This window comes from Clavelina lepadiformis, chromosome 4 (genome assembly GCF_947623445.1).
Source record: "Clavelina lepadiformis chromosome 4, kaClaLepa1.1, whole genome shotgun sequence".
Classification (NCBI taxonomy): domain Eukaryota; kingdom Metazoa; phylum Chordata; class Ascidiacea; order Aplousobranchia; family Clavelinidae; genus Clavelina; species Clavelina lepadiformis.
In genome coordinates, this window is record NC_135243.1 from 17529672 (window position 1) to 17631667 (window position 101996).

At 35.2% G+C, this 101996-nt stretch overlaps 8 protein-coding genes and 1 long non-coding RNA gene across 16 annotated transcripts; 5 read left to right on the top strand and 4 right to left on the bottom strand.

Moving 5' to 3' along the window:
- The first annotated feature begins 6870 nt into the window (after nt 1–6870).
- Nucleotides 6871–17131, top strand: LOC143452277 (large ribosomal subunit protein bL27m-like). Its single transcript, XM_076953179.1, has 4 exons — nt 6871–7026; nt 11385–11504; nt 13039–13109; nt 16891–17131. Exons 1-4 carry the CDS (start codon nt 6936–6938, stop codon nt 17092–17094), a joined length of 486 nt encoding a protein of 161 aa, XP_076809294.1. The 5' UTR covers nt 6871–6935; the 3' UTR covers nt 17095–17131.
- A 6273-nt stretch (nt 17132–23404) lies between these two features.
- LOC143451873 (CXXC motif containing zinc binding protein-like) lies at nt 23405–24934 on the top strand. Its single transcript, XM_076952632.1, has one exon. It carries the CDS (start codon nt 23479–23481, stop codon nt 23962–23964), a length of 486 nt encoding a protein of 161 aa, XP_076808747.1. The 5' UTR covers nt 23405–23478; the 3' UTR covers nt 23965–24934.
- A 5-nt stretch (nt 24935–24939) lies between these two features.
- LOC143451874 (putative nuclear transport factor 2) lies at nt 24940–32003 on the top strand. Its single transcript, XM_076952633.1, has 4 exons — nt 24940–25077; nt 25151–25222; nt 27955–28053; nt 31400–32003. Exons 1-4 carry the CDS (start codon nt 24991–24993, stop codon nt 31508–31510), a joined length of 369 nt encoding a protein of 122 aa, XP_076808748.1. The 5' UTR covers nt 24940–24990; the 3' UTR covers nt 31511–32003.
- Nucleotides 32004–32157: 154 nt separating this feature from the next.
- On the bottom strand, nt 32158–37376 carry LOC143451875 (uncharacterized). The gene is made up of 4 exons (XM_076952634.1): nt 37215–37376; nt 36126–36197; nt 35874–35972; nt 32158–32835 (listed from the first exon to the last, which is right to left on the bottom strand). The coding sequence occupies exons 1-4, from the start codon at nt 37302–37304 to the stop codon at nt 32728–32730; spliced, it is 369 nt and encodes a 122-aa protein (XP_076808749.1). The 5' UTR covers nt 37305–37376; the 3' UTR covers nt 32158–32727.
- A 6037-nt stretch (nt 37377–43413) lies between these two features.
- LOC143452201 (putative flavin-containing monoamine oxidase A) lies at nt 43414–69450 on the bottom strand. 6 transcript variants are annotated; one of them, XM_076953070.1, is made up of 10 exons: nt 68108–69436; nt 55609–55688; nt 55287–55464; nt 52674–52788; nt 51135–51292; nt 50801–50890; nt 47459–47662; nt 47196–47348; nt 45138–45328; nt 43414–44065 (listed from the first exon to the last, which is right to left on the bottom strand). In XM_076953070.1, the coding sequence occupies exons 1-10, from the start codon at nt 68534–68536 to the stop codon at nt 43792–43794; spliced, it is 1872 nt and encodes a 623-aa protein (XP_076809185.1). In that variant the 5' UTR covers nt 68537–69436; the 3' UTR covers nt 43414–43791. The 6 variants fall into 6 exon arrangements, 4 of the variants coding, with proteins under 4 accessions (XP_076809185.1, XP_076809186.1, XP_076809187.1 ...); XM_076953071.1 differs by lacking the exon at nt 68108–69436 and adding an exon at nt 58430–61167 and having other exon boundaries at nt 55601–55688; XM_076953072.1 differs by lacking the exon at nt 68108–69436 and adding an exon at nt 58430–58587.
- Nucleotides 62326–63027, top strand: LOC143452202 (uncharacterized). The gene is made up of 2 exons (XR_013114961.1): nt 62326–62463; nt 62582–63027. It is a non-coding gene; the product is annotated as an uncharacterized LOC143452202 (long non-coding RNA).
- Nucleotides 69451–70059: 609 nt separating the features above from the next.
- On the bottom strand, nt 70060–77405 carry LOC143452856 (uncharacterized). The gene is made up of 7 exons (XM_076953991.1): nt 77163–77405; nt 75499–75694; nt 75256–75357; nt 74786–74871; nt 72535–72901; nt 72276–72392; nt 70060–72186 (listed from the first exon to the last, which is right to left on the bottom strand). The coding sequence occupies exons 1-7, from the start codon at nt 77367–77369 to the stop codon at nt 71522–71524; spliced, it is 1740 nt and encodes a 579-aa protein (XP_076810106.1). The 5' UTR covers nt 77370–77405; the 3' UTR covers nt 70060–71521.
- A 4677-nt stretch (nt 77406–82082) lies between these two features.
- Nucleotides 82083–89756, top strand: LOC143451569 (uncharacterized). 3 transcript variants are annotated; one of them, XM_076952228.1, is made up of 7 exons: nt 82083–86043; nt 86329–86458; nt 86907–87912; nt 87988–88138; nt 88383–88454; nt 88647–88815; nt 88913–89756. In XM_076952228.1, the coding sequence occupies exons 3-7, from the start codon at nt 87853–87855 to the stop codon at nt 89022–89024; spliced, it is 564 nt and encodes a 187-aa protein (XP_076808343.1). In that variant the 5' UTR covers nt 82083–86043; nt 86329–86458; nt 86907–87852; the 3' UTR covers nt 89025–89756. The 3 variants fall into 3 exon arrangements, with proteins under 3 accessions (XP_076808343.1, XP_076808341.1, XP_076808342.1); XM_076952227.1 differs by having other exon boundaries at nt 82084–86043; nt 87743–87912; XM_076952226.1 differs by having other exon boundaries at nt 86329–87912.
- Nucleotides 89757–92866: 3110 nt separating this feature from the next.
- Nucleotides 92867–101298, bottom strand: LOC143451926 (uncharacterized). The gene is made up of 16 exons (XM_076952713.1): nt 99227–101298; nt 98792–98996; nt 98416–98666; nt 97015–97123; nt 96692–96918; nt 96475–96612; nt 96220–96390; nt 95895–96037; nt 95678–95780; nt 95300–95383; nt 94910–95090; nt 94664–94756; nt 94420–94546; nt 94143–94214; nt 93653–93840; nt 92867–93563 (listed from the first exon to the last, which is right to left on the bottom strand). Exons 1-16 carry the CDS (start codon nt 99242–99244, stop codon nt 92980–92982), a joined length of 2694 nt encoding a protein of 897 aa, XP_076808828.1. The 5' UTR covers nt 99245–101298; the 3' UTR covers nt 92867–92979.
- Between the last annotated feature and the right edge of the window lie 698 nt (nt 101299–101996).

The window sequence follows — 101996 nt, forward strand, 5'->3', positions numbered from 1 at the left end:
ATGTTAAAATCAGCACTGATGGTGCCATTACACGGTTCGACCGGATATCGAATGTGGTGGTTGGTCAACTCAACCCTGGTCAACTTAACCTCGATCAGTTCAACCATAAAAGATTAATTATTAATAAAACTTAGCAATTATGATTTGACAGAAGGAAATTTTAAGCTTTTTTTCTTGGTCCATTTCACCGTAACAGGTCCCTCAGCTTGTTGAGAATAGGCGGTTAAGCTAGGATCGTCGATCGTCTATCGTGCTAGCTACGGGCATGCAGAAAACTAGATTCAGCTACTTTGCCAAGGGGGGCTGGTTTATGTAAAGTTACAGTAAGATTGAAATGCAGATTTTGGTTTGGTTTTGGTTGGTATGTTATAAAATTCAAGTAAGATTATCAAAAAACCGTCCAAAATAGCTTCAAACGTATGCCCTTTTTTCGTTGAAATAAAGTAGCCTTTTTTCATTGCGTGATACCAAAAAGAAACGAATCGTACACCATAGTACAGTACCTGTAGAGTCTAAAGTTTAGACAATCACTGTCGCTTGCTGAGTTTATTAACTGCTTTTTCAAAACAAACCAATTTGCTAGTTCATAAACAAATGGAGAAATGTTTGCAAACTTTGACAAACATTTATTTTTTTACGTGTTGTTACAAGAGTAATCACTGATCATCATGATTTTCTAAATTTAGTACACGAATGTCTTCTTTTTTTTTTTGTACCCTACGGTACATGGTTAACAAACATCACTTAGTTGAAAATAAAGGTAGTTATAGTAATGGTCTATTTGACATCTGCTTAACTAAGATGGCACGTGACAATGAATAGGTATATACATATGAATATTTTTTAACGCGTTATTTCGTCCCCTTTGTTATGTATTTATGTTGGTCATGCGCTTGGGTGGCGTCCAAATTGTGATTTGTTTGCAATGTTAAGCTACACAATTTTATGAATTCATACTAATGCAACCAAGCAAATTTACGAGAAGCTCTGTTCACATAACTCTGTTTTTAAGTTAGCTCTAACTTAGGATAAAAGTTGGCTTTTGGTCAATTTCCCAATCAGTCAGAAGTTACTCGACAACTGTTTTTAACTTGTTAACGACAGCGCTTCTAAAAGCTTCACAAAACTTGAGTGGTCCGAATTATATACATGGCTGGAGGAGCACAAAGAATGTGTGAATTTTCTAGAAAGATATAGGCCTATGTCCAGTTTATGCTCAAACCGGGCCAAATTATCACCAGTACTTCTGGTGTGAAGTTATCGATTTCGTATATTTTGTACTCTGTACACTCTAAAAAAGAATTAGCAAACCCACTGGCCATTACCAATTGCGATTGGTAACAGCAAACTGTTTAAACATAACAATTAATTTGGTACGTATTACATTGGTTGCTTGGTAATATTTACCATGTGTATTTCTGATTTCATGTGTGATTTCTCAGTAAAATGTACAGAATATTAATTAGGCTACTTAAACAAATAAATCAATAGTAAACTGTGAAAGAGTAAACAACAGATTAGTTACGGGTTCAGTCTGTTAGTCGATACCTCAAAGAAGCTGGCTTGCAACTTTTTCAACATGAACGCTAAACTTTTTGAGACAAATCTATGAACTTAAACTTTTAAGTGATAACTTTAAACTCTCTGAGAAATATGCTGTCACTACTTCACCAGAAAAGATCGTACATTCAAAGGTACTTTTATGGTCTTTTTTTGCGAAGTGACTATTTCACAGACAATCGGGAACGGACAATTAAGCATGGAATCAAAGATGGCAGAAGAATATTTAAAGTAAACAACTAAACGATGAAACAACTTCAACTCCCCTCATATTTGTACTTAGGAAAGATTCGATGTGCGGTGAGTTACGATGGTCAGGTTCAAACATGTTACTGCACCGAACAGGGCCACAAATTCAAAGAATGCCCAAAGAGAATACAAATAAGCAACAACAGTACGGATGAACGAGATATCCCGATGACAGCTGCTCGAAATGTGGAATTGGACGAGGAGGGATCGGCAACATCCCCCAACGAAAATCATAAAGAGGTTACTGCTCTTGCAGAAACAGCTGAGATTCAACGCGGAGCAAAGGCAAGGAGCTCCTGGGGAGCGAGGAGCCGAGCAAGAACGGGCCTCCCATTGGAGGAGAGTCCGGAGCCCGACTCTGGTGGACGACCCTCGGAACGGGAGGAGAGTGAGAGCCGAGGAAACAAGCGAAAGAATATAAGCGGAGACTCAAACGAAGACAAAGAAAAAACTGAAGTACCACGACATAGGAACGGAAACCGCAAATACGACTTTTCCAGTTGGGCACTCGAGACATCGGGCGACCTCTCGTGCCCCTGCGGAAACTTCCTCCGAATCAAAAGAAGCAAGGACTCCCGAAATTCACTCCCAGACTTTAAACATCCGATTTACTGTGCAGGTTGTACAGCAGTTATTTTACGATGTAATTGTACCAAATTTTCGGTCCTACATATTAAAGACAGACTTAAGCCGTTCCAGTGTGGAGCATGCGAATATACATACGAACCAAATCCCGACGATCTTAATTCCACTGTAAATTAAGATTGTAACCTTTATGTTCCTTCCTGGTTTGTAACGTATCCCAGGCCAAAATTACGAAACGCATTACGTCGTTATACTTTGTGTCTATTCCGAACTTTGAAGTACTCTGTATTCTTCCCGAAACTTATACGATCATTTTTTTATTTATTCCTTATTAAGCGTGCCTTAACACTGTTTGAGAACGTTTAATAAACAAACGAAAAGAAAGTTAAACTAGGTATAATAATGTATGATAGTTATAACAATATCAGGCAGCTTCTTCAGAGTTTTGTTTGGTCGGAGCAAAATAAGTCTGTAATTAAATTCCCCAAGTTGCCGGCTGTTCTCATCACGATAGTAAAGAAAAACGTTTTGTTGTGAAAGGTTTCCAATGCTGACCAATAGTGACGAAGAACTGCAGTTAACTTGATGGGCTGGAACTAGGGTATGACTCCTTTTTGTAGCCATTGAAAGAGGTGTGAGATGTATTCAACCGCCTACTGATCGGCTTTGATCTCTTCCACGGAACAGTCTAATACTTCGCCCAAGTCGATGGTGTTGAGGACGTTGTTAACAGTTGTAATATCTTTACCTGGATCTTGAACAACGTAAGGAAAGTCAGCTGGTGTTTCTTCAAGTTCGGCACAGCTTAACGCATTGGCATTTTGATGTTTGTTGTCAACTCTATGTACCAGCTCGAATACGTAGGCTGAAAGCTGCTCGACACACCTTAGGCATTGACCATACATCTTTTTCCATCGCCAAAGCCAACAGATGGAAGCATGATCTGTACATAAAAGAAATTTGTCACCAATTAAATAGCACCTGAAGAACTTGGACACGTAAACGATCGCCAACAACTCTTTTCTTATCGTAGAATAGTTCCGCTTACTTTTGGATAAAGATCGGCTGCCAAAGGCAACCACGTGTTCACCGTCACCAACATTCTGCGATAATGCACACCCTATGGAGATATCGGAGGCATCGTTGTCCAGTATAAAATGTTTAGTGAAATCGGGATACCGCAAAACAGGTGAGCTCATTATAGCGCTCTACAAATTTTCAAAAGTTGTTTGGCATTCTTTGGTCCAAGAAAACTTTTTTCGTTTCTCAGTAGGTTTATCCAGGGAAGCTGCAATATTCGCGTAATTTTTAATAAATTTTCTGTAGCATGAAGTCAGACCAACAGACAGTCTGACGTGTTTAACGGAACGCGGAACCCGTCACCCTACCACTACGCGAGTCGTATTTGAATTACAATTTACACCTTGTCGAGAGACTATGTGACCAAGCAATTTTGTCTCAGTATTGAACAAAGTAGCCTACTCTTGGCAATGGTGCAATGATAATTGATGAGGACGTGAGCAGAAAGATAGAGGGAGTTAACTGAGTGAATCATCGAAATCAACAAATGAGTTGTCTAAGCTAATCTTCACGATTGCAACTCAACAGACATCTTATAAGCAGTAGTATTACTTATGTTCTTGGTTATTCATAATATTGAGAAAGTGTGGATCACCTATTATAAAACCTTTTCTTGTAAACTATTTTTGTTGTAATATTAAAACTTTTCCGCCGACAAAAGGTTAGAGCAGAGATGTCAAACTCAATCGCACCAGGGGCCAAAACTCAAAACTTATTTAAAACCGCGGGCCGTAAGGATAAAACTTGACTGAACGTTTTGTGACACGAAACAGGAGTTGGAACAGGCAGCGAAACAACACCAAATTTTTGATGTTTTTGACAATTTTTGACTGGGCTATTTTTGATTATTCTTCTCTTACATCATTATGTTTGTTTTATCTCCTTGCAAAAGCATTAGGCTAAAGAATTAACAAACAATAAAGAAAAAAGCAGCCCAGATTACAAGCGTTAGAATAAATCTATTTATTCTATCGTATGGTGGGGCAACTGCTGTGCTGCTGTATTGTGCGATTTGTTATAATCTTGTTTCTTGCTTGAAAAAAGTAAGTTATACTATTACTATACAATGATCTCGCGGGCCGGAAATAGTTCAATGTATAAAATAGCATTGCTGGCCAAGTATTATTGTAAAGCGAGCCGGATGTGCTCCGCGGGCCGGTAGTTTGACACGTATGGGTTAGACTAGAGTATTTTAACCGTACGTAGCAATAGAGTCAGAGCTCTGCTTCCGTGACGTTGACGTAAGATCTCTAGATCATTAAGATGAAATTAAAATGAATACAAAACATTGATAAAACTGAGGCGTGTTAAAACATAACTGCACTAAACAATGGAACATGAACCACATAAACTAAGGAAAATACTGAAAATTACCGGTAATCCACATAATTGTTTATTAAATCGGTTGTCTATGAGGCGAGGTCCATTGATTACTATCAGTCATTCGATAAGAAATTGTTATTAACTCAGATTTTGGCCCTGTAAAAGATGCGCCTCATTCGCGGCTTTTATGCGTCAAATACGCGAACGCAACTCAGATGCGCCACAAAGTTTGCTCAAAAGTTTTTCGCGCTACTGGCGCAAAATTGAGGCTCCAAAGCTATAATCCTGTCTCCAAATTGGCCTACTCTGCACAGAAAGCTGATAAATAAGACAATTTCGTTAGTTTAAATGAGTGCTGTGATATTACGGGTTCGTCAAATCGTCCGATCAAAAGTAGGCATATTTTGCAACAGCAAGTAGTTTTGATAATGAACATAGCCTACTGTAAAAACATATTACGGACGTGTTAAGTTATCGCAACAAAACGTTGGGCACCTCGACTGTATAGCTATTCTTTATTTATTTTGCTTTATTTACCTAGGCCTACAGTGTTTCTAAAATTTATATGGTTAACACCATAAGTTTGGTGCGTACAAATACAATTGCGGTAACATCCTATAGAGCTTGGGCAAGAGTGTTTATGACTTAAACTCTGCAGAAACTTTGCCATAGGAAAATACAATTACGGTAAACTGTAATTAGGCTTGTCTGTGAATTGAAATGTATGCTAATTTTTAACGTAAAACGACGCACTAATTTTCCAAAGTGTAAATTAACCTAATGCTATAATCCCCTCTGATCCAAACTCTCACAGTTTCATAATTAAATTACTAGACTAGGCTGTGAATTGAACTAAACGCTATTTTTTAACTTAAATGATATTTTTTTCAAAGTCTAAATTAACTTAAAACTAATCCCCTTCGACCAAAACTATCACCTCTCATGACTAAATTGATCAAAAATAAATTTGGATAAAAAGAAAAAGTCAATAAGTATAAACAGATACAGGTGAAATTATGACTTCAAAATCTTATTGTATGTAAATTGTTAAGTCTCTCAAATTATTTCAAATTGAATAGCTAGCCTACATAAAATTTCACTCCATGAAGTATATGTACTGTATGTTAAAACAGTTGTGACTGATATGCCCCATTCAGGTCCATATGCGAAAATTTAATCACGTCTGCCTATAACACGTTTTGCCCCTCAAATATTTTTCTTCGTATGTTCTTTTGTTTGGAGCAATGTGACCCGACACGGAGAAGTGTACCATGAGATACTGGCTTTCTCTAGAAAATACAATTTGCTGACCTAAAAGTAACACATTCAGACCTTTTCTTGTAATGACATAAATCGCAAATTACTTTTTGTTTCCACTCCCAACTTTTATCCAATGTGACAAATAATTGAATGGAAAATTACATTACATCCTTCCAACAAGGGAGAAATGTCTCCTCTGTAACCCTACCCCACGACTTCTACCCATGATGCTGGGCCAATTTTATTGCTCTTAGACTGTGGTAGGGAAACTACAACTCGCCCTACAATTGCGTTGGTTCTCCCTCAACTTTAATGCAGACTTTTTAAACTCGAGACAAAAGGAGTGGAAGAGTTTTAATTAATGGCTGTTCCAGCTGGTAATGCAAGAAATGAACCCAGATCAGCTACAGCCCAACAATTATACTAACCATTTACGATATATTATAGTTACATTGAAACTAAATATGGTATAGGTATATAGAAAGCACTGAACACGCGGCACACTTAAAGTGGTGTAAGGCCACAATTGCGGCTACAATTTTACATATACCATTGCAAATATTCTGATCAAATTAAGAAAGCAATATGTAAATTGTGACACAATGAATTACTTTGACACTACATAACTTAAGCTTAGCAATGATTCCTCAATGCTCGAGCCCCGTTTGCGGTGCTATCTTTTTGCGCAAGTTCTGATTGTCACATATTTTTTTCTTTTTTACTATTTTTGAATTGTGTTGCACGGATTTGTGTTACACGAATTGTACAGGGTCAAGTATAGTCTAGCAATGCTTTGACAACTAATTTATGTAACTTTGTTTATTTGCGTACTAGTTTATAAGTTCAGTTTGTTTGAATGATATAATGCTGTGAGTTTGATGCCTGTATCTCGCATTATGTCAGCATATTGTTGTACAAGATATGGTTTCGTTAAATACAACTCGGCATCTTCCATCAAAAAGTGTTTAGGTATAGTATTGCATTATATTATATTGCGTAATTTTTGGATGTGTTTACATCATGTGACCGTTGAATTAACTGATAAATCAGCATTTATATATTTTGGTTGATGTTTATTATGTGTTTGCTTGTCATTTTTTATTGGAGAAAATATTAGCGCATTATGGATATTCATCATTGGTAGATTTTAGGGTTTTGGAAAAGAAAAACCTTTGAATGACTAAATGAAATGTTGCTGGTTGGGGCCACATTAATACACTGTTATTGTATAGAACACTTATTGAATAGAACAGCTTTAGTCACCTTTTTTATTCAAACTTGAAATCTAAGACGTATCAAAACTACATAAAATAATAACTTTTTATGTGCATGGGAATTATATATACATATGTCTTATATCCATAGGTGCTGACTTTTATTTTTTGAAGGGGTGATGGGGCTATGGCAAGCTACTGTTGTCAACGCAAAAAAAATTGTTTATTTAAGTTCAAATGTTCACCTGTTTTCTGCTATCCTCTTTATTTTTCAAAATACATTATTCATGTATTAGATATTAAGTTATAACTAGTCCATTAATTTTGTAAAGAAATTGGTTGTTGACACTAGACATTATGTACGGTTGCTATTTAAGATAGGCTTACCATATTTTTCCATTCTTCAATCTGGACAATGTAGCCTAGCAGCAATGCACATTGCAATGATATCAGAGTTGTTCATTGTGGCGAGCATACAATGATATTTGAAATTTTTCTCATGCGTCGCACAAATACTATTGTATAAATTACACTGGCCTGCATTTTTCAACTTCAAAATTTTTTCTTCACTAAAAACATGCAAATATAGCTAATTTTGGGGCGCTGATTCCAAATCTGTGGTCCGTTTTATTCTAGCACATCAGGTTTTTGAGATAACTGTTACACGTCATATAGCGTTTTTGATGAATAATCGCAAATAATGTACAAGCTTGACTCGAAAAAATTCACAGTTTGCACACAATTTTTACACATCTTTGTCTTCTTATGATAATTAACAATAAAGATTTTTGAAATATGACAGCAATAACGATATAATCCGGTAAAATGATTATTATTGAAAGCACAGCGGTTCACTACCTCGGTATCTATTTTATTGAAAATGCGCGTCTACCTGATTTTCTCTCATATTTAGTAGAGTCTTCACTTTTAAGACACCAGCAGTAGTCAGCAATCATGCTGACATTCCACTTACCCTGATAGCGTTCATCCATCACCATTATCTCCCGGTGAAAACGTTCACCTTGTTCCTCACTAAACGTCCCACAGTTATCTGGAAAGTAGTCTAGGTGGGAGGGTAAAAAGTGCATTTTGACGCTCATCCTACCCCAAGTTTTTGTAAGACATCGAGCATATCTGTAATAAGCTGTTTGTAATTGGAGGCTCCGTTATTTCCATGGAACTGCTGAATAACAGCTTTTAACCCCTTCCAGGCTTGCAATTCCGTTACAGACTTTTTTTCGAAATCTTCATCCTTCAACAGTTCTCTGATTTGAGGTCCAGTGAAAATACCTGCTTGCAGCTTAGCTTCGGATAAAGACGAAAACTTTTCTTGCAAGTACCTAAATCCTTCTCCGTATTTGTCCATACCTTTCACAAAGTTTTTCATGCACTCAAACTTGATGTGCAAGGGCGGTAAAAAAAACTTTTGCTGGAGCAACAAGAGGATGTGCCTTCACATTCTTAGATCTAGACAGAAACTCATCTCTTACTGGCCACAATTTCCGAGTAAAGTGGGAAGTATCCGCCCTACTGTCCCAGAGATAAAGAAAACAGGGAAATTTAGTGTAGTATAGTATGAGAGCTACGACTTTTAAATCAGTTATGCTCTTGGTACTTTATCATTTGCAACAGAATTTCTATGTCTTCATACGTTTCTGACATCACAGTAAAACGTGCAACAGGTACTGATGGCACAGTTTGCCCATTGTACCACAACACAGCTTTCATGCTCGTCTTTCAAGAATCTATGAACAGTCTCCAATGTTCTGCTGAATATGATATCCTAAATGTTTCAACTAAACCCTGAACATTCTTCCAAAAACCAGAGTATTTTCTTTACTAAAAAATTCTGTAAATTTTTTCTTTCTGTGGCGGAACCACGCAAAACTTGTTCCCTTTTCTAGAAGATTCTTTTCCTTTAATCTTGATGCTAGAAGTTGTTTTGAAAGATATAACTCTCTTGTGAGATCATTCAGCTGAGTTTGTGAAAACAGCTTTGGAGAGTCATCGTTTATTCCTTCCTGATAGTGCTCTCCATCACCTGCACTTCTTTCAGATTCTGAGGAGCTTTGCATCTCTGTTAGAGGATTCGGTACAGGAATTTCATCACAATGTGGTACAGGCCTCAATGCTGACTTTAAATTAGGGTACTTGATATTGGATTTGTTTCTTCTGTTAAACCCCTTAATACACCATACAAAAATAACAGTCATTGCGATGTTTTTTTTGCTCCCTACATACCGTAGGGACGCCAAAGGGAAGGCTCTTGAGTTTTTTATGGTACCACATACGTAGCTTTGACGCACATACGTAGCTCGTTGTGATAACAAAATTTATCTTGATAAATTATATCCTTTTGACAAAAAAGTGGGTAGTTAAACGTAAAAGCGAAAAATTATGCGGTTTTTTGACCGTAACTTTAAAACCTGATGTGACAGCCAAAAAAGGATGGCATTTTTGAAATCAGCGCACCAAAATTAGCTAGAAAACGTTGGCATCATACAAAATAAAATTTTCATGCAGACCAGTGTTATTTAATATAAAAGAATATTATCAACAGAATAAGAATATTGTTATACTAAAAAAATTGTGGGGGTCAAAACAACACAAAGTTGCCAATCTCAAATGTATGAAAAATAATTTTATACATTTTTTGGAACATTTTACTTCATTTACGTTTGCGTTTATTCTCGCAACCTTGTCAAGTACACTTCGATTAGCACATGCTGAAGTGAAGATGCTCTTCATATTTATATTTCTTTAATTAAAAACAAACGTTTAAAATACAAGTTTTTCATTTTGAGTGCTTACAGGGAAGAGCAGTCAGCCTTGAGGAGTCATGGACAGTTAGAACTTCAGCTGATAAATGTTCGGTTTATGTCATGAACCTCGAAATAAACTGGTCATAAAAACCTGTAATTATCTCCAAAAACATGTTACACATTTTACATTGATTTTGTCGTGTTTGGCAGCAAATGTAACAAAACAATGTTTTTTACATACCATGAATTAGTTTGACCATATAGTCTGTAATCAATTTAAACCAGCTTCTTTTATAAAGTACTTTTATTCCCATTGTGATGTTTAAAGTATGGTATTTGCTTGTTCAGTATAAGACAGGGGTCGGCAACCTCTTGCTAGTCGTGGGCCAAATGTCGAGTGTACAACTCTTTGGCGGGCCGGAATTTTCATTAATACTATAATTCACACTCACTTCAGTATATTACGCTACATTTCTGCAATCTCAATCATACCAATCACAAAAAGAACAAAATATATGTATTCACACTTCAACAACACAGCATTAATGTGACACTTGATGCTGCTTGCTTTGTGAAAATTTTTCAACATCTGGTGACAAGTCAGATGAAGCAAGAACCAGAACATTTTCTAAATGGGCGTCGGAAATGCGTGATCTTAGCTTAGTCTTCGTGAATTTCATTGTTGAAAATATTTGTTCACATATGTACGTGCTACCAAACATCGATGCCATTTCTTTTGCATTGTTGGTCAAGCTGGGATAAAGACCACTTTCAAGAAGGTACTTTTTGTAAAAGTCAAGCAGCGATATGCCCTTTGTATGAAATTTTGCCTTCAATTCGTCACTGCATTGCATTTCAATGAGGTCCATTTGAAATTTTTCGGGAATGGTATTGGCGTCCATATCAAACGGAGTACTGAATAGCCTGAATTTATTTTGTAGAGAACGAATGTCGCATCTGTCTTTGTATCTATAACCACTAGTCTAGTCTACTCTTCAAACAATCTCGTACTTAGTACGAGATACTAGTCTACCGCTTTTGCACGGTTTTATGGCATAACAATAGACTAGTACCACGTACTTATGGCGTAACAATACCACAATTCTTTCAAACAGTGCTAACACTGCAGTTTGGAACTCAATAAGAAACGGCGGGCCGTATTCTTGTGATAACTAATTAATATGTCTCGGGCCGGACGATTTCGCATGGCGGGCCGTAGGTTGCCGACCCTTGGTATAAGACTATAGGTCTAAAAAATCTATGTGTGCAAGGTTGTGATGTTGTATACAAATAATGTAGTAAACTATGCAGAGCCAACTTGATGCATGATGCTATTTATTTGTTGAATCAGTTCCAAAAGATTCCCCAGCAGTGATTCAAACTTGTTATGCATCTACTGGGCAGAAGGGATACACACGCAACAAAAATATCACTGGGCATCCTAAGCACAGGGGATGGAAAGTACAAGAAGGTTAGTGTTTTGTGCTGCTTCCAAATTTTCCATTCCTGAAAAGTGTTAACTTAATTTAGATACTAGATTATAAGAGCATTCAAAATCTGTCCAATCTTTAGGAATAAAAACACTATTTATTGTATGTCAACTACAATATTTGGTATGGATGGTCTGATAATTATCTTTGGACTGAGGAAGATTTTTGCCTGACTTAATCTTCGTGATGATTCTTCATCGCTTGAGCCTCGGTTACTTAGCTACCCTTTCTGTAGGTTCTGAATGTCACACATATTTTATTTTGGCTTTTTTGTATTCCCCGAATTTAAAATTGTCCAACAGGTGTAATGAATGGGAGCAAGTGTCATTAATGCCTTGTCCAAGTACATTACAATGGTATGAGACCAGCCTGAGCTGCTACGAGCTGAGCCTTAGCTGATACGAGGCCAGCTAAGGTTTGAAAACCAGGATCCCAGTTTCAGGCATTCCCCGGATTTTGTGACTTTTCAACTTCTTGTTTCCTGGTTTTACTTCCGAAAATTCCTGTGGTACCACAATGTCAAAAGTATGAACATATATTGCAAATTGACGTAGATTTTAATCTTCGCAATCAACAAAATGCGCAATTTCATTCGTGAATGTTATGACAACACAATGTATTAAACTAGTCTGATAAAGTTTGCTTTACTGCACATGCTTAATCAAGTTTCAAAAGCAGTGGTCTAACGTTCATACAATCATACTGTATATAGACGCAAAATGGCAAATAGTAATCTAAAGTTTGGGAATATTTTTCCCAAGTTGATGATCAAGCCACATGTCATAGCTGTTCAAAAAAGTTTTCTTGTAAAGATGAATCAACTAGTCTCTCATGTCATTTGAAGACCAAGCACAGCTTTAAGCTAGATAGTGAAGAACAGTCTTGTTCTAAAAAGACAGCGAAATACAACAGGAATCTGTCAAACGCTCAATTATTGGCATTTTTTGTTACTCTCATGAATCTTGCAGACAGGCTTGGGTCAAATCCTATATTTTTACATAGTAACGAAACATTGGAATTTAACCTTGTTTGTTTGTTTGAGATTAATTGTGAAATGTTTGTGAATGTTTTTGTTGTTTCAAATATGAATAAACAGGTCGATTGCAGTTTTCTATCAATGAAGGAACAACTTCAAGAATTATTTTCCTTTGCCGTTAAGAATTTTGAACACGTGCAATAAGCAAAATTGGAGGGTTCAAAATTCGCACAAACTCAAAATTTATAATATGTTTTCCCAAATCCTTATCTATTTTGATAATAAAATTTTGATAATATGATAATTTGATAATCCTTATTACTGTATTCTCTGACATAATCTTTTGCCCAAGAACTTCATTCATTTTAAAAGTAGATCATGCAATCTGTTTTCGTTGGTTTTTATGGCGAAAAATACAACATAACAAAGTGAAATTGCCAAGTAGAGAGTATGTGTCATTTACAGTTACGGTTTTGACGTTCCATATACTAAGTACTGAAGACATGTGTTAATTATGGGAATTGTTTATATTTGAACAGCGGATACTGTCCATCAAGGATACATTCTTGCAACACAAATTCACAAGTTTCGTTGGCATCCAGGAGCCAATGTAAGTTTCGCTTAATTATTGCTTGCTTTAGAGCAATGTTTCTACGTATTTGTTTTGCCATACAAAGGATTCTATGTAGGCCAAAAATGTTTCAAAATTGATATAACAAAAGCAAAAAGGAAAATTTGTAAATTTTGCTTGCTTGGAGAGCTCAATAAATGACAACAGATCACTAATCTGATAACAATGACAAGTACCGTAAACTGGGGTTACTTTGCATTTTGTCAAAATCTTTTTCATTATTTTTTATACATACAACTAAGTCTTATAATTTTTGCAAATTTACGATGTTATTATATATACCATCTTTTCATATTAAAAATTTCTGATATGCCATGTAAATCCTTTACGGCTCACTCTGCAATGTTATCCGGAGAAGGGAATAACTTTGCACCCTCAATGAAACTTTTGTTAATTTAAATTAGATTTGATGGTTGTTTTGAGTAAAGTTAGCTACTTTAGGTTCTATTTAAAACAGTTCTTTTGACATTATATTAATTATTATGTATAATGAACAAAACATTCAATACAACAAAAAAATCAAGAAGCCTGCAAAGTTACCCCTTCTGTGCAAAGTAACGCCAGTTTACGGTATTCTCTTTACCCACTGTTGAATTAGCTGTTGAAAACTTGTTATTACCAGTCCAACATAGCACTGATTTTTACTTATTGAAAGTATTTTTGAACTAATTGCAGTTTAGGCCAAGGGTATAAAAGTTTTGGGAAATGCTGCTTTAGAGTAATGTGAAATGTAAAATGATAAGTTGTTATTTTAAGTCAAAAATATATTTTAAGCATATTTTTTTAAATGTGAATCACATTGTTGGCGATTTGCTTTGACTTGCAATGTATGAGAGTACCCTTTTTACTAAAGTTACCAACATTTTTTTGCACATACATAACATATGCTTTCCATACCTGTGGTATGTAAAAGCTATTATACGATATATACATACATATTGAATCAAAGATTGATACTCCCGTCATTAACGGTACCAGTTCTTGGCAAACAGCATTTGGTAATGTTTCAAAAACGTACAACTACAGGTTACTCTTGGTCAGAACATATGTGACCTCACTCATTGCTACTACACTAGACATTTTATAGATTAAAAAAGATTACACTGGTCAACACGATTTTTTAATGCCAAAGATTTGACAACGATTTTAGGCTAATTTGGGGTCGCTGATTTCAAAAATGGCAATCATTTTTCTCAATTGGCTCTAGTTTTTGAGATATTTAGATTTTTCACTTTCGGAATATCCACTCATATCACACATAACGCAATACCAGTTTCAGGTCTCAGCCAACTCTAATACACTTGGACAATAGCCAGTAATATATTCAAATGCATAAATATCACAATACTAAATCAATCAGTGCATAATAAGTCTATTTTTATATATAGTTGCTGGTGAATCGCTTTTTGTATGACTTTCTTTTATGGCGGACGTCAGTACAATAATGCTGAAAACACCAACAATAGTCTGTCATCATGTTTTTCTCCCATCTGCCCTGGTATCTTTCTTCCATCACCTGTATGTCCTGATGAAATCTCTCCCCTTGTTCTTCAGAAAAATCTCCCAAATTGTCAGGAGATTTATCCAAATGGCTGTGGAGATTGTGCACTTAAATGTTCATATTTGCCCCTACCTGTTGGTAGGCCTCGAGCATATTTTCCACCAGCTCTGGATAGTTTTCTGCCTTGTGGTTTCCAAAAAGTTCTTCGCCACAGACATAAAACAAGACCAAGCTTTGAATTCCACATTGTTCATGCTTGTTCCAAATTTGAATGATTGATTAATTTTCGAATTTGAGGCCCATCAAAAATGCCTGCTTTCAATTTTTCGATTGTCAGTTTTGGAAAACGTCTACAAAAACTTTTACAACAATCACATTTGCCTGACATGGAGAGGTGGTAAAATGATCATATTTCTTTGAAACAAAGGTTCTTTAATCACATTTGCTTTACCTACTTTCAGGTCTTCACTTGTGAACCATGCCTTTTTTACCCAGTGCTGGATTTTTGCCCTGCTGTCCCACAAGCACATAAAGCAGGGATACTTAGTTTATACAATTTGCTGCCCAAGCAAAAAATTTCACCATCTTTAAGTCAACACAAATCGACCACTGGTGCTTAGCATAGCAGATCTTCCGTACAACTAATTTGACGTTTTCATACTCTTCTTTCAGTTTTGTAGAGATGCATAGCAGTTGACATTATGCAACAGAATGCATTTTAAACTTTTGGTAGAGCTGTCTATAAACAATCGCCAGTCTTCTTGTTTGTAGTCTAGGAATTTTCATTTTGAGGAGAAGTCCAGTTATATCATTTCAATATACAAGGTCTGCATCTTGACTGAAGAAGGAAGGAGTTCCTCTTCTCTAGTCCGGTAAGCTGTTATCTTTGCATCCGCCTTTAGACAGTTCTTTTCCTTCAGTCTGGAAGCTGAAACCTCAGATGCTTCTTTTGCTATGGTCTCTGATAAATTCCTTTTGTGTGAACTGTTCGGGAGTGGAAGAGCTTTCTTCGTAATCAATAAAACTGTCACCATTTGCTTCACTACGTTTCCTTTCATGCTTTTCCTCAATATCTGTTTCTTGAAAATCTGGTACTGATGTAAATGCAGGTACGGGAATGCTTTTGCAGTGCTCAACCGGTCGCCTTACTAACTGGTTTTAAGAGTAACGCTTTATACACCTGCAACTCGAAAGAAGCAAACTTGTTCAAGGCAGGTTTATTTAATAAGAATCACAATTGAGTCTATTATGAGGTTTCAACCCAAACGCAAACAATGACGTGATAGCTAAAACACTGTCACTAATGCCAGAAATAGTGAAAAATGCTGAAATAAAGAAAATAACTATATCTCGAAAACTAGAACCAATTCAGCAAAACCAATGCCAAATTCGGAATCAGCGACCTAAAATTACCCAAAATCCGTTGAAAAATTGCTGGCACCTCAAAAAAAAAATTTTTTTGTTGGGCAGTGTTATCAATAGCTAAAGCAGCGTGGTCCAACTACAGGCAAGCGCGTAAAATTTTTGCGGCCCGCGAGCTTTCACGGTATTGATTTAATTTATTTCAATTAGAACAAGTATAGCATTTGGATAATAAGTGTCAAAAATTTAATTCAAAGTTGTAGACAGCAGGGCCTATACTGTTTCAACCTATCAGGTCTCGTCAGTACAACTGGGTTTCTTAAAGGCTGATATGTACCTAATGTTCCGGACGTTTTTGTTTCCTTTAAATATTCCACATTTTTCATGTTATGTATCTTTTAAATTGGAACCCTAATACTGGCTATTGCGCAACACTCAGAAATTTGGCATAATCCAATACTGTACTGTAATTGCGACAGCATCATTGCATCGCATCATCTATTTGTGTGTTACGTCATAATAGTGGGCATTACAGATGTGAATGAAAGTAAAGTAAAGTGGCCCGTAAAGTGTAAAGTAACTTGTAAAGTGGCCCGTAAGTCAAAAGTAGTTGGACCACGCTGAGCTAAAGAGTTGACAGTAAGGTTTTATTAAAATAAACTTTTAAGAAACATATTTTTGAAAACCTGATAAGAACCGATTAATTTTTTTTAAAGTAATTCGGTACGGGGATTTGTAATTATTTTAAAAGTACCGATGGTTCCAGTTTCGATGCTGAACAAGTATCAATTTACAGTAATTCGGTACTATAGTACTGTATGACGGTGATGCCCATCTTTGCATATATTTGTATATAGGCTATATTCGATATTGCTTTTGAATAGAGTTTTCTTTCAGGTTGCTGTCGGCAGAAATAAAACATTGAACGCGACCTGTTCTGGAACTGTCCGTTTCACAAAAGAAATATTTATACCAAATCCGAGCTCGGCGTTGGCTGAAGCGGTGGCAACATTTCCACGTGGCGCTTTTCTTTATAAAACCACTATAAATATTGTTCCTCGCCCAGATATTGGACGTTTCAAGCTTGTGGAAACTGTTTAAATGTTTTGCTGGTTTAATACATTTGCATAAAATGAGATCATCTGTTGCTTCAATCTTTAAGTAACGTTTGTTAGTACTTCGACAACTTTGGCCATAGCAGTTTGCCAACAGTCAGTAGAATTTGTTACAAATGCTCGATGTACATTGAGCACCAGACTTGGTTTCTGACTAAACCATTTACGGTTTTATGCGGTTGAAGCCTCCTGCCTCTCCATCAACCCAGATCCACTCATTTTCCAGTAACTTGTCGCTCATTACAATCCAGACACGTAGGACAGTGGAAAGCAAGGCGCTTGCAATTTTCGTATTCATTTAGAAAATGGAAAGGATTTATATATAGCTTACAGTACAGAAAACAACAAGAAAATTTTGGATTTAGATACAACTACACAATATGTATAAGTAGGCTATAGCCGATGTGATTACTCTCTGATTCATAAATTTCCATTTAAATTTTGGCATGTTCTGCTTTCTTTCCAACTATGAGTTGGTGTTGGTACTTTGTATTGATAGCCGTTAAATGGCGCTTACCATCCAACTTCCGGTTGACGTTTTTTTTACAAGCATTGCACAATAAGCTACTTCATTAGGCTAATCGCCAACACAACATACATACAATTTTTTAACTTAACCTGGAATTTTGAAATCATAAAGCGTATTCTACTCCAACTCACCTTCACATAAAGCTTCTATACTACGCAATGCTTTATGGAGTTTTCTTGTGACGTGTTTTACCTCGTGGGCTAAGTATAAAAATTAAATAAAATAAATTGTGACGCATTCTCATACAAAAAAAAAACAAACTAAACGTACATTAGCCTACTGTATAAAGTAACCCAAAAGCTAGAGATTTAATTAAATATTTAAAGCATAAAAATTATCGCCACATCCGCTATCTTCAAAAACATAAGATTCCCCTTTGGACCCTTTTTCGCCGACCGCACCTTTTTGTCCTGTGTCATTTTTTACCAGGATATCCCACGGGCCCTCGAACATTAGGTTGAGCATTCTGGTTCGTAAAACCAACAAATACGCCGTTGTTTCTCAATCAAGTGAGGTGGTGTTGGCCTCAAACGAGATAAATAACAGAGGCAGTCAATATCAGACCGATCATTTTCTTTCTGTTGTGTAAAATCTTTGCGTTTTCTGTGCTGTAAAATGAAGACTTGTGCCATACAGGATAATTTATAGGGAGCTTTCTTTTCTAACATAGCCGTTCGTTATTCCAGATTATACATGCAATTCCATTCGACTTTACCACAACCATTTACGGGAACATGTTCGAGAGTCGAGACTCTAGTTTTCGTTACGCTTGTGAATTTGAAAGTTGCGGGAAGAGTTACCAGTATTATTCAAGCCTGAAAAGACACTGCACAAAAATGCATTCTAACAGGATGCAGAGCAATAGTTCAAACAACGATGAGCAAATTTCAGAAGTGGGGGAGCAAAGAGCGAACGTTTCCGCAAAAGAAGATCAATACAGTGGATCAGAAAGTTGTGATAAAAATTTTATTCGACAAACGTGGTTGGGATTTGGGAAAAAAGTGAGACGAGTTTTCTTTTGAGCATGAAAGAAAAACACCATCTCCCACAGGAAAGAAATACTTGGTTATTGAAACAGTATGAAAGTGTAAATCGCTGCGTTTAGAAATAAATTATGCATTTTGTAAAATGTAAATGAACAAAATTACATCACAGATTAAAACTGTAGGCCTATAATAGGGTTGCCATACGTCCGGATTTCCCCGGACATGTCCGGAATTTTAGTGTTCAACCTGCGTCCGGGGGGGGAATGCTAAAATATGCTTAAATGTCCGGAAATTTTAAAATTGTTTGTTGCGTTACAGGTAATAATTTCATTGTTACGTCATAAGCGACAATAGAGCGCTCTATTTGGGATACAATGATACGTGGATGAGTGGAGCTAGGCTAGTAGCTGAAGGCCTTATATCTTGGTCGATATTGCAAAATTTAGAACATGTCTGAAACGATAAGAGCGTATATTCGCTGAAGAAAATTATAAAGCAGTAGAAAAATAGCGCAACAAGAAGTCTGTTGCAGACCAAATTAGAATACCAAGGAAATTGTCGTTTGTTTAATGCTTAATGATTTCGAAGTGGGCCGCGGGTTTTGTTCGCACCGTCAAGGTGGGACATTGCTAGTGTGATGTCATATTGACAGACATTGTGTTCATACCTCATTCTAAAAACCGCTAGTGGGCACTACAGAGTGTCCAGATTTTAGGCCACGAAAATATGGTAACCCTAGGCCGCCCTATAATCACCTGAAATGAAACTACATTCACGTGATGGTTGAATGTAGAATTAAGCATGGAAGGAAGCGAAAAAAGTGCGCGTTTGACATTGAGAAATTATAACTTAATACGAGATGATATAAATAGGCTATAACCTACACTTAATAGAAAACTTAACAAGTAAAACCTTGGACAAAAATTTTTTGTTCTTGTTCTTGTTGTCGTTTCAATACCACAAACTTTATTTTATTTGCATCCAAGTATACACTGGTACCACAAGTTCATCTTTTTACCAACTTTTCTGCTGATGAGCGTCAGTGTCATGTCACACAATCGTTCGTATTTTCGATGGATAAAAATTGATTGTATAAAACATAACATTGGTTGTTTTGTTGCGACATATGTTCAAGATGGTCTACCTGATTTTGGGAGACTAGAATTGGTAATGTTGTGTGAAACTATGTACGTATTTCTTGTTAGAAAATGTGTAGTGATTGCAATAGACGAAGACTTAAATGCTTACAAATTACTAAAAATGATCTGTTTGAAATTAAATATTCAAGTATTGTAAGTCCACAGGTTTCTCCATGTTACAAGTTGAACAGTAAACTTTTAATTCCTCAAATAATCGTTTTTAGAGGGTTTAATTCATTTTATTTCTGTTTGAATTTGTTCTAACAAAGTGCATAACATTTGTTGTTATAAAGTTAGGAACCACCTATTCTAGCTTAAATTTAGGTTATTTTGAACATATTTGTTGTGATTGTTAGCATAAATGTCGTATTTTTGTGAAAAGTGAATAAAGTATTCGTAACACTTGTGTGCGTTGAAATTTCCGGATTTTTTAAAAAACGCCTTTACCTTTAGGGGAAAATAACTTGGATAATGAAATTTGTAAAAAACCTTGGCCTACTGTACTTACGTGGGAAAACTTTTAAGTTCCTTCGTCCTTTTGCAACCTTGCATTTAGTAAAAAAACTCCTAAAATTATGGCATTGCAGGGAAAAGGAAGGTTTTAAACAGTGACGAAATGTTACCATCTCAATATTCATGTGATATTTATGGCGGTAACAGTAACCATTAAGCCAGTAACTCTGACTGTGTCAAGTGGCTTAGTATATTACGTGACGCGAATGAGATTAAGCCGCTATATTTTCACTTGTTACGAAGTAAACGCTAATCACATCGTACACTGGGTTTTAGTTAGCCATCATTGTTTCCAATGCGTCGGTGGGGCGTAATTAACCATAAAAAGGCGTTGCGAACTGTATGTAGGCCGGTTTATGGTGCTTGGACCAAAATAAGGCACGGGCAATGATTTTTTGGACGAAAGGGGCATTTTATTTGTCAATGATGAAAATTGTGGACTACACTGTAAAAAATCTTTTCTAATTATAAGTCAGTGAGACAATTGAGACTAATAGTTAGTCTTCCATCGAAAAGTATGGCTTATAGTTAGTCTCAATTGTCTCACTGACTTATAATTAGAAAAGATTTTTTACAGTGTAATAACAGTCACTATTTTTTTCTGTGATTGGAAAAGATTTAGTCATTTCAGACTACCATTTAGCCGCAAGAAGGACTGTATTTATCCAGCTGGTATAGTGGCTAAATACCGGGATATTCATAACCAAGTTTTTGGTAACACATTCAGTCACTTTTTTTCCCGTATAAATGGCTTGAATGGAACAAGTTACAAACCTCATTATCAGTCATCACACATAATTTAGCTTAAGGCCCTCAAAAGAAACCTTTCAAACTTCATTTTGATGTTTACTTTGTTACATAGAGAAGTTATTGATATTGCAATTTACAGAATTAGTCAAAAAATCCTGCATGGGGCCAAGGGCTCAACTGCATGGAAAGTACAGTAGTTTTCACGGTGATTGCAAATATGCAAATTTTGCGAGGCAGCGTGCAACGAAGCTTTAATTCTTTATTTAATATAAAATGGCTGTGAAGATAAATAAGTTTGGCGTTAAAGTTAATAAACCTTGTGTGTGTATGTGTCACACTTTCCATTATGGTGTAAGAAGTTAACTAAAATTTTCCTTCTGAATTAGCCTAGTTAAATTTTATGTTCCCACATTTTTTTTCAAGTAAACATTTTTTTTTCAAAAAATACATTTTCACAGGTTCACAATGGCCCCACTTCATGGTGTTTTCTGTTTGTTCCTTAACATTTTGGCATACTGTAGTTGAGGATGTGCATTTTAGAATATTAAATCCTCTAGAACCAAATCCAAAACTATTCGGTAGGGTTCTTCATATTTAGGCCATGTTTAAAAAGTTCAAGTTAAATAGACTAATCTGTATCAACCAAAACTAAGTTTGAGAAAATTTTTTTAAATTTTTGACCCAGCTCATGAGCCCAATGTTTTCAAAATCGGTATAAATTCAGGAAATCTCTAATTCCCCAAACCGAAAATGTCGAAAAATTTAGATTTATCACACTGCGAGAAATTTAAAACATTTTTTGTTTATTATTCTCATTAATATAACATCAGTAAATATCTATAAAAGCATTTTTCTGTCGTATTTGTTTAAATTATAAAAGCAGGATTGTACATCAAAAAGAATTGCACAATTTATAAGCAGTATACTAGATTTTGGATTTTGTTCATCCTAAATGTACGTTTCTGAAGCTCAATTTTCTGCTTTCATAATACTGAAAAATTGTATATACAACACACGATGGATGCAAGAACACAGGGTGATAAGAAAATGGTTACCAAACTTTTGCCACAAACTCATCCCGACAATACAATATAGTGTATTTTATAAGAATGTTCTGCGTGGACAAATATTTGAGCTTGTGCGATCGCAATATCATAAAGCTTGACACTAGTGAATTTGAATATGTTTAAACCAGCACCAAATGATAAAATTTCATCAGAAAGTCGAGAACTTTGTGTGTTGTTGTTCAAGTTTGCAATCTTTAGTATTTGAATTCGCCCGTATTTTCCAGAAACGCGATATTTGGTAAATCTATTAAGGTTTGGGTTCGTATTGGCCCTTTACTATAGTATTTTAGACTGAGAATGGTGACCTCAATTCTGTTTTCAAAAACTTTGCAATTTTTTTTGTCAATCTATAGCCTATAAACGACGGTACCCAATATCAACACACCACAAGCAAGTTTGTTGTCACATACAACAACTTTATTAACAATTTAACTTTTGGCTGCACACTTCGATACATTTTGGCGTTACTATAGTTCTTATAATTCTGAATCTTTCACATAATGCAACAGTTAAAGTACATCACTGTATGGTTATAGACGAATAACGACCAACAATCAAGTTTGTGGTGCAACAGTTGCATGGGATAATGCAGTTAGTTTCCCACCAAGATTGAAGGTGTGCAGAAACAGTACGATACTTGGTTGCATTTAATGTATAGCCTTCCATAATACACTACCGACAAACCATTATCACCCATGTACTCACGCTCCAATTATGCAAAATCTCTCCGAAAATGGTCTTATGAAACAGAGTTTTAGGCTTTGAAGCGGAGCATTTTACTTCAGGAACAAATGAAGTAAATCGGGATAAAAGTAAGCTTATAATGTCTATAAATATATTTCAATAAATTTTTAAAAGACATTCCATTTAATTTCCTCCCCAATTCCTCTTTAGTGGGCCAAGTGGCCCACTTTGAGAAACACTGATCTGGACTGATGTGAAAAACATCATTCTTCCACTCGTTTGCCCAGCCATTCATGCAATAAAAAGTAAGCCATAAATCTGGTCCAACAAATCCTGCACATGTTCTGGTATCCCTTATTCTTTGTGTTGTGACAGGTATGTTCCGATGAGCATTAGCAATCAACACATTTCAATACTTTCCAACTTGTGATATTGTCACTTGCAATATCGCTATTGGAACATTTCTTGGGCACAATTTTTCAACCTCGCAAGCTTGTTATCAGCGACCACACTGGTCACTGGATAATTTGCGGGTACCAAAAATATATGTTGTTAATGTGTACATACAAGTGGAAGTTGAAGTTATTAAACCTAATTATGCACCAAGGTATATTATATATTATACTTACACAGATACATTTCAAGGCCAGTCCTTATACTACTTGACATATTGTTTCAGAAATGCTGATTTGGTAATTAACAATGGTGAAGATAGCATTGGAAATAAATGCATTTCTAGAAAATGTGTCATCGTTGCAGGCTGTTGGCGAGGAATTTCGTTGGTATTTGAAGTTAAAATGTTCTAGCTGTGGTGAAGTATCTTCGTCTTGGCAATATGTTTCACTTTCTGAAAGCACGGAAACGAAAGGAGGTCGTGGTTCAGCAAGTATGGTGCAGAAGTGTAAAATGTGTGGGCGAGAGAACCACCTTGATATTTTAAATGAACATGTGAAATCGTACACTGTGGATACTAGTGGTCAATATGCACCGGTGGTGGCTTTTGAATGTCGTGGACTAGAGCCTAAAGAGTTTGATATACGTAGTGGCTGGGTTGTGACATCTTGTTTTAACACTTTGTTTGAAGATGTTGATTTATCTGAGAAAGAATGGTATGACTATGATGAAAAAGGAAATCAGTCAGTCAGCATTACTGAATTAACTTATAAATTTGTAAAATTAAAGAAGTAAATGTGCCATTTGCAACTTTACATACGTGCAATCAATCTCAAAGAATGTTCGTGTCATTTCATCATCATACATGCTAGTACCATATGCTACTATATATAATAATTTCGGCCCTTACCATCCGCCAATGGTATATATCTTGGCAATGCAATACTTGCAAAAATGTATATTGATTGTGTTATTTCTTAAGTTAACTGTGGCAAAATCAGGGTTACTTTTCATAATCTGCTAATTTCTATTATATAACGTCATTCAAATGGTGCCATGCTGAATATTTGTCTAAACTAGGGCTGCACAAAAAGTTTTTTCACCCTGAACCAGTCTTGCAATCAGGGTTGATGACTTAATGTAATTAAATCTAATTGTGTGAAACGATTGGTGGTTATTTCAATCAGGTTTCTAAGTTTGAATTGCCAAAAAGCAAGAAAACAAATAGTATATATAGCCAATTTGACAAATCAAGGGTTTCAATGAGAAACTTTAGGATAAACAATTTGAACGTAACTGTTTGTGGCCCACAAAGGCAGTTACCATGATAAGTTTTAAGCCCAAGGTTTTCAGTGTAGTCCAAACACTGAAAACCTTGGGCAACCCTAATCTAAACTGTTAATCTGGTAGCTTGCTTTTCAGCAAATGTAGTTTTAATTACTATAACACCTTTGTCGTTTAAAAACATATTGTATCCTTTGTTTGTTAAAAATGTTGTGTTGTTCACTTTATACGCTCTGCTACCCACTTTGGCATTGCTATAAGTTGTTGTGAAAATTCTAAGCCGTTAGTTGGTCTTTGATTAAATTTTATTTGTTCAGTGCGACTTCATAAAATTTAACCTAAATGTTAAGATATTAAAAACGTTAACAAAAGTTGTGAATTTTGTTGTAATTTTATTCATTATCAATTGCTGATCAAAGACTCGATTCTCAGTTTTTTATGCATTAACTATTTTTCTTACTGACAAGTGCATTATACATAGTTTACGTAGTTTATCAAAGAAGTTTTTTTTTAATTTTCGCTTTGGCCACTGCCAGCATGACTGCCGAGGAGATAAGCAAAGCTTTTGTGCAGCATTATTACACAACAATGGCATCAAACAGAGAAGGTCTAATGGGCCTCTATGTAAGTTTTTACTGTGACACACAAAGCTTTACTATGGTATAATTGTAGTCTATAATACTTAGTCATATTTTAGGGAGATGAATCTGTACTTACACTGGAAACTTCAGAATGTCGAGGAAGAAACCAAATAATGGAAAAAATTTTAGTGAGTCAAGAACCTGCTTTTTAGTTTTAAGATGTATATGTTACATATATATATATATATTAATATATACATATACATACTATAGCATGTGCATGATGATCCCTGTTTAAAAGTGAGCTTTGGTTGCTTTCCGTATACTTATAGACATTTGAAACAAAGTCTGTGTGTATTTTTTGTGTAAAGCGGTGGTTGTAGTTTGTTAACCTTGCATTCATTTGTTTGTGCCATAAACCAGCGGTTATCGATTGGGTGTATTGTACGTGCAAGAGTGTACACTATACAGTACCAGATTTTTGTTGGTAGATATTTGTTTGTTCGTAGATGCACCATACTTAAGCCCGTTTTTTTGTGTTTTTTATATTAACTTTGTACAGGTTTCGATGCAGATTGTTTTATTTACTGTATTACGGGATTAAGTAGGTTATAATGTTCAAGCAGAACCAAGGTCATGACCTTGGTTTGTTTATTGACAAAAAGTGGTCAAGATCCTAACTTTGACCCAATGTATAAAAGCCTTGTGTTTCGTTTATATTTTGAAGGGATGGCTAAATTTATGATTCTTTTATTCTTACATAAACCCTTTAACCATGCTTATACATGAACTACTAAATACAGCAGGTAGGAGACCATAAAGAGTCAAACACCAAACAACAGTTTTACATAAACCAACACACAACTGGTCAAAAAGAAATGGTGAGCTGCAAACACTTTAGCAAATAATGTACAGAATATATTAAGCAAGCTGGTTACCAATTACACATTCGAATGAAGTTAAAAAAAATATGCCTTTTTCATCTTTTTGTGCTCCCAGAAACCTTGAAGAAACAGGTTTGGGTGGTTTTATTTTACAAAAGATATTCGTGCGTGGTTCTAATAATTGTGCTGCACTGTGTGCATTAATAAATCGTGCTTGTTTGGCGAAATGAATTTATTTTCTCCTTTTGATTCCATATGATTTAAGTTAACTACTGCTACACTTTGATTTCTTTCACTTTGGTTTACCTTTGCTACTAGCCATTGCTGCTCATTCACAGCTGCTACTTAGTCATCATGCTGAACATCAGTCATCATGAGCTTAAAATCTTTGCTCCACAACTTCACTCAACGCTGGCGGTCTTCCAACCTTCTTTGTGTGCTTGTATTTCTGAACACTCCTTCGAATGCTACAATGTTTAGCTGCTGTTCTTTGAGACAATTTCTTATTCATAATTTTATGCAAGGGAGTCCTCAGTAAAAATTTTATATGTTCTTATTGGCCCGCCCACGATAACTTTCTATTTGAGATCCAAATTTCTCACTTCTACTCTACCAGTGTATGATACTACTTACCATGGTAACAAAATCTGAAATAGCTAGCCTCTAATTAGTATAAGATACACAGTGCACTTCACAAAAAGCAGGTGTAATGTGTAATTTGGAGCCTTAATCAAATAAAATTGGGCTTATGAGCGTTCACATCACAGGATAGAAAACAGCTAATTTTGTCACAGATTTATATGGATGAAAGGGTGAAACTTATCGTCGCAGTCCATAACTGGAAAAAAATTATGGGTTAAAAAGAAAATGCATAATCTAAGAGAGAATCTTTTATAGCAACGTTTGGAATCATCCTGAAATGATCATAAAACGCAACTGGTCATACTCATATTATTATTCACGATTGTGTTAAGTAGACTCTACTGTAGTTCTGTTGTGGTCAGTGGTAGCCTAAGGGATAGTTAATGCCTAGTCAACTCATTCAGTCTTTTAGAGATTTTTCCATACTTTTCGTATAAATGTTTTGTGATGGTACAAGCATGAAATCATGTGACGTGTAGTCAATTGGCCATTTTCTGATGCCAGAAAAAATCATCATACCTATCGTCGCATTGAAGCTAAACTATTATCTGAAACATTGAAACTTTATATCCATCTTTTTCGTAAATGTTTATTACTAAACAACCTTAAGTCCTGGACATAACACTCAGCAGATTTTTATTATTTCTTGAAGTCAAACAACCTTATGTCCATAACTAATTGCAGGCTTTAAGCAAAATTTTTTTATAAATACCTGAGTTTTCAGGCAAAGAAGGAATTGTTAAAGCTTTCTGACTCTTAATAAGTTATGTAAACGTTATATGGAAATGATTACAAATTAAAAATTAGCCTACCATCTGTAATTGTTTTGTATTCATAAAAACAATTAGCCGATCATCACAAGACACTTTAAAACTTCAGCTAAAGTTCAATAAAAATTTGACATTGCTTTTTTAAGTAAAAAAAGAACAAAGAATGTACTTAAAACTAAACACCCCTATGTTCAAAACATGGGTGAAAAAAGATATATTCACTCCTATAACAGGGTTAAACTCATGCATGCGCTAAAACTGTTTAGCTACATGTGTCTGAAAGATCTTTCAGGAAAGATTAAAAGTTTTGGAAACTCAACGTTTTGCAGATATCTTCATTGAAAAACTTTTAAAGCTGTTATTCTCGAAACTTTTTTTTTGGACTTAGGGCACTTTGATATCAATGAGATATATAAAAAGGACAAAAAAAGTTGCTTTAGATGTAGACCATCACACAAGAATGTGTATATACCAAAACATCATTAGGTTTCAAGGCTCCATAATATCTTTAACTTGGAAAACTTTGGGATATAGGACAATCTTGTTGTTTAAAGACCACCATAGTCTGAGAAATATGGATTGATTTCTAGCTTCCTTATGTTCAACGTAAATATATGGTTTTAGGCTCTTACATATCAGAAAATTCAACATGACATCACCTCTGTAGATCATCAGATGATATCGTCTGATAGTGTTCTAGTAGTTGTCACTGGTCGGTTGAAGGTATGTGTAAAAGTCTTGTTTCTATTTTTGATTATATCTACTGTATATTATTACAAATAAAACCTCATTTTAACGACATAAATTACCAAAGTGTTGGTTACAAAGGTACATCTCATTGTCAAATATTGATTGTTACATGGCTTTGGTGACTCGCTTCCGCACATAGGCGCTGACGTATGGGGTGGCCACCGCAAGACCGTTGCTACAAGATCGCTGCAACAGGGTGGCGGCCACCCCGTTGCTCACATGAGTAAAATATTTCGTTGATACATCTGAACTCTGAAGAAATACAATTTTAACCTACGGCGTAAGTCTTGTTGATACAGTGGTTTTTGCCACAAGGCAACGTAAACTGTAGGCTAGAGCGTCGGCCAAGGCGTTGCACCAATTCAGGCAAGATACGATTGTTTTGTCACAAACACGAATTTGGGTAGAATCGGGGAAAACTGCTTTCACTAGGAGATTACACAGCAGCTAACGATACAAGCAGGTTATTTTATTTAGGCCTGGTCATGTGATTTTTGGCAGGCGAGTAGTGAATCGCGCTTCCCGTTGGTGTCAGACAGGAGATATTGAAAGTTTATACTGTTACAGTACTTGTAACCACTTCGCACCTTATACTATTGTGTTTTGCTACTGGTTTTTCTATTCACGCCAAGCATCCCATTTAGAAATTCGATTGAGATACAATCTTATTCTTCACACTACGAAGTAAATAACATCAGTGACTCTGTGACTGTCACATACAAAAAAGAAAACCAAAGCGATTTACAATTGTTTTTTAAAGAAAAAGTTTTTAAAAACTTCTGCTATGTTTCAAGCCGCAATACACGCGAAACCGGGTATGACGTCACATGCGAGCTTGACCTTGAGTAACCCAAATCCTACTCGTACGGTAACAAAATTAGAGATGCACCGAAATTTCGGAAGACCGAATCCGGGTAAAAGTATCCAAATTCGATTTTCAGTTCGGTTCGAAATCTGAATAGTTAAGATACGTATCAAAACCTGCTGGAAAATTCTTTAATTGACGTAAAACTGTAAAACAGCGGATATGACTGTTTTTGCACGTTACAGGAAATCTAAATATGTCATGTACCTTTTTGTTGCAAGGTAAAACTAAGTAGTCTATTCGTTAGTTCAACTTTCGTATTTCCTTAATTATATAAGCCGCCATTTATAGGCACTGTTTTGTTTACGATACCTATACCTGCATTACTAGATTGCATGATTCGGCCGAAATCATTCTGTTTCTGACCGAATCTTTTACAATCTGCCATACACTGTCGCATAATTTCTTTTTAAGGTATACTTACATTTTTAGGTTTGGCACCGTTGTGAATACCGATGAAAGTCATTGTGACCACATTGTTTAAGTAATGTCTTTTAGGAAAAGATTAAGATACCATATGATGGTTTACTTAATGCGACTTTAAAGTGTCTTGCTCGGTTAAGTTTTCGACCTCGTATAAAACGATTGTTTTAAATTTAACAATGCCACGGCGAGAATACGGTTAAATATTTCAGTTGAACGTTTCAATTGCTCATATCGTTGAGAATTCAAAAAAAAGACAGACACAACGCAATGCATAAAGGTAATGAAAAGGCGAACACGCTTGAGAATAAAACGTGTTGTTTCTTATGGCACTCAGACGTTATGTTCGATTGTTTACAACCGTTATAGAAATTATAAGGCGACAACACTGCGCAGCATAAGAAATTGCCACGTCACTAAAAGCGAAGTAAGTATATGCGCTGCTAAAAAGTCGCATTTTACCTCATGTTTATCTGGTTCAGAAATGTAAGTGGGACCGGGGTTTTCGGGTCCGGTTCGGGCATGAATTAGAAAAAAATTCGTGCCCGAATTTATACTCACTCTGCCAAGTTTGCATCGTAATTTCACTTTCTTTACAAGAATGTAGTGCTAAAAATCTCCTGCAAAAAGCAAACTGCTACTTAGTGGCTGCCAGTCTAAGAATAACATCAAAAGTTGATTTTGATTCATTCAGTGAATTTAACTTTCAGGTCTTATACGGCCTTCAAATAAAATTTTCGGTTAAACAATATAAGGTCCGTTGACAACTCTGATCTGGTGATTTATCGTACTGTACTACCTGTGCTTACGCAATTTACTTGACCTGCAATTTTGGCACACTGTCCACAACTGATTTACAGGTGGGTGGATACAGTGCAAAGTTCAATTCTTTCTCAGGTCTACAACGCTTTCCCGTATAACACTTTTCATAATGGACACTTCCGCGCTTGACACTATCTCAAAATTGTAATAACCAACCAAAAACATAATGCTACCGCCGAATGTATACAATACATTTGAAATAAAATGAAAGACAAGAAAATCCCTGATAACAAAATTCCTTTTTGATTGTAACCTCCCCCTCCTAATACTTCGCTTTTTAGTTGCTGGGTAGCTTGCAGATTTGTTTCAAGTCGTTACGGTATTTTAAAGTTTCATAATTTAATATAGTCGGATTAGAACTCTGTTTAAACGAGATTGAAGTTGGCCACGCTAATGTTTTTCGGGATTGTGTAACCCGGGAAAGTGGCTGGTCCCTTATTTTCCGACCGCAGCTTTGCCCAACGTTGTCAGCCCTAATGCCAAACACCTGCCATTTAAAACTGTCGTCTAGGTAATGCCGAAGAAAAATTTGTAAAATTAGACACCTCTTAAGCGTTTTGTTTTGCAATTTGCATGCATTTACTAACATACAGGAAACTTTTTAGCAGCGCAAACAAACTTCAACGCGCAAAAGTTAGATGACGTTTAAGTACCTGAAAACGTGGTCTGTGAAAAACGTTGAAGTGGTTAATACGCCAGGTATACCTAAAAATACTTAACCACAAAGACCTTCGAAAGATCTCATAATCGACAAAATAAGCTACAAATTGAAAACTAAATAAAGATGTGCTCATTGATCATAAAGTTTTTTTAATTTTCGCCTATCAACATTTGCAAGGTGTAGAAAAATGCACGCCTCATGTGGCCATGTGTGAAAAAAGGGGCAATTACATGTATAACTTTGTGAAACACATTTAACAGAAAGCAAGCGTAAAATCACGCGTTAACTCGGCTCGATTGTTATTTGTGTTAATGGCATGTACTCACATAGCTAGATAGGTTGCCATGCCATCGCCGCCCTATACAGCAATATAAGCCAGTGGTTATGTTCCCGCGTATTGGAAGCCTTCACAGTAGTCAATATTAGTTCATATTGTAGTGATAAACGTTTTCTGTGTAGTCAAAATACAGTTTTTTACTGTAAAGATTGAAACAGCTTCCTACAAAAAGTATTTCCGGTTGCTAAGAGTAACCTTGCTTTTTTTACAGACAGATGATGACCCTCCAAACAGCTTTACCCAAACTTTTGTCTTACGCCAAGGTTCAGGAAGCATATTTATTGCAAACGAGGTTTTCAGGGTTATTTTGCACAACAACTAACAAATTCTTTATGGAGAAATCATCTTCTGCCAGCAGTCGTGAAATATTTGACTATAAGCATGAGCTTTGGCATATTTCCTATCCTAATCCATTTATGTGCACATCACTTTAACGCCTGCCAGAACTACTTGAGCAAAACAATTGAGCAGGTGAAAACGTGGTGGATGTGCTTCAATTGAAGTTTTTCCAATATCCTTGGCTGCTGATACTGTAATTTTAAAATGGTACAAACGTGCGAACTAAGTGTCGTCACGTTTATGTACTTTCTAAACATTGGTATACTAAATTTACATATGTAATGAAGAACGTTGTTTTTACAAGGTTGTATTCAATTTTTTGCTTATGTTATGTAACAGCAAAGCTCACCGTGTTATCATGTGCATCATATGATTTGCAATCGATATTTCAACAAGACCAACGTTATCTGTGAAAGCTTTATAAACTCGAGCGTAGCTTCCAGAAGCAAAACAAATATTTATTACCCTTGTGATTATTGCAATGTGTAGTTGATCACCCAACATCAGTTGATAGTGAGGTTGGCTGTAGGATGACCAGGTTCTGAAAAGGCAAGCTTGTACATATGCGCATATTACCTTGCACTTGTATTTAGGACTTGAATATTTTGTATTTGTTAGTTCTTGGTCGAAACTTAGAAATAGTCATAAAAAATCTTAATAATGTACCAGAATTTCTAAACATACTTATATCAACAGCATAACAGACATTTGTTCAAACCACGTTTGGCGGAAGTACAAGTGATAACTTGGTATTTAATTGACCGCTTTTTATCCATCTAATAACAAACGATGTATATTTTATGTAACTGACGTTTATTGTCCCTGAAAACGTGCAATTAGGCTACAGTAATTCTACAAAAACAAAACAGCCAAGTGACCAAAATATAACGAAATTGAATTTCGCGCGGGGCTAATGTCTTTGAGTAAGACTATCAGTGTATACTTTCTATAGCTTTTTTTCGACAACATTTCAAATATCTTAGCCTTGACATAATATTTCCACATTCATTGTTTTCCACTGATTCATTACGTTGCAAGCAATGCACACGTCTGTTTAATTAGCATAAATTGACTGAAATACTTAATACAGGTGATACGAATATACACGGGCTTTAAGTATATAGAGAGTGAAGTAAACAAACTAAACATACAGAAGAAATAAACGGCATGCTGCTGGTATGTTAGCTTAACTTGTACATTTTAACGCTGTTGTAAGATAACTGTGAAAATTTCGTTGGTTACAAACAGTGAATTACCCCTCTGGCATAACACGAAGGTTTGTGAATACCTGTTTGAATCTTCATTCACCTGTAAATAAGTTCCAGATAAGATTTCTAGTTCTAGAAAAATATCGGTGGCTTATAAGGCCGGTGGAAGCGATTATAAAAGTAAAATATTACACAAAACTACTAAAAATGCCTTCAACGAAGGACCGGGTGACGACCTCTATTTGGTTGAGAATTGATTATAACCTGATACTGTTTGCTGTACGTATAGTTAAGATACAAACTGTCATTTGCAAACAAAAATAATGAGTTTAAAGAATCTAGACAAGCCACACAAGCTTGGATTAATTTAAAATACAATTCCCAGTCTAGAGAAATGCAGGTTTACTTTTTTAGACGGATTGAAAAGTAATTTAAAACAAATATTCAAAAAGATTTAAAGAACATGAAAATACAATAATTATAAGTTGAACAATAACGTATAGTTCACCAAACTCTTTTGGGAAATGTCACTCATGATGGGATACTTTTAGGAAAAACTGCTCTCACTCAAAATGATATGCTTTGCCGTATTTTTAATCGGATGATATTAGGTATGACATTGCTTGAAATTGAACAGATGAGTTTCAAAGACGTTTCTTGTTATTTTTTGAGCGATTATCAAATGAAAATAACTATTTTTTCTATCTTGGATAACCAAGATGGGACAATACATATATGTCTTTAACAGTAAAAACTTATTTAAGCCATAGCCTAATCTTAGAAAGCTTGCCGTTGAAATAAAATTGTTTTACTTTAAAACAAAATTTGAATTGATTTTTGCAACGCTTAAAAAGTGAGGGGAAAATCCAAAAACAACTTGATCATATATGAAAGAACACTATTCACTGAATATTCTGGAAAAATAATTTCGAAAAATAATTTTTGGTTAGGTAATTATAAGCAAAATTTACGTTAATTGTGACGTAGATGGAGGCTCTTGTGATGTCATACGTGATAACCGACAACATTAATCAATTTAGCAGTACTAACTGAATATCACGTATGTAGGCTATCAGTTACAGCTGTATAGATTGTTCTAATTGCAAATAGTTTGATAGGTGACAGCATATAGCCCAACTACGGCAACCAGTACGATAGCGGTTTGATGGATATAGTCTATGACATAGACTCTTATGTGGTCCAAAGGAAACTGTAACTTCACCGACATAAATGATTGGGTTACCTGATTCTTTATGTTAAAAACAATCCTAATTTATTCAATTACGATGCTTCACGTTGCTAATTTCTTCACATGATGGCTAATTGGACATAGGCTAAACTCTTATGACTAACACTTCTGACTTCAGTTGACTATCGCGCAAGAAAAGCAGCATCATGTTGTCAAGTAACTTATGATAAGCCGTATGTGTTAGAATTCGCTTCTTTCAACGCCTTCCTAAATATTTTGCTTGGCCGAAAGGGTGATAATAACGTGTTGGTAAATTACATACGCGTTCACAAATTGCTTTCACGCTGAATTATCGTGTAAAAATAGCTCTGTTGGCCAAACAGGTCACTATTGGCTCACCTATACAAGCTTGTAAATTGCTATCGTATTGACAATTTGGAAACGTGTGCTTTTGTCAACGTGTACACGAATTACGAAGTCATCACAATTACGCGTTCACAATTTTGCTATAATAATGACCCGTTCGGCCAACAGAGCTATGTTTTTTTACACGATAGTTTAGCGTGCATGGAACTTATGAACACGTGGTTATGAACCTTTCGGCCAGGCAAAATATGATACTTACGCGTTCATAAACTGTGATCGCGTTCGCAATTTACGAACGCGTTCAAAGAAGCGAAATCTGACACAGACGGCTGACCATAGCAACTTGACTAATCTGTTGCAGGTAACTACCTAACCACGAATCATTATTGAAAAATATCTTACCAAAATATTCCATTAACAATGTTGTTTCGTATAATATCAACTTGTTTCTAGACTTGCCCCTCGCTTTAACTGTCAAACGAACAAATTGAATGATTGATTGATTGATTGACCAAACAAACAACAAAAGACGATTTTGTAAAAATCTGAGCGGCCATTTCTTTCCAGCGTTTATGGTTGTTAAGCACAAAAAGAAATTTTTTTCCTCGGCAAATTATGGCGGGCAAGCTTTTTTAAATTTTACGGGGAGTATAAGCCACAACGTCATAGTGTCTTGTTTCCATTTCAGGTGTAGAACGCCTTCGAACTAATTTTGAGTATGTTTTTATTTGATAATACTTCCAAAGCGTTGCGTTGTCCTACTGTCCTTTTCAAATTGACTTTTAAATTTTGATAATCGCGTCATACTTTGTGGATAAACAAATTTTCCATGCAATATTTTCCTGAATAGAAGGAACGTCGTGTTTGTTTTACGTAAACCTACGTGTTTTGTATTTTTTTCGTTCGTATCATATTAGACTTTGATAAATTTGTATCACCTGGTACAAATGCATACAAACGTTTTGAACCAAACCAAACGTCACAAGAACATAGAAATCAGTCTCAACACCATGGAGGTTTAAATACACCACTAGTAGGCCTGTACCCCAAGTCGGGACAATGTGACCCATCTTAGAAAGCCATTACACTGTCAATCAACCGTTTTTGAATGACAAACAGCTAAGTCTGTCAAGTTTTAAGATATCACGTATTAACTAATTTCTTTGACTGTTAGCACCGGAAAGTCAATTGCAATGTCGAACTAAAACCTAGTTATGGAGCAGCAAAACCCTGGCAGAATTTAAAATTTTGGTTCTTTTTTCTTTCGCTTAGAATAGCTCAAAACTCAGATTAAGCTAGTTTTTTGTTCGTATGTCAAACGGAAGGTGGCAATTTAATGGACTTAAAACAAACAACAATTTTATGCCACCTTGTGATTAAAAGAAATTATCGAATTGTCCCTTCATGGGCAACTTTCAATTTTTCCCTATACCCATTCATTCATACCTAGACTTATAAATTTTATACACTCCTTCTTGGGATAGCTTTGGGATTAATAGCTAACAGCCATTTGCCCGCGAAGCATGAGCAAAACAATATTTTTCCAGTGCTAACTGGTAGAAACAAAAACTTTACTTACAAACCTTCATAGCCCCAAATACGTTCACAAGAAAACCAGCTCCGGGTATGTAATGGCAAACCACTTTATTCCTAACAAATCTGATGTTCATAGAAATAAATTTCTGGGAAAATAAAATATTAGAGTTACGAGAACAAATCAGAATTCATTGGGCTCTAAGGCATTAATTTCAGTAAATGCGAATCACAAGTAAGCGGCTAGGGTTATTGTAAATAAGATTACGTTTTACAAAAATTATAATAACTCAGATTAATACTTGAATATTTTTCCAAATTTGTGCCTTTCCTTGACATTCGTCGTCTTCCCATGTTAATCTTGAATCCTCAAGCTAAAATGAACATACAGTGCATTAAATGGCCGTTCAATAAAAGATTACAAAATTCTTTTTGTTTTGCAGCAGCTAGGATTCGAGTATGCATGAAACTTGCGCGTTCAACGCATTCTTTTTACTTTAAAGAAATTAAAATTTACAATATATTCTTATGCTGAACTGTTCTATATGTGTCTAAGAGTGGTTAGTTTCCGAAACATTTTAGCCAATGTCGTAATTATAGTTTTCGATGGACGCGAGACAAGCCGTAATCTATTTTTGTGCATATAAGGTGATTGTGATGTGATCTACCTTATACTGTACCTTTAGTGGTCAAAGTAGTCTAGTGATCTTTATGTAATGAATGTAGTGAATTTTAACGTAATTGTATTTGTGTAAAATATGTAGTGTCTTGGTGGTGGGCTTCGGGCACACTGATTGCACGTAGAGCGTGGAGCGCACCTTATTACTTTTGTGGTTTTGTGCGTTATTTCAATCTTAAATTGGTAGGTCTGTCTGGCTGCAGTAGACCCAACTTTTTTCTTTTGAAGTTAGAAATATTTTATTATATGTTTATTATTTAATCTTTTATTATAGGTTATCTCCGTTATAAGTTTGTTTAAGCTTGATTAGCATTGATTAACATTGTAGAGTATTGTGTTATGATACACTTCACATAACTTAAGCTACTATAACTTCACCTTGGGTCTAGTCTATCGTAGCTTATAATTCAACTAGGCCTAACACTAAATCTAACTCTTTGCGTATCTTTTTTAAATCTACAGTTAACCTTCTTTTCCCTCAAACATTTCGAAGGGTTGATAACTTGATATAAGCTACTACATATGTATGTCTAATATAAGTACAGTATAGGTCCTACACTATATTTATATAATATATAGGCCTACATTGGTCCAAAAAATGGTTAGTCGAAGTTGTGTGAACATAAAAATAAAGTATTTAACAAGAATGTTTACACAATAAAGTGAGTAGACAGAACGTTTTCTTTGAACGCGTTGAGAAGCAACAACTTACGTAAAAACTGAGCAGCTGTTGTGCATTCTTTGCTTCCATTGCGGTGTAATATTGATTCACAAACTCTAGTCCTACGGTATTTGGATCCATGATAGACAAAATTAAAGTTTTTCAATTATTCTATCCAATAAAATGGAAATGTAAATCGCATGATAGCCTATATGCTTGAAAATATGTTTCATAAAATCAATAATTAATTTGTTATCATAGCAAGACTATTAGGCTAGAATTAATAATTTAAGCTCATTCGTAATTGCCTATTTTCATTCAATTTATACAAAAGTTGCTTCAAAATCATGCCCAATATTATTAAAAGGTAGACATGGCAAAATGTTGTACGTTATATTTCACTTTACAATTTTGAAATCATTTGGATTTTGGAAGATTAGTGGCCTATTAGGTTATTTACAAAAAGTCTTCGAAGTCAGCTAACTTGTTTACTTATTGCTGTTATTGCATAAAAATAACATTACATAGCGTACTGTAGTGCTAAAACAATTGTTACAGTAGTAAAAAAGTATGGTTATAATTGCCTAGACTAGAACAAGAATCGGGGAATAGTGGAGTTGAGCAACTATTTTGGATGGGCTGATTTTCAACTTCGGGTAGCGAGAAACGTTTTGAACTTATACAGCAGGATTACTGACGAACTCGAATACTACATTTCCCACAAATTTTTCGTCATTTTGTGATAATTGAGGGGTACCATTTATATGGGACCAAAAATTAGGTTGTTTGGAACCAAACTAAGATTTTCCTACGAAAAAGAAACAACATGGTGGAGCAATGTTCTGATCGATGTCAAATTGACTTGAGCCATAGCAAGTAGCTAGCTGTAAAAATATTTTTCATGCTAACACATCAACCACTTTAGCACAGCATGCCTATTCACGTGCTACAGTTACTTACACTGAACCCGACTGACTACGGTTACCTTTTCATTTCGTCAGAAAAGTTAGTTTTGAATCCTATGACCTGTAAGTTAAACCTATGCTGAATTTCATTGTCCAATTTTGATGGCTATTTTAAATGTTGCCGAATAAGTTGCAGGGGTTACATCTGCTGCCACGTCGTTACTTGCTGGCCGGAGCTCATGATCTTGACCAATTCTTGAATTATGCTATACTAAAGTCAAGCTGTACGTATAGGTTATATTAACCGTTATGTTTTATTTACTGTAAAACTAAATCCAGGAAAACGGAATTAAAAACGATAACTGATGCGTAATGCGTATACTTATAACTTCCGTTTTTGTCTCATGCAGCATTTACACCCTTTCTTTGTATGCTCGCAGCAGATATGTCATATTTCAAAATAATTCTCGATATCATATTGGATTGGCGTGTAAGCTTTTTCGCCTTTTCTATTTTTCGTGTTGAATACGCTTGCTTTCATAAGCTTATTTTACCTCCGTAAGCTTATTCAAGGGGCGCTTTACCGAAAAAAGACTCGAAACAGACAACATTAGATATGAAGCAAAAATCCATAGCGGGAATAAGTTATTTTGCTGTTACTGGTAGTAAATATGTTCGTGACATTCTACAGAATAAAAAAAAATCCAACGGCATTTTGTTGTGGTGGGGGTGCGCGGTAGCCTATCTTGGCTATCGAACTAAGGCTCCTTCTCTTTCGAGGTAAATTTTTGGTTAAACTCAATAGTAATACTGTATGATGCTTTGTCAGCAGGTTTTAAAAAATGACTTTTCGAATATACCTTCAATGGTAAATTGTAATAAATTATACTCCGGACTTTAATTCATTTATTTCTAAAGACTTGTCCCAACACACGACCAGTCAGTAGTATAGATTAAAATGCCTAACTGGTTTTTAAAAAGTTGGATATAGTGGTCAAATTGCGTAACCGACAAAGTAGACTGTCTAAAAATCTGTTTGGAATAGTTTCGTATTAACATTTTTTATCAACATTCTATAACACCAGCTACACATACCTCCAAATTTTGGTAATCTTCCAACCTCTTTTACCACACCTGCAAATGTTGGCCCAATGCCATTGCAAACATGCGGTCACAAACAGAGTGAGCAATGGCTTGAATAGTGGTCAGTACAGTTGAACAGTGCAGCTGTGTTCGATATAGGGCTGGGAATTTAGTTGATTTTCGTTAGCAGGATGACATTAGCCGTTAGCTGCCACAGTCGCTAAATGGAAATTAAACATTGTTAATTGCAGGTACTGTAAAACTATACTGTTTATTCTCAAGAAGCCTGATGAAATTGTTGTATTGGCAATGTATGTCATGCTAGACTACCAATTTTATTGGGGAAACAAATTATTCAAGCGTTAAAATGATTAATAGAGCAGCACATTTCCACGAGTCTATGGATTGCTAAAACTATTACTTCTAATTTTCTCCTACATGTACATTTTAGGATAATGACTTACCAAATGTTTAGTGTCTAAGAGCTTTTAGCTGCCATTGCGGCTAATAATTGAATAAATTTTTCAGCCCTATTTCAAAAGCGAATGCAGAATTTCATGATACAAAAGTGGTACTGGTTTTGCATGCTCTTAATTGGATCGATGTTGCGGGAGATAAAAAATGGATTAACTGGCGTCAGGATTTGGTGTTATTAATTTATTAACTTTCCAACAAAGCGTCACTGAAACTGAAAATTATAATTATGACAATAACGGTAAGGGATAATGACGGTAATACGTAATAGTGACGCAGTGACGGTAATGGACAATGGTGTTACTGCATCCTGGATAATAATGTTTAACGTTTTCATTACAAAAACATGGGTTACACTTTGTCGTTTGGCTATAACATAGCAGGCGTAATGTTTAATTTGGATACACAAGAGTTGGTGAAAAATGTGCACTGCAATCAATACGATAACAAAAGATATATCGTAACTTTAATACATTAAAAAGGTGTGCAATGAAAATGATTTTGTTGTTCCTAATTAACATTTCATAATGTCGACGACGTGCTGGTATTAAGAGAACCCAGCAAAATACTTCACCTTAACGAAATGATGCCAAAACACAAGAGATGTTACGTTAAAAATAGATAATTGTCGTCAAAAGCGCGTTGGTTACGAAAAATCGAGACAGTTGCTACCAGCACGCGCCAATCAACAGGAAAAGGGACAAAATCGAAAAGGCTTAAAATGTGCTCAAAAATAATTAAGGTAATAATTGCTGGTAGCAACTAGCGCAGCCACTAAACACATAATAGGTATAGCTTATTCGTGAAATCTAACGCACATAGGCCAACATTTATTAGTAGCCTATTACCATACTGAAGGTGCTAACCATGACTCGGATTAAAATTCATTTAATGCATCTGATTCAAATCGATCAAAAATAGTGTTATTGTTGGTAGGGATATCGGCGATATTTAAGTCTTTGATTATGCAGTAGTGTAAAATAGGCGTCACCAAAGTTTTTTCACAAAGGGCCAGATAAGTATGAAAACTGACTATCTCGAGCCGAATTCCTGCTTTGTTCAATAGGCTACCCTACAATTAACTAATTTCTGGCACAGTCATTATACAAAAACCAACTAAAGTTGGAAGTTCTTATGCGAACGATATCGTTTCCTAATATTCCTCAAGTACATTTGCTTGAATTTGCTTAGTAGCTGAATTATTATCTCATTTCAATACTGTACAGCAAAGCGCCATGTGTGCAAGTAAAGATGACTTCACCTAACTAGCTGTTTGACACCAGTCCAGTTCAGTGTGAACATAATTTTTATAAAATCTATTTTTTTGAATTTAAGTTGTTCTTTTTTATCAACAAGTAATACAGCTTTGACCGTCAGACGTTCATGAACAAACGTTGTAATTGATGTTTCTATGGCGAGTGGCTACCATACCGACCACAAGTTTGATTAACCAAATGTGTATATCTATCATTGAAGGATAAAAACAGTTGCCAGAAATTCTTTAAAACGAGTGTTAATTTTTTTGCCATAAGTACCGGTTAAGGTGAACCATATTTGAGAAAGGATTTTTAGAAAAATAAATTAACTGTCCAAACGTATAGCGGAAAATATTACAATACCGCGGTTTTAAACCTAAGCATTGTGTTTCATGAATTTCTTCATTATTATCATTATCGTTGCATCTAACAGTAACATATTGTTTATGGGGTATGATAATAATTAATACCAGAACATATCGATAAATAACTTATATGAAGTTAAGTTTGCGGTGTTTCATTGCATACATGGCCGTAATTCAGTTACGCTACGACAGTAGCGTCTATGAAACTATGCGTCTATGTACTAGTCTATGAAACATTACACCAGTAGAAAGTATCATTTACAGTATGTTCGCAGGTTGCACTTGTAGCGTAGATGGAGTTATACGTAGTGGAAAATCAAGAAAGATTGAAATTAAAACTTAGGAAGAGGTCTAAAAGGGAGGGCGAATGTTTGCTATGGCAGGGTGCTAAATCGGGAAGAGGTTATGGAGCGATCCGTATCGGATGGCGGATATTAGGTGTGCATACAGTGGCGTACAAATTGTTTGTTGTTGGAAACCTCTACTTGGAAGAAAACCAACTTATGGACATAAGCCACATATGCCATAACAAGCTTTGTATATATCCACAGCATTTAAGTTACGAGCCCAGAAGAGTTAATATGGAGCGAGTATGTTGCAAAGAGGCTGGAATTTGCTTTGGTCACGGAGCGTATGAAGCCTGTGTAAGTGAATAAGTTATAAAAGTATATTCATGCATTTGTATAATGATGTGCATTCCAGTGTGTATTAATATACAGTCAGGCTTTATTAATTTTGGATTATGTTGTAGGCCTATTTTGCACGTTTTAGAAAACGGAATATCATATACTTCACATTTCGGAATATCGATAGCTACAGCAAATATTTCAGTTTGAGGATGAAATTTCTTATGTAGGTAGAGAAGATTTTTAAAATCTTTGCTTTCATTTTAGTTGCTATAATGTGGAAATGGAATATGTCCTGCAATGTGAGAGGAAAGTGAAGCAAGCAGGAAACGAACAAAGAACCAAAGCTGAATTAAAGAATTTAAGATCACTATAAAATTGATCAATTAAATTATTTATCAGTTATCAATACTTATCATAATCAATTACCAGTCATTCCAATTATCAATATCAGTTAAGCCATACAGCACATAACGGAAGATTGAGCATACAGTGAAGAAACACAAAAATATTCATTTAAGCCATCAATCCACCAATTTACGATGAAGTTACCAGATTGTAAAAAACGCATTTCACATTAGACCTGATGAAAAGCAAAAACAGGTAAGAAAGAGACAGTATTGAAAATAAATAGAGTCTATGCCAGGGATACCATGCAGCCCCACTCAAGTCATCAGCTTTGGATCAAGGGGGGTTTCCTTTCAGCACTACCATCTATTGGAAAGCATTGACATCTTTTTTCCGTACATCATTGTCCACGTACCAGAGAAGATTCCATCTTGCAACAAGCAGTATTGTTATCACATCTTCCAAAGATTATTATTGGTGTGCATTCTTGCTGTACAAACTCGGATTAATCAACAGCGCCCTTCCTTAGCGCTACGGCAACCAGAAACCGGGCTCCTGCTCTTTTCCCATCCACTGACGTATAGCATTGAAGCAATTTTCATTCATCAGTTGCTTGAACATGCTACCTGCTCGTCTGCCTAATTTTCGCTTTTTCCACTTATGTTTTGTGGATTTAGCTAATTGTACGTTTAGTGGCCGCGTTAGTCGTTACCAGCAATAATTATAATCTTATTAACGCTATTTTTCTTGAGAAAGTTTTAAACCTTTGCCATTTTTCCTGTTCATTGACGCGTGTTAATAACAGCTGGCTTGATTTTTCGTCTCCATCGCGCTTTTGGCGAAAAATAAAATGATTGATTGACTCTTTTTTAAGTAGCACGTTGTACTGTAATTAGCAAAATTTTCCGTCTTCCAAATTTTGGGCGGAATTACATTACATGCCCTCGTATGAAAGTATTGGTGAGTACACATTCCACCGTAAACCTAGGATTTCCGCCTATGTAACTTACTGAATTAATATTGCGAAACAAGTGTTTCGGCCCAATTAGTAGGCCTATTGTGCTGTGTCCTCACCTTCTATGCAAATCTACAGTCAAGTGATTGATTTAGTCTAGTAGGCTATGTAGTTTTGCAACAACTCAAAAGTAAGATTACAGCAGTAGTAACGTTTTAAATAACTGTGGCAATCAATAATCAGTTTAGTACATTTGTTAACTTGTGTTGGTAACTTATTTGGAAAATATTTGCTTGCATAATAACAGTAAGGTCGATCCATAACAGTACTTAAATATTGCATAACACAGTGATTAGTGCGAAACATGTACAAGGAATAAAAAGGTACAGTCTAGATTGATGGTGCAGAAACAGAATAATCATAAAATCTTGATAGAACATATGCATAGATAAAATTAGAAGTAATTGTTTGTAAAACAGTGGCAAAATTCGACTTTATCACAATAAAGCGGCGTTTATAATCATTTGTTAGCATAAAAAAACATTTTGTTTAAAAGTTCCGGCCTAATCGACTTTCAAATAACTGAAATGCTGGCTTTGACTAAAAAAAAGTTTCCCTACCCCTGCTCTACTCGTTGGTTTTTATACACAAAATATGCACCCAAAACTAGCAAAGCAGGCAACCAAATAACACCAAACAATCCGCGGTTACTTTTTTTCCATGGTAGGCCTTTGTCATCGAAAATTTTGGAAACTGATTCATCTGCAGAAACGTTCTGGGGTAACTGCAAACGATTGGCAACTTCTGAAGCCGCTCTTATTCCAGATTCCACAGCGCCATCCATAAAACCGGTCCATTTCTGAGCAGTTTCAGTTCCAGCCCAATGTACACTAAAGTTAAATAAGATTTACATTTAAAAATGAAAATAATAGCAAAAGCTATTAAAACACGCCACTGTTTTCAATGGCAGTACCCAATAAAACTACTTGTTTCACAATTCGGCTTTCAAACAGGTGGCGGGGTCGAGCCATTTTATGCAATTTTTAAGCAGCAAAAACAACTACAAGAAATTGATTATGCGCATGGCCACAAACTCAGGGTGACAAATAACAATCGAGGAAACAGCCCCCATACGTAAAAGATGCATTTTTTTGAATAAATTTATCTATTACTATATCACATGTTGCTATCGTCCGATGTACAACATATTTTACTGTATCAGTTGCATCACGAAAGATATGTTTTCTAGGTAAAAGTTTATTAGCTTTTATATTTGCTTGTAAACAGTTGAACTTAAGAATGTATTATCATCAGATATTGTGATCAAGTTTTCACAACACATTAAAAACTTATTTGTGATCGCGTCACCGTGTGTTTCCAAGAATTTTTTAAAGTAAAGGGCAAGTTGGCCATAAATCAGAAAAGAGTTGTCAGTGAGTATGCAGGAGAATAAAATTTTTAGTAGTACTTGGTGGTTAAGCAGTTATTATCAAAATTGTGTTGTAAAAACGCAATTTCGGCACTAATTAAGATATGGGTGGTGAATATTATGACGTCACAAAGTGAAAACAATGTACATGACACTCTTTTTTGCATTAAGAACTGTACCGTATTTCTATATCATCAGAAGGTTTTCAGTGGGCAAGCTACACTACAGCTTAACGAGCTTAGTCTTGACTGCTGGAGCTAACCTCGTCAGTTCGAACTTAAATGCACTACGAAGGTGAGATTGGACAGCAACATTTGAAATAGTGCAAGTAAGTTTCCGCAAAAATAACAACAAAGAAACAAACAAGTTGCGGGTCATGTATACGCAAGCTTGACATACCCGCTTTAAAACACAATTTACCACTGCAAGCGTTTTTAACATTTTCCTGTAGACGAAAACAACCTGCAATTTTGACTCATGCCTGTACATCAATATTAATTTTAAACTCTTCAGTACAGTATACGGAATTTTACCTATAAAACGGTCTTCTCAAGGCCTGGTGAAAATATTTCAAGCATCCTGGCTGCATCATACATACTGGGCCTCCCGACTGGTAAGGTTCTTTGCACCAGTCTTTATCAGCATATTGTAAGAGAAGACTTTCTGCCTCTTTTCCCAAGATTGCAACCAATGACTGGATTACAATTGATTCCCTTTCTAATTTCTGCAAAACAAGGAAAGGTATGGTCAAACTTTGTCCTTAATTCATAACGAAATGTTAGCAAAAATTCACAGAGAATCGGAGTAAAATGGTTTGAAGTTTCCCTAGGCCATAATTTGGTTACAATACAAAAATCTGAATTTTTAAAATTATCACGTCATTTTGAGTCTCACTGCATATCAAGCCCATTCATTGAGGCAGTTCTCATTAAAATTCTACGAATCTAGGTAATCTACAGATATAAAAAAAATACGGCGATGTTCATAACACAAAAATTGTACTTTTGTAACAGATTGTGCACTCACAGCATAGATTCTTCGATTTGAGAAATCGTATCGCCCAGGGAAACCCCAAGCTTTTTTAAATTCCAGATTGGTGAAAAAATGAAACATCTTAGTATGTATGTATCAATAGTTATCACTTTCGTATCAATAAATCAATCAGAATTCTCCTGCCTATGGCATGTAGATACACTGGGCGTACAGCTTACTTGAGGAATCAGGTTTACAGGTACTTGCAATGTCTATGATTTGGAGCGTCAAGCACTTGCCATTCTGCAACTCAACCCAAGAAAGGCAAGATGGATATATCCAAATCGTGCTCAGCGTATACGCTGGCTTGACCCATGTCAATACAGGAATCAAATCTCCTTGCTCTAGATCATGGACATTGGAAATACCTGTAAGCCCGATACTTCTGATTTAGTGTACACCCAGTGTATCTCCACGCACTAGGCAAGAGAATTCTGATTGATTCATTGATACGAAATTGATAACTCCTGATATGTACACACACACATAAATAAACCCTCTCTATTAACACTAGGGAGAGTTTCTTAAGTTTAAGTTGGCTCAATACAAGAGCTTCTTTGCATTCCGGAATGGGCTGCTATGCTCAGTTAGTAATATCTAATAAAAAAAATCGTACAATATATTGTCTTAATCGATACACAAGAAGACTGAAGCACGTAAGATCTGTGTTACGCCATGCATAGTTTTGTGCAAATGTTAATGTTAGTCTTTCTAATCAGAATATCTCTACGAGAATGCAAGGTCGTAAATGTACCCCTCAGACATCAGGAGACTTCAAATTCAAAGGTGATATTCTAGGATGGACACATACTATAAAAAGCTAGCCCACAGGATGTTAAATGAAATTGCAACCTTTTTGAGTTATACTACACCGTAAGATGCAATTCTTGGGACCACTGACCAGCTATGCAAACGTTTGGTTGCTATTGCCTTTGTGTCGAATATGACCAAATTGATAAGAAAGTTGATTAAAAATCGGTAGTGTACGAAAATTTACAGCGTGGCCCCAAAATTGTTCTCGCACATCACAAGACCCAGAGTCATTAATATAATATGACTCAGAGTGCCTGAGCTTGATCATAATAATTAATTATTGTCAAAAATTTGTAGCAAACTTGACAGTCATTGTGAGACGTTTAAAGGATAATGTGACATTAGCAACCTTGATTGTAAGATTGTAAAAAATGATGATGCGTGACTGATGGGAGTTTTACATAAATGAAAAATGATGCATATTGTTGTGAATTATAATAACCAAAAGTTAATGTCAGCTTTATTAGACTAAAAATTGAGTGAATGTTGTAGCTGTGACTTTTCAATCCAAACATTTGTCAGGATTTTTGAGAAAATAAATTGCCCATCCCTGATATGTCTCCATTGCAATTGGCATAAAACTGTATTAATTGAAATAAAGGAAATATGCAAGAATCAAGTTACCCCATTTTATGTTAAGTCTTGTTTACCATAATGCAAATTTCATATTTCAAACCCTACAATGAATGGTGAAAAATAAATGATATGTTATAAACTTATATTACTTAGTTTTAAACGTAACGTACCGACTTGGTCGTCCAGTACACAGCGTGTTCTCCACCTATAAAGCCAACAATTGCAGGATCTCCGTTGAATGTTGTAGCATCGAATGTAACGGATAATGGGCCAGTGGTGGACTTTTTGACGAGCATAACACTTTCGCCAGAATCACCATGTGCCTTTGACAAAGGTCGCAATATCATACCATACCAATTATGCCCACAATTTAGCTAATAAAGCTAAATAAGCCAACAATTTTGGAACATGTAAAGAAAGTAAATCAACTTACTCTCCAGAAAGCATGTTCATAAGTAGCCACAAACTTTATTATATTTCCCATTGGTGCTCGTGAGCTAAGCTCCAATCTGTCATGAGGCAAAGGTGGCACGAAATCAATATGGTTAACCAAATTTAATGGTATGGCACAAATGACGTGTCGAGCATGATAGATTTTCCCTTTTTTCGTTTTCACAAGAACAAACTCATTTTCTTTCTTCAACAGAAAGAAATAAAAAAGTTTATTCAAATATTTATTGCAATCAATATTAAATTATCAGACTAACAGCATTTAACACAATTTTTTTACAATAAATGGCTGAGAATCACGCAACAACTTTAGTTGTTCAAAATCTCAGTAAACTAATGTAATGTTTTCTTACACCTGGGATAGGAACCAAGAATTTTTCACCATTATAATTTTTACGTTTATAGGCGTGTAGTGGCTTGGGAGCCACATCCAATACCATTACGTATATCAATTGTGGAAACGTATGCGCCATTTAATTATTGAAACATTGTTCATTGATAAAACTGCAGCTAGCATTTAATATTTGGCTGCAGATGCAATTTGGCTGCAGCTGCAACTAGATAAAACCGCAATTATTGTCGTTTAATATTTGGAAACTTGCCCTAAATAACTTTATGTGAAAACGCCGTTTAGTGCGTTACCAGGTGATTTCATAACTTCCTAGTTTTAACTGAATGTAATTCCCATTGCCAACGCTTTGCTTTTATCGTTCACACATTCTGAAATGTTCGTGTATATTGTGTTGAATATTTCCGTTCACATCGCTCCGCTTTATAAACTCGAACTGATACGCGAGTAGCGCCAGAGACATAGATACCGAATCGTACGTACGTATTACGTTAGTCGTGTAAAATGTAATTCGTCAGTCTTGTTTAATTGGTGAATGCTAAGTTTGTGATTGTATCATATTCGGAACCTGTACAGTTCCTACAATAAAGGATTGTTTCTGATAAACTGTATCTGTTAATCGTAAGAGCTTTCGGCTAGTAACAGTAGTAACACGTTAAGGTTAGAGAATTCTAACCGCACACAACCACGGAGTCAGATCATTAATTCGGCAGGTAAATTAAGTCCGAATAACATAAGTTAAGACTGACAAGCAGTAACCTCTGCAGGCGTATGTATATCAGAAGTAAAAGTTATGGCAAATGTTTCACTTGAAACTATGTAAGAAAAATGAATTAAACTATATTCTTTATTTAACACATAACGTAAGGGGATGGGAAAATATATCTGGCTAATAGTTACTTTGTGGACAGAGCTCTTAGCGAGTAGCGGCTAAAAACATGTTAGCCTGAAAAAGTATAAGTAAAAAAGAACATTTTTGCAATCTATTGACCATAGGAGATGCACTTTTCTACTTGCGCAGCAACACTGCAAACATCAAATTGGACATCATGGAAAACAACTTATAGTAACATAATGGAGACATATGTTGGCGCTCGAATAATGAGATGATAGAAAATGACGGTAAACGGTGATTCCTTCCAAAAATTAAAATCAAATGTGCTTTGCGATTCAAAAATCTAGTTAGCTTATCCTTTGAAAATTTTAATATGAAATGGAAAACTGAATCAATAAAAAAGTATATCACAATAATTGAATTTACGTATAAACTTGCTTTCAAAGGACCTACTATTTCAGGAGTTCTTAACTTGGAGTCCAGGAAAACCTGAGGGGTCCGAGAAAGATGCTTTAAGGCAGGGGTGTCCGACCCGTGGCCCGCGGGTCACATTTGGCCCGCCGGAAAGTTCTGAGTGGCCCGCGCGGTATTTGTCGAAACGACTTATATTTTCAACTGAATCGCCTACCTAATTTATGGCGAACTTACATTCCGAGAAATTGGCATTTATTGTTTTTTACTAATTTCTGACAGCCATATGGAAAACTCGCTTCGCATTGCTACATCGTCCATCTCACCGAATATTGCCAAACTTGTTAGAGAAAAACAGTGTCAAACTTCACATTGAAATGTCGACGTGTAGTAGAAACCTTGTTGACTTTACTATATCTTGGTATGTTTATTGTTCTTATAATTGTAAAAGAGGATAATACGTATTTCTAAGATTAGAATTTTGATGTGAGGGTTTTAATTAGAAATTAACAATAAACACTTAAGTGGCCCGCGCAATCATTCGTAAATCGCATGTGGCCCTTTGGCCAAAAAGGTTGGACACCCCTGCTTTAAGGGGTCCATGAAAAGAAATTCTATTATATGGAAGATCCATTTATTTTTATCTGTGCATAAGGTCATTATTCCACTTGATCCGACCACAGCTGTACTCAGACATGCGCTTCGACTAATTTGGACAATTGCAAAACCTCCTTTGTGATGTAATAATACACAATAGCTACACCACTAGTACAAGTCTGGTCTTAGAGTACATGGTTGTGTTTTTTTGCTGTGAAAGGTTATTAATACAATGTGTTTCTTGCAGTGGTCCATAGATTTTAAAGAATTTTATAGGGGTTTGTGCTCAAAAAAGGGTAAGCAACACTGCCCTAAAGCATCACTTCTCAGACCACTTTAGGTACACCAGGTTAAGAATCCTTGAACTAAATGATAGCTTATGCTTTTATTTTTTACCTTTAAATTTCAGTTATTCCTAAAAAGATTGAGAAACACTGTATTTTAGTGACAGTTGGAAACATAGTTGAAATCATTTTTGCAACCTCGTAAGCCAGTGTTTCCCAAACTTTTTCCGATCGCACACCACTTATTCGTTTTTTTTTTTACTACACTGCGTACCACCTGGCTCCTGAATGACTTATTTTACTCAAATGTACCGGTATTTATTACCGTTATTACTACTGTATACCATAACACCAAAGAAAAGCAAGAGAACACAATTTAATTTGATAGATGCAACTGTTTCTTCTGCACAAGCTTGTCTATCCGGGGTAACACATTACTCACAGCACATAGAAAATCATGTTCAGCGGTACGCGGTACCACTTAAAAAGTTCTCTCATACCGCTAGTGGTACGCGTACCATAGTTTGAGAACCACTGTCGTAAGCGTTACATGCTTAAATAAATGAATGAACTTAACAGATTGTTTCCAGTAAATATTTCCAGATGAAACGGACACCGTGCATCTTAAATGGTGATGAATGTGGTTATCAATATTGATCAATATAATGAGGTAATTAATCAATATACAAACGTTTTCAACTTTCTGTAGTATTAGACTTCATTAACATTGAAACATTTCACATCACTGTACGAATCAAAAATAGGCCAAACATTGGTGATAATAACTATTTCTGCATTACTGACTATGCACGAATGCCTTGTTAGTTTTATATCAGTGACAACTACTACCTGGCAGATGCTGACAACGGGGTCATCACAGCTAACATTATCAGATCCAATTTTTTCTTGCAAGACATCCACAATGTTAGATGCTGTGTCCTAAAAAAGGGCATACTATTACTAAAAATATGTCTACAAGTACCTATTAACATGTATTAACACAGATATTGTAAGTTAAACATATTTAAATATCTAAATCTATATCGTGAACTGTCGGTAAACATTTGTTTTAACAATAGTTTCAGTGCAAAAAATAATAATCACATGGCCACAAGAACGCACATAATACACAATTATATATAATGTTTGTATTTATAAAAATTCTTCAAACGGTCATTCTTACCTTTAGGCGATATTCCTGAGCAGAATCTTTACCATTTTTAGTTAAGATTTCAAATCCTCCACCAAGAGAGCAATAATACAAGAAATAAAACAGAGAAATCTGTGAAGGTTCAGCCCCAAACATGACCCTTGTTACTGCTGCCATCATTTCTACATTACCTGCAGTTAACAAATTAAAAAGGTTGAAATATGATGGTCCGATGCGTAAATAACTTTGTACATTACGGGCTTAAGGGGATAGCTTGTGCCAAGGAATAGAGACGTATTTGCATAATAATGTGAACAATACAGTTTTGAAATTTGAAATGTCGTGAAAAAAGCCAATCTGTCAAAATCTGTCAAGGCAAAACAGTCTCGCTTTTGTCGTATTGACGACACATGACATTTCTGTTCAGTGGTCCGTGGTGAGCAGTTTAAAACTTGAGCACTAATATAAAAAAAATAAAAAATGTGTGTCAATCAGAACATGTACAAAAACAAGCTTGGTACCACCAGTAACCGGGACTCAAAATTAAGTCATTCATAGACTTTCTTCAGTTAAAATGTCACCATTGCTTTATTGGACACATAGAATTTACTCTCCACATAGCACATGGCATTTAGCATTTACTAATTATTTGAATAATTGGAATATTTAGTTTAACTTCATTGCTTTGAAATATAAATTTCCTGCTAAAATAAATGTTCTAAGGAAGCAAGTCATATTTGATATTTTGCACCCAACAACTGAAACATTGCACTTGTCAATGAGTACCAAGAAAAGGAAAAATGAGGCATAGAAGAAAAACACGTAACAAAGCATATAGCTGCATTGCTAAGTTCAAAATTAGTGCATTCTTCTAAGCAAGCTTATTGGCAGTTACAATTTATATGTGGAACAGACTTTAGTGCAAAAACAACAGCAAATACATATATTTATTATTAAGATGCTGCAGACAATGTTGAAACAATTTTATCAATGTATATGAGACTAACCATGGTTAGAGTTATACATGATGAGAAAAATCTCTATATATATATATATGTACAATAAATATGTACCGTATAACAATATTCCTACATATAAGTATAGTATGGTCAAGCCCCAATTTCTAATATTTTTAATTTTGTTAGTTTAACCTAAATTTAAAACTGTTTACCAGAATCACTCAACTACATTGTTAATGTCTTACCCCGGAATATTACTATAAAAGCTTTAATATAGTAACGAAACCATTGAAACCTATCTCCATAATTGAAGCCAGGCGCTACAGCCAGCACACTACTGAGTGGACATGTTTAAGCCACTGCTGGTTGCTATTGATTACTGAACTGGTGTTATACATGTTTATAAAAATGCAGCTGTGTGTTTCTGGGTAAATCACTGTACTTTCATGCAAATTTACAACTTCTTGGTAAGTTTATATCGTAACTATTGTCTGATTTTATTCAAGAAGCTTGACATAATGCCAGGTATCACCTACCTATCAATGTGCAAGTATTGTACAACCAATTGCTATACATAAAAGATTACATAGAAAAAAAAAAACGAAAATCTTACTTGAAAACCAGCAAGTTTTTTCAACAAAAGTTTGCAGAGTTTGCTCATCCCATTCTCCAGCAAAACGGCAGGCCAAAGGATTTTCTGCTGAAACCATTGCAACCATCTTTTCGATCTAACGGGAATAACGTATACATGAATACATGTACAGTCTACACGCACTTTTTTAACATTTATTTCATTATTTTCTATACACACAACTAGGTCATTTAATTTTTACATATATAATAGGTTATTATATTGGTATCTTTTTTTAATATGGAAGTATTTTTGATACACCTTTAAGAAGATGATCTTCAGCATGGTGCAGGAACAAATATCGCTACTGGCAGATACTATCAGCTTTATTTATTATAATTGGAATTAGCTGCGACGGAAAATGAATTTTTAATACTGGCGTGGCATAAAACATAAACTCAAATTTTTCAGCATAAATCTCCTTGTGCTAAAATGCAAGCTTTCCATACAGGTTCACTGCGCAATGTTACCCAGACAAGGGGTAACTTTTCACCCTCAACAAAATTCAATGAAAAAACATGTTTTGAGTAAAGCTAGCTATCTTAAGGGTTACTAATCCAAACACGGCAAATGAAATAAATGAACTGTATAAAATTACAAAATTGTTGCATACAAAGTTTCAAAACACTAAAATTTCCCAACTACCATGTGTATGTAACCAAACTTTTTCTCAGCCAGGAACTTCCCGCTCGACAGCTAGTCAATTAGCTCTGTTTGCTTTAATAACTTTTAATAGCATTTTCTTAGCTAAAAACAATCATCTTCTTGCTATAAAACCCAAACGTAACTAAACCACCACTCTATACCCGAGCGCAACACCACACCAAAACAAATTCCACGCAATCATAGAATCAACGTGGGCCGCTATACACCAATTAGGCCCTAGGGGTCACGATGCGAGACGTCACAAAAGATCGACTAAAAACACGTGTACAAATAAATAAGTAAAATACAGCATCACGTGAGCAAACCTAAAACCTGACAAGCATGCATACAAAAGACACAACGCGAATAAAAATAAGAGCTGACTCACACATTTAACTAGATTAAAATATAAGAGTGGTGCGAACAAACGATACGGTGGCTATAAAACGGGTGCATAAAATAATCCCGTGACATGTATACATATGAAAATACATTTCATTTCAAGAAGTTTTGAGCGATTTGTAAGACAAAAACAGCAAAATCGTTTCGCTCTACCATTTTGGTAGAGATGGGCAAACACAGGAACTTTAGAGTTAGCTTTCCAAAAAATTTTGCCTCACTCAACACAATCCCAAATAACCAACTGTACCAAGTCACAAACAATATCATCAGCAAAGACACACCGTGATTACGGCTGAAGTGACAAAATTAAGTATTTGAATTAAAACAAATCAGTAGACAACATCAAACCAAGTGCAGTCATTTAACTTCGAGTAACAAAACAAGTGTCATACGAAGTTGAAATAAAACAAGAACTGAATGGAGTTTTAATGCGAATAAAATATCTATGATGTAATATGCACATCAAACACAGTTAGTAAGTGAAACAATGCACTTCTTTTCATGAGGCATATGACAGATGCCCAGTGAAATGTCATGACACTGTATTGTCTGAGACGATAAAAACCAAAAAAATATTTCATGTTTGTTACGCATGCTAACACTCCCTTTTCTTAAAAGGATGTTCTTTCTATTAAGTTATTCAAAGCTACTTTACCTCTACGATTCGTCTGTTTCATATAATTGAAAAACTATACCTACTCGGTATTATTTTATGTGTTGACTTTTTCATCTGCAAGGTTACACACCATAAAAAGTAACCTTCAGAACCTTATACCTTCAAACATTAGCTTGTTTGTTTATCTGTTTATTTTCAAAACTTATCCTTATTTTTATGCTCTTTCCTAAGCTAGGCTATGCGGCCATCTTACGTTGGCTATGTGCAGGTGGAATTTTTCGGTACCTAACCATATCGAAAAGGAAGCAGTAATTGGCCAGGGTTTTTACAATGCATCATATAACTGCAATTGTAGAGAATCATCCAAGATCATTTGGCAATTAAAAACACGATTGCACTATAACCTTCCAGCACTGGTAACCCAGTGTATCACTCACACACACAATTCAGACGTCACGATTGAGTTATTTCATTCAAATGTTGAAATGGAACAACAATGCTTGCTAGCTAGTTTTGTTTTGGCAGCAGCAGTTAGATTTGTAAATGTTTAATTTGTTCTAATATTATAATACTGCAAATTGGCTACTTGGATTAAAATTGGAGTGTATAATTGCTAAAAGTTAACAAATTTCTGGCTAGTGTTGTTGGTGTCACAGCAAAATTTTTTTCCCGCTTTCCATCAAAATACTGGCTGATAAAAAGCTAGAGTCAATTTTTGAAGTGGTATAATTTATAAAGTAGTTAAAAGTTATTTTAATAACAAAACGTTTGACGATGATATTTTGATAAGAATATTCCCAATTATATATATATGCTAAATAATATTATCAAAACACTTTCTTTCCCAGAATACAATTTAAGTCTAGCAGCATGGGAAAAATAATAACTAAACAATATCTAAGAAACTACAGCCAGTTATACACCTCACTAACCGTTCTAATCATCAGGTGCAAATCAATTAAATGCAATAAATTCAATGGGGGAAGATGACCACAAAAACGTCTAACATCAGTCAAGCTGTGAACTACAATTCTGTTATAACCCGATTGATATTGCGGAAAAACATCAAGGTTTAACTCTTTGAGCAGTTTCATTATGGAGAACTGCGAGCTGGAAATTGAAAGTTACATGAATGTTAAAAATATAGCAAAAAAATACTGAAGCGCTGCATTAACTTTATGCATACTATCACATACATCATAACAAAAATCTTAAACAAAATTATGCTAAAAACTTGACAACACACTTAGACACCCATTGTCCTCCCATGTCCCAATTAGCAGTTCCATTTTTTGTGCACAAGGTGGAGCGACATGTCCGACCACCAATTCTGTCTGGAATAGATAAATAGTGAACAATGCATCAATCACAGTAGACTCTATTGCTAAATTCAGTTCTTCCTGGTAGTTCATAGACGTACATATATTTACAGCAGTGATGGCCAACCATGAGCCAAACAGGGCTCATGGTTGGCCATTTAAATTGGCAAAAAGCACCACAAACATGCATAGTATTTCAATATTTGTGACCAACTTTTTCGCAAATATAGGGTCAGTTGTAGAACAGCATGTAGAATGGCAATAAAGTAAATAACATTGATGCTACAGTGTAGTTTCTGGGGTCGTATTATGTGCTCATCGTTATTCGAAATTGTGAAGCTTCGAATCATTAAGTTGCCATTCTCTCTTCTACGTTATAGCAGAGTCACTACAAATTTTGGTAAGAGATAACAAATGTTTGATATGCTATTGCGATTTTTCATTATTGCTATTCACAATCGTAAAGTGTAGCGCTAAAGCAAAGTCGTCAATGTGGCAATCTTTCCTCATCGTTATTGCGGAGTTATAATCAATTTTCAATAAAAGATAATAACTTTCCAAAAAACATTTTCATATTAAACCGGGGGCGGGCAACTTCTTCGTTCAGCGGGCCTAATATGAGAAAATGAAGTACTTGGCGGGCCGGATTCCTGAATCGATACATTAATCGTGTATTTATCCACCTATGCAAGGAATAAATCGTATTTAATGTAAACTTTAAGTTTTAAGCATTCTTCTTCTTTAAGCAACACTTCTTCTTAAAGAATAATTAACAATCACTATATTTGACGTAGTAAGCAAGTAGTGAGGGATTGCGGCAGACTGTGGCCGCAGGCCACATTATCATGTATCATTATCATTATCATGTACCGGAAACTGTCTGCGGGCCGCTCAAAATCCCGTCGCGGGTCCGGCCCGCGGGCCGTATGTTGCCCACCCCTGTATTAAACGACTGTTTTAGAGTAGTCGCTAAATCAATCTTATTCTCAAGTTTGCAAGCATGGTGGCTTGCTTTTTTCCTTTGAGCTCAACTTCAAGTAACAGAGAGAAAGTTTACAAAAAGAAATACCGAATCCTACAGTAGATTATAACAATGAACACTTTCTAAAAGAGTTTTGTATGACAAAAATGTAGTATGTTGGTGTGACCTCATCAAAGATCAGCTCATTATGATATGCTGTATAATATTTGTTGTCGTAATGGCACTCCTTTACTTAATTCTACCGTGGAACCCATCAAAGATAAAAATCAAAAGTCTAGTGTTGGAGGTCAACAACAACGACAAAGTCTTATTGCATCTTATCTACTCCATCATGAATAAACTTTATGTGTGTATTATACCCCTCGTTAAAACTCTTTTCATTAATACAAAACATGTTATTCGTTTTTGCATTTGGAGAAAGTGGCGGTTGCAATCAATTGGGAAAAGGCGTTGATACAGAGTCAAAAAAATACAAAACAAAACACGCCTTGTAAAATTTTTCATTTATTTTTGATAAATTACTGAAAAAGCCGACCGTTTCAAGTAAATAGTGAATATCAGTATAAGCTCATCCTACAATTAAAGAAACAAAAAAAAACAAATCACACCGAAGTGAAAACACTAAAAATAAAACAAAATAGACAAAAAACATAAGCATTAAATGTGACATTCTGGGATAAAAAGCTAAAGAAAACTTCATCACCACGTGCTAAGGGTCCTACGAAGCCATTAACAAGACGCTAGAAACCTTGCTGTCTATTAGGGATGGGCCAAAAATGTAATTACACGTGCTCGCCGAGCAAAATCAATTACATATTTATACCCACATATTAATTCACACATTTACACAACCACAAAAGTACTCAGTATCTTGGAATATGCTTTTGGGTAAAATCCCTACTCCAACCACCAGCTACATAAGCCTTAGTGTTCCATGGTTAAAAAAGTTTGAGAAACGCTGATATAAAACATTAAAACCTAAATGCCTGTTTTAGGCTGCGTTCACACATGGGAATGACAACCAGGTTCTGTTCCTGGTGGTCACTCTGAGCGTTTCAGTATAGAACTCGAATTAGAATTAAACATAAAATGCAAATAAATTAGTCATCAGGTAATTTGTTTGTAGGTCTAGATAAGCCAGACCGCAATAATAATAATAATAGGCCAACTGCACACCCAGCATGCCAGCAGGTACACTAGCCTATAGTGCATCCTACTGATAGACCTATATAGTACAAAGCATCTTTATAGGTACCAATAGTATAGGTACCATACCAATATTATTATCAAAGAAAGTGATACCTCAACTATTCGTCAATCTAACCTAGCCTGTACCATGGTTCTCATTTTTAGTTACCGCACCCGTTCACACACGGACCTTCGTAGGTTTCATGATGCGGAGTGTTTACACATGAGAATTAGGTGTAAAACCTGGAACAAATCCTGTTCAATTTCACACATCGTTAAACTGTGACCTGATATAACATTCACACTGGGGAAAAGAACAGTTCCTGGTTTGTAAACCTGCCCTGTGTGAAACAGCCTTACAGTGGCAAAAGTATATGCTATAAAGTAAATATATGTAATTGTAGAAAGGATTCTAACAACTAACTTTTTCAAATTTTGCAATAATAGATGGCAACTAACTACACAACTACACTTTAGAGGCAATCAATCAGTGCTAACCAAACATAACTTATTACAATTATGCCGTGTGCAATGTGCATTAAAATATAAATCAAGTCTACTATGATACATTAGCTTCATATTTAACCTTTTGCTTCTAAAACCATGAAACTTTTTGCATCATTGGTTAGTTTTTTTAAGTGATATGCCGCTGTAAATCCAGATATTCCTCCTCCAATAACAATCACATCCACTTGCTTTGGTGATTCCATATTTAAACTGATATCCTAAGAAATCATACAAGTCTTGTTGAAAGATTTTGTGCTATCTGCATTAAGTAGCCTGTTATAAAGTTGTAGTTATTAATGGATGGAAGCGCAGTAGTGCATAAGATAAGCACATCGACAAGCATAAGCACCTAAGTTTTAAAAATCAAGAGCATGCTGAAACATTTATGACGTTATGATATGTGACATTACAATCTAGTAAAACGTAGAAGATCCACAATGCAAAACTTCATAAAAATTAACCATGTGCTAAGTCCATGGTAGTTTTTCAAAATCGAATATGACAGCCCAGTCGAACCAAAGTAAGCTATTCACGGATTAATGCTCACTAGATTGTCTATCGTTGACCATGCTCAACATAATTGAAACATTTCAATGTGGACATCCAATGTAATAATCATACATGAGCCTATCCACAAAAATAGATAGAGCAAGAAAACTCCACTCAAAATAGGTTTAACTAATTATCGCTTCCACAGAACGAAATCATTTCTATGTTAATCCCCATAGATTCAACTTAAAAAAAAAACAATATACTCTATTGGTTCGACACACAAAAATACTTTGCTAAATAGGGAAAATGATATTATAATTTATTAAAACGAATTATAATTTCCTTGCTTTTAAAAAACCATAGAAAACTGTTATTTTCTTTTCATTGCACGCTTTTATTGTTACAGTCACATACACTTGCAGTAAAGCAAAAACAGGTCATAAGTTTCTAGTTTTTTCCGTTGCATGATCGCTAATTTAATTGCGTTTGGTTGAGTCACAATAGGCCTACTGTAAATGTCAAAGATTTTATTCAGGTGAAACATAAAGATTTATAAGCGAGGTGGTAAAGTTGCAGTAAAAGTTATATTATTGCAACAGAGCGTATAAGTTACTTCCTGTCGAAACGGTCACAAATGAAACATCGGTCATCAAACTTCATTATCGACTTGCATTTTCCAGTGTAAATATAAGATAAAAAATTACGTTAACTTTTGTTTAAAATGATACCAAGTAGTGTTTGGTCGTACCCTGTTTTAAATTCAACCATTTTTATATATATAATTGAATAAACCCAATTCCATTCGCTCTACACTGATACCAGAAAAGCGCTTGGCCCTGTGCCTAGCGAATAGGCAAGGCACATGACTATTTTTAACTGAATAAAATGAGATAAAGCTGCCGTATTATTATGATGTGATATCAATAAGATGCCTTGCTTTTCATTTCGGCAGTTTAACAATCTTGCCATGTGTTTTTATGAACATTCATTTATTTTTCATTAAAAGCGCGGTGGGGACGAAAAATCAAGCCAGTTGTTACTAACACGTGCCAGTGAACAGGAAAAAGTGACAAAGCCGAGAAGGCTTAAAACGTGGTCAAGAAAAATAATGTTAATAATTGCTGGTAACAACTAGCACAGCAGTTAAACTTGTACTTAGTTAAATTCATAAAACATAAGTTAAAAAAGCGAAAAATTAAGCAGACAAGGAGGTGGTGTGTTCAAGCAATTGATGATGGAAAATTGCTTCAATGCTGTACAACAGTGGATGGTAAAAGAAACCCACCGTAAAAGAAACCCTATCCTGAGCAAGAACTCGGTTTCTGGTGGCTATAGCACTGAAGAAGGGTGTTGTTGGTTAGCCCGAGTTTGTATAGCAAGAATGCACACCAGTGATAAATAATCTTTGGAAGATGTGATGATAATACTGCTCGTTGCACGATGGAACTTTCTCTGGTACATCGATAGTGATGAACAAACTTTTACAAAAACAATAGGAGCAACATTAAACGAGTTTATTGCTTTACTTGTGACCATGTGGTGTGCCAGACGTAATTAAGTCGTAACTTTGCGTCGTGTCTGATGCAATACTTGCAATTATTCTTAAATTATTATTTGACCAGGTATGTAGATTGTAGAGGTACCTTACTTCAGATCCTGAGTACCAGATACTTATTCAATCTTTAAATCAATTGAAAATTAAGCGCAAAGAAATTCTGTCGAAGTCATCAAGTGAAAAATAACGCACCTTAAGTGCGGCACTGACGCTCACGAAAAACAGTATTGAGTGAGCTTATGCCAAACTGGGGACCGGGTAAAACCTGGACACGACGCAATCCGCGGATCGTCCATGGATGGTTGAAAATGGACGATTTTTGCGTAAGCGTCCATGGACGCTTTCACGCAAAACCCACGTTTTCCCTTAGTCGTCCATGATCGCTTGTTGAAATAGGCTTAAATAAGTTCTTTTGCAACAAAGCGTCCATGGGTGGTTTTTAGGATAAGTTTAAAGCAGTGTTTTCGAGATCGTCCATGGACGGTTGAAAATGGACGATTTTTGCGTAAGCGTCCATGGACGCTTTTAGGATAAGCTGAAATAGCGGATATGAGGAAAGTGTCCATGGACAGTTATGGGTTTCGAGATCGTGCATGGACACTTGAGAATGGACGATTTTTGCGTAAGCGTCCATGCTGTGGCCATTATTTTGCGTTTATTTTATTTTCAATTCAGGTTGGATTTTTTTCTTGTGCGCAGGCGCAGCACAGATTTTCTGTGCGTGAAGACCGTGTCAGTAGTGCGCATTTGCGCATGCGCGCAGCTTAGAGGGAAAATTGCTCTACACTCTAATCGCAATGCAGAATGCACACCAAAGATTCCTTGGCAAGGAAGCACATGTCGGAAGCATGACTAACATTGAAGTCTTAATAAGTACTTTATACGTATCAACAATTTCAAAAATCCCCAAAAAATCCCTAAATCATCAAAATCCCTAAACTTGTCCCTAAAAGGGGCAAAAAGTTCCAATTTGGAACTAAATCCCTAAAAGTGAGAGCGCTGGTCCATGGACGATTTTAGGATAAGTTTAAATAGCGGATATGAGGAGAAAAACGTCCATGGACGATTTTAGGATAAGCTTAAATAGTGCATATGATGGAAATGTCCATGGACGGTTTTGGGATCGGCTGAAATAGTGGATTTGATGAAGTGTCCATGGAGTATGGACTGTTTTAGGATAAGCTTAAATAGTGCATATGATGAAAGTGTCCATGGACGATTTTAGGATAAGCTTAAATAGCGAATATGATGAAAGTGTCCATGGACAGTTATGGGATAGGCTTAAATAGTGGTTATGATGTCAGCGTTTAAGCATGGACAGTTTTGGGGTCATATGCAGAAATGATGAGACATGCAAAGACATCCATGGGTTTTGGGATAGACTTAAATGATGTATTTTGGATAAACGTCCATTTAAGGGTTTTGGGATCTAGGTATAAAATTAAATGATGGACATTGGAAAAACGTCCATGGACGGTTTTGGGATAGGCTGAAATAGTGGATTTGATGAAGTGTCCATGGACTGTTTTGAGATGGGCTTAAAAAGCATCCATGGACGATTAGTGGTCCATGGGTGGTTTTTAAGTTTAAAGCAGTGGTTTCGAGATCGTCCATGGACACTTGAGAATGGACGATTTCAGGATAAGCTTAAATAGTGCATATGATGAAAGTATCCATGGAAAGTTATGGCATAGGCTGAAATAGTGGATTTGATGAAGTGTCCATGGACTGTTTTGGGAGGGGCTTAAAAAGCATCCATGGACGATTTTTGTTATAAGATGAGTTGACAGGAGAGAAATGACCATCATCGTCCATCCAGTAAAAACTCACTCAGTATTTGAATGTGAACGCGGGGGAGGAATAAAATTAATTGGGCATATAATGGCTATTCTTTCATAATGTTGCAGAGGGGATTTCTCACCCAAGAACATCAAACTTTCCAATCTGGGTCTGAATTAAGTCCAATTCCAAAAACTTTTTAAATTATGTGATTGAAGACTTTAACCAAGTTGTTTTCATCATCACTCAAGCTTAATGTGTTAAATTGTACATATTTTACTATAACTGTGAGCAGCGTAACACTTAATCTCGATTTCATTTCTTCATATTTTGCTTAAAATTGATTATATTCACTTTCGCGTCAAACACAAAAATTTGTATTAATCCTTTTATTCTTTTTTGCAGGTGCTGCAAAAATATTCCTGCGACAAATGCTCTATCAATGGTACACAATCCTGATGAACCCATCGACAACAAAGACTGCATTCAATCTGAAAAAACAATATACACAATTAAATCTTGTAAAGTGATCTCTTAAGCAAAGAGGTGGACAGACAGCACTTTTGAGACAGAAAAAAGTAATTCGGTACTATAGTACCGCAGTACTGCCCACATATGCTTGAGCATGGTATAGGTGTTCTATGAAGTTAAAACGACCTATCAAAGAAAACAGAAGTCATTAACTTAGTTTTTTTATAGGTGTTTTGGAACCACGAGTGCAAAATTAAAACACCTAGAATTTTAAAAGTGATTTTAAATTTTCTAGTTGTGTTTGAGTTAAGTAATTTTTATGTATGGTTTTTTGGTTGTAGAATAGGAATTATACAAAAATAAAACTATGCACTGCTGGACCTGTGTGCTCGTAGACATTTATCTGAATGTAGAAACATAGAGTAACATCTGATACAAATGAGCAAACTTTGTGCATGGCTTGTGTTCGATACTCAGTTGCAATGCATTAACGACGCTAGGTTTGTTTACTTCAACTGGCAAAAGGTTTGAAATTTGGGCAATATGATGTAAAAACCAATAAAAAATATGTCACAAAAAAAATTGCACAAAGGCTAGCTTTGTAAACAGGGGATTGAATGATTTGGAATCAGAGCCAGGTTTAAGGCATGCGAAGAACCGACGATAGAGATCATCATGGTCGTGTTGAAGTATCAAGCTAAAAGTAAATAGTTCAAAATTTGGCCTAGACCACAGTAAAACTGAAAACAAACTTTCCCAAAATCTGATATCTGCCGCTGCCCAGTTCAAAATAGTTTAACTACACTGGTAAAATAGTTGCAACTTATAATACCAACTGAACTGTATGCAATGATGGTTAAATCTGCCACGTTAATGTATTATATGATGAGCAAGGTTTACCCATTCTGTCTTTTGCTGGTCAATTTCAGATGGGTCTTGATTGTGACATATATTGCAAAAACTCAGCAATACATCACAGTCTGTAAAATGAAATAAATCTATCTGCATTTTTACATTAAAATCATTTGTTGTGAAAACAGAAACAAAATAACAGAAGTATACGGTTTTTAAAAATATTTAGTTAACAAATTCAAGACCAACAATGTGCCAGTTACAAATACAACAATGAACAAAATAGTTAATGTGTTTAAATTCAGGTTAAAAATGTTGGTCGTTTTCCTATAAATCTCTTTTACATTAACTTTGTACATAAGTATGGTTTAGTGTTCTCCTGGAAAATTATGTGGTATACTTCAACGACCTTAAACAACAAGGTCATAACATACTACAAATACTGCAGGTCTAATTAAAACCCCAACGGCCTCTCACCGGTGGAATCAAGCAGTAAATTGCCAAACTCCATGCGATACTTCTTGCAGGACTCGCTGTCCGTATTGAAATTGATCTGTTCCTCACCAGAACTTTCATGAAGGATTCTTTGAGCTTCCTACAATATGCCACTTATTGATAGAAAAGATATTTTTCTACAATTCATTAAAATCAACTTTGATTTTAGGAATATATACAATTACACATTGTGATGCCAAATAATTTGAATTAGTGATAATATATACCAATGATAATAGTGATTATATACTTAATCATCACAAATTTAAATTCATCCTTTCTAAAAATACCTTTAAAGCAAGAGGGCCACAATTCAAACCGTCTAGTTGCCTGTCATGTTTCCTATGCTGAAAAATCCATCTATCCCATGTGCCACGAAAAAACTTTCCATTAGCACGTAAAAATGATCTAAAATACACTTACAATATCAGAACCATAAAATGTTTTCACTGACACTGTAACATTGCTGTTGCCCTTTTCAATCAGATTTTTCTTAATTGTTTTCGGTTGCCAGATAAACATTTATGACATAAAAATTAGTAATGCACGTGGCTGTGCCTTATTCCACTCACTTCCAGTTTCTTTTTATTTGTTCCATATACATTAATTCTTTGCCCATTGGGTCATAAAGAAAGCTGCAATATTCTTTAACATTTGCCTGTAAATAAGTAATTAAAAAAAGGTAAACTTTTTCGCTGATTGTATTCAAACAGATAAATAACGTAATTAATTCATAATTGTGTTTGGATAATTGTGTTTGGATAATTTGTTTCATCCCATATAAATTTCTCTAGGTGCATATACTAATATACAGTATAGTACAGTGATACAGTACAGTGCTTGTTAATAAACACACAAAATAGAACATAAATAAGATTATAATATCATCAGATCTGCATGGGAATTCCAGAGGAGTAAGTGTTAATTATGACAATTAGCAAAATATAACCATTGTGTAAATATGCACACCTGAAAACTTCACAGGAACTGGAGCATTCGCTTTGCTATCATTTGATTTAAATTCATTTGCTTCTTCAAAACATGTCGAAGTAACATCGTCTTGCATGTCAGTAAGTTTGGATGAAGGTTTCCCAACATCAGAATAATCTGTAATGGTTGTACTACTGCAAGGTTTTGTTAGATTTGCATACCTTGGATGCTTTCGGCCACTTCCTCTACCACGACGTTTACTTCTAAGGGAGCTGATAGAAGGGCTATTGGTTGAAACAGGCTTGTTTCCAACAATCATTGTGCAAGCCATAATGTGAGCACATGTTCTTGAAGACAAGCAGGTGCAATGAGTTTTTGGAAAGAGTGTGACAGTATAGCTGCAATTTTTTAAGGCACGTACTATAAACCTTCCTTTGAAAACTTTGATTCTGTCTTCAGCAATTAGAAAGTTAGCCACACCCAAGATAGAATCATTTGCTTGGTTAGATGATGAAGATGGACTTTTCAACATGGTATTTCTTATAATGTGAATGATCTGGTCCGGTTCAACACAATCAGATGGAAATTCAACATCTTCTACAGATAAGGTATTATTTTCGTTGACAAGATGCCAGTCTCCAAGACCGCATTTTCCTCGCAACAGCTCCTTGTAAGTATAATTTTGCAGAAAGTACACAGACAAAATAAATTCATCTACACGAACTTCTTTATGCTGCAGAACTCTTTCAAGCTGGGCATTGAAACTTTCTGCTGGATTAGTTGTAATGCCATCATTATATATGTGACTAGCAACTAGCAACCACCGTCCAGCTTTGGAAATGATGTCATCGTGAATGTGATTTTTGAAATAAGTGGCAAATGACGGTTCCCAGTTTTCGCTGAGCATGTACAAATCATTTTCAAAATCTACAGCTGATTTACTTCGAAGAAGACTATGCACATCATTCTGATACATGAGCTTGTCATGAGGACCAGACATATTCCGTTGCAGCCAAAACTTGGTGTCACGGATTAAATGATTCCAGCAAATAAACTGGCTCCAACTTGGAAACACATTTTTAATTGCAGCTACGATGGATTTTTCTCTATCAGTCACGATTTTAAGTGGATGCTGACTTAAAAATGGGAATTTTCTTTTCAATATGAGGAAAAAATACTCATGTGCCAATTTTTCCTTGGATTCATGCATATAAAATGCCACAGAGACAATTGGTCTTTCCTTAAACAACTGGTGCTGAAATAAGAGTGTACTAATATAGAAATCACCACAATTAAATGTGGTGTCATAATAGAGAAAAAGATTTGAGTTGCCAGTTAGAGTAACTTCCCGTAATTCTCGGAAAAGCTCAGCTATTCCAAAAGTAATCTGTAATTGCGGATATAAATGAATATCCAAAACAAAGCCTTCAAGTGATAGTGCCAATTCATATGCAGCGTATACATCATCATGGCATATTCTTGATGATTTTTTTTGTAATTTTACCCTGTTTCGTACCTGTTCATAAGATCTGGGACACTTTCTGCTCATGACTTGAGCTGGGCAGTTTGCCGAAACCATTTTTCTATAGATATTTTTCGGAGGTTGTTCACTTTCTCCAATTTCTTTTAAGGTTGAAGGAAATGTTCTCGTAAAGACACGAGACAAATTGTATTTTGAATTTCCATGAGGTTTTAGTTTCACTGAAGCATGACATCCAGTGTAGTGTACTAATGTAGTTTCTTGCTTTTTTGCTTTTACATATGTATAAGCTCTTCTATAAAAGTTTGCACTATGACGAGCATGGTAGAACCTTTTCTTAATATTTAAAGTACGATGTGACAGGCTTCTCACACCATCACAGACCCAACCCACATTGTCACATTTCCAATCTTCCTTTTTGTCTGCTGAATCAGAATTATACTGATACACATAAACCTCATCTTCCTTTGGAAAACTAGGAGGCAGGGTAGAGAGTAAGTTTGCATCAGGATTGGTGATGATGTCACCAACTTCTGTTTGATTCAAGTTAGATTTTCGGCAGTAAACCACTGCCCTGCTAGTCTCTTTATTATGCTGCTCCTTAAGACTTGCCTCTACATCTTTAAATGGATCTTCCAGATTTCCTCCTACATCTTTCAACTGCCGACTTTCTTCTTCACCTTTAAATGGACCTTCAAAATTCATATCATCAATTTCAAACTGCCTGTCCCAATTCATTTTCCCATCTTCAAACTGCCTTTCCAGATTCGCTTCATCAACTTTTAATGGATCTTCCAGATCTCCTCCTACATCTTTCAACTGCCGACTTTCTTCTTCACCTTTAAATGGACCTTCAAAATTCATATCATCAATTTCAAACTGCCTGTCCCAATTCATTTTCCCATCTTCAAACTGCCTTTCCAGATTCGCTTCATCAACTTTTAATGGATCTTCCAGATCTCCTCCTACATCTTTCAACTGCCGACTTTCTTCTTCACCTTTAAATGGACCTTCAAAATTCATATCAACAATTTCAAACTGCCTGTCCCAATTCATTTTCTCATCTTTAAACTGCTTTCTTAAATATACTTGCTCACCTTCAAATTGCTTGTTCTTTACTTTCACCTTCACCTTCAGCTTCAGCTTCTTGGAACCAGAAGGCTTAAATTTGAAAAGGATATGTTAAAAAAATATAAACTATGCAAATACAAAATAAGCAGTGTAGTATATATGCATTCTTCCATGACGCAATTATGCGACCATGCAAAACATTTTACCATGATTCATTACATTTGCATTAGGCAAGTGATGCTGTTTAGTCTAAAACTTATTCAAGTTCAACTGAACCCTATTTGTATTTGTTGGCAAGGTGTTAAATAATCCTTTTGTTTGTTCCTTTTTTGTTAACCGCTTGGCTTTGGTTACAAGTATTATTCAAAAAGATCACAAAATTTTAGTATTAATGGGCAACTAATGAGCAAAACCTGGGAATTTTTGTAGCAAGCAAGGTTCATAACACAGCCCAAGGACAAATCTATTCCACAATAAAGACAAAATTGTTTGGATTCATTTTTTAAATATGTGATATTTGAAATAGTACATCCTTAGTAGCTATGTTTTATATACATATATTGTACACAAATGTCTGTTTTCAATAGATTAGATTCGGGACAAACTCATTTAATCCTTGCGCAATAACTTACCATAAAATCATCAGCACTGTCTGAACTGTAAAGATCCAGTTTCGGTTTTGAATTTTCCTTCTTGTCTTCTTTTTGCTTCAATTGGATTTTAGTAGCATTTCCAGTCACATAATACGCTAAAGTAATATTACCTTGATCTTTTATTAGTTCATATGTTTGCTTTTTTAAATAATTATTCTTTTCATCGACATGATAAAAGAAACGTTTTTTGACAACCGGTGACGACTTTGGTAAGCACTTTACACCATTGGCTTTCCAGAACTTTCTTGCTGACATCCATTCTTCATTTTTATTCTCAAATAAGTAAATCTGACCTAACTCAGGATTGGCTGGTGGTTTACTTGACAAACGTCTTTTGTCAGGATTAAGGAGAATGTTTGTTGCTTTTCCAACAGTAAGCTGGTTAGCCGTTTCATAAATTACTGACATTTTTATGTAGGCTAATATATATTCCGATCAGTAATGTTATATATAAATCAGAATAATAACAACAATTTACGTTAAAGACACATAAATAAAAAAGTTGGTCATGCCACGAAATGATTAGGCCTACTGAAAATTTTCAACCGTCCATGGACGATCCATGGATTGTGTCGTGTCCAGCTTTTACCCGGTGCTGTCCGAAATTTACGCCTATCAAGCCTATACTACTGTACCACTCAAGCTTCCAAAATATATCTTTTAAGTCTATCCCAAACCCACCGAGGTATTTGCATGTCCCATCATTTCAGCATATGACCCCAAAACTGTTCATGCTTGGACGATTACATCATATCCACTATTTAGCCTATCCCATAACTGTCCATGGACACTTTCATCATATCCGCTATTTCAGCTTATCCTAAAATCGTCCATGGACGCTTACGCAAAAATCGTCCATTCTCAAGTGTCCATGCCCAAAACTGTTCATGCTTGGACGATTACATCATATCCACTATTTAGCCTATCCCATAACTGTCCATGGACACTTTCATCATATCCGCTATTTCAGCTTATCCTAAAATCGTCTATGGACGCTTACACAAAAATCGTCCATTCTCAAGTGTCCATGGACGATCTCGAAACCCATAACTGTCCATGGACACTTTCATCATATCCGCTATTTCAGCTTATCCTAAAAGCGTCCATGGACGCTTACGCAAAAATCGTCCATTTTCAACCGTCCATGGACGATCTCGAAAACACTGCTTTAAACTTATCCTAAAAACCACCCATGGACGCTTTGTTGCAAAATAACTCATTTAAGCCTATTTCAACAACCGTCCATGGACGATTACGGGAAAACGTCGGATTTGCGTAAAAGCGTTTTGTTTTGTGACGTTTTGTTCACGCAGCCTAGCCCACTGTTGAACAAATTAATCTAATTATTTTAAGCTGTAATATAAAAAGGTGCGCTAGGATCAAACAGTTCAACTTGGTGACGACAAATCAAAGTATATTTTTTAATTCTCACAGAGGTCATAGAGATTTTTATAATCTTTCGACCAATCTCATATCTCGAAAGAAAAGATAAGCCACTCCTCAGACGCGAAAAACAACACTTCTCGAGTTATTATATTTGGTCCTTCTCATGTTATTTTTCTGAAATATATCATGTAGATAATTATGATAGGTATTTGTGTTTGATAATTGTTATGATGAAATTAATATAACGCTTTGTAACTTATTTGAATATTAATAATGTGCTGCTTACAAAATCACAATCTCCAACGGCCAGTATACCATATTATTATGACTATGATTGCATTAGAAATACCTTGTTAAATTTTTTAAGTAATTTCATTCATTTGTTTGCACACATGACCCGCAGGCAATTATATAAAACTTACACCACATAGAAGTAGACCTTAAACACTGTTCCTGCTAGTGCTATGTATATTGCATACCCTTTCAATGTCATAATTGCAGTAGCATACAGAGCAAAAAAACATTCAGATGGCAAACAATAAACTTGGGTTGTATTTTATTGATCATGTGCATTTTAGGTAGAACATAAACAGAATTCGTAACATTGTACAGGATGCTACAAATGCAAAAAATGTACAAAGACCAATGATAAACTTAGATAACCCTTACGATACCAGTACCAAGAAATATTTACTTACTGTGTTTAGTTTGTGAATGTTAGCATTACAAAACAGTTTAAAAATGCAAAACATAGAGAAAAATATACAAAAACACCTCTTACTCATGGAAATCAATGAATGTGCAATGAAAGCTTACTTCAACCATACACTTTATTTCACAATGTTTAGCACTTCGTAGCTCAAAATGTCTTTTACAATATAACCGGACAGTACAACAAAAATCCAGTAATGTACATAGGATTATTATAATATGGCGCAAGCTTTCATTTTAATGAATTTTTGATACGTATTGGTCAAACTAATATAACGTACCGGCACTACTTTAGTCTATGCAGTTTCACATTGTATTTGAGATTAATCTTTCAAGTGCATGTTATAATATAACACAGCTAAAGGTCAACACAAAAATGAACCAACACAAAAACTGTCATATAACACACTTATTATCAAAACTAAAGCCGTTAGTATACTGTCAGGACCGGGTATACATTGCTTCCTGAAGAGACCTTTCACATGTTTTAAAGCTTAATGTCTTTTCATGTGATAGCTTAACACATAATTTTTGTATCAATTCATTATGTAATATTCAGCAATTTTATGTAAGAATAGTTTTGTATATTAAACAATACCTTCAAAAGTATATCATATAATTTATAACTAACACAAAATATGAGTACTGTATATACAATTTATTACAGATGTTTAGATAACGGTTAAAGATAGTGCATAAACGTGTTGGCTGATATAACTTCTCACAACATGCATTTTATTTATTTACTTCATTTGTTATCTTGCTATTGTTTAATGTTTTGCTTGCTAAGATATATCTCAAGGTGTGGTAATTTGTTTAGAGTTAGCCCATGTTTGGTTGTTACACCAAAATGTCATATGCGAAATACATGTAAAGAGTTAATATCAATGGACTTCATACAAAAAATACAGTGTCTTTGTAAATTCAAGTTTTGTGTAATTGCGTTTGCATTTAGTACAATGGTATGCACATAAGCATACATACTTATGTGATCACAAACCTCAATTTCACAGTATATGTTACATAATAATGCAAATAGCAGCAGGTACAAAAGCATCTTATAAGCCTGATAACAGAAACAGAAATATACTGTAACATGTTGCTTTTTGAGCTGCAATAATTAGAGCAACATCATATGCACAAAGTAAGCAAACATAGATGCATCTTGTCATACGCAATGCTTTTCCATATTTTCATTTAGTAAAATATGCCATGGCTTGTTTTAACCAAAAATACTTTGCATTGGCTGGTGAACACAGGTTCTCTCCTCTTTCAGGTGTTTAGTTTACAGAGTAGTTACACAAAATCGTTGTTAAATAAACGCAGAATATTGTCCAATGTAGATTCCTGTGCATCACAAGAACTTGACTTGTTGTCTATATAACTAATCTTCTGCAACATTGTTTCAGCTGCTTTTGGCACAAGCCGGACAGAAACAAACACTCTACTATGTCGATGCTTCGGTTTTTTCCCAAATGCCAAATTGATTTCATGATTTGGTCGTGGAGAACCCTCAATGAGAAACTGGTGCCATTCTTGTAAAAATGTTTTGTATGAAAAGAGCACAATTTCTCTATCACGAGGCATCAGTAATGCATCAGTGTCGGCATTGACATCACCATACTTGGTGAAAGCATACATTCGGCTCATACATAAGCGTTTAGCTCGCAGTGTGTATGAGTTATCAGATTTTACAATAAACCCGGCATCAAGATTTTTAAGTACTGTATAGAGAGAATTTCCAGGAGGAACTTTCGATTCTGGCAATGTGATAGGTGTACAGTCGAAATCTGCTACTAGATCAGGCTTTCCTGGTTCATAACACTGAATTAACTCCCGTTGGTCCTTATGGTTTCCATAATGTATTCTGTAACCATAGCTCATGTCATTCAAAACTACATCAGACATGACATGTCTTGTTTCATAGCGAACATGCATTTCATATGTGAAAAGTTCTTCAGCTGAAAAAACAAAACAGTTTTATGTCAAAATGTTTTGTAATGAGAACAATTTATCCGGAGTAGTATCGAATAATATCAGAAATACTTACGTGGAATTTTTAGCTCAACCAACACATCAACAATGGATGGGGGTATTGGCTGAGTTGCGGTTGTCTGGACATCTCTAGAAATGAGTGCTACCTTTGATCTGCTTACCTTTGAAGGAGCTAATATAAATAGAATGCTGCATTATTTGAAAAACACAAATCCAGTTACCTGAACTCAGCTGTCAACAGAAATTACAAAATTGTAAACTTAAAGTTTATTGATCATATTATATTCTAAAATAATAATTAAACAACAAGTAACCATCAGCGAGTTGAGCAGCCTCCAGCAACAACTGAAATCCATCCAGTGGCCCTGACACTGTCTTTTCTTGATCAACATCCATCGATACTTCCTTCACAATTTCATTATTTGTTGGTTCAAGTTTTTCTTCATTTTCATTTAGCGCATTCTCAAGTGCAAAGTCCATTGGTTCAACCTGCGTGCAAATCTCAAACTGTGTGTTTACACAGTCATGAAGACTGGATGAAATATCATCTGTTGCCATGACTGCCTTAGTCTCTGGACCGACTGCTTCTTCAAAAGCAGCAGGTTCTAGCAAAAACTGAACATTTGGTTTTGGAAAATCTTCAGTGCTTGTTTGTGTTGATTGTGTTCTGGTGTTTTCAGCCTAAAATTAAAACAAAAGCAAAATACCTAAAATTCTTGATGAATGCTAATTTCACTGGAGCTATATCATCATAGCATACTTACGATATGTGCATCATGCATTAACTAGATCTATTCAATATAAATCACTAAAACGTTGACAACCACACCTATTCTCACTAAATGAGTATTAGCGTGTATTTCCCACCATGATTAAACATGTATTGTTCGAGGCAGAATGCAAAGCAAACGCCTTTTTGGTGGACAAAATAAATTTTGAGTATTTTTCACATTTCCAGAACAAAATTGCAAAAATTTTGTTTATTTTGGCATTTTTTTACATGCATCTTGAGTCATAATGCATTTTGACCTTGCGACAGTCAACGTGCTAACTAATAAGATTAGCACTTCATCAATATCTCATGACCTATAAACCCAACCTTTCTTTGCAGACCAAAAAAATTCAACTAAACCAAAACTAACATATACAAAATAAAGTTGGAATAGGAAGATATAATTATAATATTGGCTGGCTTTGGCGAAAACAAACAAGCAAATTTGAAATAGAAGTGTTCATGTACTTCGGTATGCAGAAATGAAATTATGCTAGATTGATTTTTAGCAAAAACTGCTGAACTTTAGTAGTTACAAGTTACAACTACTGAAGCAAGCTACCAAGTACATAAATGGTACTCGTGACAGGCTATACATAATTTACTATGGAACTAGGTTAAACTGAAAACGAAAGGACCCATTAAATTGCTCAAATTAAAAGTCCAAAGTTTGTGGAAACAAAATTGATAAATCTACCACAAAAAAGACATTACAATGAAACTAAGTGATAATGAATAATATCTATAAAGCTGGCTTGATTTGTGAAACTTCCTATCAACATTCTCACGTTTATCGTGCAACAGTTAGAACATATATTTTAACGCCATCCATTGCTATTCGTTTTTATTCAGAATTTAGTTGTCATGGGCATGATAAAATAGAAAGAAAGCATTAGTAGAAACAGAGTCAGTATGAGAAAGCTGTTTCCATGACTCCTAGAATTTAGTGTGCCTTCTTTGTGTGCAGCCTGACTCCACTCATCTTGTTGGATTTGTGGCCTATGATCCAAAAAAAGTGGAAACCCTGCACTAAACCATCAGTTTATATACCAGTTACGTATCTGTTACAAAGTCATACTAATGTCAATTATATCTGGAGTCGTGTAAGTTTTCCATATTGTGATGTAATGAATGATGAGCTAATGATGTTTACTATGGGGAATAAAATGGACTAAATGATAACTTGTGTGTAGAATTTTACATAACAGCAAGAGTATTACATGAAGCTTCTAACCAAAATTTCTCTTATGATAACACAGCAGTCATGAAACAAACAACTGTTAACTAAATTTTTACAAATGCAAATCAAAATATTAATTAAACCATGACAATGACATCACAAGCAAGATTTTACAGCAAAATAATTTATCAATATGCTGGCAACTGGTGTATATATGGCAGTAAATGAACACTAGTTATGACATGATGGCTGATTCAAGATTGAAGGCCAACAAAACAATTTAAGTTAATCAACATTTCAAGTTAATGAGCTTCAATTAAGTGTACCAACATGCAGTCAAGTATTTTGATCGGGTTTTGCTTGGGCCATATAAGTTATTTTAAGTAGTCCAAAATTTTGAGTTTAACCAAAATTTTGTAAATTAACTTTCATCACATAATACATATTATTTGCATAATGACTACAAGTAATTGATAAAGTGTATGCTCACTATGCACAATCACTTACCACTATTACATAAAAGTGTTAACACTACTGTTCAATTATGTTTAAAAATAACCATCTAAATACTAATATATAACAGATATCTACATTAAACATCGAAACATATTACCATTTTTGGTTCAACTGCAGTAAAAACATCAGGCATTTTTCTGGATGAAGCTTGAATCCTTGTCAATTTCACTATTGGGTTTCCAACTGTCCAAACACAAGAGTATTTTACAAAATCTAATGCATCATTCAAAATAACGCAGAAATTGTCCCTGCTGCTAAGTGAAACAGCGTGACATACTTTATAAGTCTGATATTTAAAAAAGCACAGCAAGCAAGTACAGCAAACACATAATAAGTAAAATCTTAAAATACAACACGATTACACAAAAATAAGCCTAGGTAATATGAACGGAGTTTCATTTATAGTTATTTTTGGCAAGCTAGTATAATATTCTTAAATGGTTGCAATCAAAACCAATTACCAAAAGAACCATTTTCACAAAATTCCACAGTTACATAGAATTCAGAATAATATATAAATTCATGGCGCAGTACAAAAAACATTTTCTGTCTATTACTCATTCTTACCTATGAATTTTTGATTGGCAGTATTTGTTCCATGTGAACTTCGGCTGTCTCCACGGCTGCTTTTGTAAGCTTTGCGAATTTTTTGTTGTGCTTTTCGTTTCACTGCAAAAACCAAGTTATGGTCTCTACGATCTATAAATTACTCAGTATTGTACAAAAAAATTCCTGTTAAGATTAGCTACAAGTAAAAAATGATGTTAAAAACAGCAGACCAAATTAAAAGCCTTTACGTGAATTACATACCACTACTTTCTTCTTCTGAGAGTATTCTGTACACCTTGTAATTTCCTGTTTGTAAGCCCAACTGGTGGGCATCGTGGACCTCCTCAATTTCAACACACTTGCGTAAAATTGTTCGAAAGTTACTTTTGATTTGACTGAAAGACTGCTCCATTTCTCCAGTATCAGCAATAGGTTTTCCACGATGAATAGCCCAAGCCTACAATAAAAATGCATCTATATATGATACTTCTTTCAAAGTGTCAATCTATTTTTACAAAAAATCCCTTGTCATCATTGTTCTCGTGCTTGTTGGTCAAACCGGGTCAATTACTTTACATACCTGTACGAGTGTATGACACGAATATGAGCTATGATGGTAAAACTACATGCATTTTTCTCATGACAGTCACAACCAGATGAGACTTAAGTTGGCCATTATAAACCAAATCATTTAATACAACAAAACCAAAGGTATCGCAATAAATTGTTTCAAAATATTAAAGTTTTGCCGCAAATGACTATGACGGCAAAATTCATGAGCCTTGTCCATTAAAAAAAATCATAATTTAAATAAACAAGGTAATGAAAATAGTTCATTAAATTAATAAAAAATCTTCTTATTTTTCCACACGTTGTTAATTAGCATTGCACTGCACTTCAGTTCCCCATCACGTTGCATTATCGTCTCATTCTGCCAATTTTAGCATTCACTGATCTCTGTTAATCTACAAATGTCCAATAAAGTTGCAAGGAGTGGATTCATATATGTTTTGAACTGGAGTAACCCTGTAGCGGAGCCATAATAAAAGTAAAAATTGCACATGTAGCAGGATTTGCAGCACGAGAAATACTGTAGCGAAAAGTACCGAACTATTTTTTGAAACAGTACTGCATAGCCTGCAGTGTCTCCTCGACTATTCTGCCAAAATGGAACAGTGTTTTCAAAAATTTGAGCAGATAAGCAAAAAAACGGATAGTGAATTCTTATATTTATGAGATAAATCAATTTTTTATGTTTCGTGTTGCCTGTTGAATATGAAGCCACATCAAAACTTTAAGATATAGTATTGGATTTAGTTTTTAACAATAAACTGCAATTTTAGTAACAGTAATGAGAACAGGTAACACACTGTATAGTTATAGCTGCAGGAGGCATCATAGTTCATTTGTTTTACTTTATTGTTGCATCATAAAGCCGCTTCATCAGGATACAGCATAATCGAATGCCAGTTTTAAAAGCAAAATATAGATAATCGAGGAAGCACTGTACTGATACCCTCAGCACATTTTTCGCAAAGTATCAGAAAGTACCGACAGTATCAGTATTTTTAAAGTCTCAATTGCCCCCTCTGATTAACGTCTGGATTCTGTATAAACTACATGTAAAAAAATCAACATAATAAATAATTTTTTTATTTTATTTCTATTTATCCCATACAACGAGGACTTATATAAATGTATAAATGCCAAATGTTTCAACCTTTTTCAGGTTTGAGTAAAAATTTTAGAAGTTTATAGTTGCTTAGACAAAAAGACAGATTACAGTTTTAAAGAAAAGAACTAAAACTCCTTTGTATCCATGTTTACTAGAACTTCTATGTTTCATGGTACCACTGCCACAAATTTCCTTGATGTAAGGGTGTGACAAATCTCTACGACCAACAAATAAAAAATGTAAGCAAAACCTTAAATATCTGATGGTGTTCTTCCCACATAGGATAGTTCACTTTTGTCCATGGGATTTTAAAAACCCTTTTCTCCTCTTCATTAATCCATTCAAGGCCCGGGTACTCTCCGCTTGAAATTTGAGCAATTAGCCAAGGACAAAACTGCAGATGCAACGGAGACTCTCTATCTCGAAACTTGTCTGAAGTGCTTTCTTTGTCAGACATTGTTTTGTAGCATTTATTATGTCATATGTTTTTTTAATACCTGTGGCAAGAATAAATACATAAATGTTACCATGCATTGACTTAAACTGAAAATTTTTTTCTTTAATGGTAATAATTTGTATAATCTATACATGTTTTGATTGTGAGCCATACATAAAGTATTTTTGAGAAACTGGAACCATTATCATAAAGTGATACATACCACCAAAAATCAGGGTTGTAATCAAGTCATTTTTTACTGACTCAGGTCAAGTTGAGCCGTTTTGAGTTGTGACTTGAGTCAATACCTTTCAACGTAAAAACTTTTTTGACATCACATTATGAGTTGTGTTAAATTAGTTACTATCAGGCCATAACTGTCTACCAATTAGTCTGGTTGATATTTTTTACAAAGAGTTGTAATTTTTTGAAAATGCTGTTTTTTTACATAAAGTGTTCTTTTTAACTCTTAGAATCGTCATAACGTGACTCAAGTCATTCTGGAGTTTGACTAGAGTCAAGTCGAATCATTTAGGACTTTTGTCTCAAGTCAAGTTGTGTCATCAAAAAATGTGACTCGAGTTACTACAACACTACCAAGAATATACAGTAAAAATTTACAGATTTTCTTCAAAAAAATTTAAACTGTTTGTATTGATAATTATGTAAATAAATAGGTTAATTTTTTAATACAGACAAAATTAGTAAAATGCAAACCATTTAAACGCATGTATTCGCTTCCATTGACATATTTGAATAATACACACAGAACTGTTAATAACATAAATTGATTAAGTAAATAAAAATTTGCCATTTACTTTTAGATTTTTTATCACTTAATGGTAAACGCTTATGGGCTCACATGCGCAGACAAGTACCAATGATCACTTTCTAAGCCCATATTTGTATTTCTACATGCTTCTAAAGACATTTAAGCAGTGCACTTTTATTGAAAAATGCAAACAACATCAGTAACAGCAGTTGACAATTCTTTCGTTTGGAAAAACTATTGTCAGATAATTTGACTGAAGATATGAAACAAACCGCAATAGAATTTTAATTTCAATAAAAACGATTTCTGATTACTATACTGTAATTTACAAAAAGTTAGATGATAGGAAGTACTCTTAATGCTGACGTACCTACCTTTAAACTTGTCACCAAGTCAAACAAAAGAAATTACCTCTGCTATCACTACTGTAAATACTACTTAACAGAGCAAGCTCGAAAATGGCAATATCTGTTCTAATAAGCATTTATTCTATTTTACCAATAGAGCTGTTTTCAGTATGAAAATGTGTTTGCACAGGCATCAGGTTCTGAAATCTTTTAAGTCTGCTAAACTTTAGAACTTAGATTATAAAACATGGGAATTCCTTGAATTCATGACTTTTAAAAAAGATTTTTCTGGAGTAGCGAAGGTAAATATCTAATTAAAGTTGAATAGATCCTTAAAGGTTCATGAATAACTATATAAGATATGAACCTCAGCATGCTATAGGATTTTAATTTATCCCACCAACGCCAGGGTTTCTTTTTCCAATGAACACAGCCAATGTTTGCTAGTACAGTAATTTACTACAGATGGAATGAGACTCGAGTTCTCAATAAAATGTCAGAATAATATTGTTTGCTACTTGCATTATTTTGGTGCAATGTGATGCTGCTAAAAGCACTGCAGTTTTGCGATTAGCAAGTGGCCATTAACATGCTTTATCGATCATGGTACCATCCACGTACCTTGTCAAAAAAGTATACATCAAAGATGTGGAGCCCAGCAGTTTTATGTAATTACGTGACATCGCAAGTACGAAGTGACATTGGATAAAAAGGTGATTGTTGTGAGCACTGTAAGTGTAGTAAAGGGCTGAGATAAAACAGTGTGTTTATTGCACTTTCAATGTTTCCTATGTTTTTGCAAAACATCATCAATAGCATTAAGCGGGTTAAATGTTATAAACTTGTGTCACTAGCAAAGCTAAATGCCAACATTGTTATGTTGGTACATAACAAAAAGCAGGGTCTGCGGTAGTCCCAAGAACAATTTTTGGGTCTGTTGCAAATACCTGGTAGACCCATACTTGACTCCTATGTGGGTGTGTAAAAGGTAAGTCGATTTCGGTAATATGATCATACTTCAGCAGTTTTCACTTTTCAGAAAAAAGAACAGTTTTTAACTGTTTGATTTTGCACTTGGTTGCGTGGTCTACGGTGCAGTCAAGTTTCGACAACAAGGACCACTCTTAGAGACCTCTTTGTGCCAAACGCGGTCTGCCATGCGTCAAGCTGCACTAAGTGCACCCAAGTTTTGACAGCAGGATCCTCTATTTGACCCTCTCTGAATGCTGTGACAATTAACAAGCGGCAAATTTATAAAGAGAAAGTCATCATTCATTTCATTTCAGCCCAAACAACTCTATTGAGTGAGTGTTGTTCAATGAAGAAAGATAGAGTAAATAAGCTTTGCTTATAATAACATGCACTGTTTATATTAAATGAAAAAAATTACATGTATTGGTTTAAGTTAAATGTTTAACAAAGCCAGACAAAATGACTAGCTACGTGCCCAACCGGTTTCATCTATACAGTAGAACCCTTGTAAATGACCAGCCGTGAACGCAAATACCCCTCATCACAACTACTTGAGCATGACATGGAATACCTTGCTATGGTAATGCATACCATTCTACTTCACCAACGAAATCACTTCAGTATCCAGACCACGGCCGCAATTAAGCTGGAACAGAACAACTAACTGAACCTCACCTTATAGGACCATTCTCTATTATTGCATAAAACTTCGCAGATTAGACATGCATTAGATATTTTATTAGTGCTGGTAAGTTGCTTCATGTTGCCGATACTTTTAGAGCTTAACCGATATATGCTTTGAAAGTAGAGAATATTAAATTATTGAACGTCGGCATCTACAATTCTAGAAGATTCTTAATACTCTACTCGTCTATTAATTATGGTATTTGTGGCAGTTTTCACCAAAGCAAAGCTCTTTAACGATTCCATTATAAAGTTTCCTAACATTTATATTAAATAATGATAAACAATTATTATTAGGTTACATTTATTGGGTATACCATATGGAACCTGGGCCATATTTATTGTGAGGCTATAGTGCTCAAACCACTCAACTATGGAACTGAATAGCCGTCATAAAAGTAGACTCTATAGATCTGCTTTAAAAATGTGTTTTTTTACATGAATTAGTAGCATATTTTATGTCAGTGTCATGTAACTAACAAGAAGCAATCCAAAGGTATTAGGCTAATTAGCCTAATATTTTGCTGGGGTGCATTTGTAGTAATTAGTCTACCGAAGCAAGTTCACTTAAAATTTTTAATGGTACACAATTTGTAAATAACAGCTAAAACATGCAAACTGCAAATGCACTTCCTCTTAATGCTCTCTTAAGTAGTCAAAGTTCCGTCAACCTGACGGTCATCCGTCATTCTGTAGGCTAGCCCTACACTTTCTAGTCATTTATTCAGCAGTAGGCTAAGTTAAAATGTAAAAGCATTCATTTTGAGTATTACGACACTTAATTCTGTTCGCATAATTCTATTCATAACAGTCGTAATTTTAATAAACTTTCCATTACACCTATAGACCTAAAGGCTTAATTTTCCTAAATAGTAAATATTCAGGCGAGCAAATGGCTTTATGTACGTTACCGTATAGACAAAGGAAACAAATCAAACATCCTGCAATTCCGTTTAAATCTTAAATTTCTGTGTACTCTACCATAGATAAGGCAAAATGCAAACGAAGATGAAAATTTTAACAGCGATATATTTTGCAAATTTAGCCTATGAGAGATCGTAACTTGTGTGGAAGCGATTACTAAAATACCGTTGAACTCACTTGGGGAAAACACCCTAACCAAAAGGAAAATTGACGTCGAGCCTTCTTTGGTTCTTTGTTCGTATCTCAGCTGCGGGACTTACCCAACATTGCGAACATTAGCAGTGTTGTGATTGAGATTTTTATATCATAACAATTTATTACCTTATTAAAATACGTAAAAACTGTAAAAATATTTTACTAAATATTCAAACAAATGATTTAATATTGTTGGTTGTTAAAATAAAAACCTTGAATACCTAATTTTCACATAGCGAATTCCCCGTAAATAGCCCGGATTTGGGCGATGCCAACGTCATAGGAATTAATGTTAATCGTAGAAAAAAGCGTTATCAACTGTTTCTAACCAAACCTTGCATGGAGGAATGTAATCATTACTTTACCATAAGTATATACCGTCGCTTTGGAATAAGAACTAGTTTAACAGAAACAATTTTGTACCTTTCTTGGTTCATTTTACAGACAGGTAGGAAGATTTGTTTCGTTTTGCAATCTTTGCCGAATAGGATCCACATTTCTACTTTGTTTCACTAATAAAGGATTGTGGTACAATACTCAAAAAACTTAGACAAAGTTAGAATGTACGTCTGTACAACAATCAAATTCAGTGAATTGTTCCAGACGAATACAGTCAATCGATGATTCAGTATTCGTTTTTATAAATTCAGTATTCTTAAGAAACGTTAGATTTTGTAATCAAATGTTTGTTAGATCACCCGCTTCGTCAAGGATTAGCCCATAGGAAAGGGAAAAAAGAACGCACGGATTACCCATTCGTATGGGCTAAAAAGAATATTTCCATCTCTTAAAATAATTGTTGGAAGGTTAATCGTGTTGGAATGAGTAATCCAACCGAGCGATAGGTCGAATAAGTAATCCAGTCGAACTGCTGTGGCTGGTCATCGTACGGTACGATCCAAGCAAGTTCTAAAGACTGCTTAATTGTTGCACAGTGCAATGCACAATGGTGTTTGAACTGGCAATCCAGCCAACGATAGACCGGTACTCTAGTAGCCAAAAGTCACTTTTTCGGGTTTGCAGTGCTCATGCAATGTATTAAATTGAATTTTGGTAATTGCATGGTGCTTTTATTCAGCATCAGGTTGAAATAGTTTTGCATTCAAGCTGGTGTGATTGCATCAATTATATACAGGTGGCATACCACTGCTGTGGCATAAGGTCAAAGCGTTTCACAGCAATCAACATGGTTTTCTTTATTTGGCGGCTAGGATAGAAGTATAACTTCATATGTCATTTTAGTTCGCTTCCATTAACCTTTGTGGTAATCTTTAATTGCTCCAGCCCCACTTATCTGGCTAGCTCTTAAGCAAGTTCGGAATGATACACATATGTTTTTTATTGCTTGAATTTAGGTATGTTTATCAGAAGCACTGAACTGGAGCAAGCATTGGTAATACCCCAAGGGCATAACAATGGTAGTGCTACTGGGTAGTGAACACTGCCTAATTGCCAGCTCTAACCATTCGGCTACAAAGCTGGCTACTACTCAACATTGCTGCTTTCTTACATAACGAGCTTGCAGAGTACAGTGATCTTGTGTGATTGTCAGAGAACTTCGAAATCCTGAGTGGAGTGAATGAACAACTTAACATTGTAGTATTTCAAAAAGGAAATCCATCTGATATGCAGATCATAAGCAAAAGGCAATCATTTAATTTGTCTTGACTTTCGATAAACGAAGGTTTCAATCGTTCTCAAAGAGTGCTATTTGTCGATTATATGCATTCATGAGTTTGCAGATTATTACAAATTAAAAATGATAATAAACGGCCTCTAGAAAATAAATGTCTTGTGTAAAAATATCCCTGTTTTACCATCAGCCTGCTTCCTCTGAGCAAGATGTTATTTGGCAACACAAACTAGATGTTTGAGCTTGAGTCAAGTAACAACTGGGTAATGCTGCCATCCAAAAATTGATGACTATGTATTCCATGGGGAACATGGGGATACAATAGCTGGATATGTTGTAATCTTTATTTTGCAATCTTCTTTGTGCTACGTTCACAAGTTACACTGTTTGCCATTCCCTATTTTTACAGGGTTGAACAGAAACAACCATCTCCAGATAGCAGGCAATTAAGTCCCCCACGCCATCCTTAGCAGTGTAGAGCCAGTGAGCAATGGGTATCTTGATTTTATTTATCCGGCTTGCTTTTTTGCTGAGGCAAATAGTTTTGGGAGGAGCAATCAGAGTGGCTCCGCTTCATAATGTGCAAGGTAAAGAGTGACTCTATCGCACTGAAGCCCAGCAGGTTCAATGCTCACAAAAACAGAAAAATTGTCATGCTGTGGGGTTCTATAGGTCTACATCCAGTCACAGGACGCTGTTTACTATAACAGTGTAGATTTGGTGCCCAATGCCCGTTAGTCATTTTTTGACCAAAGATTTAAATTTTCTGCAAGGTGTCACAAGGTGAGCTGTTGATGTTAGCTTTAAGCTCACGTTTTGCTACCTTGGTGTTAGGGTAAATGGATGCTAACACTCATTGGTAGCTTTATTCTCCAATTTTGGATATATGCATTGGCCAAGGGTCAGCTCACTGTTTCCCAATTTTTGGCCGAGTACCCGATCTCTTGGTGGGTCGTTATTTAAGTTCACTCACCACTTGGCTCAACTGTGATGGGTAATTAATTATAAATTATTTATCTCCATTCATTAAGAACAATTAGTCTATTGGCAAAGATGCTGTCATTATCACAGTCATGTGTCATGAGGCAAGGTCCATATCTGCTGGGGACTCGCTCAGCATACATAACTTGCTCTGTTGACATTGTTTGCGCTTACTCAGTCATGTGAGTCACAGCAAGAATGCTGATATACTTCAAGACCTTCTATGGTAAACAAGCCACTAAGCGATACTGTGTAGTTCGTACCGCACTACACATCAGGGATGTTTTCAAACGTACCCAAAAAGGACAGGCATCAACGCAGACATCTGGGAAGTGCTTGTTGATATGCAGATCATGCTGTTAGTAGTGGCATCAAGTGAGATTAGGAGAAAATAATTTAAAGAGAAACAACAAAACATAGTGACCAACCAGCAGTCAGAGTAAGTCAGAGCACACGCTGTGGCAAAAACTGCTGTCCGAGAATTTTTCTGCTAATCGATGTAAGATGCTGCGCTTAGCGAAATTGATTACTTTTGAATGTGCTTCATTGCTTTTTAACTTAAGACAAAAGAAGGTTTTGTTAGATTATGCAGAGTTTTTTTGATGGTAATAATTATTGTCAACAGTAAAATATTTTGATTTGATTTCGTATTTTAAATTCTTAAATTAAAACTATTTAAATTTTTTAATTTGTTTGGAATGCAACATTATCCACCACCAAACATTGTTTGCCAGCTGAAATCTTCTGTTTGATGCACATTGTGAATGACTGAAACTTGGTTATTTTGGGAGAAACTTCACTTGGAAGTAAATACATAATGCATGAAGTTGTTTAATTTGGAAACGTTTTTTCATGTGTACCCCTTTACTGACCTTTGTTGTTGTTGTTGTACCAACTTTACCCTAGTTTGGGACCATGAAATTCTGAAGCCTGTCTTGACTTTTTTATTATCTGTTTTACATATTCTTGTAATTATTTCAAAATATACCACTACCTCCGACTAAAAAGTGTCAGTAAGATTTGTTCTACCTTTCCAAGAGAATGTTTAGAGTTATTACTGAAATGTGTACTTTGGCTCTAGTGCTCTTGATTTGAATCTTAGTCCATGCGAAAGCAACCATCTCAAGTGGCTGCCATCAAAATTACGACAAATAATAGGTTGTTGTTGTCTAAACGATTGCTTTTCTGCGAGGATTGAAAACAGCACTTCATTTTGGTGTAATGTTTTCAAAATAAAACTCAATTTCTTCCTGAAGCCACCTACTTTGTATGCTTTTCAGACCAAACATTTCAATTAAGAAAGTTACGATTAGCAAAGTTTTTGAAGGGCACCGGTTACTACAATATATATGATATAATGGATTTTAGTTAAAACATCCTCTTAAAAGTGCTTGTAAACAACTTGCCACCTCTTAAAAGCCATCCACTTTGAACAGTAATGCTGGCAATTTATTCTCAACTGCATTTAAGAATGGCCTATTTAAACAAAAATCTGGTCAAAGAAGTTGTGCAGATAAATGGCTATTTACTCCGAAAAACAATCGCTTATTACAAACAAATATCAAGTAAATTGATTTGGAACATTTGTCATTTCATGTCACAGCTACTATCGCTTATATTTTTACATTTTTATAGCATCAATGCCCATAACTTGGTTTTGCTGAGACAGACAATGACCTCACAGATTAAGTGTTTAATTCACATCAAAGTATGTGCATATAAGCTATTAGCCTAAAGAACATTGTGATATTGTAATACTATAGTGCTGTAGGAAAAGACTTACGTGTACCATATACATAAAAGGGTTGGCCAAACTTCTTGATAATCTTTGAAGCCTTTATGATTTGAAAAGGAGTTGCAGTTGGAACATGGCGCTTACTGTTGATTACCAAGCACCAAGAAAATCATATCTGTGCACAGTAAATTTTTGACATCTGTAAGACTTTAGTGTTGAGCGTTTGCTTTTAATGCAACATGTGCCCTAAGTTATATTATTTATTAGGACAACTATCTTTATGTGTGTATGTTCTATTCTTAATTCATATTGAGTGGTGATTACTTCTTACAAAACTAATTTTTATCCAAACAGTTTAGTTTATTGCATGTTTTAATTTTTGTAAAATTGTTAAAATTTTGTCGTACTATTTGCTCTTTTCTGAGTAACATGGCAAGCACTAGAAGATCTCGGTTAGTTCTTCATGTATAATAGCTAACTTATATGTATATATCTGTTGTATATTTAATTCGATCTTTGGTCATAAATAAGTAAATGTTAGTAATAGTATGGCATTTTTTTCATGTCACTCTGTTTATTTGCATGCAAGTCACTAAAAGTGTTAATAAAACGCTATTCTGAATTGCCGTCCAGATGGACGTAAGATATTTCGTGTAGATACAGACAAGCTGTGTTTTCAATTTAAAAAAAAAAATTTTTGTGTCTCACTTATTAATGATTTGATTTGCATTGTTCAGTAAGGACATTTCACAAAGCCAGCGGGATATGCTTATATCTTTGTGGGAAACAAAAGGTATGAGAACTGCAAAGTCAGAGCACCTCAATGAAGCAACCATTAATACTGGTTTAAGTAAAAACCAAATCAAGGTTATTCATCGTAGATTAAAGTTTTATTTGCCATAATTCATACTTGCTATAGTTATCAGCTCTTTCAGTATTACCGCAAGCTGTAGAACTGCACTCCCTGCTTTACAAACAAGTTACAGTTCATTACTGTAACTCTATGCTGTAATTTCCGCATGAAGTAGGCTATTATGATAGAACTCTGGTTGAAAGATGCCATTACGTACTTTAAGTTCAAAGATTGCAACAGTTGTCTTCGCCAAAATAATCTTGTTGGCTGACAAAAAGCTCTGTTCCTTGTCCGGGACAACTCTCCAACTTAAAGTAGTTATTGCATGTTTATTGCATGATCTTACAAAATGATTAAAGTTTGTCCCTTTCTCAGATCTCTTGTATGATGGTATGTTAAACTGCCACTACTAAATACTTTTGCCGCTTGTTTACTAGCGTTTTGACAACTGCTGTGTTTTAGCGCTGGATTTACAATTACAATGCATCAATAAGGCGAAGGGTTCAAAAAGTTAAACCTTTTCGAAAACGAAGAATCACAGGCTACAATCTATTTTGTTCTTCCATTAAGAAACAGAATATTGGTATTTTTAATACAGTTGCATGATTTCTTCCCAAATTTTCAAGGGAGAAGCTTCTAGACAGCATCACATGTGTTTCATTTAAGATATGTACAAGGTCTGATATTCTGGCTGGTTTGCTTAATTGATCGCTTGCTTCATTGAGTCATTAGCATTATGTCGTTAAATGCACAAATGTAGTTCTCACTGAAAATAATTTTCATTGTTTTTCACCCGATAAATTGCATTCATTGATTTCATGCTTACTGTGTTCGTTACTAAATTTGCATGTCGTAATTTTTTTTTCTCGGTTTGATTGTGAAACTTGTGTCACAGTGTTAGTTGGATTAGTGAAGAGCATGATACATAATGAATGATGCATGACTTGAAGTGCATGCTATTTGTGACCTCACATGATACGTGTGTAATGAATTTCCAAAAATGTGTTTACTGTTATGTTGGTTATTAGAAAGCCTTAGATATCGAAGATGTTAACATTGATTGACGCTGTTAAATCTTAAGAGGTGTAAGCTTCTACTCAACTTCAAAATTTACATAAATGAAGGTTTCACTATGTTAACAGCTGAACAATGAAAGTACTAGTTTAGACAAGTTATCAAAGTGTTTTGCATGAAGTAAGGTCTTGCCTGTTTTCAGTGTTCCTTACTTTCAATTTATGTTCATTTTTTTATAAAGCTTTCAAATGTTCTGTACTAATTTTTAATTGCTGTTTTTCAAGATTTCAAACTCTGGGGTAGCAGGTGGAGAGAACTTCCGAAGCAAACGAAACAAGTTTGGAAAGAGAAAGCAAAGACCTTCAATTCTGAAAGTTCCATACCACCAACTGAAATGGATGGAAATATGAAAAAAAAACTTAGACAAAATGCAATTGCTCGAATAATTCAAGCTGTATGTTGCTGTTCATATTATACTATGGTGTAACCGTGCTGTACACGAAACAAAGGTAACTTGTTCCTGTTTTAGTGTGGTGAACTTGAAGAAATTGGTGTGGCGGTTGGTGGAATGGCATTTGTTAACGATACATTCAATGCATTTGGAAGCAGGGATGTAAGGCCATATTTCTTGGAGCCAAGTGTTCAAAGTGGCTTTATTGAGATTTTACATGGCGGAAAAGGTAATTTTATGTAATTTACTGTGATATTTCTAAACATTTGTAAGAACATGATTAACTACAGTTACATTTACTGCAAGCATATATTAAAAGGAACTTTTATAGCACTTATTTTTTAACTTTAACTCATTGAAGATTTTTTTTGCATATGAACCTGAATGATATTAGTGTCATTATTAATCACGTTAATCATAAAGTATGAAAAAATTTTCATTACAAGTAACGTATGCTATATATTTGTATACAGCTTGCAGTACTTCAAGACAAAAAAACACCGAATTGCAAATGAAAGTTCGAAAAATTTTTAATAAGAAATATTGTAAGTCTTTTTATGACAACAAATTGTCTTTCTTTAGCCTAACGGTGTGAAATAAAAAATTTTATTATTAGTGTTGCGTATTTTTCCAAGCAATAGAATGTAATACAATAGAATTGATGCTAATTGTTTTATCTTAATTATATTAAGTTGTGTTTGTGCATGCCTTGGTATCTTTGCTCTGGTGCTTTACAGGTGAGACAATGCACAAATCCAATGGACGTATGCCGTATGCTAAAATTAACGAGTTCAGCATCACTGGAATGCCTTGTGGAATCCCCTTTCGAAATCCTGGCAGTTATGGTCCAGTCGATTGCCAGAAAATTATAGATGAGCAAGAAAATATTATAATTATGAAAAGGGGGTAAGTGATGGGATTTCTGTAATCTTTGCATGCATAAAGGGATTACATTGCAAATTTTACGCATTGCGCTTTCTGTTATTCTTGTTGCTCTTTATAGCAATTTGGAGCTGGCAGAAAACAATTTAGTTCTTTTGGTGACAACGGAAGAATGTGAAAATGAGGAACATTTGCACTTTGCTGAACCAACACATAGAACAGTAGATTGGTAATTTGTTCGTGATTCAGTGTTATATGTATAACGAGTAAAAATTCCCGTATTATACGGAACATAAGGCGCACTTTAAATCCTTTTTTCTCCTCATAGATTGATCGTGCGCCTTATAAGCCGGTGCGCCTAATGTATGGATCATAATGCGTATGCGCATGCTCACAACGTATTTTAATGAGCTTTATACGGTAACACATGTGCCTTATAGCCATATGCCCTTATAGTCCGATACGCCTTATGTATGAACAAAAAACTAATCAAAGCAATTTATTGACAATGCGCCTTATAGCCCGGTGCGCCTTATGGTCCGTAAAATACAGTACATCATTTGGCAGTTTCGTTTTGGTAATGTTTGTTATTTTTACATTGCCGTACAACGGTGCAATGATTTCTTCTGACCAACCTATTGTGCTAATATACTGTACAGTATATAATTATATCACACACGTATTGGTGAGCGGATAGTTACTTTTCGCTAATTTTCCTTATTTGTACAGTTAGATTTGTAGTGTGCCTCTTTTATAGTCTTTTATTATTAACGTAAGTTGCGATCATTCATTCCATTTTAGCACCTCATCCTTTATTTATGTCCGCATTTTCGTCATTGTATAAAGTTAACATTCGTTAAAATTGTTTGTTGTTTTTTTACCTATTTCACCGTCTTCAATATTTTCATAATTTTGCTTTTCACTTTTTGACTGCGCTTTCGGAAAATATACTGTGCTGAATCAAAGCATTTTTAGTGATAATGACTCACTGCTGTATTTTGGTACATTGATTTTCTATTAAGGCTTAATTTAACATTAACGTTTAACTTAATTTAACAAAATTCCATAGTAATATGGGGGTTCAATATCACTTTTCGTGACACTTTCACTAAAAAGTAGTTGCAATATGTGCAAAACTTTGATATGTAGCCTAAACGAGTCAAACTTGTAAACGATTACGTTAAAAGTCAATGAAGTGACGAATACAAATGGACGTAACATGATAAGAGGTTTCTTTGATAAGTTGGTCGCATGCTAATTTTGATGTGGCCACATTAAAAACAGAAGATCGTGATGTAAACTTCAAAATGTTACTCACACCTTTTTAGGAAGGTTAAATTAACCACTTTAAAAAGGACGCAACCTAACAATGAAAATTCTATGCAATATAAGTTGAAAGCTCTTATCTCTTATTGACGTGTTGGTCGAACACATTTCATCGTAATAATCTCTTCTGTCGTATGATATGATATTATGACCTGATATTATTGAAGAGGTAGGCGAGCTCAATCGCTGCAAGGCTATAAAATTCAAGTTTGTCATAAATATCTCCAACAATATCATGTCGGAATTTAAAATGCTTATTAACACTCAACATGTGTTTATAAAAGTAGCCTATAACCCTTTTGTTGTATGACATTTTGATCCTCTTTCTGGTTCACATGGTAAAACAAGATCAATAAAACGCATTTTTAGATCTTTTTGCCGGTTTTGCCAACTATTAAAATTATGAATAAGTTTAACGAAAAGAAAATTTTCTCAAATGGTTAGTTTTTTTTTATTAAATCTGTATTTTAATAAAATATCAAAAGAGAAACCTTGGCAAGACTTACAACCTACTGTTATTATTTATTGCATCGCTTCAGCAATTATAACTTTAAAACTTAGTGACACACCACATCACGTCCTTTACCGCCGTTCTTTTCTCTTGACGCTCTTTTCTCTTCTCTTGCAGAGACCCAATCCCAAGAAGCTAGCGCTGTGGACAGATCTATAAGCTCAATACTATCAATACTGCTCACAGTGTCTTGAACAATTTCGCTGGCCGGTCAGCTTAGTCAATACGCCCGCGCTTTTTCTCATCCAACACATTCGCCACGCAACTGACTGAATGCGGAATACACGAAAAGAGGGACCAAACTTGTTGGAAAAGAAGTGTCTGACCTTTAGAGGTTAGAAACCCCTGATGGCGAAAACATCTCTGGCCATTTCTCTCCAAATGACTTCGCTGCTGTGCTCTATCAAACAAAGCCAAGCAAGGTTCTGGGTCACAAAATTTCAAGAGCTTTTATCATCGTGATTTAGGGCCCGAAGATTTGTTGCCCCTATCTCTTTTGTGTGTCCTCTTGAAAGTCCGCAAACGCTTGGTCTACCCCTGCGTCGAACCCATAATCGACAACTTCTCCCCTGGTTGAATTCCAGGTCACCCGTATGACCCAGAACATCGCGAAAAGCTTCGGGATTAACAAAAAGGCTGGTGCTGCACTTCATAAACTTACAGCTGCCTATGATACAGTATGGCACCGAAGCTTTGCCTGCAAGCCGCTGCGTCTACTCCCAGACGAAACAGGTACATAATCCGTATAACCATGGAGCTAGTTTACAAACGGAGCTTTACCTTCACCCCAGGTCACAATAAACGAAACAAGCTATGACGCCTTAAAGACGGGATCCCACAAGGATCGATGGCACTCCTTCTTAAACATCTACGCGCTCTTCTGTCCAGTCCCCAAATAAGTCGGAATAACAGTTCGCTCACGTTTTGTCGAACTCGAACAGTTGGCTCACGTTTTGTCGACAACTTGAGTCACTACGCAAGAAACGAATATCCCGGATCGCCTTGAAAAGACAAATGATAGCTTTTGCTCGGGCACTAGGCTGCTACTCTCCGTAAAAAAGCTATGGTTTTATCGTTTTTGTTTATTAAGCGCTCTTAAACGATTAAAGCACACTTAATAATAAAAATTAAAAAAAATCTGCTCGTGTAAATGTCGGAAAGAAAAAAACACGGGTTTTTATCGGAGGAAAAAACACACACAAAACACATCTATAATCTTTAATTTACAGTTGCATTAAGGTCTGCTGGATTGGGTTCGTAGGTGTGTTCACATTTTTCGCATTGGAATGATTTAAATCTGTTATTGATACGTATTATCGAGAAGTTTGTACAAGTACATCTAATAAAGGCTGTTGTACAACGTTCACAGTAGATCGGTTGATGGAAATTCGGAGTTGTTTTCCGTGAGCTCTTGTTTCTTCGGATTCTAATAAGCTGTCCGCATGAGCAAGGGATCAAGCGTGATAGGTTAGGTGGTATCGAGGAAGCATCGTGTGGAATTTGTTCGTCCATAAATCCTGGTTCTTCTTGTTGTTGTTGTTCATCCGATTCTCCGCTTATGTTTTTTCTCTTGTTTCCTCGGCTCTCGCTGTGTTCTCGCTCCGAGGATCCCTCATAGGAGTCGGGCTCCCGGCTATTTTCTTGTGGATTCTCTGTTGTGGGTCGACTCTTTTTTGCATCCTTGGCACTCTCTCGTTCTGTTCCTCGTCGCAGTTCTTTTGTTTCGGCAGCAGCATGGTCCACTGTGCTACTTTTGTTGGGGGGTGTTGCTGGTTTTTCATCGTCTGGATCTATAGCCCGCGTAGGTGTTTTCGGAAGTTCCTGTTTAGTCGTGTTGTCGGTACTTGGTTGTATCCTGTTGGGGCATTCTTTGAATTTGTGGCCCTGTTCAGTGCAGTAAGAACATGTTGAGATTTGCCCGTTGTAACTTACCGCACATCTCAGTTTTCCCAGGTATAGGTACGATGGGTGTTGGTGCCGCTCCATCGTCTTCTTGTTGACTTTGTATATCCTTCTTCGGTCTTTGATGCCATATTTGTCGACACCCAGTCGGGCTGGGGCTTGGATTTCGAATTCTTTGAGGATTTCGTCGAGGTCTTTCCACGTTTTAGGTCGACGTGCATTGCTCCTTTTTGCAATCATCGTACTCTTCCTTTCCGACAATTAAAGGCGAAATATTTGATAGACTGCCTACTGCCTAGGAAACGTGTCTGAGGCAAAACAAACATATGGCAAGTATATATGTAATGAACGTTTAATAACTGAAATGCGTACAAAAAATGGAAACAAATGCAGTTGAACGTAATTTTGTGGCATAACTGACTCAAGGACACGGGTTAAAACTAATTAGTTTAAGCTTCATCTTCGTTATCTGAACCTTCGCTTTCCGAGCCAAATTCAGTTAAAATGTGTTGAAGCTCAGATAAATTTATTGGTGATTCACTTTCATCATCTTCTTTCTCCATTGGGTCCAATTTTGCCATATTGGAAGTGCCTAGCTTCTCATTGAGCAGAGGTGTATTCGCTTGAAAAGGTACTGTGCCCTTAATGTCATTTATGAAAGAAAGAAGTTCGATCTCTGCTTGCAACTGATGGGTAACCACATATGGTTCCACAACCTCACAGCCTTCTACAAGATTAGACAGTATGTTTATTTGCTTTTGATAGAAGTTCATCACACTTGTCATATCTTCTTTTAAATGACACATTTCTTCTTTGCACCTTTCCCGAATGCAATGTTGTTCCTTGATTTTTTTTTCAATAAAACCAGGTACGTTTTTAACTGGCCCAGACCCGACAACCATTTCAAAAGTTATGCTTTTCATTTCATTTTGTGGAACATTCTGGTATTTATTATACATAGTAATCTGATGACGAATGTTGTTGTTAACCTTCCTGATGCTTCGCACTAGTCGTTGAACAATTGTTTGACCAGCTGAAAAATCATCATGTACAAACTTGAAAATAACAGAACAGTAGCTTTATCGATAATGTAACCCCATGCATAGTGCATGCACAAATTACCTGGGTATTTTTGAATCAAAGTAGATAAAAATTTTCTTTCGATATTTAATTTATAAATGTTCTCCAAAATTTCTGCTCTTTTTTTCTTCACAGCACTTGACAAATATTTAAGCATCATATCATCTTTTACATCCCAACGAATCAATATACCGTTTTCTACTTCAACTTTGGAAAGATGACTGTCAAGTCTACAAAACAATGCATACAATATGTAAAATAGAAGAACATGCAATACATCGATGAAGAAAGCATATATCATGTCCTGGCAAACAATACTCTTGGCAATTGAACTCCCATATACTGTATTTTCACCATCATTGTGTGGGTTTTAACTTTATCACAGTAAATTTGGTGGATACACTGTTGTTACTGTTTTATAAGCTTTTCTAAGGGTTTCTGATGTTGCAGCAGTGGGAAGTAACAATATTCGTTTATGTCTGGGGAATTATTGTAGTAACTCAATTTAACATTGATATGTCCTTCAGCTTACTTAGCAATTTGGTCAACTTTTCCAGAAAGTATTTCAGACGTTATTTCCTTGGTCAAATCTTCAACTTCTTCTCTACAAATTAACAAAATTATATAGTTTCCTATACAATTATACAAAATTCTATTCCTAAAGGATTCAGTACTTAAATTTGTATGTTCAACAGTTTCGCAATTTTCACTTTTGCAATACAACCCACAAACAGTAACTAGCGTGAATTTTATACACCACAAAATTGTATTGAAAAATGTATCATTCAGAAAACATTTAGTCAACTCACTTCAACCAATAGTATTCTTGAAGTTTAAGTGAGTATTCTTCTACCCAAGAAAAAGATGCCATTTCTGCAGAAGAATACGGCTCTGGTTGCAGAGCTATTGCTTTTAATTGATGTTGTGTTAATGTTCCTGTAAGGTTTATTGTATAATGTTATACTCTCATTTCTGAAAATAAATAACATGGAATATAATAATTCAAATATATGATACAAATACAAATATACAAAGACACATAATCATACATACCACCAGGGTAAGAAGCTGCCATAGCTTCTAATTCACTCTTGGCCAATTCCATTTTGCAGCTAGCTCTCTTCAGCTTGTTCATCAATGCACAACCTTTGAAACAGAGCTTAAAGCTTGTCATATTTGTTTTAGTTATTTAGTGCATGTTTGAAAGCTGAAGAAAAAGAAAACCTAAATCATGCAAGTTTACTTAATTGCGTGAAGATATCTTAAGTCAATCTGGACCAAATCACAAACAAGGCTTACCCAAATTTTTTTTGATTTTGCGCCCATAATGAATCAAGCCATCGGTAAGCAAATCAGTACGATGTTCCGGTTTCATCTCTTTTGAGATTTTGTTAAATCCACGAAGGTATGCCCATAATCGCTCCACAGTTTCACCATCCGTAAGTCCAAACCCGTCCAGGAACCTCGGGTTGAATTGTTTCTAAATTTTAAACAGAACAAAAAAACTGAGAGATAACTATCTCATTACACTTGAATACATCATTATATAAAGATTTTGTCATACAGACAACAAGTTTTTCAAAATTAGACCTTGATATTTTCGCTGAATTTCTTGTGCTCAGTGTAATAAAACTAAAAGACTTTGACCTAACAGTTGTACAATATATAGGTATAAAATATCATGTTTACCTGACAAGAGAAAATATGGCCATATGAATGAAAAACAGGTACTGCAAATGTTATTTTATTAAGAATTGCAAAGTTTTTTCGGACCTAAATAATAAAATCATATTGGAATTCAGAAAGAAAATCACAAAATCTTAATTATTATTTAAACATAAATGCAGTATTTTATGTAAGCAAAAATGATTAACTAACTTGCACATACAGCATCGTCTGCAGTATGCACTAACATTAAGAACACTAATGACATGCAATCAATGACCCAGGAGTAGATTGCTTACAAATAAAATATGTTTCAAAAAATGGGTTGTATACCTATAATTTAAACGTATATCAATGTTGCCATACTAACACAATATCATGTGTAAATTCTTAAAGGTATACCTGAAGATGACCTTTCAGTTTGCAAGCTATGTCATAGAAAACTCTTATTTTATTTTCGTTTCTTTCCAGAAGTTTTTCAATAGCTAAAACTGCATATGCTAGCCTGCAACAGAATCAGTTTTAAAAACATTGTTTACAATTACTAATACACAAATTCTACATATACCGTAGTAATACACCTTCCACAAAACAACTAAAGCAAGAATGTACACTTTACCTTTCACCATGTTTTAAGTCAAAAAACATTGTCGGAAACTCATGTTTACAACAAACACCAAATACACCTTTGATAGCCAGTTTACTGCTTTTAGATTTCGATCTAATGATGCTGCCTGCTTGAAAGTCATTGCAATTTTTGGACTAAAAATAATGATTCTAATTAATGCATAAGTATGCAGCATTTATTCTTATAAATACGCATTAAATTCCTTGAAATGTATAATAGGACCATAACAATATGATTGGAAATCAATTGTTGAAGTTATGTACTTGATTTAATATTTTTAATGCATTTTGGTACATACTGTTAAGAAATAACTTACAGCCGAGCCATATTTGTTTTCATCATAGGTGTCTACAAAGCTGTCGACTTCATTTTGGTTTAAAAAAAAAGATTGTTTGTGGTGAGGATCACAGCTTTTACTCCCAGACAAAATTCTTCTCACCAAACCAAAATTTGCATCTAAGCAATATGTCCGCATACCTTCAGGATTCTACCAACAAAACGCAGTTAAAGCCAAGCATTTACACTCGATCAAAGAGGCCTGGGAACTTTCAATCACACTTCTTAGCTTTACCCCTTCACATGCTGGACACAGGGTACCCGTATCTATATCATCAGAAGAGACCAAACCATGCAGATGTTGCAGCTTATAGACATGGTGTCTATATGCCTCAACCACTTCTTGTAGCAAAACTCTTGACAAAGACTTTACCTAAAACAAAAAAAAACAAGAAACATCCACAGGTTGTTTCGGATTTTCTTAGAAATACAAAACACTAAAAAGTGCTAACCCCTGCTGTATATCCAGGTACTCGCAAAAATCTATTTTCAAGAGCATGGCAAAATCCTTCAGTGGAAAGATGTTTTTCGAGACACAAGGCTCGAAAGTATTCCAATAGGTCAATGGATACTGCTAGTTTAGGCTTTTTGGGCGAACAGGTCCACAGATTTAATCTTAACAGAGTTTCAGGCTCACTCTCACAATAGCAAAATTGTACAGAAACCACATTTTCAAAACCTAAAATGCAAACTTTGCCAATGAACAAGAAAACAATGGATGAAAGAATGGCAGAGATGATTTATAATAAATGCAAAGGAATAAAAAAAATTATACCTTTGTAATCAACCACTGTAAGGTGTCGAGTGTAACTTGACTGACATTCATGACCATCAAATCTCTTCAAAAGTCGTACCGGAGTGACCATTTTGCAAAACATGTTACCCTGTAAAGTGTAAATAATACCATTAACAATGTGTTACAAGTAATATGTTGACTAAAATTGCAAGAGGGTGTTTGGATATTTTAACTAAGTGATATTGGTACATACACAAGAAATACAGGAATAGTTCTGTAAAAAAACTAAGTCTGTTTTAATCAACGATTTTAACAGGGGTAGAAGCTTACCGCTTAATTTTGTTTTCCTATGTGGTCAAATACCACAACAACACATTTTTTTGGTTTCGTGTAACATAGCTTCTACACTGAAATATTTAGGCTGTCTCAAAAAGCAATCATTTACAACCTTATCTTACTCCAACTGTCTTCTGTGATACATTGTGAGCAGAAGCAGCTAAACTTTAACGAAGAACTGCAAAACGTTTTCCCTAAATATATGCTTAACTTAAAATCTCCTTCACCACTTTAATTCTATAATTTCATCATGCCTGGATGCTTCACTTTGTTGCACAGAATTTTTTGTTCCAGATTTGTCTGAATAACTGCCTATCATTGATATAATTGATGACATTGAGCGATTTGAAACAACTTACAGCTAAAAAAAGAACAAGCACAAACATCATTCTCCAGCTACCAGTCTTGCTATTACTGATGTGGCAGAGACCTGGAGATGTTTGAGCATTTAAAAAAGTGTTATTAGTAAGTAGTAGTGGTATAATGGAAGGGCTCTGAAAAATGTGTTGGAGGGGAATCTTTTGAAGGCCATGAAATAAAATGTGTCATACATATGGCACCAGTATTGTCTTTTACTTTTTATACTTCAGATACATTTTTGACACATTTTGTATTTCTCAGCTGTGAAAATGTTTTCAACAATATTGTAAACAGAGATCTAAGTTCAACATTATTCGATACATTCCGGTAAAAATGTAGGAATAATTGCAAAGATACTTCGTTTACAGTATTAACCCAAACAGTTTTTACATTCTACTGCACAAAAAGCAACTATGACATTGTTGTCTAGACCAGTTTAAAGAAATGTAAGCTACTGTTTCTTTTCCTCTAATATTCTGCCAGTGACCACTTTTTCTTGTGGTAATTAATTAAAGGTATGATAAATTATTTTATGTAGACGAATGTATTTAACTTATTATATATATACATTTGAAATAATTATTGTTGATTATCAACAGACAAATTAATAAACATTTCTTAAGACTGCCTACAGCACTAAAATGTTTACAAACATTAATGGCCTTTTATATCCAGATAAATGAGTGGTCTTTTTGTGAATAACCTTTACAAAAATAAAGATATTTGTATATAATTATTATTTACCATCCATATGTCTGGCAAATGATACCAAACAAAAGAATGACAGTTATCCCAGCACTGACGACAGTAATATACATTTGGCCCACAATCTCCACAACGAATTATGTTGGCAACTTCTTCAAAGCATACACAGCAAGTACGTCGCTCAGGAGAATAGAGGGTTATGGACAACTTAAACAACCTTTCTTCAACTAATCGCCAATCTGAAGACAGCTTCTCTCTTCTGATTTTGTAATTTAAATTTTCTTCCAACTCTGTGATAACATGAAAATTAAAATGCAGTATTCAATATGACTGTTAAGTGATTATTTTCAGAAAAAATGTAGCATAAAAATGTGAAATATATTGTAAATCTCCTTATATTATTTCTTTCATTCACCTCCACAAGAACTGTTAACATTACTAGTGCTTGGTATTTCAGGATTTGTAGCAGTTAGATCACCTTCCACAGAACCTCTTGTAACTATGTGACTGTTTGCATTGGGTTTCAACGCTGGACCAAATGTTTTGCCAAAGAGGTAAACGGGTCGTTTTCTTTTTTTGGGTTCTTTTACCCAATATCGAAACTTAGCTTTTGTAATTCCCTATGCAATGGAAAAGATATATCAATATATTGATTACTCTAACCACTATTATTGCTGCCCCATGTAGAAAAAATAACAGGACTACCCTGATTTAGATTAACAAATTCTTGGTATTAACGCTTGAGATTGGTATGAAAAGAAACTAATTACTATCTTATTAGCTATCCCATTTAAACAGACGTTAGATAAAAAACGTAAAAAACATAGTAAAATATAGTAAACGTACTTACTCCTTTTATTTTTCCCATTTCTTGACACGTAGGTCAAGTTTCCATTTGCAGTAAACATACAGGCAAATTCTTGTGCTATAGATATTTTTGTCTAACAATAACAACAATAAATTCAATCCTACAAAGAGGGAGGGGTTATGTAAGAGTATGCAATATTCATTTCAAAGTTAGATCACTACTAACTCAGTTAGATTTTGTAGTGTAATTTGAATCAGCTGGGAAGCCTATATCTGAAAATAAAGCTAAAAGGAATACATTCAAATGTATATATAAAATATACTGCATATGATTGCACAAAAGTTGAGAATAACTGGTCTCAATAGCTGTCTCAGTTAAGAAAAAATTATGATCCTATGTCATGATTCATAATTTACAATACAGTGTTGCAGATTATAATTATTATTTAATGTAACTATATTAGCGACTTTTTCAAGTACTGTATGTATAAATTACCAAACTTACCGGTGATACGAATAAACAAGGCATTAACATGGAGGTACATACCATAGTGTAGTCTATTGTTTATGATACCTGCATACCATGGCAGCGACTTGCTTGCCCAGACAATTTGATATGATATATGCCACAAACATAAGGTATACATATCTCAGCAATATATTTAATACTTGAAAGTTCTTATCAGTGAGATGTGAGTCATCCACATCTTTTTGGGTCTGTTTAGCCAGTGGCAGTAGCCTACAATATATACTCATAAACAAGAAAACGTTTTCGTGCAAATAATTTTTGTTCATAAAAGGATTGCATAGGTTAGTAATAGCCCATTGGTTAAGATCTGCTCATGTAGACCAACAATATATAATAAAAATTGAGTAAAATTCTATCTGCTTATGAAGTAAGTAACATGGAATTCTAACATTTTAAATTAAATTTAAGCAATTTAAAGTAAGTTAAGTCTTGCACCACACTTTCTACTACGGTAACCAGCAAATATTTACAAGGTTCATTTCATTACAATTGGGTACACAGGGCCTGGAGAATGAACTATGCAAGACTCACAGGAGCTCAACCTGCTGACCCATGATGCTTAATCTAGCCCTTGAAATCCTGTAACGGTAACAAAAGTCTGTATGATGTGTGGAAGACCTTGATTTTCAAACAGTCAGTACTTATAAATTAGCTCCTGCACAAAATGCCAGCTCAAAGATGTAGCAGTTAAAGCACCTGGCTCAGCTTGCTACCGCTCGTAGTTAGCTATTTCAAATTCACTATACAGTTTCAAATTCGAGAAATACAATATAAAAAATTCAAATAAAAAAGTTGAAACTTAGACAAAAACAAGTTCAGTTACTAAACTCTAGTCACGCTGCGCAAAGATAAAGGTTGTGATTCTGTAACGAAAAAGTTGATTATTCTGTCTAACGCTGTAACCGTTAAGTTGAAAAATTCCAATGCATGCAATCAATGTTATATTCACAACTACCCAACTGTGAACCGTAAATACTGAGAAGCAAACCTTCCACGTGACAGACTAGCCAAACTGCCATTTTTCATATTTGTATTTTCTTACTTCGGCTACTGGCACCTAGTGAAATAAGTGTCTATTTCAAGACCCAAGTAGACTGGCAAAATACAAATAGCGTAAGCTGCAACCGACTAGGCATGTACAGTTGTAGTTTTTTTCTGAATTTAGAATCTGACCACACTGAAATCATTGCACCTTTCAACGAGATCTTAGAAGTGCAAGATGGCTGAAACTAGAATGACTAGGTGGAGGATGAGTAGGGGTGGGGTGGGGTACACTTTGCAATTTGGTTGGCAAAATCTAGAAACTGTAGCCTGTGTTTGCAAGAGGTAGTGTTTACATGTGAAATATTCGGGTGCAGCAAGCATAGTCTTTAAAAACCTTGATTGTGTAGTTGCCACGCATTCCACAATGGGTATAACTGGCAGTCGGTGAGATAGATGTCACCCAAATTGCAAAGTTAGGCACGAAAGCACCCAATATTGTTTTTCATAAACGTTAATGTCGCATATTGGGCTTGACAGCTTTCGGTGAATTTTCATACTTAATGATGTGGAAAAAAACTCCAAACTCAATTACTCAGCAGTTCGGGATGCTTACCACCACTAGCTGACAATCATTTACAAACATATTTAATATTCTACTGAAGTGTGTTTCAAAGTTAGTTATAGGGCATATAGGCCTTCTTGCAAACATTTTAGTGTGTCGGTGCAGTACTGGAATACTGGTAGCCTGCACTATACGGCCTACACTATATACCTATATAATCTGTAGGCATAAGTCATTTCATTACAAAGGACATTATGTAGGCTATAGGCCAATACAGGGTCCTGTATTTCAACTACCGCCAATTGTTTTAGGCCTATGTAGGCCAAGCACCCTAGCTTATATGCGGGATGACACTATTTATTACACTGTAGATGCAATGAAGTCACTGTAAATTCACGTATGCTGTCTGTTTTCTACACAGCTACCAGCAATGTGACGTGCCCAAATGGATTACTCATTCCAACACGATTAGCCTTCCAACAATTATTTTAAGAGATGGAAATATTCTTTTTAGCCCATACGAATGGGTAATCCGTGCGTTCTTTTTTCCCTTTCCTATGAGCTAATCCTTGACGAATGGGGTGGTTAGATAAAGATATTTATATATCAGAAATGTGTTAAGAACCGGTAATCTTTTTGAACCGGGTCGGATAACTAGGGTAAATTTGAAAACTTTAAGTGGGCCTATGATAGTTGTAGTACCATCCATCATAGCTCAAAACAAAAACCTACTGTTTG

Excerpts from the sequence above, each read along its gene's own strand:
- LOC143452277 (XM_076953179.1), top strand. The coding sequence starts at position 6,936 with ATGCCTGTATCTCGCATTATGTCAGCATATTGTTGTACAAGATATGGT. Across the intron at positions 11,505-13,038 it reads GGGATGGAAAGTACAAGAAG|CGGATACTGTCCATCAAGGA; the intron begins GTTAGTGTTTTG and ends ATATTTGAACAG. Across the intron at positions 13,110-16,890 it reads GTTGGCATCCAGGAGCCAAT|GTTGCTGTCGGCAGAAATAA; the intron begins GTAAGTTTCGCT and ends GTTTTCTTTCAG.
- LOC143451873 (XM_076952632.1), top strand. The coding sequence starts at position 23,479 with ATGGTGAAGATAGCATTGGAAATAAATGCATTTCTAGAAAATGTGTCA.
- LOC143451874 (XM_076952633.1), top strand. The coding sequence starts at position 24,991 with ATGACTGCCGAGGAGATAAGCAAAGCTTTTGTGCAGCATTATTACACA. Across the intron at positions 25,078-25,150 it reads AAGGTCTAATGGGCCTCTAT|GGAGATGAATCTGTACTTAC; the intron begins GTAAGTTTTTAC and ends GTCATATTTTAG. Across the intron at positions 28,054-31,399 it reads TTGTCACTGGTCGGTTGAAG|ACAGATGATGACCCTCCAAA; the intron begins GTATGTGTAAAA and ends CTTTTTTTACAG.
- LOC143451875 (XM_076952634.1), bottom strand. The coding sequence starts at position 37,304 with ATGGATCCAAATACCGTAGGACTAGAGTTTGTGAATCAATATTACACC. Across the intron at positions 36,198-37,214 it reads AACAGCTGCTCAGTTTTTAC|CTTGAGGATTCAAGATTAAC; the intron begins GTAAGTTGTTGC and ends TGTTCATTTTAG. Across the intron at positions 32,836-35,873 it reads ACGTATTTGGGGCTATGAAG|GTGAATGAAGATTCAAACAG; the intron begins GTTTGTAAGTAA and ends ACTTATTTACAG.
- LOC143452201 (XM_076953069.1), bottom strand. The coding sequence starts at position 68,536 with ATGTCAGTAATTTATGAAACGGCTAACCAGCTTACTGTTGGAAAAGCA. Across the intron at positions 67,566-68,107 it reads ACAGTGCTGATGATTTTATG|CCTTCTGGTTCCAAGAAGCT; the intron begins GTAAGTTATTGC and ends TTCAAATTTAAG. Across the intron at positions 65,323-65,423 it reads CATCTTCATCATCTAACCAA|CTATACTGTCACACTCTTTC; the intron begins GCAAATGATTCT and ends AAAAAATTGCAG.
- LOC143452856 (XM_076953991.1), bottom strand. The coding sequence starts at position 77,369 with ATGTCTGACAAAGAAAGCACTTCAGACAAGTTTCGAGATAGAGAGTCT. Across the intron at positions 75,358-75,498 it reads CTCAGAAGAAGAAAGTAGTG|TGAAACGAAAAGCACAACAA; the intron begins GTATGTAATTCA and ends TGGTTTTTGCAG. Across the intron at positions 74,872-75,255 it reads TGCCAATCAAAAATTCATAG|TTGGAAACCCAATAGTGAAA; the intron begins GTAAGAATGAGT and ends GTGTTTGGACAG.
- LOC143451569 (XM_076952226.1), top strand. The coding sequence starts at position 87,853 with ATGGATGGAAATATGAAAAAAAAACTTAGACAAAATGCAATTGCTCGA. Across the intron at positions 88,139-88,382 it reads GATTTTACATGGCGGAAAAG|CTTGCAGTACTTCAAGACAA; the intron begins GTAATTTTATGT and ends ATTTGTATACAG. Across the intron at positions 88,455-88,646 it reads AATTTTTAATAAGAAATATT|GTGAGACAATGCACAAATCC; the intron begins GTAAGTCTTTTT and ends GGTGCTTTACAG.
- LOC143451926 (XM_076952713.1), bottom strand. Across the intron at positions 96,613-96,691 it reads TACCTGGATATACAGCAGGG|GTAAAGTCTTTGTCAAGAGT; the intron begins GTTAGCACTTTT and ends TTTTTGTTTTAG. Across the intron at positions 94,215-94,419 it reads CAAGAATACTATTGGTTGAA|AGAAGAAGTTGAAGATTTGA; the intron begins GTGAGTTGACTA and ends GTTAATTTGTAG.